General features: G+C 36.9%; 5 protein-coding genes across 7 annotated transcripts in view; 2 read left to right on the plus strand and 3 right to left on the minus strand.

Moving 5' to 3' along the window:
- The window catches only part of LOC106054839 (procathepsin L-like), an 8,025-nt gene extending 2,713 nt beyond the window's left edge, over window positions 1-5,312 (minus strand). Inside the window, exons 1-6 of the mRNA XM_013210901.2 lie at window positions 5,203-5,312; window positions 3,065-3,195; window positions 1,825-1,930; window positions 1,573-1,722; window positions 1,337-1,460; window positions 391-491 (exon numbers count right to left, since the gene is read on the minus strand). Of these exons, the coding sequence (XP_013066355.1) occupies window positions 391-491; window positions 1,337-1,460; window positions 1,573-1,722; window positions 1,825-1,930; window positions 3,065-3,195 (612 nt within the window). The 5' untranslated portion in view covers window positions 5,203-5,312. The remainder of the gene's footprint in view (window positions 1-390; window positions 492-1,336; window positions 1,461-1,572; window positions 1,723-1,824; window positions 1,931-3,064; window positions 3,196-5,202) is intronic.
- A 4,808-nt stretch (window positions 5,313-10,120) lies between these two features.
- LOC106054847 (uncharacterized) lies at window positions 10,121-24,026 on the plus strand. Its single transcript, XM_056004375.1, has 6 exons — window positions 10,121-10,555; window positions 14,210-14,370; window positions 16,933-17,021; window positions 18,416-19,550; window positions 20,456-20,567; window positions 23,399-24,026. Exons 1-6 carry the CDS (start codon window positions 10,374-10,376, stop codon window positions 23,475-23,477), a joined length of 1,758 nt encoding a protein of 585 aa, XP_055860350.1. The 5' UTR covers window positions 10,121-10,373; the 3' UTR covers window positions 23,478-24,026.
- Window positions 24,027-24,655: 629 nt separating this feature from the next.
- On the minus strand, window positions 24,656-25,891 carry LOC129921734 (uncharacterized). The gene has a single exon (XM_056004324.1). The coding sequence runs from the start codon at window positions 25,889-25,891 to the stop codon at window positions 24,656-24,658; it is 1,236 nt and encodes a 411-aa protein (XP_055860299.1).
- A 14,259-nt stretch (window positions 25,892-40,150) lies between these two features.
- Window positions 40,151-97,984, minus strand: LOC106054856 (abdominal ganglion neuropeptides L5-67-like). Its single transcript, XM_056004574.1, has 4 exons — window positions 97,678-97,984; window positions 45,610-45,816; window positions 43,398-43,536; window positions 40,151-40,596 (listed from the first exon to the last, which is right to left on the minus strand). The coding sequence occupies exons 2-4, from the start codon at window positions 45,797-45,799 to the stop codon at window positions 40,551-40,553; spliced, it is 375 nt and encodes a 124-aa protein (XP_055860549.1). The 5' UTR covers window positions 45,800-45,816; window positions 97,678-97,984; the 3' UTR covers window positions 40,151-40,550.
- Window positions 97,985-113,821: 15,837 nt separating this feature from the next.
- LOC106054846 (uridine phosphorylase 1-like) lies at window positions 113,822-137,823 on the plus strand. Of its 3 annotated transcripts, none has more exons than XM_056003709.1 (9): window positions 113,822-114,040; window positions 121,765-121,962; window positions 127,588-127,708; window positions 130,585-130,743; window positions 133,035-133,149; window positions 134,293-134,363; window positions 134,506-134,644; window positions 135,833-135,979; window positions 137,497-137,823. In XM_056003709.1, exons 2-9 carry the CDS (start codon window positions 121,958-121,960, stop codon window positions 137,628-137,630), a joined length of 891 nt encoding a protein of 296 aa, XP_055859684.1. In that variant the 5' UTR covers window positions 113,822-114,040; window positions 121,765-121,957; the 3' UTR covers window positions 137,631-137,823. The 3 variants fall into 3 exon arrangements, with proteins under 3 accessions (XP_055859684.1, XP_013066365.2, XP_055859685.1); XM_013210911.2 differs by having other exon boundaries at window positions 113,823-113,942; XM_056003710.1 differs by lacking the exon at window positions 127,588-127,708 and having other exon boundaries at window positions 113,823-114,040.
- The last annotated feature ends 6,356 nt before the right edge of the window (window positions 137,824-144,179 follow it).

Raw genomic sequence — 144,179 nt, forward strand, 5'->3', positions numbered from 1 at the left:
TCAAGTCCATGTGGCATTTACATCTCCAGTTGAAAGTTATTAATGTTTGAACATGTTTTTTTTCTCACATTTGCCATTTTGGGACTAAGTTAAAACTTTGCACAAATTATTCAATAAACCTGACGACATAATTCAATCTAAAAATTAACAAATTAGTTAATCATTTAGTACTAATTAATTAATTTTGTTTTAAATATCAGAAAGAGGGCTAAACCCTGTAATTTTCAGATAAATGATTCTTTCCATTAAATAAGCTTTGTTTTTAACAAAGTATTAATTTCTACTATTGCTTGTCTTTAACTTTCATGAAACAGTGAGGGGTAAATAAAAGAGACATCTTTGACCTCCCAGAAAACTACTAAATGATCATTGACATAGCTTAGCACTTACCACTCCAACGTAAGGGTAGGACTCTTCACTGTCGATTCCTTTGTTATCTTTAATGTATGTGAAGGCGTAGGTCATAAGTCCACCACCACATCCATGGTTACCTAATTGACAACAACACAATCAATTTATTTTTTATGTCATTCATCATCACTATCATCATCATCATTGTCCGCCTTCAGTGGTAAGACACAGGCTCATCTCGTTGAGAGAATCGGACGAGAGTCTGGGCACTGATTGGTCATGGTTGGAACGATGTCACCAACGCAGCAGTGCCCACCGACCCCCCCCCCCCACCACGCAGCTGGGTGGGTTGGAACTAGCGGCATATATCTGATGCAGTTTGTGATCAGAAGCATGGTGGGGGTCTACAGAGCGTCACCAGCATTTACCATCTTTGTGTTCACTTAGGAATCAGAAGTTGGGACTTGAGGGATATCTACACAGGTTAACTATTAAACTGTGAAATTATTTCAAAAGAATGATATTTATATCGTTGTTGTAACGAAATCGCTATGTCACTAAGTTTTTATTTTGCTTCTTTATGTTTAAAAACCAGTAAATAAGCTTGCCAATAACTGTTGGCAAGGGGAAAAAAATAGATAGGGTAGACCCACACAGAGTGAAAGTATAAAGGATGGGTACTGGATCTCAACACACCAGAAGTAGGAATAGGGTTGAAAATACAATGTATGGCAATTACAAATTACATCTGACTGTGGATGTGTATCTTGGAAGGGTGCCCTTGGTCAAATGAAAAATTGCAAAGAGAAAAGCTCATCTCCGGAGACGTCAATGGCCACAGAAATAAGCTCAAAGCAACCAAACAAAATAATTTCTTTTACAAACTAATTTAAAATAAATAATACACACATGTGGCAGCACATATTAACAAATAATAAGCTTATGTTCAGTGTATAAATTACTTCTATAGAAAATATCGGCGTACCCCAGGGTCCGGAACAGTCGACTAAATTTTGTTCAGAAAGGGAGACAAGTTTCTGTGTTTTCTTGAAAGTTTGACCTTCTAAGGCACCAGTAGCAGAGAAAGCCCAGCATGAACCGCAGTGACCCTGCAATAGAACGATCCATTTCACACATACATAACAAGACAAATATATTCCATACAAATCTAAATAAAGTTGTAATTTTGAAAATGCACTACAATTCACGTGTCCAACCAACCTGATCTTTGACCCCTGTGACGTAGCCTTCCTTTCTCCAGTCGACCTCAGCAGGAAGTGCAACATTTGGTTCGGACACATACAGGACATGATGAGATGTCTTGTTGGAGGCTCTGAATCCGTTTTTCATGGCTCTAAATTCAGCGTTGGTCTGAAATAATTAATAACATTCAAATTTGGTCTTAAAATTATTTTTTACTGACACCTGATGTTTTAAGAAAAAAAGCTAAAACATAATTTTAATTTAATTTACCAAATCTGCGAATTCATTTTCGCCCATCCAGTAGGTGTAGACGCCCCTGTCAGCCAGAATGTTGTGCTTTTCAATGCGTTGAATGTTGGACTCCCATATCTCTCTCCTGAAATTGACACATTTCATTACATATACTTTACAAACAATGATCAGGGAAACATAATTTGAGAAACTTTGCCAAAGAAATAAGTTTTTGTAGGAGTAATATTACATGAACTGATTCAGATTTTGAGATTTTAACATCACAAAAGAAATACAAGACACTGATAGCAAAGACAGACACAAAAACTCTTTGTCCCCCTAGCAATCAAATTATTAAATAAAAACTGATATAAACATTTCACGTGTAAATCATGAGTGAATCTGATGTAAATGTAGATTTTGGTTTTTATAGTTATAATGTTTTCTTTGGTGTAATACACAAATTGTAAGTCCAACTTTTTATATGGAGTACAGATCAATGTATTTACCTGCTGTGGTAATTTTATTGAGTTGCTCTCGTAGATTGTAATTACAAAAGTTTAAAAATGGGATAAAAACCTGTATTTCCGAAAGAGGTGCCTAATTTCTAATTGCTGATTTCAACTAAAGAAATAGAAATTTAAACTTGCTCTTGAAAAGCCCGATATAGCCTGGTTTATAAAGAACAAAACAGATCCCCTCCACCTATTATAATACCAAAACCTTTTATAATGTAATAGATTTAAAGATAATCCTACGAAGCGCCAGAACATATTACATAGGTAATAAGAGATTAACTATGATGAGACTATTAGGCTAGCGAGAGAGAGACAGCAACAAGCTATTGACAGAATAATCAGACGCTCCATTTTGAATATACGACTTCTGGTCACTTCATCCCCTGGTCCTTTAATCCCCAATTTCAATCAATTTGAAAAACTAACAAACTGTGAAATGGTATCTTATAAGGGTTTGGCTTTAAGCACCCACTTAATCCAAAAACCTAGATTATAAATATATACTAATTATTAGTCTTTTTTACCCTCTCTGATTACTTAAAGCACATAGAGGAGTCTAGACCAAAGACAACTATCATGTTTTGTGCCGAAACAATATATAATGAATGGGTTCAGGGGTTTGAAAAGTTTCTAACATGATGAGAGTGCCGGACGTATTTTTGCGGGGAAATTTAACAATATAGACAATAAAAAGTAACTATCGAAGTGTTTTGTGAAGCTGGGTGTGTTTTTAGTTACTATATAAATGTAGAAGTACAAACCTCATGACGTCGTGTTGGCGAGTGTAAGACTTGCCATGTCTCTCCTTGAAAGAGGCCCACAAGTCATTCAGTTCTGAACGCAATGCACAGGACAGTGTAATCAAAGCAGCAACAACTAGAAAGCGTAACATCTGTAGACATACAATAAAAGAAAACATCTGAATATAAGTTCAAAAAGTTGTTTCCTTACAGGAAGACATTCCATTGGAGGATAAAAATGTTAAGTGTTCTTTAAGCCGAGTGGGGGGGGGGGGGGGGGGGTTCGGAAGGGCAATTATATTTTGAAGGACTACAAATGATGGTCGAAGAAATGAGTGGACAGTGTCTTATCAGGTTGTAAGTTAGTCGATTGAAATAAGCGAGTGAAAGTGGAGAGGGACATTCTGGAACTTGTGGGTAAACTGTGTGGATGGAATGGGGATTCTACAACTACAAGGTCAGAAAGCTGTGTGGATGGAATGGGGATTCTATAACTACAAGGTCAGAAAGCTGTGTGGATGGAATGGGGATTCTAAAACTACAAGGTCAGAAAGCTGTGTGGATGGAATGGGGATTCTACAACCTAAAGGTCAGAAAGCTGTGTGGATGGAATGGGGATTCTACAACCTAAAGGTCAGAAAGCTGTGTGGATGGAATGGGGATTCTATAACTACAAGGTCAGAAAGCTGTGTGGATGGAATGGGGATTCTACAACTGAAAGGTCAGAAAGCTGTGTGGATGGAATGGGGATTCTATAACTACAAGGTCAGAAAGCTGTGTGGATGGAATGGGGATTCTACAACTGAAAGGTCAGAAAGCTGTGTGGATGGAATGGGGATTCTACAACTGAAAGGTCAGAAAGCTGTAGTCTGGCAGTTCCATCAGAGGATGAAAACAAATGTTCACAATGACTGCGTGCAAGTACTAGACCGATGTCAGGTCAAAGTCTGTGGTTTTATAAAAATAAACAAATTCGTTTGTTAGTGCTGTTGTAAAGGTGTTTTTTTCCCCATAAAAACTGAAGTTTGTGGCAGCTCAATGTCATTAGCGGTCTCTAGAAAGTGTTTGTATCTCCAAATATGAAATAGTGTCGGTGACAATCATTAAGTAACTAACTATAAATGTATTTCTTTGTGTAGAGATAATCTACAGACTACATATAAGCAATCAATGTATACTTCTATCATTATATGCCTAGTTTACATCTATTACAAAACAAAACTATTTATAAAGAGATGATTTAATAAATCTACATCCCATTACCAAAATATATTTCTTGTATTGTAAATTTCAGGCATTTTTAAAAAATAGACTTTAGCTTATTAATGTGTTAATCACATTTGTGTCATTATGAGAAGCAAACTCTTGTCTATTGGGACAGCTCACTTCATGATGATGCTTAAACTTTCCTTAAAGAGAAGAAAAATCCTACCTTAATCCTAAGATATGGGAAAAAAAGTGTATTTACTTTATCCTTGTTGGTTTTTTTTTTCTTCTGAGTAATTATAGATATATATTAATTACATTAAAAAAAATACTCAGAAAGATACAAAAGTGAAGGCACATATCTAATCTCATATGCTAGGACAAATTCATATAAATGCTTTTTCTTCCCTAGTGCCATTAAAGCATAGAACCGGTTAGCTGTCAGGAGGAACTAATGACTTCGCAGAGTTTGTCTCAACAAACAAAAACATGCACGCTTAGATCGATAGACAAAACAATGTCAAGGACGCTCCATTAAACTTCACTGTTACCAACTTTATGAACAAGAATTGAGTTATGACTTTAACACTATCTCAATGCCTGGCAGTTGATGTGAATAATATCATATCTCTTTTATTCCCACTAGTTAATTGCTCATTGGTTTTGAACTAAGTTTTAAGTTCACACAGTAAAAGTATAAATCATTCGAACTATTGACCTTGTTTTGTTGTCTAGACGGAAGACCTCATAAATTTTGATTTTACAGTACCAAAAAGTGCAGAAAAAAGATTTTTAAAAAAATCAAAACACTTTCTATATTTTGTATACCGGAGACACCGAAATGCTATTTTCATGTGTTGTTGTTTTTTTTCGCCAAGAATGAATATTTCCAGTAATGAATTCGAAACAAATGTCTAAACGTTAGAGTCAGTGGTGCTACACATTGTACATACCTTCAAGACGTCTTGTGTCCAGTAAACCAAAATGAATCAACAGAACCAGAGTGATCGAGTGTCCACTGTCTAGCTCTTATATAGGCCTTTGATACACTGGACACCGCGTGACGGTCACGAGTTTCAATTGGCCATTCATTAGTCACTAGGCCAAGTATCGATGCGGGTATTTAGGTCACGCCCTATCGAGCACCCCAGATTGGTAGTCTGCTCAAGGACACCCGGTACTCAAATTCCATATGGCTAGATACGCAAGGTGGTCAATGAATCTTGTCAACGCGATGTTTGTCTTCTGACCGAGTGTCCACGACGCGAATGTGTGATGTGTGGATTAGGAGTAGACTACTGACCAACGATAATTACATTTACTCCAGATACACCGTGTACACACTTGAATACGTTTTTTTTTTGTTCATTGAGACGTTTTTAATATTAAGATAAAAATAAATGTAAAAGTTCATGTCTTGTCAAATGTTGTTGATTAATGGACCTCAGTCACCAATCGTAAACAAATTTTAGCCACGTGGTTCTCTGTCTCTTCTATACAATTTACACAATCCAAAAGAAATGTGGTGGCGATACAATGTCACCTAAACTAAGAAGCAAGAAGATGAAATCAAGAAAAGATTGGGAGACATTTTGAAATAGACAAATACCAATGAAGCTCTAGCACTACATCACTGTTGCTAACTAAAATATTTTTTCTTTACTAAACAAAGGTTATAAAATGTGTAATTGAATCGATTACTTTGGATCAGTCATGTAGTTACATTTGTAATAGATCTAGACTAACTATAACAATTCTGTGTGATTACATTTTATTTTATGTTTTTGATTAACTCAACTTCATGCTATTAACTTTCTGAAGAAGTTAGGATCTTTTCACTTGTTAGGATCATTTCGGAAAGGGATGATGGAGAAAGACGGGGGTGGGGAGGTATCTGGGTTGAGGTTATCGCAGCTTTTTAAATGTATTTTATATGAAAATAAATTACTACTTAAAATCAAAGTCACGGCCTCAAGCCTGGTCAAGCCAGTAAACTAACTACTATGCCAACGAAGTGCTTATGAAAATACAATATTGTTAGCTTCAAAATTTTAAGCGACGACCCAATTCTCTGCATGAAGTATAAAGGGGACTAATGAAACCTATACACCTTTAGTTAAATCACTAAATTGAGTAACATTTCTTGGTAGAGAACTTAAAAGTAAAGTAGCAAGTATACATAAACATTGAACTAGAATCTTCAAGTACAAAAATAAAACCTAATTAAAGACGCAGAAGCACACAAAGAAGGACACAAAGATAAAGGCGCATTTGTTGTTCTAGGACAAATTTGTATAATGGCAATAGAGCATGGAATGGGTTACCTAAATCAGCCAGAAAAACCAATGGCTAGACAGAATCTAGGTTACTGAATCACATATTGACCTAGGAACACTTCTAGGACGTAATCATCGTTTTTTTTCAAGAAACGTCTGTTATTTATAAGAAAAGATACCGCCATATCTAACATGTAATTTGTTTCCCTTGTTCTATTGCAAACAAAATAATTATTTACCAATAATTAGTTACTTAATTTGGTGGGGGGTTTTTGTTATTATATATTGTTTTGTCCGGTACAAGATCCAATTATGCAAAATATCTGCTTGATCCGGAATTGAGTGTGGGAGAAATAACGTGTACAAAAATTGAACAGAACAGACAAACTGACAGTGAGTTATATTAGCTTTGTAAGTACTTTATGCAACAAATGAAAGAACTCAAGAGATTTCATTCAGAGCTGAAAAGTGCCAAAAAAATGATTCTATGTTTATTATATTGTTTATTATACTACTTCTCTTATCAATCATTGCGTACTTTATACACCGGATACACCAATAAGATTTGTTTTATTTGCCTCCATGTCTGAAGATCTCCTATATTTCTAAAACACTAAGTGTACGTTTATATTGTGTATATGTTAAGTGAGTGTTAGAGAGGAAGTTATATTTTAATTATTTTTGTTGGGCACTAAATGTAAGAGAGAGAAAAAAAAAGTGGAGAAGTGGCAGTCACTTAACTCAGTCAAAGACAGACACGCGAGGTGGTCAATTCATTTTATCAACGCGACGTTTGTCTTTTCACACAGAGTAGATGTCTAGAATGGCGTCATGTGGCCAGCACAACGACCGACCTTCGTTAATTTCTCAAACTAAAGTCAAAGTAGTGGAAATTGACGATCTCATGGCAACAAATACATAAATAAATAAGTGGAGGGGAGGAGCTATTGAACTTAGCAATGGTCATCCTGTCCATGTGCTGATCAGTCGAAACCAACTAGGTCAGTCTTTTGAAACACTTTCCAGGTCAAGGAGTTTCTGCACAGGCTTCCTTTATCTTCACCTTAACACACCGCCTGAGGATGTTGACGACACAGGGCCGGATCTAGGTGGAGGCGGGGTACGATTTTCTATACTCTTTAATTAAAAAAAAAACTTTTGCCACTTTAAATATAATCTACAACTGTAACAACAGCCAAGACCTTTATCACTTGAGGAAAAACTTGGGAAGGTTACCATACATACTTTGTTCCGCGGATAGAGTTATCTCAGTAGGCCTACAACGTCTTTACGATGTGGACTTCAATTACATTATCAATGTTTGTCTTTGACCTTTTCACGCACTGGAGATGGCTAGACAGTGTCGAAAAGTTGAAAACTCGATAGAGTTTACATTTTAGATCCACCTTTGTTCAGCAATACTTGAAGCCTCATTAAGCTGGTCGTAGCCAGCTGGTCGTAATCAGCTTCTCAATTTACTGACAAAACAATCGAATCTTTCCCTAGTCTATTTGTCTTCTTTTGTTATGGCTATGCCCGGCGGCGATACAGTAGATATAGGTTCTACTACCTTTTCAATGTCTAGAGTTCAACACCTTTCAATTACTTTTGTCCTTTTTTTGTTAAGTTTTTTCCTACTGTTAGGCTGGGTTTATGTATATGTGTATGTGTGTGTGTGTGAGTAGGTGTGTTATACATATATTCCATTGTATTGCCTCCACAAAAACATTCACCCGTAAAATGCTTATTCTTGTTATAGCACATTGACATAGGACGACCTTCGCCTTATTAAAATAACAATCAATCGTGTAATCTTAAAGTATGCAAGTGTTTCTATTGGTGAACACCTTCAGTTAACTTGGATTCAGACTCAAGCCGATGTAAATCGTGGATTCGAACCCGCGCCTGATGATCATTCCTTCTTTCTATTTCGTTTTAGTAACAATTAAGTCTCTTCTTCGAGTCCGAAAGATTAGGAAAAGAGTGTAGTGTTTCACATGGATACGTAGACCCATCTGTGACCTACATATGTGGCACTAGAAATAAAAGATATAATTAAAAATAAAAAGTAAAGGACAAAAAGAATGTTCTGTAGTCCAAGTGACGATTGGAAAAGAAGAACAAAATATTTCTTTATATTTTCCCTTTAAAGAAGCTCGACCCTGGCAATGCCAAAAAATTAAAATTAATAATAATAATAATAATAATAATAATAATAATAATGCAAGTTTTAAAAATACGATCAAAACTGCTCGCCTAAAGCAACCAATTAGTTTCCTTTCTACTCAAATATGACTCCGAAGCAATCCCTCTGAACCTACACAATACCGATGTCAATGTCGGTTTTGACGACGTAGGGCATGAGATTCGCCAATGGGAAGAAAAAACACTCCACGGAAAATTTCCGGCTTCATTACATGTGGACAACATGTACAAGGCTGCTTCCTTAACATGGCTCAAAGCAGGTCATCTCTACCCTGAAACAGAAGGCTTTGTTACAGCAATACAAGACAGAGTAATCAGGACAAAAAATTACGAGAAGCATATCCTGAAACTCAATGTTGTCAACAAATGCCGAAAATGTGGAAATGTGGGCGAGTCGATTGAACACATTATGGCAGGATGTCCAGCCCTATCAGAATCAGCCTACCTAGGTCGCCATAACCAAGTTGCAAAGTTAATACACCAACACCTGGCCTTGGCGTACAATTTGATCGGTAAGGACACTCCTCCTTATTATAAATACTCTCCACAAGAGGTTCTCGAGTCTACTGAACATCTGCTGTACTGGGATAGGCCTATTCTGACCTACAAAACTCTAGATTTCAATCGCCCGGATCTGCTGTTCATCGATAAAAAAGAAAAAACCGCTACCATTATCGATACCGCCGTACCCCTGTCTCATAATTTAAGAAAAACTGAGAAAAACAAAGAAAATAATGGAACCTAGGTTTGGAGATTAAGCGTCTATGGAAATTGTCCAAAATAACAATATACCCCATTGTTATATCAACCGAGGGGATAATAACAACTGACCTCACAGACACCTTCAAGGCCCTTAACATTCCTAGGAACATCCTCGTTGCCAGTCAGAGGGCGGTACTGCTGCAGACCTGCCACATCACCAGAAAATTCCTCGGTGGAAACTAACGATGAATTGTGTTTCTCTTTAGCGAAACTCGACCCTGGCAGCGCCAGAGAATGACTATTCGTTCATTTCTAACATAATAATAATAATAATAACAATAATTTGGCATTGTCTTCGATTCTGAAGATTAAAGATGAGTGCAGTATTTCATGTAACTACGCTAGCCTAGTTGCGACCTGAATATTTCGCAACACCTGATGCAGACAAAGCCACTGTCCACTGAGGGTCTATCTAGGTTTTCTTCTCGTTCTCTGCAACTTTTTTTTTTCCTTTCACAAACTTGGCTTACATTTAGCCCCAATGCAGCGCTGGCTGAAAAAAAAATATTCGAAACTAATTCCTTTTTGTATATTTAGTTTTAATGTTTGACCTATGCACGAAGATCCATTTTGACAATACTCTTCAAACCAACTTGAAATTCAAACAGAATCGTTCAGCGTTGTTTCTAAGTTTGATGACGTCTACACACCACTTTTTTTTCTCTATAGATCTAAGTAGGTGAAATTCACATTGGTATCGCTCAGACTCAGTTAAAAGTTTATTATTACAAACAAAAAAAACAACAGGAAAATACGATTTGATAAAATCAAAAACCTTAATTGAGTTGTTCGCCTATTTGTAGCCTAGTGTTTTAGGTCAGAGTATGTGTTAAACCAGGTGAGTTTAGCAAGGAAATAATCTAGACTAGATTAACTTCACCATGTTGCCCGAATGCTCAATAAGTCACAGACTGCCAACTCTCCGAGTAGTTCTGCTTGTAGCTGTGTTCCTTCCGCCTCATCTCTGCTCTGGGGATGAACCACGAACAGCCTGGACTGATGATCCTCCACAGATGAGTACAGAGAAAGTCTTAACAGCGGACGACACAACGAAAAACCAGGCGTGAGTATGGTCAAATAGTTCTAGACCTAGAATAATCTAGATCTATACTAGATCTAGATTCTAAAATCTATAATGTAGCTCTAGATCTAAACTCAAAGTTAGGCAAAGACTTAGAGATCAATATCAATACTCGAGACCTGGGACGTAGCTAGGGATTTGGGGGCCCGGGGGATAGACCTCTTTGGGGGCCCATTGCGTTTTGACATTCGACATCAAGACATGAGATAATGTACTTCATAAATATATAAGCCTACATTCTAATTGGTACAGTATATCAGTAAAATTAACAATAAAAAATCATTACTCTTTTAATGAATAATACCGTTGTTTATTGGTGAAACAATGCACAAGTGACAAATCTCAATTCATATCGCTTCACGTCGTGCTTTCTGTGCAGCAACTGTTTCCGTTTCTTGTCGTGCAAATTAAAACAAAATCAAATTAAAATTGAATGACAAAACCATGTAGCACATGGTTTTAGAATGCTATTCTCCCTATGTAAGCTAGATGTAGGCATTCTACAGCTATATGTCTGCCAAAATGTATTAGTTCACGACATATTTTGACATAGAGTTATTGGCCTAAGGCCCTAGTCTACCTTGTAGTAGCCATGTGAGATAATGAACGCTTTCTAATCTTCGGGCTTGAAAAAAAAAACTCATGTTTATATACTAGTAGTAGTAGAATTTATATAGATACAAGATGTTTTTTTAAAGGCCAGTTATTTTGCTGATAAAGCTAGTTAGATTATCTATAGACTCTAGATACGCTCCTATCACTCATCACCGCTGATTGAACCCTATGTGCACATCAAGGAGAATCACTCTATCAACTGTCTAGAGGGAAAGAAAAACACAATATACTGTTCACATCTTAACACTGGGTAGATTGTTAACTGGGACTGACTTGACATTAAGTGGTATTACTTATAAACAAGAATCTCAAAATGTGGCTATAAAGTTATGACATGAATCGGACACTTGTGTAGTCGGCAAAACTAAAAGAATGGGAGGGGCAGAAGGTGAGAGAGATAAATTGAGTGTAAAGGAAGAAAAAGGAAGAACGAGTAAAAAAGAGCGATAGTGAAAGTTAGGGATGAAATGTAAATCAAAGAGAAACAGAGAAACAATGTGAGTGAATCTGAAAGAGAAAGAAAGAAAGAGTAATAGGGTGTTAGTGAAACAATGTGGGAGAGATGGAAAGAGTAATAGGGTATTAGTGAAACAAGACGAGAGAGATAGAAAGAGTAATAGGGTATTAGTGAAACAAGGTGAGAGAGATAGAAAGAGAAATAGAGTGTTAGTGAAACAAGGTGAGAGAGATGGAAAGAGTAATAGGGTGTTAGTGAAACAAGGGGAGAGAGATGGAAAGAGTAATAGGGTGTTAGTGAAACAAGATGAGAGAGATGGAAAGAGAAATAGAGTGTTAGTGAAACAAGGTGAGAGAGATGGAAAGAGAAATAGAGTGTTAGTGAAACAAGGTGAGAGAGATAGAAAGAGAAATAGAGTGTTAGTGAAACAAGGTGAGAGAGATGGAAAGAGTAATAGGGTGTTAGTGAAACAAGGTGAGAGAGATGGAAAGAGTAATAGAGTGTTAGTGAAACAAGGTGAGAGAGATAGAAAGAGAAATAGGGTGTTAGTGAAATAAGGTGAGAGAGATAGAAAGAGTAATAGGGTGTTAGTGAAACAAGGTGAGAGAGATAGAAAGAGTAATAGAGTTTTAGTGAAACAAGGTGAAAGAGATGGAAAGAGTAATATGGTATTAGTGAAACAAGGTGAGAGAGGTGGAAAGAGTAATAGAGTGTTAGTGAAACAAGGTGAGAGAGATAGAAAGAAAATAGGGTATTAGTGAAACAAGGTGAGAGAGATAGAAAGAAAATAGGGTATTAGTGAAACAAGGTGAGAGAGATAGAAAGAGTAATAGAGTATTAGTGAAACAAGGTGAGAGAGATGGAAAGTAAATAGAGTGTTAGTGAAACAAGGTGAGAGAGATAGAAAGAGTAATAGGGTATTAGTGAAACAAGGTGAGAGAGATAGAAAGAGTAATAGAGTATTAGTGAAACAAGGTGAGAGAGATGGAAAGTAAATAGATTGTTAGTGAAACAAGGTGAGAGAGATAGAAAGAGTAATAGGGTATTAGTGAAACAAGGTGAGAGAGATAGAAAGAGTAATAGAGTATTAGTGAAACAAGGTGAGAGAGATAGAAAGAGTAATAGAGTGTTGGTGAAACAAGGTGAGAGAGATAGAAAGAGTAATAGTGTGTTAGTGAAACAAGGTCAGAGAGATAGAAAGAGAAATAGGGTGTTAGTGAAACAAGACGAGAGAGATAGAAAGAGTAATAGAGTGTTAGTGAAACAAGGTGAGAGAGAGAGAAAGAGAAATAGAGTGTTAGTGATACAAGGTGAGAGAGATATAGAGCGACATCTGCTACTTTTGTGGTTATTTTTATTATAGTATCACTTACTATTGCTTGCTTTTTTTTTTTCTACTGTAAAAGAATCTACCTTCGCTTTACTGTCGTGCTTTGTGGTCAATGGTACTGCGAATGCGGATTATTATTAAATTAACATACATAGTACAAATGTCCAATAAACAAGAACCTCTTTAATGGTGCTTTAAAAGATAACAGCAGATCAGTGTTTCAATGTTTCTCAACTCTTATGACGCCCTACCCCGAATGTCTCAAAAAAAAATTTATGTTAGCGATCCATTATCCAACAATGAGGTGGGGACTCCAACTCCGAAGCTAAGCTTTTTCCTGGATTCTGTGCTTTAGAAATGCATTCGCTTGGCGTCTGTAGCGCACTGTCGGTCTTTGTAAAACGCGCGATGTTAAATTACATTTAAAAAGGTGTTTGTAACGTGGTGATATTAAAGTGATAAAGACATTCGAGGCTCTTAGAACAGAAGTACGTAGCAAGAACAATTTCATCTAGACGTCTAGTAGCAAGCCGGTTTTACGCAAATGATTTAATAGATCAAGACGGAGAAACCTGACTATTCTGACGCGAGAAAGAGGATAGAATCAGGTTGGCGGAGACGTAGAGAGTCTTCTTTATAAGAACGTTTTGATTGATGTTTTTACAAACGCTTCTAGCGAGCACAATAGGGAAGGTCCTACTAATAAACGACGTCTAATTATTGAATTTTTGAAATTGGTTACAAAGCAATTTTTGCAAGATCGATATTCATTGATTTCTTACTACTAGGTAAATACTTTTCTGTCATTTTTTTTAAAAATAATGCCTTCAGTCGCCTTATCATCCTGAGAGGAGTGTTATGAGAGAGAGAGAGAGAGAGCGAGTGTGTGTGTGTGTGTGTTGCCAAGATGATGTGAAGAATGGGAGCATTCATTTCTGGTTTTGGAGAATAATTAATCCCAACATCAATCATTAGTTTATGTTAAGAACGGAAGAAGATCTAGAGACGTGAAAGAATAAAGACTTAAAGACTTTTATAAAGACGTGTTCATTCTGTTGTCAGTTTAACTATCAGTTTATTTCATTATTGCTATAGATCTATATCTCATTTCAAGTTAAATCTGTGAATATTGTATCAAATGGTATGAGTTTCTACTTTGCATGCTGTGAAGAACTGTTTGAAAGGTTGAACAGAAATTAACTTATTAACTCTCTCCCCTGTCTCTACCATTCAGGAGACTTCTGCTGCAGACACTACTCTCTAACAAATTCAAATATGGGCAAGCAGGCGCCACACTGAATGATGGACTACTTTCAGGAACTGGTCAACTTGAGTCAAAGGTCGCCAATAATGGTCATGGTATTCCGGCCAGTCAAAACGGACTAATGGAGCCTAGTAAGATGATATCTTTATACTAAAAATTTAGTTGCAGGATTCCAAGACAGAATTCAACAAACTCAATAACTGTAGGGCAAAATGTTCTTCTTAAATGCTTCTTTTATTAACATAAAATCTCTAGGCGCTGGCATCTGTAATCTTGTAATTGATTCCAATTTATCTACTTAGCCTGTTATTTCTAAATCTTGTAATTGATTCCAATTTATCTACTTAGCCTGTTATTTCTAAATCTTGTTATTGATTCCAATTTATCTACTTAGCCTGTTATTTCTAAATCTTGTAATTGATTCCAAGCTATCTACTTAGCCTGTTATTTCCCAATCTGTAATTGATTTCAAACTATATTCTTTGTCTTTCCCAATAAGCATACATTTGCAATTTATAGTTGCACATAAGATCAATCAATCTGTAGCAAACAATTTCAAATCACTGATACGTTAATGTTTCATTTATTTACTTTTATTATCATCAGTTAGAGTGGTGGCAGAGCATTAGAGCGGTTAGCTTCCCAGCCGAGGGTCTAGAGTTCGAATCTCCCAAAAAGTGCAGTTTCTAACATCGTTTTTTCTCTTAGGAAGCCCATGAGTATCTCGAATTCTTAAAAGAACTTGGCATCCGTTGGGGAGGTAAAGGCGGTTGGTCGTTGTGCTGGCCACATGACACCCTCGTTAACCGACGGCCAGAGAGACATTTAAGCTTCACATCATCGACCCTAATAGGTAGCCAGTTAAGAAAGGGTACCTTATTTATACTATCAATCATGATCTAAAAATCATTTTTGCTTGTATAGATATTTGTTATATTGAAAGACACTGGTTAGCAGTTTCCTTTTGCTGTGTCTGCTAAAACAGTGTCTTGAGATTTCAAAGACTTGCGAAGTATTATTACTGTAAATTTTGTGCTGTTAACTGTATAAATTTAGCTCTTGCGATACGAAGGGAGAATAACCCCTGAGAGATTACGAGCATGACATGGCCTAAATTGTGCCGATGTGCCAAAACCCTAAAAATACAGACTACAATACATTTCAAAGTATCCTCTAAATGAGGTAGTATCTAATTAAATGACAGGTCTACAGTAGTTCTGTCCTTTAACCGCGCTAGCAGGTATACACGACGACAAAATCGTCAAGCTGCATCAAAATCAGAACAACCTGCACGAATAGTTCAACGAAAAACAATACAAGATTCTGCCTGGGTTCGCTTGCGTACACTCCAATGTGAAAGCAAGACTCAACTACTAACTGGAAACCATAACATTTTTAGGCCTGTCTTTCTTTGGTCGATTATTTTATATTGACCAAATTCTAACAAAGCAAAAAGTTCTCATTTAGAAATAATGTGATCTTCTTTTAGAAAATAGAATTAGAATATCACTATAAATTTTTTAGTACCACGAGGACAATTTAAACCCACAGTCTGAGGTCTGAATTGGTTGTATGATCCTGCTTTTCTTACACAAGAGACAAAATTTGCATATTTTCCCACAAGGTAATCAATTCTCCCGCCATTGAACTCGTGGTGTGTATACATTGTCTCCTGTCACACTTTTATACGTTTCACTTCATGTGAATAAGTCTTGAAAACTTCAACAGTAGGGGCGGAAATTAGGGGAGGGGAAAGGTGACGATTCGCGAAAATGTCTTGTAATGCTCCTGGGAAAGCGGAAACCCGCCATAGAAACGTATCAATGAACTATTTAAAGTTTCCAAATCAGTTGTATTTTCTTTATCCCAAGTACTCATTCTGGGTTACTCTCAAATATAAACTTACCTTAGAGCAAATCAACACATCTATATATTATAGACATATCAATAGCTCAGATACAACTCACTTCTCTCTCTCTCTCTCTCTCTCTCCACTTCTCTCTTTCTCTCTTTCTTCCTCCCTACCTCCCTTCTGATTTAACTGTGTGGAATTTAGCTCTTGTAAAGGAGAGTAATCCATGAAATATTATGGGCACGACATGGCCTAAATTGTGCCGATGTGCCAAAAACTCAAAACTCAAAATCAAACTCTCTTTCTATCTTCCGCTTTCTCTTTCCCTCCTTCACCCTATCTCTCATTCTCTTTCTCTCTCTCTTTCTCTCGTTCTCTCTCTTTCTCTCTCTTTCTCTTTCACTTTTTTCCATCTCTCTTTCTCTTTCTCTCTCTCGAGTGCGCATGTTTTCTCTCTTTTCCCTCTTCGTTTTATCTATTTCCCTCTCTCTTTCTTTATCTCTCTCTCTCTCTCTCTCTCTATTAAAGTAAAAATTGAACTTATTTTTTTTTAAATCAGTGTGGTTTCAACATTCATGTGAACAAAACAAAGTTATAAGCATGTTCATTGAATCCTGGGGAAGACTGGTATTTTGAATTTTGCGATCTTTGGACTCTTTTGGGTACCTGACATTAGTTGGAGAAAAGTAAAGGCGGTTGGTCGTTGTGCTGACCACATGACACCCTCGTTAACTGTGAGTCACAGAAACAGATGACCTTTGCATAATCTCCCCATAAATCGCCACACTACACTGAGGCTCATTCCAACATTTCTAATTCATCTTTTGTTCTCTAATTGTAGGTGTCAATCTGAATGATTTGAAGGTTGAGAGTCAGGACCACATCAGTCATGATCTCAAGTTTGTTCCTTTAACTGAACTGCAGAAACAGGTTGGAACAATTATTGATTGACAATTTTAAAAGGTTTTTTTCCAAAAAAAAACAGTCTTTCTACAAATGGAGTATGATTTTACTTGTTGCTGTTTTGTATACTTTCTCAAGAGTTTGTCATCTTAAATAGTACAATTAGGCGCAAGGCACTTCTTTTAACGGCAGGATTGGCTTCTACTTCTAAATTGACTCAAATTCTTTCGCTATCATGAGGACATTCTGCCCTATTGTTTTCTAAAATGTTTGAGATGTTTCGGATGTTTCTTGTAGATAATCTTCCTCCTAGCCCAAACTTTCCGCAGGGCGGTGGGGAATGGCGGTTTGCAGTATTAGAACCTGGAACCATCGAAAAGACATTCCATATCTCATACCACACGACCAGGCAGTAATCTTGTCAACATAAACATCATTTTGTAAAAATTGTGTTTTCAGAAAAGTTTAGATAGAATTTGATTGATTAATAAAATTTTTAAAAAGTTGTTTACTTGGAAGATACAACCAAATGTCAGAGGAGTGAATGAATACAACCTCCCCCCTCCTCCGAGCTGTGTCACTTTCGATAACTGTTAGGTGTCAAATTCTCAAAAGTTTCTTTCTGAAGTATCACACAACGTTTTGTTCTTAGGGCTGAACTCTTGGCACCATCCCCCTTTTCTTTCTGCTGCTTCGGTAACCTTCTACTTGCTAGACAGGGGGATACACCATCCACCTTTTCTTTCTGCTGCTTCGATAACCTTCTACCAAACAAGCTGTTAAGAGAGTGGTAGGTCTACTGTTTGTTTTGGTTAATAAGTTTCTCATAGTGACCCCTTATCTCCCTAAAACCCGCTTTTGTCAATAAATTACACTAGACCAGTGATGCCCACATTAGGGCCCGCGGGCCAGAAAAAAAAAGCTTTAAATATCCCATTGATCAATGTAAGTACTAGATGTACAATTTTAAAATAAAATTGTTTCAGGTCAATTTCGTTTCGTTTTTTTTTTGCACCTTTTCAGCGATATGGCCCGCGACACGAATGCAGGAAATTAAAATGGCCCGCAGGTTGAATAAGGTGGGGCCTCACTGTACTAGGCTGTCTAAAACTGTTACGAAAATGAAATAGCCCTAGAATAACAATAGACTATAACCTGTGTAACCTAGGAACATATAAGCTGCTATTAGCAGAAGGACAAATTGCGAGTTGTGCATTTCACTGACCTCTGAGTCCAACTTAGAATTGTTTGTAAGACATGATACAATATTAGATACATAGTTGGAATCCAGTGTGACAAAATTGTAAGTGCTTAAGACTTGAACATCCTGAACGCACATGGGTGGATGCAATATTTGTAAATATTTGTTTGATTTAGTGTTCTTTTTATATCTAAAACAATGTTGAATGTGCCATTTTCAGGACAATCTTTTACTGGAAAACAAACAAAATGAAGTCGCTAGACCCAATCATTCTTCAGCTGATGCTTCCAAAATAGATCAAATAGAGGCAACAACAAGACGACCTAACTCTCCTGCTAACAAGAACATTGCCCTAAAAGAGAATATAGCTGCAGCGTCTGACTCTATTCGTAATGATATTCTGAGTGAAACGTTGCCCATTGAACGTCTGCTGGACACTATGAAAGACCTTTCCATAACGAGCATGGAGGACCCTGCGAAAATGAGCAACGCGGAGAACTTGCTACAAAGCGCCATGATGTTATTACGTCAGTCAAAGGCTAGGCTTCCATTTTTAGAAGAACTCTTTGTAAAAGAAAACATTAACTTCGATAATCGTCAAGTGAATGATGAAGACACTAGACGGGATATTGTCGCCAGCTTAAAACCTCAAGAACTGGACTCCAGATTGACACAAGACAATGGACTGGATACTGTCATAAGCTTAAAGGCCAAAGAAGCACCACTGTTTCATTCCAGGTTGACACCCGAGTCTACTGATCTTCAAAACTCGTTGATTCCAAAAACCGAAGAGAAAGTTGCGAATGCTGCTGCAGAGGCTGCACGGAGAAGCAGACGAGATTTACAGTCAATACTGCAGAATGCAACGAGTCTGAGAAGTAATGCTACTGGTATGAACAGCACGTCTGAGCAAGGGAAGCCCCTGGCCGCACAAGAGGAACTTAAAATATCACGCATAGGATACATCATTTTTGAGAAAGACGGGAAAATCAAAGAAGCAAAAGAAGCCAGCGTGTCAGAACTGAGGAAGCCTAACAACACGATGACGCCTCAGAGGCTTCATCGAAAGAAGTTGATTCAAGCATGCAGACATGAAAATTACAACCGCCCTATGGGGCAGCCTCACGGACCCCAGAAACTAGGCGGGAACAACCACCCTACGCAAGGGCAGTCGGATCAGCGTGGAGATCACATGAATCCCAACACCGACTTGGGAAAGAAATTTTCTGATGATCGCTATAATTACAACAAACTGTTCGGACCGAACTCCATTGAGATTCTAACCATCCGGGAAGATGTCAACAAAGGACTTGCCAAAAAAGAATTCTCCGATGTCTATGACGTGCAAGTCAATGGTAAGTTTATGAATATAGATCTAAGAATGTATATATATATATATATATAGGTGTGATCAAATTAAATGTTAAACTCGAGTATAGTTACAAAATACTTACAGGGTAAGATCGCCGTGTCAGTATAAGACGTCCGCGTAAAGTCGGTCCTCGTTTAGTATTTTAGTATAGTCTTGATAGCCCTTGCAATGCTTTTAAGCCTCAGGGTGTTATACGGGTGTATAGGCTAGTTCGTGGAGACAATTAGATAAACGTAGAGGCTAAACAACACCCCCCCCCCTGTTATGTGTCTAAAGACCAAGTCCATCACTCTGGCGGGTATGGAAGAAAGTCTCAGCAACCATGTCACTATGTTCCTTAAGGAGCCGTTTTTTTTGTAGACACTTCCATGATTAATGTGTTACAGTTAAGGAATTTAAAAGATTTTTCCTGGTGTGTTCGGCCTTAGGCATCGCATCTAACCAGACCATCTTGGGATACGAGCCGGAAATGGGGATGTAACATATTACATCTATTTGGACTCCTCCCAAATAGAGCATTATTTTAGACAGGCCGATGGAGCCGTGCTTCTATCGGCCTAGATTTCCAATTGTCTTAAAGTCATCTCTTAGGATAATTACAAAGAAGAAGTCTTGAGAGAACTAAAATGAATAGTGTAAGAATAGGCCTATCGGGCTTCTAGTCAAACTCTATTATGATAGTCACCCTGGCCCTCGCTTTTAATCTTTCATTTAAATTAAAATTAAAAACTTTTGTAATATTTGTATTTAAGTTTGGGAAATTTTGAATTTTTAAAAACATTTTGGCCACTTTTACGTTTTACGACATTAGTTAAAAAAAGGTGATTTTTTACGATTGAAATTAATTTTAAATGTATTTAATTCGTTTTACTATTGATGTCTGAACAGGTCCAGCTGGCAGAGAACATCATTCATTTCTGTCTGCATTCCACGTCTTGTTGATTACAGCAATCTGCATCTTTACCTTCGTCACCATCTTGTACCTTTCATCAAAGTTTAGGTCAGTGAGTTCTGTATCTATAAGCTGAGGAGTGAATGTTTTGCCTGGTATTAGATCCGTAGACTTTTACATAATAATTGACTTCATGAATTTTTTAATATAGTGTCCATCATTATTTTGGCATGTATATGTATATATTAGGGTTATGTTATTTCTATGCATTGTTAAACGTTAGGAGTTAAAGACAAACGTCCTATGTAGCCATCAAAGGTACTATGACATTGTTGTGTAAGTTAGAGGCCTGTACCTAGCTATGGAACAGTCATGTGGTCGCTCGTTTTCTTTTATATGAATCTCACGCTGGTACAACTTAATCGATGCAGGCCTAGGGGTCTATTATACTTTAAATTATGGAACATGAAAAAAATTGAATATAAACTTTTTTAAACAAAACTAATTATAGCTTTTAATACAATATACACAAAATCAACTTGATATGAAAGAAAATAAATGTAGTACATTGAAGTAATAAAAAAAAAACCTAACCCGAGTGCAACTCACTACAAAAACATGTAGATCAGGAATGTCTAAACCTCCAGACCAAATTGTATTCATTAGATTAGTATATTTTGAAAAATTATAACTCTTAAAATCGGAGTTTTCCACTTGAGGACAATTAGCTAGTAATTTTTTTTTTGGCCAAATATAAACATGAACCGTCCAATTTCTTGGAAAATCGTTATGCCCGTTTTCGAGATCCGTGTCCACCTACCCACGTTTTTTTTTCTTTTTGAACCGATGACAAATGTGTCAGCTGATAAGAGGAATTGTAAAAAATAAATCAATCTAGACCAAGTGAGAAACAAACGTTGCGGTAGCATAGCGGGGCAGACATTTTTATTGGCGTTTCAAGGGCTGAATAAAGCCCGCAGGTCGCTGTTTGGGCTCCACTGGAGGAAAGAAAGCTAATTGAAGCGCACGGATAAGATCCTTGAAAAGTACAAGAGAGAAGAATTTCATGTTCACAACAGAGTCATAGAGCAAGAGCGTGACATATAATGTCTGTGTCGGACCGACATCATCTGAAACATACGTTTAGAATTAGAAGGAAGACTAATATCCCTAGATCAATGGCGTAACTAGGGATTTGGGAGCCCGGTGGGCTTGATCTCTTTTGGGGCCCCTGCATTTGGACATTCGACAGTATGGCTGAGATAATGGCGTAATATTTAATGCAAAAAAATAAATTTCGAACCCTCAATTGGGATAATCTTCAAGTGGGGGCCTGGGGGGGGGGATTTTTAATTTTGGAGCCCCCCGCCCACCTTAGCTACGCCACTGCTCTAAATCCCAAGATTCCTTTTAAATAGTTACCCCAGAAAGGCAAAAGGAGACAGTGAGGACCCATGTATGTACAGCGACTTGCAAAAAAAAAAAAGGGACTTGTAGTTAATTGGCGTGGTCTGGGTCAGTTAATGACCTCTAAGAGCCACCGAGAACAATCTTGAAGAGAAATAAACCATCTTATTATTCAAAACAGCTCTCACTTTGTGACTAAGGTGAATCTGGTAACCCCGAATATGGTCACTTAATAATTTTACATCATACAAATTAGAAGATAAAGACATATATATATATGTATATATGTATTATATTTATTACTAAAATAGTGGCAGAAAACAAAGGAACCTACCATGACTACTTTTACTTTCTAATACGAGTATTCATTCAATATTTGTCCAATTTAGAAATGAAAACCATGGTCTCTCACTCAATGTGACTTTACCTATAAGGATATCCAAAACCTACTTTGCACCATACCTCATTACAAGACGTACAAAAGGGAGATAATGTAAAAAAAAAATCATTTAAAGAGTTTGGACACGAAGTAATGAAAAGATCACTCTTTTATTTCTGCAAGTCGGACGGACTAGAGTCATCCACGTAATTTAAGAGGCGAAAAAAAAAAGAATGGGGGAGGGGGGGAAACAAGCAGTATTCACCCGACAATAATTAACAGGGCCGGACTTAACCATTGTGACCAAGAAGTCATGGAAAGAGAACAAGTAATCCACTCTGTATTCACCATTCACTAAATAGCAGGACCGGACTTAACAATTGTGAGGCCCTATGAGAAAGGAATTTCTTGGGGCCAAGTTTGGGTAACGATACGGATATTAAGTGAAAATTAATAGTTTGTATTAGAAAATAAATTCGTCTTTGCATTTTATTCATTCTTTCTACGTACATAATTAGATTACAAGCCTTGCGTGTAGCGAAGTCATACAGTATATCATAAAAATTCTATTTCCTACATAGATCACGCTGAAAGCAAGAATTATCAAATGTTTCAAGCTATCTACGAGCATTGTTAACCTCAAGTAATTCTTCATTAGTTTGAAGCACGAGAATCTTTTTTCACTAGATTCCACTATTAAGGATATTGCATAATGCCGTTTTTTTTTCGCGCGTAGGATTGGCGTTTTCCATTTTAAATGACACCCCAAAATGACAATTTTTGTCTATATATTTCAGGATGAGTTTTCAAATGATTTTAATAATTTCCTGATATTTCCAGGACTTTTTCGTATATTTTGCAATTTCAGGAGATTTTCAAGAGCTCCTGGTAAATCGACAGGAGGCCGCGGGAAATCTGTTATTATAAGTTATAAAATTTAATACTTTATACACCTAGAATTAGCGCGGGTCCTATGAAAGTGCGGACGCTTAGGTTGCAGTACCCTAAGGCCGGCCCCGCAAAATAGCGGCGTATGCTACGCCGCCGGTCGACTAGTATATTTATATTCCCTTATGAAAATGTCACACATTCAAAGGGAGGTAAGACTGTAAAATATATTTTTGAAAGTATTTATTTCCCTTATGTCTTTCAGGTCTGACTCAGGAAATCCCAAAAGACTCAATTCCCACACTGCACTGTTTGAAGCCAATACAAAGTATGAAAGATATTAGTGACCCACCAAAGTACTTTTTTACACGTTTTAAATTAGATTTATGGTTTTCAATTCAAAAGAGTATTTTTTTAATTATCAACAATATTGATTGATTTAGTGAGTGATTCATTAAATTTGCTCAACGATTTCCAGAGAAATGTTTAACTGACAGATTCATTGGCTAACTCAATAAAATATTGATTGATAGTTTAAATCATCAATTCGGTCTAGCACAATGTCTATTTTCAGTACAGCTTTAGATCTTTTATATTGAATAAAACACATTATGTATGTATTGTAATGGTCTTTTTCAAATAGAAAAGTTTGGCATTTAAAAGTCTGTGGATAATTAACCATCGGAACACTGCTACAAGATGTAATAATTAGGCGATCAGATGTATTAAACTAAAAACTTCAGTCTTAATTCGAATAGTTCAAAGTAATGGTTAACTGACTGACATAAGACCATGAAGTCTATTGCTCTCATTATATCAATAAATTGTTCTTAATTTTTTTTTTATTTAATGATTTGTTACCTACTTTATACAAATAAAAAAATAATATATAATGTTTGTTTGTTTATTTTATAAAAGTGTGCAACATGATTAATTTTATGAATTATAAAACATAAACAAAAGTTGGACCAGTGCTCTGGGATCTCTCAATTCCAAGAAAACGATAAAACTGGAACAGATTCAAATGTTTTGTCACCACTGAATTCATGAAACAAGTGTGGCGTCATAGCTAGAATGACTAGAACTTGTAGAGACTACTGGACAGTAACATAAACCAAGTAAGAACCATACTAAATGATACAGGCCTACCTATGAATCTAAAGGTTATGGAAGTGAGCGGTATTTTAATGGCTTAGCAGACCCATGTGACATACCTATTTTGTCATTTTTCAACATACATTTCAGACTAATTGGTGATTTCTAGCATGCAGGAAAATCTATAAAGCAACACAATGACTGTCTTGAGTCTCAGGTTATAGAAGAGTGCTTACAAAGACCAAGCTCTAACCTACATATTTGGATTAAATTTAATTTTTGTTTACTCCGACGACTTTATTCTTCTTAGGCAGGTTTCATTTGGGTCTCAATTTTATGTACCTCAAACTTCTAAAAATGTCTCCTGCTGTTTTGTTGTCTGTTACTTCCAAGTCACTGATAAAACGTATTGTTATCACTCTGTTGGTCACGCGGATATGGGTAAGTGTGTGTGTGTGTAATCAGCTGACAAAACATTACCCAGGCCAGCTCGAGCATGCTCAGTTCGCTCGATTGCAATCTCTTTTTCCGAACATGTGGGCTTGGGGGTAAAAGTGTCTTCTTCTTTTCTGGACTTTTGGGCGGGGGTAAAAGTGTCTTCTGCTTTTCTGGACATGTGGGCTGGGGGTAAAAGTGTCTTCTTCTTTTCTGGACATGTGGGCTGGGGGGTAAAAGTGTCTTCTTCTTTTCTGGACATGTGGGCTAGAGGGTAAAAGTGTCTTCTTCTTTTCTGGACATGTGGGATGGGGGGTAAAAGTGTCTTCTTCTTTTCTGGACATGTGGCCTGGGGGGTAAAAGTGTCTTCTTCTTTTCTGGACATGTGGCCTGGGGGGTAAAAGTGTCTTCTTCTTTTCTGGACATGTGGGCTGGGGGTAAAAGTGTCTTCTTCTTTTCTGGACATGTGGGCTGGGGGTAAAAGTGTCTTCTTCTTTTCTGGACATGTGGGCTGGGGGGTAAAAGTGTCTTCTTCTTTTCTGGACATGTGGGCTGGGGGGTAAAAGTGTCTTCTTCTTTTCTGGACATGTGGGCTGGGGGTAAAAGTGTCTTCTTCTTTTCTGGACTTGTGGGCGGGGGTAAAAGTGTCTTCTTCTTTTCTGGACATGTGGGCTGGGGGGTAAAAGTGTCTTCTTCTTTTCTGGACATGTGGGCTGGGGGGTAAAAGTGTCTTCTTCTTTTCTGGACATGTGGGCTGGGGGTAAAAGTGTCTTCTGCTTTTCTGGACATGTGGGCTGGGGGGTAAAAGTGTCTTCTTCTTTTCTGGACATGAGGGCTGGGGGTAAAAGTGTCTTCTTTTCTGGACTTGTGGGCTGGGGGGTAAAAGTGTCTTCTTCTTTTCTGGACATGTGGGCTGGGAGGTAAAAGTGTCTTCTTCTTTTCTGGACATGTGGGCTGGGGGTAAAATGTCTTTCTTCTTTTCTGGACATGTGGGCTGGGGGGTAAAAGTGTCTTCTTCTTTTCTGGACATGTGGGCTGGGGGTAAAAGTGTCTTCTTCTTTTCTGGACATGTGGGCTGGGGGTAAAATGTCTTTCTTCTTTTCTGGACATGTGGGCTGGGGGTAAAATGTCTTCTTTTTTTCTGGACATGTGGGCTGGGGATAAATTGTCTTAATTTTTTCTGGACATGTGGGCTGGGGGTAAAATGTCTTTCTTCTTTTCTGGACATGTGCGCTGGGAGTAAAAGTATCTTCTTTTCTGGACATGTGCGCTGGGAGTAAAAGTATCTTCTTTTCTGGACATGTGGGCTGGGAGTAAAAGTATGGTTTTTTTCTGGACATGTGGGCTGGGGTAAAAGTATCTTCTTCTTCTTATAATTTACAGAGGTTCCTTGTATAGATATTGTGCTCAGAAAATCTTGGTCTACATTGGTATTCAATTGAAGAGTGTATCTTTTTGTTAGGTAAACCAAGAGGTTTACTCCACTCAGCCATCCCTCTAATACACTAGCGGATCTAGAACTTTGGAGTGGGGGGGGCGATTTTTTTCCAAACCCTAACCCTAACGCCCAGTAAACCCTAACCCTACGCATAAACGTGCATACAGCGCGCGCGCGCACACACGCACACACATATATATGTATATATATATATATGAGAATAAAAAAAGGAGCATTTCTCAACCTTCGGCGAAAAACAAAACAACTGGGGCAGCGCTATAAGGTTCTCTGGTGAAGTTCGGGGCGAAGCCCCGACGCCATAAGCGTTTTCTTGCTTTTTTCACTGCAGAAACGCATTCTCCTGACAAGTACAGCTCATTATTCATAAATGGAGTTCGGGGCGAAGCCCCGACGCCAAAAGCGTTTTCTTGCTTTTTTTCACTGCAGAAACCCATTCTCCTGACATCTACAACTCATTATTCATAAATGGAGTTCGGGGCGAAGCCCCGACGCCAAAAGCGTTTTCTTGCATTCTTCTCTGCAGAAACGCATTCTCCTGACATCTACAACTCATTACTCATAAATGGAGTTCGGGGCGAAGCCCCGACGCCAAAAGCGTTTTCTTGCATTCTTCTCTGCAGAAACGCATTCTCCTGACATCTACAACTCATTACTCATAAATGGAGTTCGGGGCGAAGCCCCGACGCCAAAAGCGTTTTCTTGCATTCTTCTCTGCAGAAACGCATTCTCCTGACATCTACAACTCATTACTCATAAATGGAGTTCGGGGCGAAGCCCCGACGCCAAAAGCGTTTTCTTGCATTTTTCAGTGCAGAAACGCATTCTCCTGACCTGAAGCTCATTATTCATACTATTAAAAAACGACCTTTCAAATAATGTTGTACTTGAAAAATATTCTAATTTGAATTTATAGACCCATAATACATTACAAATAAAACCGATTTGTTCCTTGAAAAGATAGGATACACCACGTATTTAGATTTTTGCTTTGAGGATCGCCGCTGAAAAAAAACTTATTCGATAAATAGTATTCAAGAAAACTCCAGTATAAATTGTGAGTTATAGTCCCAAATTTATTTAGCTAAAGAAATATCAGATTGAGTAAAGGTTGGGAAAAGGCGACTATGAAAATGTTATTTGAGTTTAGAACTCATCTCAATCATGACTCTTATACTGAAAAATTTCGTTTGAATTCCAACTTTTCCAATGCAAAGTCTTTCTTAAAATACTTATGATAACTTCATGTGAAATTACAAAAACTCTGTCTGGAAATGGGAATGGCGGTAGAGTGAAAACGATTAATCCTCGCTCCTTTACTAATTTCTGCTAAAGATTGCATTTGGCATTGAAGAATAGGTATGGGGCGACTCGATATAAGAATTTAATTTATAGTATATATAAATTATATTAGTGACAGATTTTTTTAATTTTGTAATTTCTTAACTATAATACAAAAAGAAAAAGTATAGATTTGTCCGATGGGGGAAATGCGATTGCATGTATCGCCCCTCCCACCTGGTACAACCCTTTTTCATTTAAATTTACTAATGATACAATTTGAGATTAGAGTGTGGTACGACATATTTACAATGGGTCACATATCAATACGTAGTTTATATTATATAGATATTCAACTAATTTTATTCACAAACTATGATTCTCCACAAAAAAATTACCGCCCCCCCCCAGCACTCAGAGGGCTAGAGCGGGGAGGGCAGTACATGCAATCGCCCCCCCCCTCACCCCACCGAATCGGCCAAAATACCAGAAAGGGAGCGACATAATATAAAATTTATATATTAATTCAACTAGTTTTGTTCACAAACTATGATTTCTCAATAAAAACGGACCGCCCCACCCCCACTCAAAGGGTTTAGGTGGGAAGGGCAGAAGAGGTATTCGTCCCCTCCCCCCACCAATCGGCAAACAGGGAATGACATAATATAAAGATCGGTTAAAATATCAATAACAAGTTACAAGGATATAGATATTTAATTGATTTTGTTAGCAGGCTGTGATTTCTACCAATAAATCGGACCGCCCCCCCCACTCGAAAGTTAAGGGGGGAGGGGGGCGGGATTGATACCATCGCCCCCTCCCGACCCCACCAAATCGGCCAACATACTAGAGGGGGGGGCGAAATAATCTAAAAATAGTTTGAAATATAAATAATTAGTATATATTTTTAACATAAGTAATAAATTCGTATACAAATTGTGTGAATCCTATACTAAAGTTCGTCCGTCCCCCCCCCCTCCGGGGGGGGGGGGTCGGCCGAGTGGGGGGGGCGATCGCCCCTACCGCCCCCCCCCTGGATCCGCCAGTGCTCTAATATATATCTTACAAGAATAATTTAGTAATAAAAGAAGGGACACAGTCGATGTTAAAGTATTTTGACAAGTCACCACAGAGTTATTATGCTTATATAAATATCTACTAGTTTCGGTGGCCGCACTACCAATTCGGCTTTGACCAAATATTAAAGACTGATTTTAAAAAGTTTGACTTGGCTTAATGGTACCACCGTACCACACTAGTAGACAGTAGCATTGGCGGCACAGTTTCTAATTTAGACTGAACTGTAAATAAATTGTCATGTGATTTCGTTGGACGTAATGTAAACAAAATTCAATTTATGTAATCCAGATCATCTTTAATTATCTTTTATGATCTCTGAAGATCTTTGACTATCTCTGAAGAACTCTAATGGTTTTTATTATTTTTGAAGATTTTTGGCTATGTATAAATATCTCTGATGGTCTATGATGATCAGTATTCACTAACGAACTATGATAATATCTGATTATCTGATGAACTATAAAGATTTTTGATGATATCTGTTTATCTTTGGTGATCTTTAAAGATATCTCAAATCTTTAAAAATCTTTGAATATCTTCCATGAACTCTGATAATCTCTGATGAGCTATAAAGATATTTACATCTAACCAAAATCGTAAGACACAGCATTAAACGTTCGACATGCTGGGCGACAGGGTAGTGATAGTGTGTCTTGTTGATTGGACACTGTGCCCCACGATTCGACTGTTACATCGGAATAAGTAGATATCCGCTTGTCTCAGTGGCCACACTTGAGACTTAACGGGTAACCCGGCTTACCGGGGGGGGGGTCTGTTGACAGAATCACAAAAACAGATAAAAAATGAAAACGTCACAACATAATCTAGCTCAACGGATCTCACACTAGAGCACGTGCGGCTTTATCTCAGAGGTACCTAACATTTTCTTATTAGTCCCACTTTGCTTAATTAAATGTGACTTAGACAAGTGGCGTAGCAAGGTACCCGTGGCCCCGAGTTCAAGAACATCTGTGTGGGCATGCCTCCAGCCAATAAGACAAATTTAGTGTGTGACAAAAATGAGTAAACTAAATGCAAAGACATTCCAATGTAAAGATCGTACTTTAAAAAAAAAAAGTTATTTAAATGGATGGTTTTAAGGTCATACGATGTGAATGTGTGGGCATTGCATAGTATTGGTTTCAAAATCAACCACCGCTAGAAAACAAAGAAACAAACTTCGAATGGATGGTTTTAAGGTCATACGATGTGAATGTGTGGGCATTGCATAGTATTGGTTTCAAAATCAACCACCGCTAGAAAACAAAGAAACAAACTTCGAATGGATGGTTTTGAGGTCATACGATGTGAATGAGTGGGCATTGCATAGTATTGGTTTCAAAATCAACCACCGCTAGAAAACAAAGAAACAAACTTCGAATGGATGGTTTTGAGGTCATACGATGTGAATGAGTGGGCATTGCATAGTATTGGTTTTAAAATCAACCACCGCTAGAAAACAAAGAAACAAACTTCGAATGGATGGTTTTGAGGTCATACCATGTGAATGAGTGGGCATTGCATAGTATTGGTTTCAAAATCAACCACCGCTAGAAAACAAAGAAAAAAACTTTGAATGAATGGTTTTAAGGTCATACGATGTGAATGAGTGGGCATTGCATAGTATTGGTTTCAAAATCAACCACCGCTAGAAAACAAAGAAAAAAACTTTGAATGAATGGTTTTGAGGTCATACGATGTGAATGAGTGGGCATTGCATCGTATTGGTTTCAAAATCAACCACTGCAAGAAAACAAAGAAAAAAACTTTGAATGGATGGTTTTAAGGTCATACGATGTGAATGAGTGGGCATTGCATCGTATTGGTTTCAAAATCAACCACTGCAAGAAAACAAAGAAAAAAACTTTGAATGAATGGTTTTGAGGTCATACGATGTGAATGAGTGGGCATTGCATCGTATTGGTTTCAAAATCAACCACCGCTAGAAAACAAAGAAAAAAACTTTGAATGGATGGTTTTGAGGTCATACGATGAGAATGTATGGGCATTGGCATCGTATTGGTTTCAAAATCAACCACCGCAAGAAAATAAAGAAAAAAACTTTGAATGGATGGTTTTGAGGTCATACGATGAGAATGTATGGGCATTGGCATCGTATTGGTTTCAAAATCAACCACCGCAAGAAAATAAAGAAAAAAACTTTGAATGGATGGTTTTGAGGTCATACGATGAGAATGTATGGGCATTGGCATCATATTGGTTTCAAAATCAACCACCGCTGGAATCCGCTATCGGAATTATTTAAATAGGCACTCGCTGAACCTCCAAGAAAGCATTTAACATCTATATTTCATTTAGTATGGGGATCCAACCCAGGACTTGTGTGACAGGCTCGAGCTAAATGGGAGATGGCATAAACACGGCTTGGTGTTGGACCGAATTGATGTTGGAAATCAAGTGCCAGTGCTTCTTGTGACTGAATTAGAGACAGTATTATAAGCGCACATTCTTAAAAGCACGGGATAAAACGATATTATTCATTAATATCTATTCGTTTTAAGACACATTAGGAAGTAATATGTAAGCATGTAGTTTAAATATTGGACTATTAGTGTTAAGTTACATTTTAATTTAGGTGATGGTCAGAGACTGTAGATATATACAACGTAACACCTTCCTTCTACACAAGTAAATATCACACCAGTACTGCGATGACTATAGTACGTAACCACTGCCTGTTGGACAAGTAAATATCACACCAGTACTGCGATGACTATAGGACGTAACCACTGCCTGTTACACAAGTAAATATCACACCAGTACTGAAATGACTATAGTACGTAACCACTGCCTGTTACACAAGTAAATATCACACCAGTACTGCGATGACTATAGTACGTAACCACTGCCTGTTACACAAGTAAATATCACACCAGTACTGCGATGACTATAGGACGTAACCACTGCCTGTTGGACAAGTAAATATCACACCAGTACTGCGATGACTATAGTACGTAACCACTGCCTGTTGGAAAAGTAAATATCACACCAGTACTGCGATGACTATAGGACGTAACCACTGCCTGTTGGACAAGTAAATATCACACCAGTACTGCGATGACTATAGACGTAACCACTGCCTGTTACACAAGTAAATATCACACCAGTACTGCGATGACTATAGGACGTAACCACTGCCTGTTACACAAGTAAATATCACACCAGTACTGCGATGACTATAGTACGTAACCACTGCCTGTTACACAAGTAAATATCACACCAGTACTGCGATGACTATAGGACGTAACCACTGCCTGTTGGACAAGTAAATATCACACCAGTACTGCGATGACTATAGGACGTAACCACTGCATGTTGGACAAGTAAATATAACACCAGTACTGCGATGACTATAGGACGTAACCACTGCCTGTTACACAAGTAAATATCACACCAGTACTGCGATGACTATAGGACGTAACCACTGCCTGTTGGACAAGTAAATATCACACCAGTACTGCGATGACTATAGGACGTAACCACTGCCTGTTGGACAAGTAAATATCACACCAGTGCTGCGATGACTATAGGACGTAACCACTGCCTGTTGGACAAGTAAATATCACACCAGTACTGCGATGACTATAGGACGTAACCACTGCCTGTTGGACAAGTAAATATCACACCAGTACTGCGATGACTATAGGACGTAACCACTGCCTGTTACACAAGTAAATATCACACCAGTACTGCGATGACTATAGGACGTAACCACTGCCTGTTACACAAGTAAATATCACACCAGTACTGCGATGACTATAGGACGTAACCACTGCCTGTTGGACAAGTATATATCACACCAGTACTGCGATGACTATAGGACGTAACCACTGCCTGTTACACAAGTAAATATCACACCAGTACTGCGATGACAATAGTACGTAACCACTGCCTGCTACACAAGTAAATATCACACCAGTACTGCGATGACTATAGGACGTAACCACTGCCTGCTACACAAGTAAATATCACACCAGTAGTGCGATGACTATAGGACGTAACCACTGCCTGTTACACAAGTAAATATCACACCAGTACTGCGATGACAATAGTACGTAACCACTGCCTGCTACACAAGTAAATATCACACCAGTACTGCGATGACTATAGGACGTAACCACTGCCTGCTACACAAGTAAATATCACACCAGTAGTGCGATGACTATAGGACGTAACCACTGCCTGTTGGACAAGTAAATATCACACCAGTGCTGCGATGACTATAGGACGTAACCACTGCCTGTTGGACAAGTAAATATCACACCAGTACTGCGATGACTATAGGACGTAACCACTGCCTGTTACACAAGTAAATATCACACCAGTACTGCGATGACTATAGGACGTAACCACTGCCTGTTACACAAGTAAATATCACACCAGTACTGCGATGACTATAGGACGTAACCACTGCCTGTTGGACAAGTAAATATCACACCAGTACTGCGATGACTATAGTACGTAACCACTGCCTGTTACACAAGTAAATATCACACCAGTACTGCGATGACTATAGGACGTAACCACTGCCTGTTGGACAAGTAAATATCACACCAGTACTGCGATGACTATAGGACGTAACCACTGCCTGTTACACAAGTAAATATCACACCAGTACTGCGATGACAATAGTACGTAACCACTGCCTGCTACACAAGTAAATATCACACCAGTACTGCGATGACTATAGGACGTAACCACTGCCTGCTACACAAGTAAATATCACACCAGTAGTGCGATGACTATAGGACGTAACCACTGCCTGTTGGACAAGTAAATATCACACCAGTACTGCGATGACTATAGGACGTAACCACTGCCTGTTACACAAGTAAATATCACACCAGTACTGCGATGACTATAGGACGTAACCACTGCCTGTTGGACAAGTAAATATCACACCAGTACTGCGATGACTATAGGACGTAACCACTGCCTGTTACACAAGTAAATATCACACCAGTACTGCGATGACTATAGGACGTAACCACTGCCTGTTGGACAAGTAAATATCACACCAGTACTGCGATGACTATAGGACGTAACCACTGCCTGTTGGACAAGTAAATATCACACCAGTACTGCGATGACTATAGGACGTAACCACTGCCTGTTGGACAAGTAAATATCACACCAGTACTGCGATGACTATAGGACGTAACCACTGCCTGTTGGACAAGTAAATATCACACCAGTACTGCGATGACTATAGGACATAACCACTGCCTGCTACACAAGTAAATATCACACCAGTACTGCGATGACTATAGGACGTAACCACTGCCTGTTACACAAGTAAATATCACACCAGTACTGCGATGACTATAGGACGTAACCACTGCTTTTAGACGTCACTAAACTAGGTGACTATAACTTACACTTCAATGTTAACCAGTTCAACACAAATAAAACTGAGTAACAAACTAAGGAGTTATTCTAAGCCGTTCTAAAAGTTGCACAAACATTATTCTATGACATTTCTATAGCATAGCATGTCAACACTGTATTCTGTACACAATAAACTCCCATAAAGCTAGGTATTTAATTTGTTCGCTATAGTTGAAAATGTCTTATTTTCGACTCTCACCCACATGTCCCCATATCGCTTTCTCTTAATCCCTTGTGTTACTGTATTGTACTGCTTAAAGAATGTAAGCATCATCTTAAAAGATAATTCCAAACAAAGAGGAGATAACTTGCAAATACAAACGTAGACAACATTTATATTGTCTCGTGACGAGTACATTTTGTTTTACAAAGCAATATCAACTCACTCTGTCTGGCTGTTTTGAACATGTTTTTTTCTCCCAGTTCCGATTCTCGGATCAAGTTGAACTTTTGCACAATATTCATTGAAGGCATAAATCGATAAAAAAAAACCAATTAGTAAAGTAATTGTTGGCGATTAATCATTTTGTTTAATATCGAATTAAGGGGAATAAATGCTACTTGATAAGAGATGTGGATGCATATATGGAATTAATCCACTTATTACGTTTTGAAACGCTCAAGAAGCATTACCCTTTTAGCATAATTATTCATAGTCGAGGACAAATCACGAATCAATCCGAAAATTAATTAGTTATCATTTAGATCTCTAGTACTAAATAATTTATTTTATTTTATGTCGCAGAAAGGGAGCTAAACCCTGTGTTTTTTTCAGAAAATTGCAGTAAGGTGTTCTTTCCCTTAGATAATTTTTTTTTTTTAAGTATTCTTATTTCTATTGTTTGTTACAAACTTAGATCATCTCGGTCTGTCTGCCTTTCCGATCACTTTATTTCCACTCTCGGATCAAGTTGGAACCTGGCACAGTTATTTGGTGTCGATGATAAAAGATGAATCAAGGGCATCAATCCGACAGTAGGCAGCCATGATGCCCCAAATTGAGGGGTCCCCCCAAATGAGTGTTTTTACATTAAATATTACGCAAAATGAAGGGGTTTCAAAAGGCCAAGCCCCCCCCCCCCAGTCCCCCAAATGATGGCTACGCCACTGTAAAAATAAAAGCTAAACCGTTATATACTTATAACGATGGTGAATATATTTCATTTTATCAATTGAATTTCCGCCAACATAAAATAGAATATCCAGTATTTATATGGTGAAAAAATTATAGATGTAAGTTTTAAAATGAGATTAAGTTTCTATTTCTTGTTTTGCGACTATATTACACTTCAGCTGCTGGCTAATAGCGCTCTGTATTTAAACTAATTTCTACGTGCCTGTTGAGAGAGCAGCCAGCAATCAGTGACGTTCGTTTTTCCATCTCATTAGCTCAAACAGCAGCTTCCCAATAGCCTGGAGTTTGTCTTGCCCTTCTCCTCTGTAGGGGTGTCCATACATTTCAAGAGGACGTGGAAGTTGATGAGCTTAATCACCAGGTGGACACACTGATTCTGTCTTTGAAGTGGACTCATTTCAATAACAACAAACAAACACATATAACCAAGAAGGCGTACTGATGTCATGAAACCAAGATCAAAATACATTACACTGTTATATTTATTATGGATATTATTGGAAGACAAGGTCGATAACTGGATCTCCTGTTTTCTATTATGAACTTATTTGGAGAAATTGGCTGATCCCTAAAAATACAAGCTTTGGGCAATGCCTAAAGTTCAGCGGCTACCCGAATATGCCCAATATTTATGAAATTGGCCCATAAATAGGATTATAATTTTCTCTATTTAAAACTAGCTGTGTTTGTATGTAGATGTGTATATGTGTAGCTGTGTACATGTATAGTTGTGTATATGTGTAGCTGTGTATATGTATAGATGTGCATATGTGTAGCTGTTTATATGTATAGATGTGTATATGTGTATATGTGTAGCTATGTATATGTATAGCTGTGTATATGTGTAGCTGAATACATGTATAGATGTGTATATGTGTAACTGTGTATATGTATAGAAATGTATATGTATAGCTGTGTACATGTGTAGCTGTGTATATGTGTAGTTGTGTATATGTATAGGCTATACATATACATATACATATGTATATGTGTAGCTGTTCACGTGTGTATATGTGTAGCTGTGTATATGTGTAGCTGTTCACATGTGTAGATGTGTATATGTGTAGCTGTCTATATGTGTAGCTGTGTATATGTATAGCTGTGTATATGTGTAGCTATATATATGTATAGATTTGTATATGTGTAGCTATATACATGTGTAGCTGTTTATATGTATGGATTTGTATATGTGTAGCTATGTACATGTGTAGCTGTGTATATGTTTAGCTGTGTATATATATAGCAGTGTATATGTGTAGCTGTCTATATGTGTAGCTGTGTACATTGTAGCTGTGTACATGTATAGCTGTGTACATGTGTAGCTGTGTATATGTGGCTTAACTTTTTGCATAGATGCCATTCTGACATTAACGTGCTGTGCAGATTTATATCAAGTGATGATTTGTGTTAACATTCACAAGCCACATAAGCCCTATAGGATAAAGCGCTTGCATTATTTTATAATAATATTCAACACAAATAACTAGGTAACTTCTTATGAACTTGTGAAAGGTTCAATCTGTTAATAAAAGCCTCAAGGAAAAAAGACAACATTTCCGTCAAAAAAAAATGTAAAAATTTATGTAGTTGGGAGTTCCTGCCTGGTTGCATGCTCCGCAGTTTACGCGATAATATGAAAAACTACTTATTAGTTGTTGTTTTACATTATGTTCCACTTATATGCATACTAAATTTTTTCTCCTTAAAAAAAGTAAACATTTTTTTTTTTGTAATTCTAGTAATTAGTATAAAGAACTTACTTAACTTTGTAATACAATTATAAAAAAAAATTGACAAAAATTCTAAAACCGTTTGCATAAATTTGTTTAAAATATAGTAAATTGTTACCTCCCTTACTAAATAGCCTCTAGGGTTTGTTGCCATTAATAGTGAATAGTTGTAAAAATGGTGTATTTTTATGAAAAAAAAAACTGCTTGCATTCTTGAATTTAAAAATGAGATTTTTCGCTTTTAGAAAAGAAAAAAGTAGCCGTTGCATCAGAACTTTGAATGGTTTAAAATATTATCTGTTGGATTTTCCCTATCTTTCTAGTTTACGAGATCTAAACGGGACGGACGGACAAACCATATAAAACTAATAGCGTCTTTTGCCCTTTCGAAGAAGAAGCAATTACAAATGTATGTTTACATTTTAGATATTTTGTTTCCTCTTTTCAAAAACAAAACATGGAATAATGAAATGTATTTCTATCATTAAACCATAAAAAAATAGACTTGATTAGTGTTAATGTTATCACTCCTAAAATGTGTTTATAAGCATTGACTACCTCCACAAGCACTCTAGTATGTCTAAAGAATCATTGCATGATATCTGGAAGAGAATAGTTTCCATTGTTTTTATCAAAATCTTTTTTTTTCAAATTGATTTCTTTTCTCCTGGACACATAGCCCCAACATAAGGCTCGAGAATTCAATTTCTAGCTGGAGAAATATTGAGACAATCGAAGCGTAGGCAAAGAATTTGACAAATAGGGGTTGAATAAATAGTTTCTGATCAAATACAATGGATATTAAGTTAGTCTTGCACATTCGTTTATACGGAAATTTAATTAAAGATTACGCTTATATTATATAAAAACAAACAAAGTTTATGTTAAGTGTAATTGTATCAATTAGTTTCCATCATTCATGTAATTGTATGTATAGCTCTAGACTTAATAAATCTGTGTGATTAGGAATATTTGTACTTATTGTTGTTTTTTTAGCTTTTAGCTTTCTCGATGCGCTCTGGATCAGCTGTGAAAAGGGAAGAGAGGAAAAGAATATCTTGGTGAATGCTTTCATGATCATTTTTTTAATGCATAAAAAAGAAGTTCACTCAGGGCTCAAGAGTCCTCAAGGGGTCTAATTCAACTTATACCACCACATCTGTACGATTTCTTTCCCTTGTCAACGGTACAAAACTAAATAATTAATTACCTATACTTAATTTACTAATTGGTTGATTTTTTGTATTGATTCATGTGTTTTCGGGTAAAGGAAATAATTGTGCGAAATTTCACCTTTATCAGAGAATGGATGTGGGACAAATTACGTGTATAAACGTTTACCGTACAGACTGACAGACAGAGTGAGTTGATATAAGCTTTGTAAACAAAAAATCGCTTTAAAGTAGACAGATAAGTAGATTTACCAAGTGAATACAGGCTACAGTAGAAATGGTTGCAGCTGCGGTAGTTGTACTAATGATCGTAACAGTAGAATTGGTGTCAGAAAATGTAACAGCATAGTAGTAGTATTGTAGAAACGTTTCTGAATAAATCTTACTCACTCGATTTTTATAGCATAAACCCTTTATATATTTAATATATTTGTTTGCTGATCTCCGATAATGATAACTGAAAAAGATCTTTGATGATTTCTAATGATACATATTGAAAATGATGAGCTCCAATAAAGATCTCTGATGTGATCCTAAATAAAGATATCTGATGTTGATCTCTGACAAAGATATCAGATGAAGATCTATTATAAATCTCTATGAGGATGATTTCTGAAGATGTGTGATGATTTATGACTATCTCTGTTGATTTCTGAAATTCTGATGATGGATTTCTTAAGATGATTATGAACTTTTATTAAAATCTCTCACGATTATCCCCGATAAGGATCTCTGATGATAATCTGCGATAATGATAAATAATCTCTGGCGTATTCTGATGATGTATGATGATTTCTTGCAATTTACGATGATTTCTGATTATTTCTAATGATCTCTAGATGCAAAATGAAAATCTTCGATAAAGATCTCTACTAAACAGATGTTATGATGATCTCTGTTAAAGCTATTAGATGATAATCTCCAATAAAGATCTCAGGATGAGTTTTTATTATCTGTTGATAGGCTCCTCCATGCAATATAAGTCCAAACTCAAATAACAAGATAACACCGGCGAAAGGACAATAATATAAAGATACTCAACGCTGCTGAACGATGTCGAATAATAGGTTTAATAGGTCATGAAGGGAACCATCAAATGTCGTTAAGCTAAATCTCTACGTCCATAAAACCTGCCTCTCTCTAAGGCCGCCAAAAGTAGTCTATGTTTATTTTCGTTACGCCTCAAATCCTAATCCTCTTTTTTAATTGTCACGTCTGCTAAGCCAAAACTTTATCCTTTGGAGGAAACAAACTTTTCGCGCCAAAATTCTTAATCGTGTCCAAACACTTTGATGATTTCTGATGATCTCTGATAATGATCTCGAATGATGCCCTCTGATTCTCTAAGCCTGCTCAATCCTTACAGATATCCAGCCACGTGTTCTCTTGTCTGCTTCACTTTATTTGATCTTGTACTTGGTAGATGTGTCACATACTTGGTAGATGTGTCTCATACTTGGTAGATGTGTCTCATACTTGGTAGATGTGTCTCATACTTGGTAGATGTGTCACATACTTGGTAGATGTGTCACATACTTGGTAGATGTGTCACATACTTGGTAGATGTGTCACATACTTGGTAGATGTGTCTCATACTTGGTAGATGTGTCTCATACTTGGTAGATGTGTCTCATACTTGGTAGATGTGTCTCATACTTGGTAGATGTGTCTCATACTTGGTAGATGTGTCTCATACTTGGTAGATGTGTCTCATACTTGGTAGATGTGTCTCATACTTGGTAGATGTGTCTCATACTTGGTAGATGTGTCTCATACTTGGTAGATGTGTCACATACTTGGTAGATGTGTCACATACTTGGTAGATGTGTCACATACTTGGTAGATGTGTCACATACTTGGTAGATGTGTCACATACTTGGTAGATGTGTCTCATACTTGGTAGATGTGTCTCATACTTGGTAGATGTGTCTCATACTTGGTAGATGTGTCACATACTTGGTAGATGTGTCACATACTTGGTAGATGTGTCACATACTTGGTAGATGTGTCACATACCTGGCAGATGTGTCTCATACTTGGTAGATGTGTCTCATACTTGGTAGATGAGTCTCATACTTGGTAGATGTGTCTCATACTTGGCAGATGTGTCTCATACTTATGTGTTTCATTCACTAGGATCTTAAGTTCATACCCTTGCTGCTATTAGTGTAGATATCATTGGACAAACACATGCAGACATAAATAAGACAACTTCAAGACTGTATAACTTCTATTGATTTTATTTCGTTTTTCATTTCAATTTGAAATACTAAATTTTAAACTTTCAATGACCAAGCCAAGGAAAAACTGTGATTTTGTTCTGTTATATTGAATTCCAATTTCCTATTCTTTTTTTTTTTGTCTGCTTAGTTAAGCTATTATACATTTTGTTGACCCCTTTTCTACAACAAGATACAATTCAAACCAATGAGTTACTAATGTCTCCAAATATTCTCAATTATAATTCCAATTTTAAAAATATTGAAACAAAAAATGGAATTCATTTAAAATCTCCCAGCAGCCAAACGACAGAGCAAGAAAACAACGATTGGCTAGCCCGAGGCTAGAAGGAACCAATTATATTGTTTGGCTCCAAACGTGAAAATTTCTCTGGCTGCTGTACCTTAAAAATCCAAGATGGCATCTGTGTCTCGAGTCTCTACTAATGCCCTGTGGACGAGAAAAACAGAAATTGAATTAAAACAAAAATGACTATTTTACACTCAAAGGCATTTGTTTCAATTATTGTTTAGTCAGCTGAAAACAATGAACCACATTCATTCTAGTTACACATCTCTCTGAATGTAATTTCTATTAGTAAAAGAGTTGCAAACAAATGAGTTTCACTCGCCGTGTCAATAGTAAAAAAAATTTCTGACTTTAAATATGTAGAGTCTTACAAAAGTTTGAAGAACTGATTTTGGAAAAGAAAATTTAAAACGCATAGCTACTGTAAGTGTGATTTTATGTGGAAATAGTGACGGTATTTCAAAATTAGAATATTATTTTTGAAGACTAATTTTGAGAGTTATTTTAGACTTATTTGTGTGTGTGTGTGTGTGTGAAGTAATCGCTTAGCTAATTGTTTCTAGCATAACGCTAAAGTAAATAGTTGGTTTCAACTTATGATAACAGAAGGGGAGAAAGTCTGGTTACCACATAAAAGCTGAAAGATAGACAGACAGACATACAGACATAAAGACATACATACATACAGTTAGACATAGATAGATAGATAGATAGATAGATAGATAGATAGATAGATAGATAGATAGATAGATAGATAGATAGATAGATAGATAAAGTAATACTATAAAAATAATTCTACAAAGAAAACATTACAAACTCAGGCTAGAGAGAGAGATGTATATTTCTAGCCCAATCAAACTACAATTTGCGAATAGCGTGCCACTCATAGTTGTCAGGTCCTGAGACTCGCCATGCTCCGATAAACATTCGCTCCGAGCCCTGGCAGCCCGCTATCGATAACTTGGAGTTATGACACTTGACACAGAGCAGCTCAGATAAATTTATTTAAGCCAAACCCGTCTGAATGTATTATTTGTCTGGTGGAAGTTTTGTTTGTATCTATATTTGCTCCTACCCTCTATATCACTGTCTATGCAGAGTTTCTTAAATGTCATGTAGAGTCTATGTCTTATGTCTTCATGTTCGTTACCCTAGCGTAGATTGCATTAATTCAGACTCTTAACTGGGTTTTTAATTAGGTTGTGCTGTCTCTATGACAGGCGGTTCACGAGAGTTTTATGAGGCCAGCACAACGACCGAACGCTAAGCTCCCATTAGGGTAAGGCTAGGGAAAAAAGTTTTAAATATGAGTATGTTACGTCTAAATATGCATTGAGACTATTTAGCAAGACACCAACACCAACACGGCAACATCATAGGTTAGAAATAATTTAATCTTCATTAACACTGTACACACTGTTTAGTTTCTATTCCTCCATTTTGGTTCTCCCTCTCCTTTCAACACGCATTCGCACCATTCCACATTTACTCTATGATGCGCACATAACACAGTATTAAAACTCGTGGATCCTTTGGTTAGAGAGCAAGCTCTTTACCACTCAGCGCCACCCCACCACAGACCCCATGGATCGCTGTCACACTTCTAGATTGTGATTCTTATAGAAACTTGACAAAACTTATACATTGATATGTCAGAGGCGCTGTGGCTGAATAGTAATCTGCATAACGCAACTAATCGAAAAGAAATCTTTTGCTATTAAACATCTAAATGTGAGCTTTATCAAAACATATTTGGACACAACTGAGATAACAGTCTCGTTTTCGGAAAATTAATTGCTGTAGTTTATTTCATGTACAGTTTTTATTTCATGCACAGTGTTTAATTCATGCACAGTGTTTAATTCATGTACAGCATTTAGTTCATGTACAGTGTTTATTTCATGTGCAGTTTTTATTTCGTGTACAGTGTTTATCTCATGTACAGTGTTTATCTCATGCACAGTGTTTATCTCATGTACAGTGTTTATCTCATGTACAGTGTTTATCTCATGTACAGCGTTTATCTCATGTACAGTGTTTAATTCATGTACAGTGTTTAATTCATGTACAGTGTTTATCTCATGTACAGTGTTTATCTCATGTACAGTGTTTATCTCATGTACAGTGTTTAATTCATGTACAGTGTTTAATTCATGTACAGTGTTTAATTCATGTACAGTGTTTATCTCATGTACAGTGTTTATCTCATTTACAGTGTTTATCTCATTTACAGTGTTTATCTCATGTACAGTGTTTATCTCATGTACAGTGTTTAATTCAAGTACAGTGTTTATCTCATGCACAGTGTTTATCTCATGTACAGTGTTTAATTCATGTACAGTGTTTAGTTCATGTACAGTGTTTATTTCATGTGCAGTTTTTATTTCGTGTACAGTGTTTAATTCATGTACATTGTTTATTTCATGCACAGTGTTTATCTCACAGGGTTTATTTCGTGTACAGTGTTTATTTCGTGTGCAGTGTTTATTTCGTGTACAGTGTTTATCTCATGTACAGTGTTTATCTAATGTACAGTGTTTATCTCATTTACAGTGTTTATCTCATGTACAGTGTTTATCTCATGCACAGTGTTTATCTCAAGTACAGTGTTTATTTCGTGTACAGTGTAAATGTAATTAGCTATGTTAAAATTTAGTCCTTTTTTTTTACTTCCACTTCATTAGGAAAATTAGTAATCAGTCAGAGAGAGAGAAAGTAATAGAGAGAGAGAGACAATGGGAGAAAGAAAATAAGAGAGAGAAATATTTTTACAGGGGGGTGGGAGGCATTCTTTTATACTTTTCAAAAACAATTATTTTATCCACTTATGCCATTCTGATTTTTTTCTGTTTAACAAAATTTTAAAAAACAACTTTAAGAATTGACTTTCATGAAAGCAAAATTTAAAAGTTTTGAAAATATTTTTTGAAATAAAGACTTACGTTTCACAAACAGGGTAACCACTGACGGCTGTGACTGTACACAATACTGGTCTGAATGCTGGGTTCTCCAAGTCTTTAGTTGTGAATAAGATTTCTACCGGGATTTCCCGGGTATGGAAGAAAGGCACGCTTAACTCATCTGTAGAGAGAAAGAAACATCAAGATCAATTTTTATTTGCTTGTTTGTTTGTTGTTGTTATTTGTTTTTTTGTTGTTGTTGTTTTTTTGTTTCTTTGTTTGTTTTTAGTTTGAAACCCAATACTATATTCTGTCATTCCTATTATCATTATGTGTCGACTATGTTTAATTCTAAGTCTGTATTGTATCCAGAAGGATACAACCATAGACATATATTATATCTAGACTGGAAACCGGAAATAAATTATTATCCGCGATTGATCGATTCACAGACCTATACATATATAGATCTATTTAGATTTTTATGTACGTAAACTCTTTTTTCTGACTGTAAGGGGAGTCGCCCCAATCAATCTTTTCTGTCTTAGAAAAGTAATGATCTTTAGTTTTCAAAGTTTAGAAATAATGCAAAATCATTTCTCGGATATTCAAACAAATATATTAAAGAAAGCCATTTCCTGTTTGTTTCCATTGAGATAATGTTTCAAAAATTTTAGATTAAAATAATTCATGTTTTTTTTTTAAATCATGTTATATACATTTAAATACACTGATTACCTAGATCTTTCTAGATAATGTATCTAAAAATTCCAAAATAATAACTATGAGACAAGAGTACTATTATTTTTTATGTTCAATTACTAGATCTTGATCTAAAAATTAAATTGTATGTTACATAGGTTAGGGTTGAAAAAAAACTTTTAACTACTTTACAAAACAACGCCTAGATACAACTTTCTAAAAAAATTTCACATTTTTTGTAGTGTTAAAAAGTCTCCACGTCCAGTCTAGATATAAGTAAAGTTCCCCTTTCAGACCTTTTTGTCTATAGGGCAGATGATGTAAAGGTGGCCTACGGTTAATGAGGGTGTCATCTGGCCAGCACAACGACCAACCGCCTTTACTTTTCCCTGACTTACGTCAGGTACCCATCAGAGCTGGGTGGACTCAGAGGCGCCCGAAGATCCTGAAATTAAAAATCCCAGGCTTCACCAGGATTCGAACCCCGAACTCCTAAACAACTAAATCAGAGATATTTCTGGACATCTCTCCAAGTTCAACAAGGTTAAGTTGTATCTCCTGTTGTTGTTTTTTCTCTCTATCATAATGAAAACTTTAATCAGGATTTGCTTCTAGCTTGACGGTGCTTGACCATAAATGGGATAGGGTTTTTTTAACTTCATGTTTTCAGATGAATAGACCTCATTACAAAACTAATATGAACTCTGTCTGTCTGGTAAAAAGTGTGTACACTTCATTTCTCTCACACCTATTTTTAAATCAATTAAAACTTTGCACAATTATTCATTGGCTTCGACAAGACATGAATCACTAAAACAAATATCTAATTAGCCAATAATTACTGGTAATTAATTATTTTGTTTGATGCCAGCAAGAGAAATTAATCCTTCAGTATTCACAAATATGGCTACATTTGTAAGGCTTGGTCTCCATAGATAACTGTTAACACTCTTTCTCCCAAACGCATTATCCGATCAAGTTGATACTTTAAAAAATTATTAATTGTAACTAACAAAACACGAATTAATAAATAAATAAAAAAAACAATTTATCAATTAATTATCGGTACTGAATTATTTTATCAGATATGGAATGAGGAAAATAACTTATAGATATATTCTTAAGTTCGGAGTTCTTCCCCTTAGTGAAGCTTTGTTCTTATAAAAGGATTTTTTTTATATTTTGCTTGTTTTCTGTTATAATTCTCTTTTAATTAAAGAAAATATCTGTAATTAATAAGATAAATGCAGACCAGGTACAAGAACTTCCCTTAGAAATTGATGCCAAAAACAATGAGCAGCCAAACTACAAAGTAAGAAAACAACCTTTGGCTAGCCAGGGAAGGAACCAATTATATCTTTGGTTCCAAACGTGAACATTTCTCTGGATGCATTAACACGCCTAATACATTTCTTTGCAGATTTGAAAAATGTTAGATTTGCACAAATGTTATGTTTCTAGATCTAGTAGAAATAAATTTGCCCTCTATCTCTAGCCAATGTTGTCGTGCTTGTTTTTTTTTTTGTAATAAAATATTGAATGCTATATTTACCTGCTAAAGTTCTTTTCCCAAATCTACCCTGTGGCCGCCATGGTGAACGCTTGTCTGTGTCTGTTGTGCTCGAGAGGTCAGTTCTTTTGCCAAATCTTCCTTGAGGTCGCCACTGGGGCTTTGAGTAACAGACGGTGAGAACTGCGGCCAAAACACAACAGCAGCTTAGGATAATTTGTGATGTCTTCATTGCGATTTTGTGTTAACCTGAATTTTAAAAAAAATATGTAAATTTACTAAATCATTTTAAAGACACACTAGTCTTAAATATTGTAATAATTTCATAATAATATGTTACTGCAATATTGCATAAACACTGAAACCAATTATACATTTAGTGTAGTTCATATCGATATAAGCCAGTGCTTCTCAAACCTTTACCAGCAAACCCCTTCTAAACCAAAGGATTTTTGGTTAGTACATCGTCCACCCAGACAGATAGGATGTCTGGGGAAACAATGATAGCTCCCTTCCCTACATCCACACACTGGGCTCAAGTTAAGCTTCAGAAATTCATTCTCTTGCCGTCAACAACGCCCTATTTCTTCCAATGTCAAGAGGAAAGTACACGTACAATAAAAAAAATTGAAACGGTGAATCGGGTCTATACAAAAGAATAAAAACCATTCAAGGCAATAGAGCCAGTGCTTTTGTTAATAGGTTCGATAGTCGTAAGATCATCCTTCTGTTCAACAAGAATTCTTCTATAGGGCCTGTTTTATTCACCCATAAGAAGTCTACAGAGCTACGGTTCGTTACTCGGGAGAAATTCGACTGTTGTTACGTAAAAAAAATGATACTAGAATCGCATTGGCGAAGACGTAGTTAAATGACTTCTTAAAAAGAACGTTTAAAATTGATATTGTTTGATGATGTCTCTCACGAAAACAGAATAAAAGTTCCCATTTAGAAGAATAAATGTCGTCACTTAATTTAATATTTTTGAATTTAAAACATCAGTGTTGTTACTTGACCAGTTTGAGAAATGATGATAAAAGTTAAAACCTAATTTCATTTTTTTTACAGTTATCACATTCTTGCAGTCCTTTTCTTTTTGTCTGGAGTCATTCTAAATGTACGTCATTAAGTTCATAAATGTACGTAATTATGTTGATAAATTACGTCATTAAGTTCATAAATGTACGTCATTAAGTTCATAAATGTACGTCATTATGTTGATAAATTACGTCATTAAGTTCATAAATGTACGTCATTATGTTGATAAATTACGTCATTAAGTTCATAAATGTACGTCATTATGTTGATAAATTACGTCATTAAGTTCATAAATGTACGTCATCATGTTTATAAACGTACGTCATCATGTTCATAAATGCATCGACACGAAACCTTCACCCTAGAACATTTCCATCAAGGGGTGCAACTTGAACCTGCTTTTCATGACACATTTAATTAGCTTGCACGACTAGATTGACGCACGGAAACGCGTGGGACATAATTATCTTCTTTTTTTTTTTTTTTTGAAGGAGTATCTATAATTTATAAGATAGGATACATTACGTCAGTAAAAAATATGGTCATGAACACAATATAAAACAAGCAAAAGATTAGAAATAAAAGCTTATATAAGGGAAACAACTGTACATTTATAGCCTATTTATAGTCTATTTATACAAAGAGGGTTTTTTCCTTAATTAATATCAAACTAAATTTATTAATTACCAATAATTATTTAACTTATTTATTGATTTTTTTTTTAGGTACAATAAATAATTATCTAAAGTTAAAGAAATAATGGGTAAAATTTCTAAAGGGACAAAACCCCAAATATTTTACCATATCTATTTATACCAAAAGGATTTATTTCCCTTGTTGGTATCAAACAAAATAATTACTTACCGGTAATTAATTGACTAATTGGTTAATTTTTTTAACTTGATTCGTGTTTTGTTAAGTACAATAAATATATGAGTAAAGCTTTAACATGATTCGAGAAAGAATTTGGGAGAAATAACGTGTTCGTGGCGCAGACCAGACACACAGAGGGAGTTGATAGAAGCTTCGGAAAGACATTGCAAGAAAAAATCGTCCGTTGTCGATTAAAATAACACAGGACTGTCACTTGACAACGTCTGCATTCTCGTCTTCCCCACGTGGGGACCTGGCTGTCATGCTGTGATACAGTCTGCCTAGTTCCAGGCAATGTGGGCGATCAACAGTCAACGGTGTGTGGTGTAAAGCTACACACCTAAATCAGCATTTTCTAACCTAAATTCTAGAGCAAATTTACCAAAAAAAAAATATATATATATATTTTTCTTAACACTTATTGTTTGGTAAAAATGTAAATTTGACCAATCATTTTTATGTAGTAAAAAAAATTGAAAAAATTTAAATAGATGATGTTCAATGGTAATAGACATAGTGAAATAAAACAAAATGTCTAGTGAGTGAGAGTTGCTAAAGCATACTAGAATGGATATCATTAAAAAAAATATACACGAAATTACTTACCAGATATAATAATGAAATATTGATGTTTACTATACTGCTTACCAGTGGCGTAGCTACTAAAGCTAGATTGGTGCGGGCCGCACAGGGCACCAGGTGGAGAGGGGCACCAAAATTCCCCTAGTGTGTATTAATTTCCTATTTCCATGAGCATTTCAGTAAAAACGACTAATTGTATGGACACGAACAAACATAGACTATTGTATTTTTAAACATGAACTAACGATTTATAAACTAGTCATGTCGCTATTTTGTTTCATCTCCTTGACAATTTCTTCCATACAATGTAAGCTATAGAACAATTTGAATCTAATTTACTAGATTTATTTCGGACACACGGTACATGTTGTTACTACACTGATCGATGCTCTGTAATATAAAGAAGAAGAAGATAGGCCAACCTTTTTTTACTTCATTGTTTAGTCCATTTGTTTAATCTAGATATTGAGTTTACAAATATATTTCTAAACTGTAGCTCTAAACAATTGTCTTAGTTTATTCATTTCTTTATGATTATTAATAGTTTAATTTTTGAAATAATTCTAATGTAATGTCAATTTTTTTAAATAATCTGACCTTTGTTTTCTACGAGTTTTTTTTTTTTAACTAACTAGTTAATTGTAATACTGTTACGTAAACAAAATGATGTACAGTGCTCAAGACTGACTAGTCTGGCTGGCGCCTCAAAACGTTTTGAAGCTCAGACAGAGAAATCGGCATCTCTGGTTCTGTCCAGTCTGTGTAGTCTATAAGGGCCCCATACCCAGATCTACCCACCTATCGGTGTAGCAGATAATGACATCTGATGGGTAGGACTTTAGTGTAGCTGATTCCAAGTTTTGGAGTATAGCAGGTGTTAATCGCTTCTTGGTGGCTCCCTCTTGCCCCATAAGGGACATGTTTATTTGTCGGGCCGGCAATCTCCTCCACGGAGGGCAAATATTAATTCTTCTAATAGGAATTCTATCAGTGGAGAGCCCAGCTGATTTAGACAAATTGGCCGCTATGTGGAGGAACGATCTCATTTTAATGCGGTTCGTCTCTCTCCACTGTTGCACTAAGATTGTGGTGGGTAGCCTAGAGTCGCCCCTTTTTTAGCGCTCGTAGGCCGTAAGTACCGCCCTCTCCCTTCTTAAATGTAAAGGGGCCACGTTTGTTAAGATTTCATCATCTTCATTTAAATCCAAAGATGGATTCAATGAGTGGTGGAGGTTATCCCCGAAAATAGAAAAACATGAGACCAGCAGAGCTCACATTCAGTCATCGCTTGCTTGGAGGGAACTTGAAGTTCGCCTGAGAGTAGGAAACAATATGGACAACAAGGCCCAAGATTTGATTATACAAGAGACGAAAACCTGGAGAGTTAGTAAATTTACTATCAAAGTACGATCCACTCTTGAGGGAGCATGTGCTTCGAAGTAAGCTTTGTTCCAGACCGAATACATACATGTCTCCACAAATACAAAATGAATTTATTACAAAATTGGGGGATCACGCTAAAAAACAAATCATACAGCAAGTAAAACAAGCCAAATATTTCTCTATTATTTTTGACAGTACACCTGACATCTTAAAGCTGGATCAAACTTCCCAAATTTTACGGTACGTTGTCATGGATAATGACGGGGTGCAGGTTCGTGAGTCTTTTGTTGACTTCATCGACACAAAAGACAAGCATGCTGCTGGAATCGCTGAGATGATTCTAGAGAAACTGCGTTCGGATGGCTTAGACATAATGGACTGCAGGGGTCAAGGCTATGATAATGCTGCGGTCATGAAAGGTCAAAACTACTGTGTCCAAAAACGTATTCTAGAAGTCACTATTCATTGCCTGCTCAAACTCTGGAGACATTAACTAGCAGAGATGAAAATTCATCGACTAGATCTGAAGCAGGTGGATTATTGGTTGCTGTTCAGTCTTTTAATTTTCTCACCTATCTTGGATTTTTGGGCTCCTGTATTAACTGAAATTAATGATGCGCAATTCTATCTTCAAAAACAAGGAATGTCTATTCGAGACTGCTCACTCAAACTAAAAACATTAGAGACATTTTAAAGTAGTAATCGAGAGGACATCGCTGAAGCCAGCATTACCTTTGCCGAAAGCGTGTGCTCAGATCTGAGAATCAGTACAGAACCTCAAAAACGTATTGAAAAAAGATGCCTGGTGAGAAAAGTGACTACTCTGTACTTACACACAAAGAAGAGCTACGAAGGGAAATTTATTCTACCTTGGACAGGATTGTTCAAGAAATAATCACCCGATTCTTGCAACTTCCTGATGTAGCAGATAGATATGAATTTTAGCCGCTTTTCCAGCTATTAAATCCTCAGGTCGAAATCAATCTCGATAGTACTCCTAGCGACATTGATAAAAACGAATTTTTGCTGGAGCGAAAGAGGCTTCAACGGTTTGTCACAGTTTCATCAGAAGCCTCCGAACTTCAAAAACAAGGACCTGTTGAGCTCTTGAATTTGATAAAAAAATATCAGCTATATAATTCAGTCACAAATATCGTCATCATGATACGCATATTTTTTACTATTGCGTTAAGCGTTGCTACATGCGAGAGAAGTTTTTTTCAAACTTAAACTGATCAAGAATTATTTGCGATCAACGATGACTCACTAATTTGGCCATTTTGTCCATTGAACAAGAGCTGGTGGAAAAAAATGGATTTCGTTAAAATTATTGATACTTTTGCCAGCAAGAAAGCGCGTAAAATTCATTTGTAGTATGTTTATGTAAAAGTGATTTTTTTTAATTAATAATATTTGATTTATGAATACATACTTTTTTGAACAGGTTTTGCAATGTTATTAATGAGTTAGTTTTTTTTTTTTTTGGGGGGGGGGCATCAAGATGAGGTACCGCACCAGGCATCATATACTCTAGCTACGCCACTGCTGCTTACTTACTAAGCTTCAGATTTGTCACGTGAACAATGGTAACGTAACTCGTGTATAAGTTTAACTACAAAGATTTAGAATTAAATAAAATACAATATAAAAAAAAGGCTACATATGATGCCTTCAGGATGCTATTTAGAAAAAGTCCAACTAGTTTTTAATCCAGATCAATGATTTTTTTTTTTTTATGTAATGTCTAAAAAGTGCAAAAAAAAAAATACATTAACATAGTTGATCCGCTGTTGTTGTTTTTATTATTATTATTATTATTGTATGTCACTTTGATTTTATTGTTTTGTACTTTATTTTCTTTTCATGGAGGGGAAATGAATAAAAAAAAAAAGGCAAATTAATCGCCATTTAAATGTCGATTAAAATTATCTCATTTTTTTTTCTAATCTTAAAACGTTGACCTCAAATTTAAATAGTGATATGATGCAATACAGAGACGATTCTTGCGACAGACGTTTTAGTTGCCAGAAAATAGAAATAGAACTTTGAATGTACTTCAAGGATATCATTTGAACTATGAAATAAGTCCGAGTTATTGTAACAGAATCAAAGTCAACTAAGACAGAGAATGACAAAGATTGCCAGAGAATGACAAAGATTATGACAAAGATTGACAGAGAATGACAAAGATTGACAGAGAATGACAAAGATTGACAAGGAATGACAAAGATTGACAGAGAATAACAAAGATTGGCAGAGAATGACAAAGATTGATAGAGAATGACAAAAGATTGCCAGAGAATGACAAAGATTAACCAAAAATTATAATGAATTACAAAGAATGACAAAGTTTACCAGAGAATGACAAAGACTGACAGAGAATGACAAAGACTGACAGAGAATGGCAAAGACTGACAAAGAATGACAAAGTTTGCCAGAGAATGACAAAGACTGACAGAGAATGACAAAGACTGACAGAGAATGACAAAGACTGACAAAGAATGACAAAGTTTGCCAGAGAATGACAAACACTGACAGAGAAAGACAAAGACTGACAAAGAATGACAAAGACTGACAGAGAATGACAAAGACTGACAGAGAATGACAAAGACTGACAGAGAATGACAAAGACTAACAGAGAATGACAAAGACTGACAAAGAATGACAAAGATTGACAAAGAATGACAAAGTTTGCCAGAGAATGACAAAGACTGACAGAGAATGACAAAGACTGACAGAGAATGACAAAGATTGACAAAGAATGACAAAGATTGACAAAGAATGACAAAGAATATTAGAAACACAGAGACTGGCAGAGACATAGATAATGACAAACTCTGACAGAAACGGACAGAGAGAAAACGAACCCTATAAACGTTTTCTGCTTCAATGTGTGGGTAAAGAGAGGGACTAGATAAGTCATGGTCCTAAATGTTACTCGAGAAGTGTCAACAGGAAATGTATTTATGGATTGGCTTCTCAAAGATTCAAATATTGACACCTAATGGGAGTTAGTAGGTAATGAAACAAGCAAAATATATTTCTAAGAAGTATTATTTTGAAAATACAGAGCTTGTCTAGTGGAAGAGCTCCATATTCACTCTAAAGGGAAGAACTCTACATGCACATATCTCTCAATAGTATACTTTTTTTTGTTTCCCTTTTTCGAAATAAACCAAAAAGAACTTATTGCCACAATTGAATAAACTTGATTGCTTAAATTTTTGGTTCCTGTTCTGTTTGGAACAATGAATAATTGTGGGATGGGAAATGGGCGATATGATATGTCTAGTAGCTGTACCAGACAGAGTGAGCTGATTAAAAGCTTTGTAAAAATGAAATGTTTTTGTAAGTTTTTTCCCGCTATGAAACATTTAGGTTTAAAATAATAGAAATGAGGGATGGGCAAGCTTATATTTGAGGGGGGGGGGCAAGCTTATATTTGAGGGGGGGGGGTGCAAGCCTATATTTGAAAAAAAAAAAAAAAGGGGGGGGGGAGTCAGCTGAAAAATTTGAAACTAAATGTTAACTCTAATTCTGTGAAGCTCTTTTTGAAATAAAGTTACATTTTGTGTTAATAGTGTGTGATCACGTAATCAATCTTTTTATGATCAGGTGCCTCAGCTAGGCCAGATTCAACCCAGAAAAGCGCTGCGCCAGTGTTGAAATGTACTTTTGTGTATAAATGTGTGTGTGTGTGTGTGTGTGAGAGAGAGAGAGAAAGAGAGAGAGAGTTAATCTGTGTGCATGCTTGCCTGCAGGTTTGTGTGATTTGGAAGTTAGACAATTTGGGTAAAAAGAACAAAAAAAAGTGTTACTTCATTTCACAGTGACTGCCCTTGGCCAAGCAGTCAAGTATTTTGCATATCGCAGGATTGTTGGGCGTGACGACCCGCTGCAGCCTGAACGTTCGAGCTCTCTCCCTTACCACCCTTCTCAACGACCCACGACCCACCTACCAGCAGTGGAGTAGCTACCATGGTACCAAGAGTTTAAATGAACCCGGGCCCATGAGTAATAGGAATTGGGGGCCCTCAAGGGCACTTAAAAAATCGATATATGTGATTTCTAAATAAGTGTATGAAGAGCTTACAAATAACTTGCATCGCCACAAAAACGATGTCATAGAGCTTTTAGCCAATGTAAGAGAAAAAGAAACTCAAACTAAACTTTTCTATGAAATAATTGTCATCACTCAAGGACAATTAAAAAAATGTCTCCATTCAAAGTAAACAGAACAGTAGCCATCGGGCATTGCCTTAACCGAGACGCGCCATATGTTTATTCTGCAAACCTCAATTTCAAAATGCCGTCAGCGGAGTTGAAGACGTTGTTTAATCATCTCTAAACTTTAATGAAGCATCAAAAACTGAACACGTGGAGGTATGGGTACACGTGACTTCTTCTAGTGCTACAGGTCACAAGGTCACAAGGTTACCAGTCGTCCTGCAAGAGGAGGATCGGTTCTCTTTTTTTTTTATAAACTCAGTCACACTACCATAGCTGCGGTGAGTGGTAACGCGCTTCAGAACCGGAGTGTCCCGGGTTTGAATCATGGTGAAGACTGGAATTTTATTTCGGGATCTTTATGACACCTCTGAGTCCACCCAGCTCTAATGGGTATCTAGCATTAGGTAAGGCGGTTGTGCTGGCCTTATGACACCCTCGTTAGCCGAGGACTACAGAAACAGCTCTGACCTATAGACCGCATAGTCTGAAAGGAGAATTTATATATATATATATAAAGTAAACCGAGGGCCAATCGCTGTCGTTCCAAACGGCCTATTAGGGTCTGTGCCTGATGTGAGCCCCGGACTTTAAAAAAAAGGCCGTCCACCACTGTATGCTGAAGATTCTAGACCTCAACAACAACAGCAACATCACTACCACATCTCTACCCACACACGACCTGTATGCTCTACATGTACAACTACATTCGATCACGAGCACATCTTTAACAGCTCTGTGATACATGGCACAGCACGGGTTAGTCAGTACGAGTTTAAAGAATGAAAAGGTGAAGGTCGGGTGATTTGCGAGAGGCTGAGACATGAAGAGAGGGTGTTGGGAGGTGGGGGGGGGAGGAGGTCGAGATGCTCACATCCTGCTGGTGTTCGTGTAGTCTCGAGTTGATGTCTGACCTGGTTAAGAGTACACTGCAAACAACCGGTTGACCCCAGATTGTCGACCAGAAGAGGAAATGTAAGTCCATACCGAAATATCCCAGCAAATATTGATCTTGATGATACATCAACAGATCTCTACCTGTGATTTCCATTGATGAGGAATATCAGCATGCGGCTATTGATCTGTAGTTTAAGTGTTGGGGGGGGGATGTATAGTTTGCTTCTTTTTTTAATTAATTTCTTATGTTAGAGACAATCATATTTAGCCGGAGCCATTATCATTCAATTTGAAAAGGAGTGTAGATATGTGTGTGTGTGTCCCGTATAGCAGCGAGTATAGATATGTGTGTGTCCCGTATAGCAATGTAAACAAAGTTACTAAAGATGATAAAACTTGGCATAAATGTTCCTTGAGTACTAACTGGAATAGTAACGTGTGTTAAGTAACCCTAAAACAAGCTCAACAAGAACTCAGTTATTGTTAAACTAGGACTGACACGCCATATTGTTTAATACTCAAAACTATAGCCAAATTTAAATTTAATTAATTTTACTTTTTAAAATGATAAAGGTCAAGCCTATAGTTTCCCCCCCCCCTTTCCTGTGGCCAACGAGCTTGGAATTCATTTCTCAGTGATACACTCCAACTGTTAAATGTCTAGGAAAATCGTTGCAGCAATTTTTGTGATCCGTGTCCAGGTTCCCCCCCCCCCCCCACTCCGTCCACCCTCCATGACGTTGTGACTTGAATAGAGGTATTGTAAATGGATATCATCCCACATATTCATACATCATTAATGCTCGGGCTACTGCTTTGCTATCAGGACCCTTCCAATTTCTGCACATAGTGAAACCTCAGAGACTCGGTTCCTTAGGGCGCGATAAATTTTCAATATTCAAATATCACAAGATCCACGTGTAGTCACTTATGGTAAATCTATTTGAACTTTTAATGGATTAAAGAAGTGTCACTTAGTATACTGCATACAAGAGGGAGTTCATTGTGTATGTAAGAAAGTAGTGGATGGAACAACTCAAAGAGGATTGCATTTTGTGAAGTCAATTAAGAGACATTGAGTGAATGAGAGGGAGTTTGGTTGGAAACGACGTCTGCAATTAGTTTCAGAAGTTTAGAAATGAAGAGTAACGTTTCAAGCCTACACTCCATCTGAGCGGCAATGGATTCTGAAACTCGTGGCCGTCATAGCGAAGGTCCAGGCAGTCATCTGAGTTATCCTAGAATAGGAATGAGGCATGAGCTTTTACTCATTGTTTGTGTGCGTGTGTGTTGGTTTGTGTGTTGTAGGGTTTGTGTATGTGTGTTTTTGTGTGTTGTAGATTTTGTGTTTGTGTGTTGTAGTGTGTATGTATGTGTGTTTGTGTGTGTTTATTGTAGGTTTTGTGTTTGTGTGTTAAAGGGTTTGTGTATGTGTGTTGTAGATTTTGTGTTTGTGTGTTGTAGGGTGTTTGTATGTGTGTTTGTGTATGTTTATTGTAGGTTTTGTGTTTGTGTGTTAAAGGGTTTGTGTATGAGTATGTGTGTGTGTGTGTTGTAGGTTTGTGTGTGTGTGTGTGTGTGTGCTTGTCGGAAAAAGAAAACTATTTTTGGAATTTTTTTTACCCTCTTTGATATAAATCACTTTTACTTTTTTGTTCCCACCAAATGTCCAACATTTAAAACTGATACAATTGAAGCAAAGTAACAAAAATTGTTATTTAAATATTTTATTTCATTTTGTTCGTTTACACTAATTAGCACAATTTAATAAAAAACAACACGAAAGTCAGTTTTTAATAGAGATTGTCTCAAATCATTTTTCTTTTCATTGAATTAGATTAATGAGGGGCGGCCTTTGTATTTCTTATTTCTTCTTGATCGACAGTCGTTAAGTAGTTCAGCAGTTGCCAGCCAGAAGTGAAAGAGGTCAAATGATCCACCCAGGTCCCACACCGCAACGAACTAAAAACCCACCAGCAAAACTTGAAAGAGCCAACACAAGAAATTATTAATCTTTTAACAATCCAACGTTTTAATTCAAACATATGATTGAAGGTGAAACCTGTTTTTCAACATGATTAATTTTATTTAGTGTTTTTATCACCAAGATTACGATTTTCCAAATTGTGCTAGAACAGATTCGCAATCAACTTATAAAAATGTTTATGAAAAAAAAAAAAAGCTATTCTTGACTTAATTAGGGCTTAGTTTGGAGCATTGTTACGAGACATAAACATTTTTAGAACACGCGCTGTTTAGACACAAATTATTGAGACACTGGTAGGAAACTTTTGCATTGTTGGGACACAACTGTTAGGACACATTTAGATTGTTAGGACACACTTAGGTTATTAAATTACATTGATGGAAAAAATCTGCATTTTCGAAGCACGGCTTATTGTAATAACACAATTAGATTGTAAGAACATACTTAGATCATTAAGACACACGAAAGTTTTTAGGACACACTTAACTTGATACTGAAAATATAGATTGTTTGGACGCAAGTTGTTAGAACATGCTAAGATTGTTAGAAGACATCTAGATTGTTATGAAACACTTAGAATGTTACAAGACACTTAAATTGTCAGGACACACTTAGTTTGTTATGACACACTTAATTTCTTAGGACACAATTAAACTGTTAGGACACACTTAATTTCTTAGGACATATGTTAGGACACACTTAATTTCTTAGGACTCACTTTAACTGTTAGGACACACTTGAAAGTTGGAACACACTTAGATCATTAGGGCAGACTTAGATTGTTAGGACACACTTATATAGTTAAGAATCACTTACATTGTTAGCAGACACCTCTATGTTTGCGACACGGTTATTGTCGTAATGTAAGTCCATTTTCACATGTCCCTACTCTCACAACCACCACTGATGTCCCTACTCTCACAACCACACCACTGATGGTGACTTTCCCTGGTGCATGCTACCCAACCAGACATGGTGGTCATGTAATCAGCATTGTGCTCAACAATAGTCTGTTAAGCGGTGCATCTCATTCTCATAAATACAATGTCAATGGGTTCGTACCCCCACCCCTCTGTACAAAACACTGATATAGTCCTCTGCTACCTTACACTGTCCATGACTAAAAAAAAACACATTGAATGACATTAGTGTTGACATTCACTAGGACAATGCAGAGAGAGACAGAGAGAGAAAAGGCAGTTGTGTTTTCAGAGGACATGGTCAGATGAAAATGGCATTGACGATTACATCACAACGGATGGACGGAAGGCTTCTCGTGTTGGAGGTGATGGAGACGACCAAACAAAAAAAAGGGAAAGTATTGTATCAAACATCGATTTGACAATAATTACACAATCATGCTGTTCCGATTGAGCATTGCTTGTGCTTGTAGGGAGACCATTCTGTCAGCTGTAGTTAGCGTTACTGGCACCGTTGTGTCTGTCATCGCTCAACACATTCATCTCATCGCTAGCCTCATTGGCTCGTGAATGTTTACAAACATATATCTGAACGGTTTAATTTAAACTGTTTAAGATCCAGCGCCCGTGGTATTCCCACAAAGTATCCAAAAGCTCGTTTTAATCGCCCATGTGATATTGGAAATAGTGTATTTTTCTCTGTCAACTTTTTAGACGTCACGTCTTGATAACAACTCAGACCTAGAGTTTTTAAAATGAAGTGTTTAAATAAAGCAACAGTTTGTATTCGATTCAAAGAAGAGAAATAAAAAAATGCGCTTCAAATATAAGACTAGTTCAAACTCTGCTTTAAAAATCCAAGTTCCTAACGTAAATTCTCTTCTTTTAAAAAAAAATGCAACTACAAATAAGCTACAATAACAGTATCTTCCAACCACACACACATGCATAATAGTTTAAGCTGAAGAATTTTATACACTGGCAAGTAACAAGGCTCTTGAATTATTTTCCAGGTTTAATAGAAAAAAAAACATCCATAAGAATAGGCATTGTTTAATCAGGCATACTACTATGTGAGAAATGTTACATGAAATCAATGAAACACATTTTTGACATCCTCCCACCAACTTTTGTGGTTGTTTTGTTGTTGTTGTTGTTTTTGTTGTTGTTTTGTTGTTGTTGTTTTAACATTTCCATCCATACAGAAAGTGTAAGCTAAAGGTAAATTGAAAAAAAAAAATTACTTTTGACTTTTGATTTTAAATTTAAATTAAGGATTGTTTAATATTCCTCTAGTACAGTTATACAGTTTCCTTTTCTAGAATATTCCCGGAATGTTCTATGAAACAGACAGTAACGTGCCTCTGGTATAATAGAATCTAATAATTTAATAACCATTCTTTCTTTTTTTTTTTTACTGTTAGGTAAAATTAGTTTTATGAAACTTTTTTTTATAGTCCGCTAGGGGCGAGGGGGTGCCCGAAGCACTGCAGCAATTAATAACTAGTTAATCAGCTCTTAGTCTTGTGTTTCAATAACTAGTTAATCAGCTCTTAGTCTTGTGTTTCAATAACTAGTTAATCAGCTCTTAGTCTTGTGTTTCAATAACTAGTTAATCAGCTCTTAGTCTTGTGTTTCAATAACTAGTTAATCAGCTCTTAGTCTTGTGTTTTAATAACTAGTTAATCAGCTCTTAGTCTTGTGTTTCAATAACTAGTTAATCAGCTCTTAGTCTTGTGTTTCAATAACTAGTTAATCAGCTCTTAGTCTTGTGTTTCAATAACTAGTTAATCAGCTCTTAGTCTTGTGTTTCAATAACTAGTTAATCAGCTCTTAGTCTTGTGTTTCAATAACTAGTTAATCAGCTCTTAGTCTTGTGTTTCAATAAGTAGTTAATCAGCTCTTAGTCTTGTGTTTCAATAACTAGTTAATCAGCTCTTAGTCTTGTGTTTCAATAAGTAGTTAATCAGCTCTTAGTCTTGTGTTTCAATAACTAGTTAATCAGCTCTTAGTCTTGTGTTTCAATAACTAGTTAATCAGCTCTTAGTCTTGTGTTTTAATAACTAGTTAATCAGCTCTTAGTCTTGTGTTTTAATAACTAGTTAATCAGCTCTTAGTCTTGTGTTTTAATAACTAGTTAATCAGCTCTTAGTCTTGTGTTTTAATAACTAGTTAATCAGCTCTTAGTCTTGTGTTTCAATAACTAGTTAATCAGCTCTTAGTCTTGTGTTTCAATAACTAGTTAATCAGCTCTTAGTCTTGTGTTTCAATAACTAGTTAATCAGCTCTTAGTCTTGTGTCTCAATAACTAGTTAATCAGCTCTTAGTCTTGTGTTTCAATAACTAGTTAATCAGCTCTTAGTCTTGTGTTTCAATAACTAGTTAATCAGCTCTTAGTCTTGTGTTTCAATAACTAGTTAATCAGCTCTTAGTCTTGTGTTTCAATAACTAGTTAATCAGCTCTTAGTCTTGTGTTTCAATAACTAGTTAATCAGCTCTTAGTCTTGTGTTTCAATAACTAGTTAATCAGCTCTTAGTCTTGTGTTTCAATAACTAGTTAATCAGCTCTTAGTCTTGTGTTTCAATAACTAGTTAATCAGCTCTTAGTCTTGTGTTTCAATAACTAGTTAATCAGCTCTTAGTCTTGTGTTTCAATAACTAGTTAATCAGCTCTTAGTCTTGTGTTTCAATAACTAGTTAATCAGCTCTTAGTCTTGTGCTTCAATAACTAGTTAATCAGCTCTTAGTCTTGTGTTTCAATAACTAGTTAATCAGCTCTTAGTCTTGTGTTTCAATAACTAGTTAATCAGCTCTTAGTCGTGTGTTTCAATAACTAGTTAATCAGCTCTTAGTCTTGTGTTTCAATAACTAGTTAATCAGCTCTTAGTCTTGTGTTTCAATAACTAGTTAATCAGCTCTTAGTCTTGTGTTTCAATAACTAGTTAATCAGCTCTTAGTCTTGTGTTTCAATAACTAGTTAATCAGCTCTTAGTCTTGTGTTTCAATAACTAGTTAATCAGCTCTTAGTCTTGTGTTTCAATAACTAGTTAATCAGCTCTTAGTCTTGTGTTTCAATAAAAAAAAGAATAAACGAACGATATATTTTAACGAAATTTTTTTCGAGAGAAATATTGTAAGAGGATTAGAAACCATAAGCTAATGGTACCGTGTGACACCAACACCGTGTGACGCCAACACTAACGACGCCACTAGATCGAGTTTCTGTTGTTTTACTCATAAAAGTCATGTTTCAGGTCAAGGGCTTTTTGATTGAGTTACCACGTGTGCGACTTATTAAAAAAAAACATGACCTACTATAGAAATCAATGTGGCTAAAAATAATTTGTTTGCGGACCTCTTGTTCTAATTATATACCGTACTAAATCAAACCTGTCCAAGAGCAATAACCCAAACAGCACATCAGAGCAGACTTCAGGTTCATTGTGTGAGTAAAGGCGGAAAGAAGATCTCACGATATTTCAGCCACGCAAAAAAATAATTTTTGTTTTTATTTTACAAAAGTCAGTTAATAGATTTGTCAACTATGAGAGGTCGCATTGAAATGATATGTCAGATTTGATTTCGCGGATAAAAACGGAAATTTCGCGTTGTCTGAATGAATGAGATTAAATACCCACTTAATAGAGAATCAAACAAGGTAGATAAACCTTTACACAGTAGACAGTTGTAAAGTAAAGTTACCCCTTTCAGACCTTGCGACCTAGAGGATCAGAGGAACGATCATCCGACTGCAAACGGCGGGAGTCACGTGGACAGCACAACGACCTTTACTTCCCCCCACGTATGTCAGGGGGCATCCAAAAACGCCGGATTTTCTAAAGACCTACCATCACCAGAATTCGAACTAGAGACCCTTCCGCTCAGAAACCAAGCGTTTTAATACTCGGCCACCACGCCTCACACAAAGGTCTATGGGTAGGATCAAATGAAACGATCAGTCGAGTTCATTAACAACACAAGGAAAAGATTTACTCAAGCTTTGAGCAAGTATGAGAAGTAAATAAGTTTTGACTAAAGATCAACTTATCTATATAGGTCCCAAATTAGTTTGTTTATTATGGCTTAAGTTGGGTTTGGGTGTTCTATAGTGTAATAAAGCCAATATTGTCTTACTAGTGTGTATGCAAGTGTATCGTGGTGAAGGAAAGGGTTTTAACGATGTATTCAGGTGTGTCATGGTGAAGGAAAGGGTTATAACGATGTATGCAAGTGTATCATGGTGAAGGAAAGGGTTATAACGATGTATTAAGATAAATAAATGTGCATGAAATGTTTTGAAAAGAAAATAATAAAGTAACCCCTTTCAGACATTGCGATCTATAGGGCAGATGACGTCATCTGTTTCTTTGGCTGACATTTAACGAGGGTGTCATGTTTACTGTCCCCAATGTCAGGTACCCATTAGAGTAGGACGGACTCAGGGGCGCCCTTAAATGAAATTAAAAAAGGGTAAGGTGTAGAAAGGTGAATAATGACATCTGTGTTGGTAAATTAAAAGATAAAATCTTTCAGACACATCCACTTTTGGAGGCAGATGTAAAGCTCATTTGTTTTATGGACGACGATTTACGAGGGTGTCGTATGGTCAGCACAACAACCAATCGCCTTTACTATCCTAGTGTAAATTCCCGAACTTTAAAATTCCAGTGTACATAAGGACCAAGACCACTTGGTTCGGAGCCTAGCGCTATATCACTCGGCCACCACGCCCCATGAGAAGGCGAAGGAGAAATATTTTTTAATATGTGTGTGTGTCTGTGTGTGTGTGTGTTTATCTTTGTGAAGGAATATGTGCGCGAAGTTTTAAAGTAATGATTGAGTTTAATATGCAAGCAAGTATTGAACAAATGTGTTCATCTTTGGGGAAATTAGCTGTCTAGTGTGTCAAAGAACAGATATATAGAATATACATTTAAAAAAAAAAACTCCAGCAGTCTGGGATCAGTTCCCGATTGAATTATCTGTGAGACTTGGTGGTAATAGTGTGTGCAAAAAATGATGTTGAGAAATAGATACTGAGAGAGAGAGAGAGAGAAGCAGAAAGAAAGAAGGAAAGATAAGGAGAACGGGAGAGAAGGAGAAAAGGGGGGGGGGAGTGAGAGAGAGTATGTTTAGGTTAAGACAAAAGAGTCCCCATGTTTGGTCTAACTCGATGCAGTCAACCCATAGTGTCACTCTTTCAATCCCTGATATCAAGTCCCAGACTAATTTATAATGCTGTACTTTTTACTCTTCCACACCAACAGCTTACGAAACGAACCAACTGTATTTCATGTCTTTGTGTGCAACTTTTAAGTTTCTTTTAAATAAGTAAACATTTCAGACCCACTGAAACAAAATTATGGTTAGAATAAAATTTCATTCGTTTGTATTTATATAATTAGGCTTGAAGGAACTCCTTACAGATTGTTTATAGTTGTCTAGAAAGAAGAATATTGACAAAACAAAGTGTGATATAAGCGGAATTTTATCTGTATCAATAAATATTTTATTAGATTTTATAGTGTAAATAACAATTGGAGTAGATAGATAGATAGATAGATAGATAGATAGATAGATAGATAGATAGATAGATAGATAGATAGATAGATAGATAGATAGATAGATAGATATAGATAGATAGATAGATAGATAGATAGATAGATAGATAGATAGATAGATAGATAGATAGATAGATAGATAGATAGATAGATAGACGAAAGGACGGAAGTACGGACAGACAAACAGACACACAGACATATACATACAAACATAATACATACATACAAACATTCATACAAACATTCATACAAACATTCATACAAAATTCAATCCCAAATCTGCAAACGCCCATTAGCAGAGGCACAGGCACACACACATGACAAACACACACATTCAGAAACTCATACAAGTGATAAACTTAGTTAAAAATAAACATAGCTTCCCTGTAGGAAAGGGCCTGGTTTCTAGAGTTGATTGGTACACTAAGCCTCTAGGTCCGTGGGGTCAGTCGAGATTACCTCCCTGTAGCCATTAGATGACCAGCGAGATGACCAGTAGTTAAATTTGTCATTTAGGGTGACCACCGACACATTTCTACTTGGCCTGTGACTTTCTAGATGTACTACTTTCTCTTCAGATTATCTCTACAGTTCAATCAAACATTGTGTATACTTATATAATGCTGCTAATTGTGGCATTGGCATTATTTATTTTTAAAAAAGCATCATAACATTGTGATAACATCTTGTATATGTAGTGTTATATAACTTCTTGTATATGTAGTGTCTCATATAACATCTTGTATATGTAGTTTCATATAACTTTTTGCATATGTAGTGTTATATAACTTCTTGTATATGTAGTGTCTCATATAACATCTTGTATATGTAGTTTCATATAACTTCTTGCATATGTAGTGTTATATAACTTCTTGTATATGTAGTGTCTCATATAACATCTTGTATATGTAGTTTCATATAACTTCTTGCATATGTAGTGTCATATAACTTCTTGTATATGTAGTGTCTCATATAATATCTTGTATATGTAGTTTCATATAACTTCTTGCATATGTAGTGTCATATAACTTCTTGTATATGTAGTGTCATATAACTTCTTGTATATGTAGTGTCATATAACTTCTTGTATATGTAGTGTCATATAACTTCTTGCATATGTAGTGTCATATAACTTCTTGTATATGTAGTGTCTCATATAATATCTTGTATATGTAGTTTCATATAACTTCTTGCATATGTAGTGTCATATAACTTCTTGTATATGTAGTGTCATATAACTTCTTGTATATGTAGTTTCATATAACTTCTTGCATATGTAGTGTTATATAACTTCTTGTATATGTAGTGTCACTTGTATTTGGAGTGTTACACCAATAATCCACCATTGTAAGCCCCATGTAACGTCTTTCTCTCTCGCTCTCTTTCTCTCTCTTTAAAAGACGGACACCGGTACATCATTATCAACATCATGGTCCCCTAACGAGTATGACGATCAAAGGTCAGCCTATGTATCTCTCTCTCACACACACACACAAAAACAAACAAAAAACAAAAATTTGTGCCTACAAAAAACTGTGAACAATTCTCTCCTCAAAGTATAAAGGTGACTAATTCACCTTGTACCACCACATTTGTTCGATACCAAACAAAATAATTATATACAAATAGTTAATTAACTAATTGGTTATTCTTTTTATTGACTTGTTTTGTCAGGTAAAAAAAAATAATAATTGTTTGAAATTTCAGCTTGATTCAAGATTGGGTTTAGAAGGAATAATGTGTACAAACGTTTTATCAGACAGACTGAGTGAGTCGATTTAACTTTTAAACTTTATTTTAAAAAATGCATGTCCCTAGATCCTTTATTAAAATAAAATAAACTCTGATAAACAATCTCTGTCCTTATCAAAGTTTGAAATAGAATAGAATAGAATATAGAATAGAATAGAATAGAATATAGAATAGAATAGAAAAGAATATAGAATAGAATATAGAATAGAATATAGAATAGAATATAGAATAGAATATAGAATAGAATATAGAATATAGAATAGAATAGAATGGCATAATGCTATAATTTATTTGTATTTTCGTTGTTAATAGATAGAATTAATATGATTCACAGTTTTAAACTACTCAGAACTAGGACTAAAAACCCAGCTCTGCACACGACTAGACAGACTCTTTATACAGTACGTGGTACCTAACATAGACGTTATTACAGTTATACATCACATCAGCTATTACCTATACACTGTTGAGCAGATCAATAACTATCGCTGATCATGGTTGGAGCCAGCAATGTAGGTATGAAACATTTCTGGGAAACTTTGAGTTAGATGTAAGTGTCCCATGCTGCCTTGACTGAGGCCCAAACTAATTATCTACAATATATTATCATCGCGTTAGGACATCTGATTCTCACGCAGAAATATATTCCAAAATTGAACATGGCATTTCCACTGGCGTGCAAGACAAATTAGTTAGGGTTTTTTTTTCTCAGGGGAACTGTGTTTATATCTTCGCCAAAATGTAACAGAATCAGTTAAAGTAAATTCAGTTAGCCAGAGGCGTAGCTAACAATTTTCGGGTATTGCGCGGCATCCAATGGTCAGGGGCGTCATACCAAGGACAAACATTCTCAGTAACAATCAAAATGCAAAAAAAAAAAAAAATTATAAAAAAAAATACAAACTTATATTACGTGTATCCTTTAGTTTGGATCAATCATGTCATTAAATAGGTAATAGATCTAGACTAACAATAATAAATCTGTGCGATTAGAAATAATTTTTTACCAATTGTTTTTTGTATAGCGCTATTTCATGTGTTTAGCGTTCTCAATACTCTATGATCCTATCACTCGCCTGGACCAGTTGGAAATAGGGAGAAAGAACGGGGTATCTGGGTGATCGCTTTTTAAATGCATTTTTTTAAAAAAGGGGAACTACCTGAATTCGAACTTGTGAGCTAAAGCCATATCAGGCTTCACAAGCCAACGCGGTCACCACTCTGCTAGCGAAGAGACTATGGCAGGGAAGATTGTAGAGTTATCTATTGTTTCTGTTTGTGTTTGTGTTTGTGTTCTCTAAGCCTGAGACGGCAGCATAATTTAAAGGGGACCTATTCAGCTTATACCATCACTTCAGTCAAGTGCTATTTCTTTCCATTGTTTGAGATACCAAACAAAGTAATTAATTACCAATAGTTAATTAACTAATTGTTTTTTTTTATTGACTCTTGTGTTGTCAGGTAAAAAAAAAATCAGCTTGATCTGAGATTGGGTGTTGGAGAAATAACGTGTACTAACTTTTGACCAGACAGACACACAGACAGGCAGAGTGAATTGGTATGAGCTTAGTAAAAACTATATATTTGAAATGTGATCAAAATAGCTATTTCGCTACTTTTTAGTCTTCTATCTCTGTCATAAATGAAATGTAAGCTGTAGACCAGATTAAATCAGATGGACTAGTTTTGTTTAAACAACGCACTTTTACATGTCTACTCTCTTCTGAGGCCCACGGTACATGTTGTCACTAGATTGTTCAATGCGCGGTTTTATATGAGGAACAAAGTTATAGTACATTTGTTACTTAAATAGGTTGTTTTCCTCTAGATCTAGAGTTTACTTATATATATATATATACCCTTAGACTTTAGAGCTACACTCCAGATGTTGTTTTAGTAACTTTCATTTCACTGATTCTTGTCACTGTCAGTCATTTGGGACAGAATTCACTGCTTCTTGTCAAGTATCAATATTTCTGCATTCAGACGACTTTTATTTTTGTAGGTGAAAAGTTTTGTATGTATTGATGTCTGGGATCTCTTTAAGTTTGCAGTTTTAAAACAGCAACTGTTGTAATGATTATTTGTTTCCTGTTGTTGTGGTGTAACATTTTACCCATTAAAAAAATAATCTTCCTATAAGTTGGTGGTAGCTAATTATCAAATGACTGAGCACTACGTATATATATTTACTAAAGAGTTATTAATAGGCTGAACACAAGAGATACTCTCAAGAGCTCCAGCAAAGAATCAACAATCATAAATAAGAACAAGAAACAAATTTTTTTTTTAAATACTTATTTTAAAAAATTCGAATCCTGGTGAAGACTGGGTACCTGACATTAGTTGGGGAAAAGTAAAGGCGGTTGGTGGTTATGCTGGCCACATGACACCCTCGTTAACCGTAAGCCAAACAACACTAGCTCCAGCTGGAATAACCTGCCCAGTGTGCGGCCGGACATTCCGGGCTCACATAGGTCTCACCAGCCACACGAGGAGGCATAAAACCCCAGTGCAAAGCCCTTAGCCCACTGAATGACAAAGTGGTCATCGAACCACGATGGACGAACTATATATATATATATACTTTAAGATTTATTTCCTTTTTCGATATCACAAAAAAAAAATGAATGACAAAATGGGAGAAATAACGTTCAAATTTAGTACCAGACAGACTGAGTTAATCTAAACTTTTGTAAAAAGTAACCCATTATCGCTCCAAGTGGTGTCAATGTTTCAGGCAAAGAGACAAAGTGATTAGCTGATCGAAAATAACCAAAAAAAAAAAGAGAAAAAGCTAGGCAATGCACACAAAACTGAAATAAACCCAACCAATAAAACCAACCAAATCGTGACTGGAGTAAATCCGATTTTCAAAGCGAAGATCGGACTCCACAACCACCATCGAGTTCATAGAAGATATTGAGCTCATCTTCGAGCATGAAGTTATAATTATTCATGAACTAGGGTGAAAGAAAGATCCAAATATGTTGAAAGAAACACTGCATGATAAAGGGAGTTAGCTCTGCAGGTAATGTTTACGATTCGATTCGTATCATTTCACTCTAACATGATAATGACCGTTTGTTCTTTTTTTTTTTACTTATTTCAGATAGGAGACCTAGATTAAAGTCATTGTTTGACCAGATTAATGGTCAGAAAATCAGATTAGGTCACATTAAGTACTCAAGGACATCAGTTCAGACCAGCGGGGCCATTTAAAATTTAACACGTCATCACTGTCAATATTTTGTTTCTAACCCCTGCTGTTTCGAGAGGGCCGAATAGCACAGCGACATGGGCCTGATATGGCGCCGATTCATTTCTGGCCTTGAATTTTTGCGGACTTTTAGTGATATTTGTTTCAAATCGAATAGCCCTCCCTGTAAGTGGATCTAGTATTAAAAAGTCAATTTTAAAAACATTTTCACTTTTATTTTAAATGGCTGTTAGTTAAGGCTTGAATATTTGGGGCCGATAATAAAGTCTAAATTCATTTGTGTTCTATTTTTAAAAAAAAACTACATTTTTAATTCTGTTATTTTCGTAGTAAAATCAGTTTAAAAATATACCTGTTTTATATTTAACATTAGATCTACTTAATATTGAATTAATTACTGTCTTCATCGTCATTTGCATAAAAAAAAAATGTAGAAGTATTCCGTATTGGATTATTAATACTATTATTCTGTCGTTCAAATAAGACCTTCTCAAATGTAGACCTTTTTTTTTTGCGAGTGGCGTTTGCAACAATTTGTGTCAAAACGTTTTGAAGAAAATATTTCAAAACATCTCCGCTAGTATGATTCTTCTGGGTTGTTGTTGTTTTTTGTCTCTGAAAGGTCGAATTTATTGCACTTACAGTGACGACTTTTGGTGAAAAAAAAAGGTCCGCGACAGAGACGTCTAACGTAACACGAAGAAAATTGTTTGAAAAGGTCACGCCCATTACAGACAAACGAGCGCAATCCGAAGGCCTAACTAGACAATAAATTTGACTGCAAATACTGATTATATCCGAAAAAAAGGGCAGCAAAGATTACGATTACTAAGAAAACTGTCCTCTTTAAATGTTTGCGAAAAGGCCTTGGTTATGTTTTATCACGCTCACATCTGTAATATTTTAAGTTTTAATATGACTGCCTGGTATGGTAATCTGAGCATTAAAAATAAGAATAAACTTCATAGAATCTTCTAAATGCTGCTGGTTAAGTCATTGGCAAAAAAACGAATCCCATTTGGGCATAAAAAAGCTAAAAAGATTCTAGAAATAAAAAATCACCCTTTGGGTCAGGATTTTGTGATTTTACCATCACAAAAGATATAAAAGACACCAATAGCAAAGACAGACACAAACACTCTTTTGTTACCCTGGCAATCAAATCATTAAATAGAAACGATTTGATATAAACTTTTCTCATGTAAATTATGGGTGAGTCTCGTGTGAATTTTTTCTAGTTACAATGTTTTGTTTGGTGTAATGCACGTCCGCTCTTAGAGGGCATGGAGATATGACAACGATGTGAATATGAAAGGGAAAAAGGAATGGTCTACAAAAATGGATTTAAATCAAAGGACGCTTTCGGTACAGTTACCAGCTCAGTCTTCATTTTTTTTCTAAAAAAAAAAAGGAAGAGGGGCGGCATTTTTTAATTCCACACGCAGGCGGCCACAACCCTCGCCCTGGCCACACCATACCTTAGTCACCAGGCCCTTGCGTTATCCCTGGCCACACCATACCCTAGTCACCAGGCCCTTGCGTTATCCCTGGCCACACCATACCTTAGTCACCAGGCCTTTGCGTTATCCCTGGCCACACCATACCCTAGTCACCAGGCCCTTGCGTTATCCCCGGCCAAACCATACCTTAGTCACCAGGCCCTTGCGTTATCTCCGGCCAAACCATACCTTAGTCACCAGGCCCTTGCGTTATCCCTGGCCACACCATACCTTAGTCACCATGCCCTTGCGTTATCCCTGGCCACACCATACCTTAGTCACCAGGCCCTTGCGTTATCCCTGGCCACACCATACCTTAGTCACCAGGCCCTTGCGTTATCCCTGGCCACACCATACCTTAGTCACCAGGCCCTTGCGTTATCCCTGTCCACACCATACCTTAGTCACCAGGCCCTTGCGTTATCCCTGTCCACACCATACCTTAGTCACCAGGCCCTTGCGTTATCCCTGGCCACACCATACCTTAGTCACCAGGCCCTAGCGTTATCCCTGTCCACACCATACCTTAGTCACCAGGCCCTTGCGTTATCCCTGTCCACACCATACCTTAGTCACCAGGCCCTTGCGTTATCCCTGGCCACACCATACCTTAGTCACCAGGCCCTTGCGTTATGTGTGTCAGTACTATTGCCACGTGCAGTGAGTGACTGAGTACACTATACACCGCTTGATTCAATTTTGTCACTGATCCAAGTTTCTTTTCTTTTTCTCCCGCTGTATTGAGAGTAGTCTTTCTTTTCTCAAGGTCCACATTTTGTGTCAACCTTTCAAGCAATTTTCGACTCAACACAAACTTAATAAACTTGGGATCAAAATTCCCACTGCACCGCCTGGATGCCCTCAGTGTCACAATCATTGGGCCCTGCGGCGGTGTAACGTCACTGGAGGAATGAAGGCAGAACGAATTTCTCGTGTGAAGGGACATGCCTTTATTTTAACAAGGCCCTCGGTTTTAATTATAAGTTTCTGTGTGCCTGTCTCTCTGGTATGTGTTTGTGTGTATATGTCTCGTTGATTCTAGAATACTGCATGAAAATTACGAATCAGTTTTCAGATCAAGATTCTCCAAGACGTCTTCTAGGACAGCTGTTTTGAGTCTCGAATGTATTAAAATGTGTATGTTATTGCAGAATACAAGTAAAAAAAAATTATTTCAAAGAGAGTGTGTGTGTGTTTTCACGTACACTAGATGATGATCATGTTCGGTAAGGTTTCAATGTTGTCATTACGAGTTATCAGAGGTCATGAAATATCAGCAATATAAACAGCTATAACCCTCGCCCTTCTCCCAGACGTTAGCATTGCAAAACTGTTGCCGACGTGATTGTATTGTATGTTCTGCTAACATTGTTATTTATATTATACTAGTCAACCGGCGGCGTAGCATACGCCGCTATTTTGCAGGGCCGGCCTTAAGCCACTGCAACCTATGCGACCGCTGTAGGTCCCGCACTTTCATAGCACCCGCGCTAATTCTAGGTGTATAAATTATTGTAACTTATTTATAACTTATTTCCCGAGGCCTTTTTATTTACCAGGAGCTCATGGAAATCTCCTGAAATTGCAAAATATACAAAAAAAAAGTCCTGGAAATATCCGGAAATTATTAAAATCTTTTGAAAACTCATAAAAATCTCCTGAAATATATAAACAAAAATTGTCCTTTTGGGGTGTCATTCAATATGGAAAATGCCAATCCTACGCGCCATAAAAAAAACGGCATTATGCAATACCCTTAATTATGGAATCTGGTGAAAGGAGCTTCTCGCGCCTCAAACTAATGAAGAATTACTTGAAGTCAACAATTCTCGTAGATAGATTGAAACATTTGGTAATTTCTTGCTATTGAGCGTGATCTATGTAGGAAACAGAATTCTTATGATGTACTGTATGACTTCGCTACACGCAAGTCTCGTGTAGTAATTGTGTGCGTAGTAAAGAATGAATAAAATGCAAAGACGAATATATGTCTCTCCCCACCCCTCTTTTTTTTTCGTGGGATAAATCTAGTCCGTCCAACTTGCAGAAATAAGAGAGTGATTTTTCCATTACTTGGTGTCCAAACTCTTGAGCCATGGAGAGAATTATATATATATATAATATATATAATTTATATATATATATAAATACGCTGCAGTGTTTTAACACTTAAAATCTCCTCCACTGTTCTTTTACTATAAACAGCAAATCGTTTTCGAAATGGTGTATTTCATGAAATCTAGACGTGCATATTTTAAAAACAAAACAAAAACGTTTCGTTTATAGAAGATAAAATGTAGCTGTTGCACCTAAACTTTGCAAGCACTAAAATAGACTGATATCTGATTTTCAAAATCTTTTCTAGTTTTTGAGATCTAAACATGACATACGGACGGACAGATGAACCGACAGACCGCACTAAACTAATATCGGCTTTTTCATTGTCTAAGTATCTTATTATATTGATTTTTCTGTATTTGTAAGTTATGTTTTCATGTTTTATGTATTTTTGTTTCTTTACTTTTAACAAATCTTATATCAACTCACTCTGTCTGCCTGGTAAAAATTTGTACACCTTTATTTCTCCCACACCCAATCTTGGATCAAGCTGAAATTTTGCACAATTATTTCTTTTACCTGACAACACAAGAATCAATTAAGAAAATAACCAATTAGTTAATTATTTATTGGTAATATATATTTTTGAATGGTATCTCAGACAAGGGAAAGAAATAGTACTTGCTTTAGCCCACAATTTCAAATTCAGTTCGTTCCCTTTTATTAAATACATTCAAAAAACGATCACCCAGATACCCTGTTCTTTTCCGCCTACGCCTTTCCAACTGGTCCAGACCAGTGATGGGATCAAAAGCGTATTGAGAACGCTAAAAGCATGAAATTGCGCTAAATAAAAAATATTGGTAATATTTCTAATCGCACAGATTTATTATTGTTTGTCTGTTACATATTTAATAACATGACTGAGCCAAAGTAATTGATACACTTAATATAACCTTTTATAGCTGCATACAAGATAAGGTGATGGATATTGACATATAGATTTAATCCCAGTCAGTACAAATTTTGTTTGTATAGATTGTATAATTGTATCCAAGTAAGTGTATACCTCGTCCTACTCAGAATAGAAAAAAGCTAAATATCTTCCACCTCCGATGCCTAATGCGGATCTTTTATATAATTTTGCAAGATAAAATAACATATGAGGAAGTGCAACGAAGAGCAGGGTGCTTAGACTTCCGCTCTGGATTGGCCACGTTCATAGAATACCACAAGGTCGACTTCAAAAAGACATTATGTATGGTGAAATTGGGGATCTAACAGAAGGCAGGAGAGCCGATGGTCGTCCACTTCTAAGGTATACAGATGTATGCCATATGAAGTTCTTCAAAATTGACACTAGCAGCTGGGAAAAGGTGGCACTGGATAAATTCACATGGAGAGCGAGCATATTGGAAGGGTCCCGAATAGCAGATGCCACACAAACAGTAGTAGAAAGAAGGTTGAAAGTAAAACGGCGCCTGGTGATTACAGATGCCCAACCTGTGACCGCAGCTGTGTATCAAGGATTGGCCTCTTTAGTCACACAAGACGTTGCAAAAGGAAGAGACTTGCACTCGAGACGTAAAATGCCACAGATCTTTGTGAATCATATAATGTACGTTTTATTTATTTTCCTTCAAAATCTAAAATTTTTTGAGCACCACTGAACATCACTTCATTTTAGTTCGCGTATGTTCTTCTAATTGAAAAAAACAAACAACAACAATAAAATGGATCGATCTACTTAGCATTCTTGCGCCAAAGATTGTATCTACTGTCACATCAGTATTTGATAGTTGGTGACATTTGTTGGTCGTGGACCATGAGATATGAGGGCTTATGGAGAATAAGATGTTTCACGTGGAAATCAAGGGACCACAGGGGCATCATGGGAAGAATAAAATTTCGTTAGCGAGATCTGTCCACATAGTCAAGTGGCAGTTGTAGACCTTTTTTGAGTTGGATGGACGTCTTGTGTAGTTGATTTATTAAGACAGCGGCGGTTGTGTACTTAGAATATTTCATTGGATTTATGTGACAAAATATGTATTTCTTTAAGGCGGAATTTGCCATCAATATATGTGTATCTTATTTTATATTCAATAAAGTAAATGTCTGCTATTAGAGGAGTTCATTGATTTTGAGCACCACTGTACATCACTTCATTTTATTTCGCCTATGTTTCTTCTAATTGAAAACAAACAAAAAAACAACAACAATAAAATGGATCGATCTACTTAGAATTCTTGGGCCAAAGATTGTATCTACTATGCATATTATTATATAGGCTGGGCCTGTCTGTCGTGCTGGAGGACGAAAGGGTTGGGCCCTACACCTACAGGAGACGCTCTAGACAAAGATAAATGACGTCTCGAGCAGCATACTAATGTAATAGTCTTACAAGACCTTAGGGCCGATGAGAATAAAACGATTTTAAATACAATAAAGTCTTGACATTTTACAAACATAATCAGCTTGTGATTTTGTTTACATCCTAATTTTATATTTTTGTTTTATAATCAAGGGGCATTCGTAGGGCATACTTAATATGGAGCATCCGATGCGCACTATTACATTAACTTGCACCAAGGTGCCTTGAAAGACACAATGTCAGCCGAAGAGAATATAAAGAGAGAATGCCACGCAATAAAAAGTTAAGCAAAGTTGCCCTTCACTAGAATTCTTACCCGAGACACTCCGATTCGGAAGCCAAGCGCTTTACCACTCGGCCACCGCGTCTCGTCATGTAATAAAAGAATATAAATACAAAATGTCAGCCAAAGAGAAAATAAAAACAGAATGCCATACAGCCAAAGAGAATATAACGAGAGAATGTCATTGAACTAAAAAAAATATAAAGAAATTATAATGTCTTTGAGTATTTGACATGGTAAATGAAATTAAATATAGTTCTAAAGTTAATTTATTTGTGAAGTTAATAAAGAAGAAAATGACAAAGGAATCTCAAACTATTAAAATAATGTAAGAAAACCAAGTCCTATTCGAAGTTCAGCAGTCCTTCAAAACGGCGCTAAATTCAAATCTCTCTACAGTTACCAGTATGGTGGTGTCATGTGACCAGCACATCAAATCACTGTATGTTTTCATGTAGGTGGAAAAAAAATCTCCCATCCTTTGATTTACATATCTCTAAGAATGGTTCCTTCTGGTGTCCACACATTTATTGGCTTGTTGACTTTCAAATTGAAATGGCGACTCAATAATTATGCAGTCAAATCCCTCGAACTAAAGAGATTGTTCTCTTGAATTAATGAAGGAAAGAAAACTGTAAATGTGCGGTTCTGTTTCATCTCTGATTATGAAACGATATACAGTTTCTTCGTCTTTTATTCAATTATGTTTCGTCTGACTGGAGTTTTAACCGGAATTACCACGTCCCTTTATGGACATATCGGCGTATTGTGTTTTCGTAGTTTTATGACATTATTTCGCCTTCTGCCTTTTTTTTCCTAAGAATAACTCTAAGACGTTGCTTTTTACCACTAAAGCATAGCATACATTTAGTAAATGTACGTATAAATCCTTTTGTTGTGACCTCTAAAATGCAAAGCTTTAAGATCACGGGGGGAGAACTGTTGTTTTTATAAACTCTATCCTGACTTTATTCATTGAGCTCATCTTCGTTGTAACCTTTCAATTTACTTTCAAACAAATATACATTCACATATGAATGACCTTACAAACAAGTATAACAAATAAAAGCAGCACTAAGGTACCAAGGTTATTGAGAGAAGACCAGTCCCATCGGCTACCAACATCCAGGTATCATTCCAAACATCAAACCTGACTATCCAGTCCCACCCCCCTCCAAAAAAAAAACAACCTTTCAAATCAGTAGTGTTATCTGAACCTGCATCATTCATTACCCAGGGTTACGTGATTATTATCATGAAGCATAAATTATCTCCGACTTTGGAAAAATCCAACCACGGACCTCTGAACCGGCCATATCAAAGAGCAGCGACCAACAAGTGACTTGACCATTTATATTCGCCTCCCCCTTCTTCTCTCAATTTGTATGTTACAAGTTTATCTATCATCTGTTTCAACGTCACAACTTCCAACTCAATTTGTATGTTACATGTTTATCTATCATCTGTTTCAACGTCACAACTTCCAACTCAATTTGTATGTTACATGTTTATCTATCATCTGTTTCAACGTCACAACTTCCAACTCAAGTTGTATGTTACATGTTTATCTATAATCTGTTTCAACGTCACAACTTCCAACTCAAGTTGTATGTTACATGTTTATCTATCATCTGTTTCAACGTCACAACTTCCAACTCAAGTTGTATGTTACATGTTTATCTATCATCTGTTTCAACGTCACAACTTCCAACTCAATTTGTATGTTACATGTTTATCTATCATCTGTTTCAACGTCACAACTTCCAACTCAATGTGTATGTTACATGTTTATCTATAATCTGTTTCAACGTCACAACTTCCAACTCAATTTGTATGTTACATGTTTATCTATAATCTGTTTCAACGTCACAACTTCCAACTCAATTTGTATGTTATATGTTTATCTATAATCTGTTTCAACGTCACAACTTCCAACTCAATTTATGCTTTCTTTCTTTTCTTTTCTACACTACAACGGAGGAAGATCTTTTTTTTCTTCCCACTTTTTATTTAGGTCCACTCACAGATTTCAAGAAAGTTATGTGAAAGTAACTAGAGGAGGGACACCAGACCTCATCCCTTCGCCTATCAGTCATGCTTGTGGTCAATGTTCCGCCAAGCGGTTAGTGAACGATGTCGTCTGCCTACTAGCACGCCCCGGAAGTTCACGTTGAGCAGTGCATTTCACGGAAGACTTGTTTCTTGTTTTTGCTTGTTTTCGACCTTTAACCAATGTCTTTTTTGTTTCAACACATTTAATCAACAGGATTCAAAGACTTAAAATAGATGTAGTCTAGGATGTTACAATTCGTTGATAACATATGGCTAAATGTGTATGCTCATCATGCATAAATACGATTTCAGAAGAAAAATATAGATAGATAGATAGATAGATAGATAGATAGATAGATAGATAGATAGATAGATAGATAGATAGATAGATAGATAGATAGATAGATAGATAGGTAGATAGATAGATAGATAGATAGATAGGTAGATAGATAGATAGATAGGTAGATAGATAGATAGATAGATAGATAGATAGATAGATAGATAGATAGATAGATAGATAGATAGATAGATAGATAGATAGATAGATAGATAGATAGATACACAAACATTTAAAGTCAAAGTAAAAAAATCATCTGTACAATTTAAGAAACGAATTGAGCTTCAAGTTTGTAGATATTACATGTGTGTTTTTTGTGTGTGTGTGTGTGTGGGGGGTTATGTGTGTTTGCAAACAACTTTCTTTTTTTTTCTGAACAAATTAATTTGAATTTCTTGAGAAAACAATCATAAAATTGAAAAACGCCCACTGAAAAGAACAGATCCTCCTTAATGGCATTATATACATCTTACAGATCATCCTTAATGACATTATATGCATCCTACAGATCATCCTTAATGGCATTATATGCATCTTACAGATCATCCTTAATGGTATTATATACATCTTACAGATCATCCTTAAAGGCATTATATACATCTTACAGATCATCCTTAATGGCATTATATACATCTTACAAATAATCCTTAATGGCATTATATGCATCTTACAGATCATCCTTAATTACATTATATACATCTTACAGATCATCCTTAATGGCATTATATCCATCTTACAGATCATCCTTAATGGCATTATATGCATCTTACAGATCATCCTTAATGACATTATATGCATCTTACAGATCATCCTTAATGATATTATATGCATCTTACAGATCATCCTTAATGATATTATATGCATCTTACAGATCATCCATAATGACATTATATACATCTTACAGATCATCCTTGATGACACTGTGACCATCATGTCCAAACAGTAGAGAAACATTTGCCTGGGACTGTGTTAAGTCTTGGACAATTCTGAAGAAAAAAAACCTCATCTCTGAACGATACCTCACGTGTAATGTCTTCTGAATGGCCGTAAGTCATAAACTAAATGTAGACACGAGGCTTGTAACATGTCATAGGGCAGTATCGATCTGACCGGATACAGTCTGTCCTTGTTGACTGGACAGTTACAGCCTATTAAATAAATCACAAACCGGTTCTATTTACCCCTGCATATTCTCTGCACTATCCCGGACTCTCTCAAACACACATCCACACGCACATGCTTACACACACACGCAGACACACACACACCAATACTTCTGATATTATGTCTTCTTGTCTCGCAACCTCGTTATCATGTTGAGGACAAGATAATCTGAGATCGGTTTCGAACCGAAGCCAAGATGTTTATTATTGTCATAAGCGAAGTACTGTTGACATACTGAATGAGGGGCAATGGTTTAGTTTGTAAAGAGAAAAATAAGACTCCTGATAGAGAGAATTAGAAAGAGAACATAAATTAAAGATTGACTTTTTATTTAGTTCATTTGTGTGTGAGTGTGTTTCACTTTCATTCAAAAAAAGGTTGAGAAGTCAAGCGTTTTGCTTCCGAAACGAGGGGTCACGTATTCAAATCTCAGTGAAGAATGGTATTTGGACCTTTAGGATTATTAGGACTCTCCTGCTTCCACGCTACTCAAATGGGTAGTGACATAAGTTGGCGATTGATCATTGTACATGACACCCTCGTTAACCGTCAGTCATAGAAACAGAAGATCTAGATCGTAAGGTCTGAAAGGGGTACTTTACTTTTAATTTTCATCCAAATATTTACGATGTAGTATTAATTTGTATTCTTTTTTTTATCAGCTGTAAATACAACTGCGATACATGATTTAGTCCCTAGTTCGTGTATAGATGTTTTTAGCTACACTCAAAGAGAAATGACCGATGAGTAACGCAGCCTGGTGACTAAACTTAGGTCAGGCAGTTTCAGTTCCTATAATGAGATAGTCTAGGTTCCTTGAGGAGGCGGAAGTAGGCGCAATTTCTCCAGATCTCGATTAGCTTTTAATAGTGCTTAGCCAGTTCTAGGGAAGACACACTTGCTTAAGGCAGATAGGATACCATAAGCGGTATAAACACTCCACGAGCAACTGCAAGGTTTTAATCCTGCTGACTAAAATGAGGGGATTTGAACCACGCAATCTTTCGCACAGACGGAATTCGATGATAATAAGGACTCTACACTTAGCGTTTGGTGGCTTAAGTGGAGACAGAGGCTCCAAGGGCAACATTCGCCAGAGAAATAATCACTAATGGTAATTACCAATTCACACAGAAACCATAAGTTGAGATAAACGTACTAATTAGTATAAACGCTATCCAAGTATCAAAAGAATAGATTTCATCCGCGCATTGAAATTTAAACAAAAAGCAGCAATCACGTCACCAGGGCCGAATTTAGACTTGAAAAGGCCCTAAGCTATTTGAGATAAGGGACCCTCTATAGGTTCATATATCCTGCTAATGTTAGAGTGTAACACACACGAGAGAAATGCATGGGGAATCTATAATAAAATAATAATAAAATATTTAAAACTACCGAAACTATTGTCATTTGATTAAAAAAATGACAGGTAATATATTTAAGACATTTTCTTGGTGGGCCCTAATCTGTCAGAGTTCCCAAGCTGCAGCTTAGTTTACCTATAGGTAAACCAATAAATGAAAGGTTTTTAGTAATGAAACACTTTATAAATAAACATGACATAATAAAAACAGCACTAAGGTAACCAGAGAGAAGAAGGTGAAGAAAATAGCGTGAAATATAGAGGAGGACTCGAACCCCTGACCCCGACGCGACACAATCCCCTAGCAGTGACCAGTTACCAGTCTAGCTAACACTAACGCTGTCCCGCTCTCAACCAAACAAAAAATTTCAACGACTATTGTAAAGCCAGCACAGAGTTCCACAGACAGATCATCAACAATAACGATGACAGGAATATGACAGACTAAATGACCATTTAATTTATCAATTTAAAAAAACAATACCGTTAGCTTTAATAAATACGGTAAAAGCATTTTTTTTTCAAAAAATCAAATAACTCGTTATTTGAAAAGATGTAACAATTTTATGAAATGATCAACACGCGGCTCGTTTAGAAGCAGTTATATCTAGAGCAGGGGTTCTCAACCTGTGGGTCGCGACCCCCTTGGGGGTCGATTGACCATTTTCCAGGGGTCGCCTAAGACCATCAAAAATATGGATCGGTATTGTCTATTCTTCTATTGCTGTGTGTGTGTGGGGGGGGGGGGGTCGCGGCAGAGTGGGGGGTTGTAAAAAGGGGTCGCCGAGCTTAAAAGGTTGAGAACCGCTGATCTAGAGGTTTAGGCAGATAATTAACGGGCAATTTCAATATATGTAAATATGTAAATATGTGAAAGTTGAATTGCTTCCAAATCTGATATAAACGAAATAAAGAAAATGCTAACATCGATTTTGGCAAAAGAAAGCAAATGCGTTTGGTCATTCTGCTGGCAACATGACACCCTCGTTAGCCATCCGTCATAGAAACTAAATCATCATCTGCCCTACAGATCGCATGGTCTGAAAGAGGTACTTAACTTTGTAATATAGATGCAATGGTAATTTTTGGCCTGCTGAAATGAAGTGGCATGATTTGAAATGTACCCTGTTTATTTTAGAACGCCATTATCTCAATTGCTTTTGTTGTTGTTAGTTTTCAATTATTTTTTTCAAAGCATTAATATAATTGGATTCATTAGTTCGTTGACTTTTTTACGATATGGAACTACTTTTGAAGCCGCTACATTCAGTGGTAAGTCTGGGTAAGAAGTATCAATAGCGTCAATAGAGTAGAGAAAGTAAACTGAATAAATTCAATGCTAGCTACAAAAATGTGTCCCTCTGAAAAAATTCCCCAGCAATAAAGCATCACGGAGCGTGGGGGTTGAATGGTAAAGGCATGGTTTTGGAACCGAGTGATCCTTGATTCGCATCTTAATGAAGACCTGGATTTGAATTTTGGGATTTTTAAGGTCTGAAAGTGGTACTTTATTTTGTGACTTAAATAAGGCATCTCTAGACTAAAACATTGAGATCCAGAACGAAATGAAATAATTCCCTACCAAAATACGCACTCCAGAACAGCACTTGTCTTCTGTCAGATTTAACGTTACAATTGCGTTCTGTTAAGTAAACGTACTGCCCAACACCAACACGCTAGAGAACGCAACCAGGTCTCTTTGTTTTCCGATAATGCGAAGGATGGAAGTTCACAGTTCAATGTGAACCAGTTCAGCCTATATGACCTATTGAGATCTAATTGTCTTCTAGACATACAGGAGTTGGTTGTTGGCTTATGATTAATAGCCACTGCCATTGCCCTACTGACTGCACGGAGAGCATCTGGCTAGAACTCTGTTTTGGGGGACATAATTCTGTTCTTTACCAGGCTTTGTTATTTTTTTAACTGTTAAATAACTGCAAAATTAGCTTAAATTTCAAGGTTTTTTAGCGGCCAGCGAAAGGGGAATAGCCGCTATTAGTTTTGTGTGGTCTGTCCGTCCGTCCGTCTCGTTTAGATCTCAGAAACTAAATAAGAAAATGAAAAACGGAAATCATGATATTTTAGATCATTCAAAGTTCTGATGCAACGGCTACTTTTTTTTTCGTAAATGTGCCATTCAATTTCTTAAGATTAACGATGTAAGCAGATTTTTCATAATAATACACCACTTTTAAATGAAAATAATTAATGACTCATACTTCATCCTTAGATCCGCGCATAAGATCACAATGGAAAATATATCAATGTCTCATTATAAAATAAATTTCCCGTTTATTAACTAACGCATTGATTGAAATACTGATTTCAATTCCGTTTTTAAAAAAGAACTTCACTTAAGTTGTAAGTAAAAAAAAAAACGGACAATTTTATAATAGTCTTGGCATATCCTCATTATACATTTACTGGCGATCTGGGAGACGGGGGCACATGACAGAGCATCATGGCGTCGCGCTGTGAAAACTGGCGCACGGGTTGCTGAGGAAAAGAGAACAACGCTGGCAGAAGAAAAACGCCAGAGAAGAAAAGCAAGGCCAATGACACAAGCTCCAGCTGGAATGACCTGCCCAGCATTCCGGGCTCAGATAGGTCTCACCAGCCACATGAGGAGGCATAAAACCCCAGTGCGGAGCCCTCAGCCCCCTGGATGGCAAAGTGGTCATCATCGAACCACGATGGACGAACTTAATAAATCAAACTAAATAGAGGCCAGATCTACATCTAAACCTAGATAATAAGTCTATTAATAATTTGAACAAAATGTACAGTTATAAATTTTTAAGGCAATAGTTAAACTTCTGGCCACTCAGCGGTGCAGATTCATTTATTAAGTATACTGTAGTATCACATTAAGAAAAGGATCGGACGTGAACAGCAAAATGTACACTATTACCTATACGTTTACTAATCCTGAACAGAATATTGGTCTAGAATCTAGATCTAGTCTAGCAATTTTAAACTTGTCAAGTAAGATATACTAATTCTAGATCTAGTCACAGGTCTAAACGAGCTATTAGTCTAAACTGCCCACAGGTTGTGACATTGAAGGTCAGTGTTGAGGCCAGGGGCGGACTGGGTATCGAAATCGGCTCGGGCATTACCAGAAAAACATGTTATGCATGTTGTTCTGTGACTCTGCTAAGTCGTTGGTTTTCCTGTCTGACTCAGGCAACCCATTCCATTAAAAGACTAGAAAACGCAGAACGGTTAGAGAAGCACTTACTTAATGTGAAAAGCTCTTGCTTCGTCCTAGTACATTCTTTAAAAAAAACGCGAATGTTTATGAATATACCATGACCAATTATTTAAAATATAAATACAAATTGTATTTCATTAAATATCGGATGTGACAGCGCTATTTAAACCAGATAATTATGATAAGAATTTCGTCTTTAAGGACTTCATACTAAGAAGAAGTTTGCCACTGAATATAATTGATTAAAAATTGAAGTCTAGATCTAGATTTGTTCTTGTTTTTTTAAATTACAATAATAATATTTGTGTGTGCGTATGTGTGAAAGATTAACTGTAGTTTTTTTAGATCTATGTTATTAAAAATAAAGACAAAGAAAGCTTACTTTTATTTACGAATCGCAGAAAGAAGAACTCTATATCCCTATTGAGCTGTGAATAGGTTGAATGATTGGCAATTTCGCGGCTGTGCGTGTTAAAGTTAATTTCTATTACGTATTGTTAAAGAGCTAATTGTCACCCCAATATTTTTTTTTGCTGCGTTACATCAATGTTTTCTAACTTAACCTCTCTCATCCCTAGTTTTCGTAACATTGTCAATGGAACCATCAAAGGACGGGAGAGAGAAGGAGCAAAAACAAACGTGAGTGTCATCAAATGTACACGCCGACCAGTAAAATGATCCGGCCAAACACAACTTCGAAGAAATCAAAGCAGTGTTGATTAATTGTAAAAATAAATAAATAAACAAATAAATAAATAAAATCGTGTTCGGGCATCTTTGTCTTGCTGCTGTCACTTTTTTTTTAAGTTGTTTGCATTGAAAAAAAAATTTCTTTGGTCGCGACCAGACCGCCCATTTGATGCCACCCACCGGGCATTGACCCGTTTGCCCATATAGCCAGTCCGATCCTGGTTGAGGTCTTCTATAACGGATGGTCTCGATCAAACGCTTCGCATGTCTCTAATTTTTGTTTTTTGTCATAGGGGGCGTTTTAGATACAGTGGTGTGCTTCTTGATGGTCGTAATAAGACATTTTGAACCTTTTTCAGGGAGCTTAAAGCAGCTTCCAAGTGGCTATTTTACTTTTTTTAAGCTGTTCAATCTTTCTTGGTGCCCCAACGGTCCAACAGACTAAGGGATAGGTAAAGGTAAGCTGTTAAATTACTTTTTTTTAAGCTGTCAATTAACCCTTTTTACTTAATTAACCCTATTTAAGCCGCTAATTTATTTTTTTTTAAACCCGTTAATTAACTCCAGCATGATTGGTGTATAAGACCAGAGGGAAAAAAATTCATTTCACTGTACCAATTTCTCGCCAATTAAAAATGTATCTTAAAGTTCGTAACGCAATAAGCCTAATGGTTCATAATGTTGAGGCTTCAATAATATATTTGACCTCTGTATGACCTCTTTTAATATTGAGTTTTAACAAAAAATATTGTGTGTGGAAGACTTGTTAAATATTTTTTTATCTCATTCCTTTACGCCGAGATCTGTAATAAAATCAAGTGCCATATAGGATTCATTTGATTTTCTGCAAAATCAATTCAGCGTGCAATCTGAATAACGCTATATGGGTCACATGATTAGAGCAATACTTCCGTTTCCGTATGTCAGAAGAGCTGGGAAATGTCTTTGTCTTGTTTTGTTTGTTTGATGTTTTATGGTTGTGTTTTGTTCTAATAAATAATATTGTCGAAGGAAACGGGAGACATCCATTATATTCACATTAGATTATTGATTGCGATTGTGTGGTAATTATATAATTATATACTTGTTCTCTTGTGGTGTAAGCGATGTGTTTGCTTTCACTGGTCTGTGACCAAGATGCCAAGATTATGTTAAGTGTTCTTAAGAATGAAAAAAAAAATTGTAAAAAGAAATGACTGAACACACACAAAAAAACACTCTCTGGGGTTTCATAGATGTCTTTATGATTTTTATTTTATTTTTTTCTAGAGTCTAGACTCTTCTATTTAAAGAGAGAAAAAAGAAAGAATTTTAGTTATAGCGTAGGATTAGCGTATAATCGATATAACTTAAACAACTGTTGTTGTTTTTTTTGCATTCAGTTTTAAAAATGGTGGTAATAAATATGCATACAAAATGCATTTTTTTTTAAGGTACGTCTTTTTAAAACTACGATTAAGGCAAACCTGGCAATGGTGCATTAGTTTTGAGATATAAGCTTTATTGGCAACACTAATCAATAGCGGCTTGTATCATTAATATTTTAAAAATCACTGAAATAAATGTAAGCTATAATATAGCGATTATTTAGCATGTACTCAAAAAAACAAAGATTTACTGCTGCAGGGGTAAACGACTGTATAGAAAATACGAAAAACATGCATATATGTGACCCTGCCGGACCAAGTAAAACAAAGGACGTTTGGGCCACGAGGCCTTCATCAGCTACAAAACAAACAAAAAATAAAAAACAATTAACACAAAATAGTCTTAAGTTAACTTATCTGTCCGATGTTGTTCTCTATCGAGGCAGAAAAGAAATGAGCTACGCTGGTGTAAAAGCGCGGGAAAACGGAAGGGGGCGGAGATGTCAGGCAAAGATGAATGGGGAAAGGGGGTACCGTAGTGTTAGTGCCCATCGTGTATTAAATAAAAGTGTGCTGGTTGTTGATCCCGTTAGGTTGGAGGGTGCCTGACATGTAAATAAGTTTGTTTTCTATCTGCAGACGGGTGTTTTTGTCGTTGCATTGTTGTATGGCAGTGACGAGGAGGTCGGTGGTACCCCTATGATGTGTGCTATTAAAATGGATAGAGACGGGCTTAGTAGCAAAGTTACGGATGTCTCTAAGGTGTTCTTGGAGTCGTGTTTTTAAGGTCCTGCCTGTGTTTCCAATATAAACCATCTGACACCTTGAGCATATTATAGCATATATGACTCCTCTACTATTACAGTTAAATTTGCCACTGATCTTGATGGTCATTTTAGGACAGGTGACGGTGGGGGTGGCGAGTGTGTGTTTGCAGGTCTGACAATTCCGTCGCTTACATGGCCAAGTGCCAGGTTCACTTGAAATGTTGTGGAGTTTAGTGTGTACTAATATGTCTTGTAGGTTTTGGTCTCGCCTGAATACTACAAGAGGTAGGGATGAAAAGACGTCGCGAGTATGTTCATCGGCTTGGAGAATGTTCAGGTTTTTGAGAAAGATGTTTTTTGCTTTCACATTGTGAGGGTGGTAGGTTAATATCAATTTGGGCCTCTCATCATTGCTAGATATCGTTTTTTTCTTGAAAGCTTGTTCTCTTTTAAGATTCTCCACTCGCGATAAGGCTTTGTCTAAAATAGCTTGAGGGTAGCCACGACGCAAGAAAAACTCTATCATTTCAGTTGCTTTTTCCGTGAAGTCATTGTCATCTTGGCAAAGGCGGCGGATACGTAGAAGTTGGGAGTAGGGGATAGAATCTTTACAGGATGGTGGATGGGATGACGAGTATAGAAGATAGCTATGGCTGTCAGTGTCTTTGTAATGGCAGGATGTAAACAGAGAATTTTGGGTTACGTTTATTTCTATGTCTAAGAAGTTCACTCTAGTTCTGGAAATGGTGTAAGTGAAACGAATGGCGGGATTGAAGTTGTTAGTGAACTCAATAAATTTGATAAGTTCATTCTCTGTCAAGATCAGTGGCAAATTTAACTGTAATAGTAGAGGAGTCATATATGCTATAATATGCTCAAGGTGTCAGATGGTTTATATTGGAAACACAGGCAGGACCTTAAAAACACGACTCCAAGAACACCTTAGAGACATCCGTAACTTTGCTACTAAGCCCGTCTCTATCCATTTTAATAGCACACATCATAGGGGTACCACCGACCTCCTCGTCACTGCCATACAACAATGCAACGACAAAAACACCCGTCTGCAGATAGAAAACAAACTTATTTACATGTCAGGCACCCTCCAACCTAACGGGATCAACAACCAGCACACTTTTATTTAATACACGATGGGCACTAACACTACGGTACCCCCTTTCCCCATTCATCTTTGCCTGACATCTCCGCCCCCTTCCGTTTTCCCGCGCTTTTACACCAGCGTAGCTCATTTCTTTTCTGCCTCGATAGAGAACAACATCGGACAGATAAGTTAACTTAAGACTATTTTGTGTTAATTGTTTTTTATTTTTTGTTTGTTTTGTAGCTGATGAAGGCCTCGTGGCCCAAACGTCCTTTGTTTTACTTGGTCCGGCAGGGTCACATATATGCATGTTTTTCGTATTTAGCATGTAGTGTGTATTTCTATACACTTCCTCCCTTAAATTGTGTTCACTTTCAACTTCTTCTAAATGTGAAGATTTTTGTTTCTCAGACCTTTCCACCTGAATGTATTTCCCATTTCTCTTTTCAAAACGTTTTATGTAATTTTAAAAGATGAAGTCAGTTTCACTGTGTTGCTGGGTCGCCCATTTGTCGTAGTGCACTGCTAGACTGTCAGTAACGTAGTTTGCGGCCCATCAAACTCCCCTCCACCCAGCTGTGCTTCTCGACTGATTTACGCTACAGGCTGAACTGTTCTCGAATAGAAAAGTGAAGTTTAATACTGTTTATGGCTTCAACTTTGGTTTGAGGGGAGGGGGGTGTGCCCAATAACAACGAGTTTTAAAAATATGTCTCTCCTGGAGTTTTTTTTTTCCTATTCCTTTTGTTAGCTCACGATTTCGTCACAGTCCTAGCTCTCATAACTATAAGTCAAAAACTCAAAACCACAAGTTAAAAAAATAATAATAATAAATTATTACTATCTTAAATTATTCAGATAGTAGTATAGCTGTTTATATACGCTATATAGGTACGTTCTGCCATTTCCTACTTTAAGAATGAGAGAGAGATAAATAGATGTGTAACATTTTTACAAGAGAGAGGGGGTCTGAAGATTTGTTACGTTGCAAAAAAAACTTATTCCAATGAAATAACAAAGATTATTTTAGATTATTTTGTCATTTTAACTATCAGGTTTATGCTTGTTATGTTATCACAGCGCCTTCAGCCTACATTATGTATATATATTTGTCAAAGATGAGCTAAAACTATATCTCTCGGTAATGTACAAATTACTTCCATTTTTCAATATGAAACAACCAGTGGAACCAGAAAATTTGCCAATGTGGAGTGTCACCAGAACCAGAGAATGTTGACCATGTCCTTCTCTTTACCATGAGGCCGTACAAGTCACTGGCCCAAAAACTTCCCAATAGAAAGAAAACTCTATGGAGAGCTCCCTAATTTGGAAAGTACTGCGCAGTTCATCCCATATATTGGTCTAGTCATCTGAACACTCCAACATAACAATGAGAATGAGGAAGAAGAAGAAAACAAAATAATTAATAGCCGATATTTAATTGACTAATTGACTGATTTTTTATAGATTATTTTTTTGTTAGGAACAATACATAATTGTTTAAAGTTCCAACTTGATCCGAGAACGAGTGTGTGAGAAATGACGTGTAAAAATATATAAGGGGACAAAACCCGACAGATTTAGCCATATCTGTTAATACTGAAGGATTAATTTCCCTTTTAGGTATCAAACAAAAAAAAAATCATTAATTGACGGATTCATTCATTTTTTTTATTGATTCATGTATTGTTTTCTCCAAGAAATAACTGTGCAAAATTTCAACAATTTGTGTGGAAGAAATAACGTCTTCAAACATTTTATCAGACAGGCAGCCAGACATCTTATCTTATCTTAAATAATACAGACGTTACTTCAAAAAGAAGATCATTACATCCTACGCGTCATGCATTTAGTCATGCATTATAATCAATGACCTAAATTCCGCTAAGTCATTGGTTTCCCGGCTGGCTCAGGCAACTCATTCCATACTCAAATAGCACTAGGGAAGAAGGAGCATTTATACAAATTTGTCCTAGCTTAAGCTTTGTAAATAAGGGCCTAATTACACACAGAATCAGATGACTTAGATATGACAAGGAATCTTACATTAATTTTTTTTTATTTTTTGTTGGCCAATTGGTAGTGAAGACAGAGAAAGAGAGAGATAGAGAAAAAAAAAGAGAGAGAGAGAGAGAGAGATTTAATTTTTCTTTTTTTTTTTTTTTTTTTTTTTTTTTTTTTTTTTTTTTTTTTTTTTGTTGTTGTGGAAAAATCTCGATTTTGAGGGAAAAAAATCTAGCCTATGTAGGATTGATGTGGAAATCACACACAATATAAATCTAGTTGTCTTATGTAGGATTGATGTGGAAATCACACACAATATAAATCTAGTTGTCTTATGTAGGATTGATGTGGAAATCACACACAATATAAATTCAATGAATTAATGCTACAAAGATTCAATGTATTGAAGAACTCTGAATACTTTGACGAGATGAGACCGGAAGAACGCGGGATGGACCGATCTTAGTTTTGAAAATTGTACAAATATGTTTTGCTTAATGTATTGTTTGTGTAACAGTGAATCCAAAAAAAAACAAATTTACTTATTCATGCAATGAAACGCCCCTTCCTCACCCACACTCGTTTTTCGCCCTTGTTCCAATGGAACGACACAGACCTTTTCCAACACTTACAAAACACGGATTTCTTATGCCATTGAATTCCAGAGGCTCAGAAAGATATCGCATTTCTGGTTAATTTGACTTAGACCATCGACTTAGACCATCGACTTAGACCATCGACTTAGACCATCGCTTTGTTGATGTTATTTGTATCAAACAGCCAACATTACAATCACATCTCAGCATATGTTTTAGCAACCTCCAATGTAAGCCCTCCTCCCCAGCAACGCACGTTTGAACTTGAGTTTTAATAAGAACGTCCCTTGAAGTAAGGCAGTTGGGACACTGCACCATAATAATTTTTTATTTTTTTTTTGGGGGGGGGGGAGGACAAAGATAGAGGGTGTGACAAGTCAAAAACTCGCTGTCAGAGTCACTCAAATTTATCACAGCATTAATTATTATTATTTATTATTTATTTATTTTATTTTGATTATTTGTCCATCCTACCCCTAAATCATTCACCCGCCACACCTTTTCCTCTCCAGGCTAGACTTAGTTGACCACCTTGGAGATAGCTAAGGCGCGTCCTTTCATTTATTTGCCCTTGACCGGGGCAAAGATAGACACGTTCTCTTTAGTCTTATCCGCGGATGTCCGCCGCGATTGACACCCCCCCCCCCCTTTGGGTGGAATGTAGGTCACTCTTCCCCCCACGTCTCTCTTTGATCTAAGAGATTACACGGGTCAATACACCGCGTGGTACTCCAAGGTGTGACTCTTGTCGGACTTCACCCACGTGTAAGCTAATTCTTAGCCTAGGACATTTCCTGTGTCCCACATTTCCCAGGCATATATAAAGTAAATTAAATCGGGCCAGACCCTCTTTCATTCTCATACGAGCTGAGCTATCGAGTCTGGACTATATCACTTATTCTCTCTCCTAGAGGAATACCTGGTGGTAAGCCGAACTTAATCACAAGTTCCATCTTAATTACTCTGTGTATATTTCAATTGGATTTTTATCATGTGTATTTTGCTTAGTTCATTTATATTTAATTAGTGCATTGTGTATTTCTCACTGGCCCTCCCTCAGGTGTCTGCCTATTTATCGGGTTACTTACCTGCCTATTGCCTATTTAGGTGCTTAGTGCTACTAAGCACTGTATTTGCTATCAAGAATCACCTATCGCCTATTTGCCTACTGGCCTATCTATGTGCTTAGTGCTAATCAGCGCTGCACTTGCCTATTTGTTCGATATCAAGAATCACCTACTATTTATGTGCTCAGTGCTATTCAGCACTGCACTAGCTCACTGACCTGCCCATTTGTTTGTGCTTAGTGCTATCCAGCACTGCACTTTCCTATTGAGTATCATCTACCGCCTGCGGAGATCTACTCAACTCTACCACTTGGCGCTATCGGCATTGCCCGCCTATTCGACGGCCCACCTGCCAAGCTATTAAGGCGACGTCCCTATAGACCAGATCTGTGTGAGACGTCATAGCTACGCCAACCCTCTGCAACTCACTGGACATATCCTGTCAACTACGCTGCCCACGGCAGATCAGCTCTGCCCGCAGTAACCTTGTGCCCACGGTATCCGGCCACCCGCCATACTGTGCCCACTACAGATACTAGAACTTGGGACTGAGACTCCACAAGAACTATATCGCCGGCGTCCCTCTATCCGCTAGAGCGCCACCTCCAGCTGCAGAACCTCAAGCCAGGACACAGCCAGCTGCGACATCAACAGGACAACCAGCTAAGTCAGAGGACAAAGTGACATACTCTCTTATTATGTGCAAGAGTGATGATTAAACATAGAATATACCAGAGATAGATGCAAACCCTCCCCCTTTTTATTATTATATGTATATTTATGTAAATAAATATCCTTTATTTTAACTTTTGTATCTATCTTTCATTGCTTTGTCTCGTTGCGTGTCTGCTCCCGATTCACATGCTGATAAGTGGGGGGTGTGATAGCATTAAAAATAATCATCCCCTAGACATAAAACGTGCCAAACACACGTCACATTTCCCCACCTGTCACATTTTGGGGGCTCGTCCGGGATTTTAACCCATCTTTACAGCAGGCACGAACAGGCAGCAATAACTAAATTCCATATCAATTTTTTTCTAAGAATATTTATAAGTATCATCACTTCGCATTTTCAAGAGTGTCACTTCTGTCATATTTTATATTTTATATTTATTGCATTTTATTTGTAATATTTCATTGCAGGAATTTGTGATTAACATAGGCAGACACCACATTCCTTTAGCACTCTTTCCTATAACCGGCGACTCACTTTCGCTAACCCACTTTCTTTAATTCTAGCTCGACCCTATTATCCATTCTATCTGCCCCTCCACCATCCTAGTACCTCTCATTACCCACCCCTCATCATTATGGCCAGCGGCACTCGCTCCAAGACTGAACCTGACCGCAAGCAGCGGATAGCAGATATCATGGATGAGGCTAAATTGTTTAGCGACGCAGAGCAGAATGAATACATTAAGGGACGACTTGCTGCTCTTGATAGAGAGGAACAGGAAAAACATGCAAGGGAGCATGAGCTAGCAATGAAGGAAAAGGATAATGAAATAGCTATTGCTAGAGAAAGAAAGGAAGCTGAAATAGCCATTGCTAAAGAAGTCACAGAGCGAGAAAGAGAAAAAGAGCAACAAATAACGGCGAGAGAAAAGATAGCCGCGGACAAAGAGAACGAGGCCGCCCGCCAGGCTTCTTCTGAGTCTCGCCCAGCTAGCCCAGCATCCCTTCAAAGTGCCTTGAACGGTCTACCCCACATGCCAATGGAGCACTTTGACGACAAGACAGAGAACATCGAAGTTTATCTTGTCCGTTTTGAGGAAGTAGCACGCTTTTACGGTCTGCCAGAGGAGAAATGGTGCTTCCGGTTATCCCAATGCCTCCGAGGCAAAGCCTACGAGGTTTACTCCAAACTTCCCTCCGGCCGGCGAGAGGACTACCCAGCCCTCAAGCAGGCGCTACTCGTCCAGTTCGAGTTGACCGCCGAGGCCTACCACAAAAAGTTCAGAAGTTCCCGCCTCGAACGCAGAGAGACCTACGGCAACCTCTGCGAAAGGCTGGACAAGTACCTTGTCAGGTGGCACGCCCTCAGCCAATTGCCAGAGACTTTTGATGGCCTAGCATGCCTCATCCTCTCTGAGCAACTGTTGGAATGCATGTCCCCAGAGGTCAGAGTTTATGTCAAGGAGCAACAAGCAACTGCACCCGCTGACATAGCTTCCGCCGCTGACCGGTACTTGAACGCCCGTAAGGACTTAAAAGGTAAAGCAACCGCGACAGACCAGCAAACAGACCAACCAACTTCCCCTGCTCAATCCAACCTTCCTCCTAAAACTCCCCAGCACAGCCAGGCACCAGGCCGGCAATCAGCCCCTAATAACCACAGTAACCGCCCCAACCACCTGTCTCGCTATAACCAGGCTAACTACTCTCAGCGTGACTTACGTCATAGCGCGCGTGACAGTAGACCCACTCCACAACGGCAGCAGCAGGCCCCACGGACCCTATCTACGGTGACGCCAGTCTCTCAACCCTCCGCGATCGATTCTTCTGACCAACCGGAGGAGGACACATACTTCGTCTCCACGATGGCCGTGGTTCCTCAACCCACTGCCATTGATCTCGGCCAACCAGAACTCCCACCAGTGCTACCTCACCCCATCTCATCTCCCCCGGGAGTAGAGAACATTCTGGCCAACGGTGTCGAAGTTTTGGGCCTATACGACTCAGGCTGTTCGTTCGGCGCGGTTATCAATAAGAAGCTGATTGACCCATCGGATCTCACTGGTGGAACAGTGATAATCCAGTCCATAGACCGTGGCACTCCTCCGCAGGTTCTACCTGTCGCGAGGGTACACGTGGAGTGCAGATACGTACATGGCACCATTGATGCCGCCGTCATGGACACGCCAGTGTATGATTTCATTCTAGGCTCCAAATATGTCCCTCTTGGAGTAGTCCATAAGCCATACTTCTCTCTGCCCGTCGGTAGATCGACGAAGCAGAAACGTGGCAGCAACCAGCAGGTTGGAAGCCCTGGTCGCCACACTAACACGCCTAGTCCCGACTCATCAGCGAATCTCAAACCACTCCACCCTGGCATTGACACTGCTAGGAAGTCACGAGTTAAAGTGTGCCCGCGCACTCGTGAGGATCTACTTGACCCAGGCTACTCCGCCAAAATTAAACGACATTCCTCTGACATTGACAGTGTCAGAATGCCCCGAGGTAAGATGAACCCTTGCTCTCGCGGACTCACTCCTCTTCATGGCTTTTCAGCCACCATTCCGAATCAACCTCCCCCTGGCATTGATAGTGTCAGGAAGTCACGAGGTAAGCCGAACCCTCGCGCTCGTGAAAACACTTTTAACCATGGCCCCTCGGCCACCAATCGTTATCAACCCCGCCCTGGCATTGACCATGTCAGGAAGCCACGACGTAAGCCAAATTATAGCACTCGTGGGGACGTTCTCGAGCAGAACTCCACATTCTTTATCAGGCCACTCTTCCCTGACATTGATCGTGTCAGACGATACCGAGGTAAGCTGACTACTTACTCTCGTAAAGAAGCGCCTCACAGCGGCTTCGGAGGTAAGCCCCAACGAGCACACGTGCCTTGGGCACCCCGCCTAAGCCCCAATCACCCTCCCCAATCCGCCCCAGGAAAGAATTATTACTCACCCAATCGCCCAATCTACTCTCCCGAGCAACCCCATATGTTTCACTCAGGTGACTACATACACAGGGACGGGAAGTAGACCACGGACAAACTTGGACAAACTCTCCTTCTGGCATGGCTATCCCTTTATTTCCAGATTTTTTTTCTAATGCTGTGATAACAACTGATCTTAAAGTTAGAGTGACATCAGTCTGCTCGCACTTTATGGATCTTTCTGCGATAGATCCATCTTGGCGGCGGCGTATGTGACAAGTCAAAAACTCGCTGTCAGAGTCACTCAAATTTATCACAGCATTAATTATTATTATTTATTATTTATTTATTTTATTTTGATTATTTGTCCATCCTACCCCTAAATCATTCACCCGCCACACCTTTTCCTCTCCAGGCTAGACTTAGTTGACCACCTTGGAGATAGCTAAGGCGCGTCCTTTCATTTATTTGCCCTTGACCGGGGCAAAGATAGACACGTTCTCTTTAGTCTTATCCGCGGATGTCCGCCGCGATTGACACCCCCCCCCCCTTTGGGTGGAATGTAGGTCACTCTTCCCCCCACGTCTCTCTTTGATCTAAGAGATTACACGGGTCAATACACCGCGTGGTACTCCAAGGTGTGACTCTTGTCGGACTTCACCCACGTGTAAGCTAATTCTTAGCCTAGGACATTTCCTGTGTCCCACATTTCCCAGGCATATATAAAGTAAATTAAATCGGGCCAGACCCTCTTTCATTCTCATACGAGCTGAGCTATCGAGTCTGGACTATATCACTTATTCTCTCTCCTAGAGGAATACCTGGTGGTAAGCCGAACTTAATCACAAGTTCCATCTTAATTACTCTGTGTATATTTCAATTGGATTTTTATCATGTGTATTTTGCTTAGTTCATTTATATTTAATTAGTGCATTGTGTATTTCTCACTGGCCCTCCCTCAGGTGTCTGCCTATTTATCGGGTTACTTACCTGCCTATTGCCTATTTAGGTGCTTAGTGCTACTAAGCACTGTATTTGCTATCAAGAATCACCTATCGCCTATTTGCCTACTGGCCTATCTATGTGCTTAGTGCTAATCAGCGCTGCACTTGCCTATTTGTTCGATATCAAGAATCACCTACTATTTATGTGCTCAGTGCTATTCAGCACTGCACTAGCTCACTGACCTGCCCATTTGTTTGTGCTTAGTGCTATCCAGCACTGCACTTTCCTATTGAGTATCATCTACCGCCTGCGGAGATCTACTCAACTCTACCACTTGGCGCTATCGGCATTGCCCGCCTATTCGACGGCCCACCTGCCAAGCTATTAAGGCGACGTCCCTATAGACCAGATCTGTGTGAGACGTCATAGCTACGCCAACCCTCTGCAACTCACTGGACATATCCTGTCAACTACGCTGCCCACGGCAGATCAGCTCTGCCCGCAGTAACCTTGTGCCCACGGTATCCGGCCACCCGCCATACTGTGCCCACTACAGATACTAGAACTTGGGACTGAGACTCCACAAGAACTATATCGCCGGCGTCCCTCTATCCGCTAGAGCGCCACCTCCAGCTGCAGAACCTCAAGCCAGGACACAGCCAGCTGCGACATCAACAGGACAACCAGCTAAGTCAGAGGACAAAGTGACATACTCTCTTATTATGTGCAAGAGTGATGATTAAACATAGAATATACCAGAGATAGATGCAAACCCTCCCCCTTTTTATTATTATATGTATATTTATGTAAATAAATATCCTTTATTTTAACTTTTGTATCTATCTTTCATTGCTTTGTCTCGTTGCGTGTCTGCTCCCGATTCACATGCTGATAAGTGGGGGGTGTGATAGCATTAAAAATAATCATCCCCTAGACATAAAACGTGCCAAACACACGTCACATTTCCCCACCTGTCACAGAGGGAGACAACTAAACAAGTGAGTGACAGGTCTCTCACTGACTACCCATGCAAACAGCGGCTCTCCTCTTTACATTGTGTATTAATCTCTCGTTTCACTTTTTTTAACATTAAAGGTACACAGTAGTACACACACATGAGCACATAACCCATTGTTTATGAAGGCACACACATACACACACACAGAGTATAGCAACTCAGATTGGGCATTTATCTATGATGTACATTGGATGGTTGCGTGATCACGCCGTGCACAAATCCGAACTGTCACTGGTTCGAACCCTTCCCGGTTTCATCTCTGGCCCTCCTACAGGAAGTCTGGGATAGGACGTAATGGTTGTCATTTCTATTTTATCAAAAAAATGTCTATGTCATAACTTCGCCGGGAAGAGATTGCTATATCTTAACAACTTAGTCATAATCGGATTTACTTTTAGAAGTCTAAATACGGCACTAGTTATAAACTTATAGTCAATTATAGATCCTATATTTTTTACGCCACTCTCCGGTCATTCAATGTTCAATGTACAATGAGATGGTATTAAAACTTAACCTTCATACATTTATTGTTTAAAAACCAGAGCGAGCATAAGAAACAAGTTAATCCTTTGCAGTGATTAGAAGTAGACATCATGAAGAGAAACCTTTGTGAACAATCTCATTTTTCTCTTTCTTTGCTTTAAAAAAATATTTTTTTTAGATACTGTAATTGCTCGGAACCAAAAAATGACATATTTTCGTATATAGCGGCTGCGACATTGATATTTATTATCAAGAGGTGTGAAGTTTATACATAAGTTTATACATAATCCAGTATCAAGGATGCTATATTGAACCCGACTGTTGCCAACAAAATCAAAACATACAATTCAGAATATGTCAATGCGTGCAGTTGATCTTCATATTAAAACAAGCTATTTGCCCAGAAGTTTTATAAGTTACAAGTGACAGAGGGAAAGTCTATTGCTCATATTGAAATCATTGAGTGCTGCAGGGCTAAAATGTGCAAGAGAATGATTATATACATTGAAGTAAAACCAGAGCCTATCAAAACTTCCTTTAGTTTGTACACCAGATACATTAAAAAGCGAGTATTTCTGACATAGGAACATCCCCAATAGCAACACTGGTATTCAGAAAGTTGTAAAGCTGTTTTAAATCATTAAGGAGTTTAGGTGTAAAGGATGTAATTTAAAATGCTTTGTTAAACTACCGTAAACAAATTAGCGGAAATAAAGAGTAAGTGTCTATTACTGTTATTATATTTTTAGGTTAATCACTTTTCAATTGTTTATGATTTAATACTTGTGAATTATGGTAACTTACAAATAAAAACATTTAAAAAAAAAAAAAAAAAAAAAAAAAAAAAAAAAAAAGCCCACAAAAGAGGCAAGATGGCCCATAAAAGAGGCATATAAAGCCCAAAAAAGAGGCAAAGAAAAGAGGCATAAAGCCCAAGGATTCCTATGATGATAAAGCTAAAACTGAATAGCGCAAATTCTGAGGTTTCCTTTAAAAAAAAAAAAAAAAAAAAAAAAAAAAAAAAAAAGTGTCCCCATTGACTGTGAGCTTGTTTCTCTTTGGTACATGTGTAATACCAAAAAAGAAGTTTTGATTTTATTTCTTGATGCAACCTCCAAACGTGATTGTAATCTAGCGAATATGAACATTTAAAGAATATTTCATCTGGACTGCTAAAAAACGAGTTATAGCAATTAACAATTGTGTCGAAATGAAATGCAATCTTCATTTCATATTAACAAATATGGAGAATTAATTGACTATTTTTTAGTTTATAAAACTCAAGATAAGTAAGCCTTTTTGCTTTTAGAGTGTATCCGCGTATGTCAAAATGAGAACTCTAAAAAAAATACCTTACTTTAAAACATAAAAACGCTAAAATTATTTTTTTAAAGCCAAAGAAAAAAATCAAAGTACTCCGTTATCATATAAGATTGTAAATCTTCAAAATGAATTGATAATATTAAATCTGTCATTATTAACTTCAAAATAGGGACATTATAGGATACATTCTTAACTTCAAATCAAAACTCATCTATGTGTTGCTCTTCATATCAATGAGCCGAATGCAAAGTATATGTAATAAATCAATTATCAACATTTAAGTAGATAATAAAAAAAATGTTTTAATGTTTTTTTAGATTTTGGAAAACTAGATGAAATACTAAATCTCACCTTGGATTCCGACGCAAGAATATCTAAGGGGACCGAACTGCTCTTATACAAGTCCACAAAGTCCAAGTGTAGTGTTAAACGGGAATCAAGGGAAGTGTTGGCGCGAAAATCTTGATGAAATTACTTCCCGAAAATTGCTTGAGTTGGTTCCCCTTCTTTGGTATTGAATAAAAACACACGACTCGCTAATTGTATTTGCTTTTGGCCAAAAGTTCGATCTGACACCAGTTCTTCGTTGTTGTTGTCGTTTCTTTTTACTTTACTCTTGAGAGATTTTCTTCCAACTTTTATTTTTCAATGGCCCCGACTCACGTCTGCGACAGAATTTATACCGCCAGGAAGCGTAGGAACGCATCATCCGACAGTAGGCGGGGAGAGAGATGAAATTAATGATTGGACACACATGTTACTCCCGCGTCTTCCTCCTCTCAAATTTGACTAATTTATTCATACCAATCGTCTCACAGTCTTGTAATTTGCTAGTTATCTAGAGTCTAATTTTTTTTTTAATAAACGGTTATCATTGTATAGGAACTAGAGATATCTAGGTTCAGATATAGGCATGCTTATAAATAATTAATAAAAGAGTAGCGAACGTAGTATGATCGCTGGATATTTCAATTACAAATACTCGTTGGGGCACAGCTACACATTTTTCGATGGTTTATTTGCATTGACTGGACTATTTGAAGATCTCCAGATTACTCTGAGCGTCGGGAATTCTTCTATGCGGTCATCAATTTGCTTAATTCAATTCTTTTTGTGTGGGTTGATGGGCGTCGAAGCCAACGAAAGGGCACCAAACCAAGAATGGGTGATGGTTTTAGGGTCTGTTCGTTAAGGGGAGGCCATGTTGCTGTTGTAGATCGTGACTCTCTGGAGACGCCATCGTCAGTGATGTGAAACTCCTCTGCGGCAGTTTGGGCTTGTTAACTTAACATTGAGAACCTGAACTCGAGATCTCTGAGAGTAGATCTGGCGTTTCTTGAATAATAATTAATTGGCACCACGTGATCGAGAAAATTTCAATAATTACTTTCGTCTAGATATAATATAAACTAATTGTTTTGTATGTTACGTCAAGCAATGTTTGTTAGAGCTTCTTAGTAGCGGTTATTAAGTGCAATGTGTGTAAAAACTTAGCTGTCTGGGGATAAAAGTCTGAACTATTTATTATAATCTTCCAGCATAGCATTGTGAATACATGTTGAATGGACCTGATCAGACAATGAATGAGACACACCATTGGCCTCCATCAGTCGTAGAACGACTATGGTTCATCTCGAACACTTCATGTAGCTGTGGAGCCTTATTTTGGAGAGACACTACCGTCCACATATATTGCAGGTCAAGGTAGCTTTTGCTTTGGTGATAGAGGAGTATAGTAAGACAGAAAATTGAAGTAGATCAGCGGTTCTCAACCTTTTAAGCTCGGCGACCCCTTTTTACAATCCCTCATTCTGCCGCGACCACCCCCCACCCCCTTACACACACATACAGCAATAGAAGAATAGACAAAAACAATTCATTTTTTCGATGGTCTTAGGCGACCCCTGGCAATTCTCAATCGACCCCCAAGGGGGTAGCGACCCACAGGTTGAGAACCCCTGAAGTAGATGGTAGGTAGATCAAATGTAGCATCTCAAATGTCTAGTAGTTTTCAGATCAGACAAACGTAAAAGTGAAATGTAAATTATTTTTTTTTAAAGTTGAGAGTTAGGTCCCCCCCCTCCCTTTTTTTTCATTCTTTAATGTATCTTTGACGTGGCACCAACTCCATACAAAGAACCACTAGGAAGCAGTAGGGAAAAGCCTGTCATTGATAGACGTTCTACCCTGGCAAAAGACAAAGAGGGGTGGAAAAAGACGGTCAATAGATCTTGTGTGGTGCCCCAACGGTTCAACAGATAGGTGAAGGTAAGGTGAAGAATAGTTTTTGAGGTATCAACAGGTTTATTGGCGTTCTTAAGAGGTGCGGGGGATGCTGACCTCACCGGGTGACACCCATCAGTGTGAATCATTTAATCTAGATACTCTTATCTCCTACTTATCTCCTATGAACATAACATAATACATAATGATAATGAAACTAAAGCAAACATTCTAAACAAATACTTTGCATCAGCATTTTCAGCCCCAGGAGACAAAGACATATTACTGAATTTGAACCAAGTAGACAACATAGAAGATATAGTAGTACAAGAAAATGGAATTCAAAAACTATTAGCCAACACCAAACCAAATAAAGCTTCTGGACCTGATGGTATTCCAGCTAGATTACTCAAAGAACTAAGTAATGAGCTAGCCCCAGTGTTCAAAATACTCTTTCAGGCTTCACTTAACCAGGGCAGAGTACCAAAGGACTGGAAAGAAGCTAATGTCACCCCCCTATTTAAAAAAGGAGAAAAATCTGACCCAGGGAACTACAGACCAGTATCACTTACCAGCATCACATGTAAAATCCTAGAACACATAATATGTAGCAACATCATAAACCACTTAGACAAACATAATGTCCTCACACCATACCAACATGGCTTTAGGAAATATAGATCATGTGAAACACAACTAATAGGACTAATTGATGATTTTTCAAAAGGTTTAGATAATAGTGAACAAATAGATGCTATCTTACTAGATTTTTCTAAGGCTTTTGACAAAGTTAACCACCATAGTTTGCTTAAAAAATTAAAATATTTCGGCATTAATGGTCCACTGCATCAGTGGATTAAAGACTTTCTGATAGGGAGAGAACAAACTGTAATAATAAATGGCTCTAAATCAACACCGATAACAGTAAACTCAGGTGTACCTCAAGGTACAGTCTTGGGTCCACTACTATTTTTAATTTACATAAATGATTTACCAAATTGCATTAGTTCAGGAACAAAAGTCAGATTATTTGCAGACGATTGCATAATATATAGAACAATAAAAACAACACAAGACACAGATATTTTACAAAGAGAATTAGATGAATTACAGAAATGGGAATCAAATTGGAGCATGTCTTTCCACCCAGAAAAATGTCAGTTGTTAAGAGTAACAAAAAAACTAAAACAAATTAATTCCACTTATCTTATTCATGGCAAACCAGTATCACAGACTAAAAACGCAAAATACCTAGGTGTTATAATAAATGAAAAACTATCATGGAATCCACATATTGATGAAACTACAAAAAAATCAAACAAAGCATTAGGATTTATTAAAAGAAATTTCTATAAATCAAATAAGAACATAAAACTAAAATGTTACTTAACCTTGGTTAGGCCAATAATAGAATATGCATCCTCCGTTTGGGACCCCTCAACTCAAGAAAACATTAAGAAACTGGAACAGACACAAAATAGAGCAGTGCGATTCATAACAAACGAATATTCACATTTGACTAGAGTAACACCTTTAGTAAAATCACTAAATTTAGAAAGCCTTCAGGACAGAAGGCTCAAAAGTAAAGTAGCAATCATACATAAAACACTGAACCATAATCTTCAAATACAAAAACAAAATTTAATAAAATACTCTGAAAGACACAAAGATAAAGGCACATTCCTCGTCCCATATGCTAGGACAAATTTGTACAAATACTCCTTCTTCCCTAGTGCTATTAGAGCATGGAATGGGTTGCCTGAGCTAGCCAGGAAAACCAGTGACTTGGCAGAATTTAAGTCATTGGTTAATATGCATGACTAAATGCATGACGCGTAGGACGTAATCATCTTCTTTTTTGAAGTAACGTCTGTATTATATAAGATAAGATAAGACTTGTATTATCTTTCAACGAAAAAAAAAAAGAATAACAAACAAACGAGATATGTTTGTATAGAAACTAGAGATATGTTGGGGGCGGGGTGTACTGCCCGGGGTGTTATATGAGCTAACTGCACTGGTTGACACTGACCCTAGTGACGTCACTGCTATGAAGGTTAACTCAATGTAAACTGTGAATACTTTGTACCTTCGCCGAGAAGATGAAGAAGATCAAACTTAGGAATATGATCTCTACATTTTAACGAGATATTGGAAACAACTTGCTATAGAGAACATATATCGGAATTTGTATTTCGATAGCCGAGAGCTTTACCACTCAGCCACCTAATCAGACTGTCCAATATAGTGGACTTCACAGTTGGTTAGTTTCATCATTTTATACTAACAGTGTGATTAGGAAAATTTTTTTTTTAATTAAATGTGTTCTGTTAATGTCTTAATGATGACTGAAGTATTGATCTACACCTTATTGTGTTAAACATGTAATGAACATATTAAGTTCTTCATTGTCGTAGACATGCGTTGGTATTGTTTTATTTGCGAAGTAAGAAAACTGGAACATTTTCAATAACAAAAAGTACCGGTACTTTTAACTGATCTCTTTCTACATCTCCATGTATGTAAGTACAAGATTCTATGAAAATAAAAACCTACTGAATGGAATGGGGAGTTTAGCTCTGTACTAGAACAGAAGAAGAGAAGAAAGAAAAAGTTGGAGAAAATAGAATGTAGAACGTACAAGAAAAGATGAAGAAAAAGAGGAATGTCACAAAACAACGTCTGCTCAAGCAGACGACCATATACAACTTGACTAATAGTACAAAATCAATGTTACTTGACCTTTTAAACCTTTCTGTCATTTACTCAACTTCTACGTCCGGAATTTTGATCTCATTTGGACATTAGACTTTTGTTCACTATTTCTACATAGTCTCATAAACACAAATTTTATAATTTGGCCCCTAGCTACCTCTAGCTGCCTCTTCCCCTTATAGCTACCTCTTTCCCTAATAGCTACCTCTATCGGTCTTAGATTCACTTACGGTAACGCAAGGGGGTTGGCAGAGGGGTGGGCTCAAACATTTCATCTCATAGTTCCTTTATAAACATTGTAGTTTCTGTATGAACCTCCTAGTTTCTGTATGAACCTCCTAGTTTCTGTATGAACCTCGTAGTTTCTGTATGAACCTCGTAGTTTCTGTATGAACCTCGTAGTTTCTGTATGAACCTCGTAGTTTCTGTATGAACCTCGTAGTTTCTGTATGAACCTCGTAGTTTCTGTATGAACCTCGTAGTTTCTGTATGAACCTCGTAGTTTCTGTATGAACCTCGTAGTTTCTGTATGAACCTTGTAGTTTCTGTATGAACCTCGTATTTTCTGTATGAACCTCGTATTTTATGTATGAACCTCGTATTTTCTGTATGAACCTCGTATTTTCTGTATGAGCCTCGTAGTTTCTGTATGAACCTAGTAGTTTCTGTATGAACCTAGTAGTTTCTGTATGAGCCTCGTAGTTTCTGTATGAACCTTGTAGTTTCTTAATGAACCTAGTAGTTTCTTAATGAACCTAGTAGTTTCTGTATGAACCTCGTAGTTTCTGTATGAACCTCGTAGTTTCTGTATGAACCTCGTAGTTTCTGTATGAACCTCGTAGTTTCTGTATGAACCTCGTAGTTTCTGTATGAACCTCGTAGTTTCTGTATGAACCTCGTATTTTTCTGTATGAACCTCGTAGTTTCTGTATGAACCTTGTAGTTTCTTAATGAACCTAGTAGTTTCTTAATGAACCTAGTAGTTTCTGTATGAACCTCGTAGTTTCTGTATGAACCTCGTAGTTTATTAATGAACCTTGTAATTTCTTAATGAACCTAGTAGTTTCTTAATAAACCTAGTAGTTTCTGTATGAACCTCGAAGTTTATTAATGAACCTTCAAGATTATGTATGAACCTCGTAGTTTCTTAATGAACCTCGTATTTTCTGTATGAACCTCGTATTTTCTGTATGAACCTCGTAGTTTCTGTATAAACCTCGTAGTTTCTGTATGAAACTCGTAGTTTCTGTATGAACCTCGTAGTTTCTGTATAAACCTCGTAGTTTCTGTATGAACATCGTAGTTTCTGTATGAACCTCGTAGTTTCTGTATGAACCTCGTAGTTTCTTGTATAAACCTCGTAGTTTCTGTATGAACATCGTAGTTTCTGTATGAACCTCGTAGTTTCTGTATGAACCTCGTAGTTTCTGTATGAACCTCGTAGTTTCTGTATGAACCTCGCTGGTATTGTAGAAAGTAAGGTACTCTATTAGACCCTGCTTATGACGTAAAGCATATAGGAAATGTGTTTCTATAGCTGACGGTTAACGAAGGTGTCATGTGACTAGAACAACGACCAACCGCCTTTACTTTCCCCAACAAGGTACCTGTTTTTCCTTTTTTAAAAATAAAAAATATTTTTAAAAATATAAGCTGTTATCTGTGTGTTATAAAGGGTAGACATTATCACATTATTAATTTACTATACACTCGTTTCATTTAACAAGAAAATTACGTCAGGCAAAATGTTTTCTTGGAATAACAAGTAACGAGGTATGAACCACGTACCTATTATCTTTAATTGACTTTAATCAATGGCGCTTATTACAAGACCAGCCAGCTAGATTACTAAACAATTGTTTTCTCACAATTTTATTGATGTTAATAAAAGCTTTTCGTCAAGATTAATAAATCTTTTTAATGTCACATTTATGAATGCTTCCCCACACCACAAATACACTTTATTGTGTTTATATGAAGCCAGCATGTAAAACTGCGGCCTGGAATAGTGGCCAGAATAAAAGAAATAGCTAATGCATGCCAACCTTGTCAGCAAAGTAAACCTGCAAACCAGAAAGAAAGCTTAATACAGCATAATGAGGGTTCAAATCCCTCCGACAAAGTTGGAATAGAATGGTTTTAAATATTTGACCAATAATACCTTGCCATAGTTGACCACTATTCAAATTTTATTGAAGTAGAACATTTGCACACGACAACAAGTCAAGTTGTTATAAGAAAACTAAAAAAATTGTTTGCCAGATATGGGGTCCCCAAAGTGTGCATCAGTGATTTTGGACCTCAGTTTTCATCTGCTGAATTCACCGCATTTATGAAAGCATGAGGTGTCCACCATTTAAAATCCTCACCAGGACATCATCAGTCAAGGCAGAGGCAGCAGTGAAAATATTAAAGAATCTGATGAAAAAATCCAAAGAAAGTAAATCAGATGCCTATGAAGCCCTATTAGAGTTTAGAAATACACCCAGGCAAGATACCAACTTAAGTCCGGCTCAGATGCTCTTTGGAAGGGCAACAAGAACGCTATTGCCAAGAAGAGAGCATCCTGCAAGAATGTCACAACAAGAAGCCACGGCCAAACGGGAGAAGCGACAGCAAAGTGTCAGAAAACACTACAACCAAATAGCTCGTGATATGAAGCTTATAAACGTCGGACAGAAAGTCTTCTACCAATCGCCAAACGAAACTACCTGGAGACAAGGCAGAGTATGTCGGAAAGTGAACGAACGTGCCTACATTATAGAAGGTGAAAATGGTTTCAAGTACCAAAGAAACAGAAGACACCTACGACCTGACACCACTAACAACATAGACGTTTCTCCAGATAGAGAAAGTAATTGTACTGACATTTTCCCAGACGCAGAGAATGAGTGTATTAACAACGCCGAAAACATTCACCAGTACTCTCTGCGACCTAGGGCCACTGTCCAGAAACCGTCAAGATATGGAGACTATGTTTAAGAATTATAGATATTAACTGTTGGAAAGAGTATTGTTGATCTGATTGTAGTTATTTAATTTGAAATATATTTACGGTTGTAAATAGCTTTGTCAATTTGATTGTATAATTTTTTTTTCGTTATATTTTTTTCAACTTTCCTTTTTTTAATTATTTTTTTTTTGGGAGGAGTGGGTATGTTGATGGAATGTTATATTCATAGACATAAATAAATATAGACTGGCCGATTAAAGAGTTTTATGAAACGAAAATTTGTGAATTGCAATTTTGTGTACTTTATTATACAGTATTTATGTGCAGTGTAAAAGTTAAGTGCTTTTTTAACTTTGTTTTTAATATACACAATGATACACACCTATATATATTGTAAATAAGGAGGCGGTGTAGTTTTGTTTAATCTCTAAGAATGAAGATCATGCAACTTTTCACAATTCAGAAATTCGAATACAATAGATGTACATGTTTTCAAGTTACATGAGTTTACTTCCTTCGGCCAGTCTATATTTATTTATGTCTATGGTTATATTGTATGAAGAGTTGTGCCCATGAACAGGGGAAACTACTCTAGTAATCAAGATGGCTGATTAAACTTGTTTGTGTTTACCTGAGACTGTTCTTATTCCAAATGTATTTATAATATCAGGTGAACGAGCCTCGCTCGGATGAATAATATTCAATGAAGGATGTATACCCGATGTCATTTTGGGAATATTTTTGTAATTCCGAAAATGAACGATCGGGTAAAGACTATCAATCGTTCTGTCAGTTCTCAATGTAATCGTACATGGCGATTAGAATAGAAAGTCCCCCCAACAGTAGGCCTATAGAAAACCACAGCTCACGTCTTAACGTTTTACACTGCTTCTTTCGCGTAAAACTATTGGGCTATTATAGGCTTGGAAGAAAGTCTTTGCAGTGTAACTTCTAAAATGGTTACTTTCTGACATTTAATATTGCAATTAATATATCCATTATGGCTCTGAGACATGAACACTATACAGAAAACAACTAAGACTTCTTGAGTGCTTTCACCAAAGATGCTTGCGCTCCATCATGGACATACGGTGGCAGGACCGCACTACAAACAGCGATGTCGTTGCCAACGCCGGTATGGATAGTATTGAGGGACTTCTTATGGTCCGACAGTTGCACTGGGTAGGGCACGTATCCCGTATGGGAGACGAACGTATGTAAATGGCATTCTTTTTTTGATGAGCTAAAAGGTGGTCGACGTAACAGAGGCGCCCCACGGAAACGCTTCAAAGACCAGCTTAGGAGTCAACTTTCATTGGCTGACAAAGTAGAGAGCACCTGGTCCTATGCGACCTCCGCACGAGACAGCTGGAGGTCACTCACGAAGGCCGCGGTATACACATTTGAGACCAAAAGAAAATCTGCGGCCGAGGACAAACGCAGACAGCGAAAAGAGAATCTAAATTGACCACCTGCGAACAATGGTTATGCTTGCCCTGGATGTGGCAAAATATGTAGGTCACAGCTAGGGCTGCGCAGCCACGGGAAATACTGCATTCCTCACTAATCTTCTTATTCCTCACTAATCTTCGGACTCGAAGACAAGCCTTATTATTATGGCTTTAGTAAGAATCATCAAGTGATGCAAAATCTCTACGTTATAGTGTAAAACGTGCACCTAGTAACAAAGTAAAATCGCGCATTTTTTTCTAAGAGACTTAAAAACATCGCGTTAGTATTCTAAAGAAGCGTTATTGTGAGGCATCTCTGTTACTCAGACAACCTTTCAGCTTACTAAAAAAAAAAATTGCCAAAAATATGTTCGTCCCCCATACGGAATAAGTGCCCTGCAAAGCGTGGCTGTCGGATTATAAAAAGTTCATACCATTTTGCAAGAATATCGCTGTTTGTATTGCTGTCTTTGGTGAAGTCGTTCAAGAAGTCTTAGTTGCTTTCTATAAAGTATTCATGTCTCAGATCCACATAGAGGGGTTGAGAGAATCACTGGTTGACACTGATTTTTGTAGACAGGCGGAGCTATTTATTTCTCCACACTCTCGCTTGGAGGCGTCCAAAAGCACGACTATTCCTGACCACATATCAACTTCTCTTTAAAGCAATGTGTCATTTGATACTATGCTTCCCAGATAATGTGAAGTTATCTACCACTTTAAAGGGTGATCTTTGGGCTGAGTAGGTTTTAATGGATGACTTCTGGAACATGACTTCTGTTTTACCGAGGTTTATAGGTTAACCAAAAAAAGCAGCAGCGTGATGAAAATTCGTTGACCGCGAGTTGGATATCACCAGGGCCAGCCTGACGCCTATGCTGCCGCAGTGGACCCCGAAGGTTCAAAAGCCCCGCGCTAATTCTAGGTGTAAATTATTAAATTAAACTATTATAATTTATAATAGGGTTCCCGTGGTCTCCTTGTTTTCAAGGAGCTCCTGGAAATCTGAAACTCAATAAAATGTCTTTAAAAAGACAAAATTGTTATTTTGGGGTGTCAATCAATATGTTAAACGCCAGTCCTACGCGTAATATAAAAAAAAAACGGCATCGTCAGCTTTCATTTAATAAAAATGTAATGCAAATACGAATTTATTCACTAATACAAAATCTTTATTTTCACTTACTATCCTTATCCCAACCCTTACTGGTCCGCGCGCAACTATTTGACATAAGGCCCCGCAAATGTTTGGGCCGGCCCTGGTTGTGCAAGTAAGGCATAGATAAGCTGTGTTATGACCATTTCCTATGTTTTGGTGTGGGACAGTAGACTTCGAAGCTTAAACACATTGCAGTAATTCACCAGCCAAATACTAACAAAGTAAAAGCTACCTACAGGTGTACTCAATGTAAGTGTAAACAATTTATAAAGCCTTTAAAACACAATAACTAATCTTACATTAAGATATTTAATTTCATTATTTTTCTTCCAAGCTTCATAATGGATCAATGTACAATACGATGGTGCGCAAATGTTTAATTACGCCAATTAAATCATTAAAACTTTTTCTTGTTTGCGAAGAAATGTCTTAGTGTACTGCTGTGAGCCTAGTGACGTAAGCGGTGTCAAGTTTTTTCCCATTGACGTCATATAGAAAATTTCATTCATAAAACATTCTAGCCAAAATTAATTTTTCGATAATGAGCCATTTTCAAACCAATATAACGGTCGACTTCGAGTTTTCCCGATGTGGCCAATGAGGTGAGAATTTTTTTCTCACTATTATGCACATACCTTGAAATTTTAAAGAAAATCGGTATAGCTGTTTTCGAAATAAAATTTATATATATATATATATAAATATATACATACATACATACATACATACATACATACAAGAATTGCTCGCTTAAGAGTATAGGATTTAAGGGTCCATCGTAACAATTATAGAAGGTTATAGTGACATGTCACAAAGTTGACATTGCATATGACTTATTAATAGCACACATATATGGTAGTTTAAGTACAATAGCATTTAATAAAAAATTGTCTTTTGTTTGTAAACATGATAGTATTCAAGTGTATACCATTTGGAAAAAATCAGCAATATTTACATTTGTGAGTTGTTTAGAAAACTTCAGGTCCACAGTTCAAGTAGTTCACTGTGGTTTACAATCTGCTTGTTTACATGACTGTGAATGTTTGCTAATCTTGTACACTATTAGCACATCTAGTCATTCTCATATTCTATATTATTGTCAAATTAGGATAAGTAAATATATAATGTACAATTAATCATGAAATGATAGTACAATAGCATTAAGAAAAAAATGTCATCATGACCCAATAAAATGGTACTAGCTAACGTAAGTGTAACAAAGGTGTCATGACCTAGTTACATGATAGCAAAAAAAAAATGTCAAGTCGACCACATTGAAAAAATGTCAAGTTGTTTCTAATTACATTGTGAAATCACTCAGTCAAAATACTTTGGCTTATATGCACATTGTCCTCAGTTGTGTCTGTTTCATGCTCTACATGCCTTGACCAAAAATCAGCTAATACGTTTTCATGACCAGGTATACATTGTAGGTAAACTTGTAATCAGATAAAATTAGTGACCATCTATTTTGTGTCAAGATTCAAGCATTAACAATAATAAAATAATTCTGCTAGTGGTACTGACTGATATGGTAATTCTCTTAATAATTCTTGATTAGTGACATGGTTTGTATTGGGAGCTATATCTTGTGGTACAAATAGTTTACAAATTTTACCCTTCTTTGCTGCCCATTCCATAATTTCTTCTTTATTTCTTTACACCATCAACACCTTACCATTATCAATTATTCACCCTTCTTTGCTGCCCATTCCATAATTTCTTCCTTACTTCTTTACACCATCAACACCTTACCATTATCAATTATTCACCCTTCTTTGCTGCCCATTCCATAATTTCTACTATACTTATATCCTTTACACCATCAACACCTTACCATTATCAATTATTCACCCTTCTTTGCTGCCCATGCCATAATTTCTACTTTACTTATATCCTTTACACCATCAACACCTTACCATTTATTAAATCTTTGGCTGGTGTAGCTAAAACAATAACACCTACTTCCTCAGTCATCCATGGAGTATCTAAGTGTACTCTGGCTGTAGCACAAATATCACATTTTTCTAGATTGGCATATACAAGTTTGACCTTTTCTGGCAGATTTTGATCTGGTTTTACTAGTTTTGAATGTATTAATATGGCACTGCTTCCTGTATCTCTGAGAGCTTCCACTTTAATTCCATTTGCATATGAGGGATACAGGTTCACTGGCGGATCCAGAACTTCGGAGGGGGGGGCGATTTTTTTCCAAACCCTAGCCCTAACCCCTAGTAAACCCTAACCCTAAGCATAAACGCGCTTACAGTATATATATAACTCTCAAAGTTATGCATATATTAGAATGTTTTTAAAAAGCAGTGTTTCTCAACCTTCGGCGAAAAAAGCAGACAAAAACAGCAACGTTAAGGCCTTTCTCTTGACATCTAGGGGGTCTGGGAGAGCGCTGTAAGCTCCCCCCATTGAGGATCGGGAGAAGCACCGACGCCAAAATCGTTTTCTTGCATTCTTCACTGCAGAAACGCATTTTCCTGACATCTACAGCTTATTATTCATCCTATTAAGATAGGACCTTTTGAATAATGTTTTACTTGTAAAATATTCTAATATGATTTTACATGCTCTTACTAAATCGCAAATACAACTGAATTGGAATAACTTTGAGGAACGCCGCCGAAAAAACATCTATTCGAAAAAAAAATATTTTTTTTAAAAAGCTCATTTGTAAGTGATACATTTTGTTCAATAGGCATGTTTGTAATTTGGTTTGTTACAGAACTATAATTCAAAGCTCTAAAAAAAACATTTTGGAAGTGGGAGGAGAAATTAAGTGAACCAATTAGATTTTACACTAATTTTTTTTCATTTTTAGTATTCAAGCATAAATTGTGAGTTATTGTCCCCAAATTTTTTTTACAACAGAAAAATATCAGTTTGAGTAAACGTTGAAAAGATGACTAGGAAAATAATATTTGGGTTCAGAGCTCATCTCTATTGTTACTCTTATAATGAGAAATTTCGTATGAATACTAAATGTTTCAAAACAAAGTCTTTCTTAAAATAACTAAGATTAATTCGTGTGCAATTACATAAACTCTGTCGCCACATTTGACTTTTCTGTTTTAAAACGTCATCTTTTCATCCGACATTATTTACAAATGGATTAAAACATCAATATATAGCTTATATTATATAGATATTCAACTAATTTTGTTCAAAAGCTATGATTTCTCCATAAAAATAGGACCGCCCCACCCCATTCAGAGGGCTAGAGTGGGGAGGGCAGCAGAAGCAATCGCACCACCCCTCCACCTCACCGAATCGGCTAAGATACCAGAAGTGTAGCAACATAATATAAAAATTATATTGTAATTCAACTAATTTTGTTCACAAACTATGATTTCCCCATAAAAGTAGGACCGCCCCCCCACACACTCAAAAGGTTTAGGTGGGAAAGGCAGTAGATGTATTTGCCCCCCAACCCAACCCAATCGAAATACAGGGCAACGACATAATATAAAGATCGGTTAAAACACCAATAGCACGTTTTAATCATATAGATATTTAATTGATTCTGTTAGCAAGCTGTGATTTCTACAAATTTATTGGACCGCCCCCCCCCGCTGGAAAGTTTATGGGGTGGGGGGGGCGGGATCGATGCCATCACCCCCTCCCGACCCCACCAAATCGGCCAACATACCTGAGGGGGGGGGGCGAAATAATCTAAAAATAGGTTGAAATATAAATAATTAGCACATATTATTAACATAAGTAATAAATTCGTATACAAATTGTGTGAATTCTATACTAAAATTCGTCCGCACCCCGCCCCCTTCGGGGGGGGGGGTCTGTCGAGTGGGGGGGGGGGGGGGCGATCGCCCCTACCGCCCCCCCCCCCCTGGATCAGCCAGTGTACAGGCTTAACTTTGACTTGTTGGGCTTTATGTAAGCTACTAATTCTTCTCTATTACCATGGGTGTTATTATAATTACTATAATTATTTGGACTGTGGCTACCTCTATCATTTCTATTTCTGTTTTGATAGTTGTTAGAATTGTAGTTAGACTGATGGTTATATGTATCTCTCCTCGACTGTCTATTGGTACTATAGTTATTGTATTGGAAGTTATTATTTCTAAGGCTTCTTCTTTCTCTGGGGCTTGCACTCTGGTTTGATCTGTAATTTCTATAGTGATTGTTATTTTGGTTATAGTTGCTAGGATTGTGATAGTTATTTTGGTTGTAGTTGCTAGGGTTGTGGTAGTTAGTATAGCTTCTATATCTAAAGTTGTTGCTAGTATTAGTTTGTCTGCATTGGCTTTTGACATGGCCCTTCTTACCACAATTAAAACAAGTTTTTGAGTTAGAGAATCTAAATTTGTCATTGTTATTATTGTTGTTAGATGTATTTACAGTTGCAGCTAATGGATGTATCTCTCTTGTCCATAGTATGACCAGGATGACTATCCTTAAAAAGATTTAGATTTGTAATAAGATCAGTTTCTGTTTTGACTTTCTTTTCTTTGAGGAAGGTAAATACTAAGTCTGTTACATTAGTCAGGACATTATCTATTAAAATCATGTCTAAAATTTGATTTGGATCCTTTATGTCACATTTTGTTAATTCCAGCCATTTAAACATGTTGGCCTTCATATCAAAGATAATCCTATTGAAATCTTCATCTTTATTTAGCTTAATTTTTTTTTTAAAGTTTCCGATAGAAATCTTCACTTTTTCCTAAGTGCTCTAAAAGTCTAGTTTTAACAGCTGTATAGTCCTTTTTCTGTTCAGCTGTGAGTGTACTTATTATATTTAAGGGCTCCCCTGATAGATTGGCTAGAAGATGTTTTGCCATATCCTCATTGTTTAAATTGTAAGTAGATGATATTTGTTCAAACTGAAGCTTATGTTCTGAATCTGGAGAGATTGATTTGGGACTCAAAAAGACGTGGTTTTTAGTTCAATTTTATAACATTTCACACGCAAGGCAATGAACAAATAAATAAGTCTGCGAAAATGACAAAAATATTATAGACCCTACAACAATTTGCTCAGGATTGTAAGAGTATAGTCAGTCTCCAACACTTAAAATTCCACGAATTTACTTGGATTTACATAAGTCGATATTGAAATCAGATTTTTGAAAAGCTCTTTTCGTTTTTCGAAATAGCAATTTGCAGTACAGACAACAGAAACACAACAGTGCCTTACAGTGGTTATCATTTTGTTTGTTACGTACGACAGTTCAATTGATCTCACTATCACAAACATGGCATCGCGATGGGAAGTAGATGCAGACGTTGGAACAGAGAGACTCGGCCAGAAGAAAGACGCCTGGAGGAAGCTGGTAGGTGTCCCATGTCCCGCAGGCAGAGAAGAGATGAGATGATCACATAACTTATGCGCGCAATCGTGACCTCCGTGATTCCATATCCATATCGAAGGTGCCGGGCAATGCGCGTTCTTTTGGTACCAGATGGAAACAGAATGTGTGGAGCTCAGAACGTACAAACGGAAGGGGCAGGTAACTCCTAATGCAGTGTTTCCCAAACTTGTTCCTTATCTGAGTAGTTCGTGGAACATAAAGGGAATTGAATTCACTTCGTGGCCTACTAATTAATTCTTCCAGTAGTTTGTGGAACACCGATTCAGGCATTTTAGAAACATGGTCCTAATGAATACAAACGTTAATATTCCCCTCTCCTTCCTTTATTATCACGTGACCCACTCACATCTTCCTCCCTAGTCCCTACCAACCCCGAAACATTTGTTCAGTGACATGTCAATAAATGAGTTGTTGTTTTTTATAAACTCCAATAAAAATATCCTAGTGACATTGTGTAATAACCTGCCCTGATTACCTGGATGACCTGCTTCATGGTACTTGTTTGTTTTTTTTTCTCCGAATTATTGGTTTCAGTTCTGCACTCTCTGCAGTCGCTGCTTTGTACGACGTTTTCCTTAGGAAAGCAAAACAAAACAACATTTTATGCGTCATTGCACTGGGTCACTTCGTGTCAATATTGCAGGTACATATTCCGGTCTGAGCTTGTTACCTGACAAACTGGTGGTCCATGGCTTACTATAATGTCGTTGAGGGTTTTTTTTTTAAGGCGGTACTCTATTATCGCTTTTTTAGGCTAAGATAAACAGGTAAAAAAATCTAGACTTTGACTTTTAGATTTAACGGAAGAAGGTTTGTTTCCTTGTGTTTTAAGGGATTTTATTTTGTTTTCAGGATAAATAAGCAGGTAAATATTCCATTCTTAGCCTTTTATATTTAACAAAGAAATGGTTCTTGGCTTACAGAATTCATTGAAAGTTTTTTTAAGGTGAAATGTTATTGTTACTTTAGGGATTTCCTTATTTGTTAAAAACAATGTATTTAGTGGTTTAATTAAGTTTTCTGAGATTATTTTTATAAGTTATGCATTATATACATATAATTGTACGACGTGCCTTGCCATTTACATGCCACTTAATATTAGTGCATTATGTTGCCCTGATTAAAGATGTATAAATGGTGTGAGGGAATTAACATATTTTCAGCAGATGATCACACTATGTGAGTGATAGTTTCAAATCTTTAAAATGTATTACGAACTTATCGAGCCCCAGAAGTCTTGTTTAAATTTTGGGTACCATAAACCTTCTGTGTAATTAATTTAAAATGTTCCATTGCTTTTTAAACTAAAATTCGTTATTTTTTAAGAAAAAAAAAAAACCAATAAGTTGCATAAAGGAGGTATTGTCTTTTTAAAAAAAAGTACTTTTAATTTTTGTTTTTGTTTTGTAATGAAAAATTCATGTACTGGTTAATATCGGCGAATTATTTTGATGAAGTACCTCTTTAAGTTGCATTATTATTTAATTGTATTATTATTAGAGATCTTTAATTATTCGACATTTTTACAAAACTTATATCAACTCACTATATCTGCCTATGTGTCTGTCTGCCCAAAAATTTGAACACGTTATTTCTCAGACACCCAATTTCGGATTAAGCTGAAATTTTTCACAATTATTTATTTTACCTGACAAAACAAGAATCAATTAAAAAATACAACAATTAGTTAATTAACTTTTTTTTGGGGTATTTCTAACAAGGGAAAGGAATAGTACTTGACTGAAGTGTTGTTATAAGCTGAATTAGTCCCCTTTATATTAGCTTGTCATCTTATGGAACACAAACATGAAATAGAAAAAAAAAGATAACTAACTATTTTTAATCTTCCCTATTCATAGACTCTTGGCTAGCGAAGTGGTTACCGCGTTGGCTTCAGAAGTCTGAGAAGGCTTTATCCCACAAGTTCGAATACAGGTCGTTCCTTTAAAAAAAAAAACAATTTAAGAAGCGATCATCCAGATACCCTGTTCTTTCTCCCAGACCAGTGATAGGATCATAGCGTATTGAGAAAGCCAAAAGCATAAAATTGTGCCAAATAAAAACAATTGGTAAAAAAAAAAAATAATCGCACAGATTTTTTTATTGTTAGTCTAGATCAGTGGTCTTCAATCTTTTTTGGCCTACAGCCCCCTTTTCGTATTTTTTCCTTAAAAAAATCCGCCAGCGTCCCCCCCCCCCCTGTAAGAAAAACACTTATAAAGAAGCGAGAGAAGGCAAATTTGAATAAAATGTCATTTATTTATTAATTTTTATGCTGCAAATAACATTTATTTCCTGCATGGAAGACGACCGCATGCCAAAGGCGATCTTCTTTGGCGAGCTTAGAGTAGGACGGAGTTACAGAGGTGCTCCCCAGTAAGCGCAATAATGATCCACTCAGGCGCAATTTCAATCTCACTGGCATAGAGAAAAGTACCTTGCAGCAGATGGCTTCTGAGAGACAGAGAACTCTCACAAAGGCTGCGGGACAATCACTTGAGACTCCAAGAAAAGCCATTTTTGAAGACAGGCGCAAAAGACGGAAAGAAAACTTAAATAGACTGCCAGCATACAACGGCTTTGTCTGCACGAAATTCGGGAAAATATGCACGTTGCAACTGTTGTTTTTTTTTTTTTTATAGTTATGTGAAATACTGCACTCAGACTTAACCTTAAGAATCGAAGACATTGCCATTATTATCATTATGCAAAAATTAATTCTAATAACTTGCAGTGAATACATACAAATTTATCTAATTGTCATTTTTTTTTTCAAATCCTAAGAATAGTTCCATTTTAAATTGCTGAATATATAAATGTAAATTTTAATATAAACATTATTATTGATGGATTCAGAACAAAATGAAATTAATGGGAACCTTGTACCTCCTGCAGTCTGACAATATTAGAAATTTCAAGCTTTAAATTAGCCATAGCAAGGCTAAATCTAGGTTAGCCACTTATGTTGATGGAAAAACTAACAAATAATTCCATTTTCGACCAGTTTTGAAATTTTACTGAAACATTTAAGTGCAGCCACATCTCTGTTGTGCCTCCTATGTTAACATTCTTTTTACTGAAGACATAATTTTGTAAATCTATTTTTTCCTGCATTTCAATTTGAACATCAGTAACAGATGTTTAGTAATTGTCATTTTTATATTTTTAGCGGCCCCCGTAAGGGGAAAAAGCCGCTATTAGGTTTGTGCAAAATATCCGTCTGTCCGTCTGTCCGTCTGTCCGTCTGTCCGTCTGTCACACTCAGATCTCGAAAACTAGAAGAGATATGAAAAATATTATTTCATCATTAAATCCGGCTTGAAAAGTTTAGGTGCAACGGCTACTTTTGGTTTTCTAAAAGCAAACCGTTTAATTTATAAAATTAATTATGCAAGCGATTTTTTCATAAAAATACACCAATTCTAAAACAATTACGTAAATGTAAGGGAGGCAATGTTACAATATGCTAACAAAGATGGACAATTTTTGTGTATTTTCAGTATCACTAAGTCAAATATATTTTTAAAATGTACAGGAAATGTTTACAACAAATACAAATAATAGTTAAAGACGTTTTTTCTGGTCAACTAGCTGCTAAAATTAAAAGAAAACATTTCTGTTTGTTTATAAAGGCTAATAATGCACTTTGTATGTAAATATCACGCACATTTTTTTAAATGGACTTTTTATGCAGCGATTTTCGTGCAGTAGCGTAACGTCGCAACATGATCAGGTGCTAAACCAATTCCTTAAACTTTTTTTAAAAATCAGATTTTATTTATTTTTTGTTTAGTGCCCCCATCCGAATAAAAGAAGCTTATTTTTGTGCGTTTTGTCTGTTGGTCGGTCTGTCCGTCACGATTAGATTTAAAAAACTAGAACTCTAAAAGCTATTGAAAATCTGATTTACCCTTTAATGTTCCTCCCATAACATCTCAATAGTTTTAAGTATCTAAAATTGATTGTTCCGGATTTTTTTGTGCAAAACTAATCAACGCCAACAAATGTTTGTTTGCTCTTCTAACTTATATTACATTCAAATTCCATGCTTAAATGTTGCAAAAACACATTATCAATAATATGTTGTTCCGTTTTTTATGTAAATAGCATATTAATGCTAAATCATAATCTCTATACTGATTTATATTTCATTAAGTGTAAAAATGTTCTGGATATTGTTTTATAAAACATGAATTATGCATAATGATTGTTTGAAATCGCATAAGGTTTTTAAAAAAAGTAATTTACTAGAATTGATTACTGAAAATTACTTTTTAGACATTTAATTTTCTTGTAAAACATAACATAGAAGTTTTGTAATCGATAAAGAAAGTTCCGGATTTTGTTTCTTACAAATCGTCGCCAGAAATTTCCGAATTTATTTAAAAATCTACTAACGCCAAATAATTGTTTGAACTCCCTCTTCTAATTAATAAACAAATAATCTTCTCAAATAATCTTCTCATTTACGAAATAATGTTTTTACGGATTTTTATGAAAAATATTTTAACTCACTACTCTCTTACAGTACATTTAACTTTCTACCTAAAACATTAAAAAATCTAATTATCGTTAATATTATGTTCCGATTTTTAAGGAAAACAGAATCCAAACACCAAAGTAAGGTATGAAAATCTCTCCACGTGGCTGTAGTACATCTAATTTTTATACGAGACCATCCAAAAAATTTAATTAACGGTATTACATTTATCTGAAATTCTCTTTTTCTTTTACTATTTATGCAAACATCCGGAACAATCTATTATATAAACTTTTCAATTGTGTTCATACCTAAAAATTATTGCGATGTTTTGAAACGTAAAATAAAGGTTAATCAATTTTTAATAACTTTTAGTTGTTTTTTTTTTATATCAAGATAACGGACAGACCGACTGACAGACAAAACGCAAAAACAATGCGGCTTTGATCCTTTTTAAATAATATCTATTAGAACTCAGTGCACCAATGTCTATGAACCCTCGTTAAATATCTTGTGTAAATAAAGATATTTTTTTTTATGGTACCGGTAGGCTACTAGCCTATTGTGAGGTAATGGAATTTTTTTTCTTTGACGTCATATGAATGGACTCTTTAAATGTAATGTTAAAAGAACGCACTCGGTGCACCAATGTCTATTAACCCTCGAAAAAATTGCTTGTATTAATGAAAACATATTTTAGTCTAACTAAGCCGTGTGACGTAGTGTTTTTTTTTTCCTTTGACGTCACATGGAATGAATTCTTTAAATGAAATGCTAAAAGAACGCACTCGGTGCACCAATGTCTATGAACACTCGAGAAATGGCTCGTGTTGATAAAGGTGATTTTTAGTCTAGCTAGGCCTTGTGACGTAGTGTTTTTTTTTCCTTTGACGTCATATGGAATGAATTCTTTAAATGAAATGCTTAAAGAACGCACTCGGTGCACCAAAGTCTATGAACACTCGATAAATGGCTCTTATAGATGAAGGCGATTTTTAGTCTAGCTAGGCCGTGTGACGTAGTGTTTTTTTTCCCTCTGACGTTATATGGAATTAATTCTTCAAATGAAATGAAAAAAGAACTCGGTATAGTAATGTTTATTAAGCCTCGTTATGTGACTCGCGTTTAAAAAAGGAATGATATCTTGATTTAGATCTAATCTAGATTTTTTAAACTAGATCTAGATTTTTATTACAGTATATCTAGATCTGGATTTATATTGTAATTAAAATTATTTTAGAGTCTAGATCTAGAATTTCTAGATCTAGTTTAGACTAAAATAGACTAGATTAAGATGTAGAATTTCAATTTCTAAACTTAAAGTGTAAAAAAAAAGTGTAGATTTTCATTTCCAAACGTTTTGATCAATATTGTAATGTTTTAATATACTAAAACTAATCTACTATTTTTTTATTAAATTTAAATTTAAATTTACGACAAATGAATCTTTGAAACATTATTACTTTTGACCATCGGATGGCTGCCTGGTCGTGCGGTTTGCGCGCTGGACTGTCGTTCAGATTTATGGATGGCCCAGGGTTCAAACCCTGCCCGCTCCCATCCCCCGTCGTCCTGCGGGAGGTTTGGACTAGGAAGTAATTATCTTCAACTCTGAAGGAACATCCGAAACGTGTAAAACATTTTACATCAAAATTAAATCACCTCTTGAATATTATTTGCGAATATGCAGATCCGACAGGGATCCGACTTCGACGGGGGCCGCCTCTGAGTTTGTGTAACACAAACTCTCTTTGTAATCTTGTTTTAAATTTATTTACTTCCTAGAAGCGAATCGTCATTTCTTCATAGAGCATTGATATGTGAATTACATAGATATCGATGTTCTTAGGCAGTAATTCATTTGTCAGCAAACAAGATATGTGAGATTGTAAAACCCTTTAAAATAGATGTAGTATATCGATAAAAGAGAAAATGATTTAATCAATGAAAGTGAATTTCTTTCCTTGCAGTCGGAGCTGGGTGTCATTCATTGGTGTTAGATACCTACCATGTAAAACAATTTTTTTAGCCTGCTTTAAGTCATCACCAACCGTTGTTTCTCAAAAAAAAAATAATTCAAAAATCGTATTTAAGAGCTTAACAAAACGAGCGAAAACAGCTCCCTTTTGAAATCCAGAGAAACTCAGTTTACAATAAGAGTTTAACATGTTGCTTATCATTTGTTTCACAAAACTGTTGAAAGTAGAGCTTATTTTTGGATGGGTTTGTATTTTATTTACAATTTTTATAATTAGATTCAAATAGAAATCGAATTGCGGGTTAAAATTTTAACAAGATGTTTCCTATGTATCATAACTGACAAGGTGAATATTGGATAGTTCTGTTCTTCATTTTATAGTACGTATGAAGCGTCCAGACACTGATGGTTCCCTATATGTCGTCATAAGCTACATAGCTAAGACAATTTTGAAATCATATTTCATAAGTAACCAAACAAAAAAAGTCTTTTGGTGCTACAGATAAGTTTTGAAAATTTTAATTTTAGTTTTAATCAATGTTCAAACAATATCAAAAGACTTTTTTTTAAAAGCTATGCATTTTTCTAAGAGGCCACTAAAACATATCCTGCTTTTTTGTTTTTGATATTGTTTGAATAGTAAACTAGATTTTATATTTGTTCAGGAATATTCTTAAAATATTTTTGAATATTGCTATAAGTTCATGAAGCCAACATGGTTTCTTTACCTGAAAATGCCCTCATTCAAAGTAGAAGATTGAAATACTTTCATCTAATGGCAATTTACTAAAACTTAAAATGTTCCCTTAAATACCAGCGAATTTAAAAAATGTTAAATTATTCTATTGAATGTTAGTTTTAACTTTTTTTTTTTTAACATTTACATATCTGTATTAACATATGTAGATAAAATAAACTATAATCTACTAGGCGTATGATCTAGTTTGTTTATCAAATCATAAACGTTTACGCGCGCATGACCTAACGACAATAGAGACCTTCCGATTACAGCAACGGAGTAAGAATTTAAAAATAGAAATTGGGATTCCTGAACTCAATTTCTAACGTTGTTTCTGTTCTTTAATTAGAAGCAAGCTATAATTAGTTTGCCAGTTTTTATTTTGAAGAATTTATTTATTTGTTTTGTTTCAGTGCACCTTTAATTTCTTCTTTCCCACTTTATGCCCAGCGCCCCCTTACCGCCCCCTTTTGTGCCCAGCGCCCCCGTACCACCCCTTTGGCTCCCAGCGCCCCCCCAAATCGTGAAAACGCCCCCCAGAGGGCGATATCGCCCCCGTTCTGGATCTATTACTTATTTAATCACATGACTGATCCAAACTAATTGATGCGCTAAATATAAGCTTTGTTTGGTTTTTTTTTTGTTGTTTTATTAAAGAATTTTTTGTTATTTGTTTGTTTTATTGGGAAATAAATTGTATAGTATAGATTTGTGTACGCCAACTGTGTTAGTCATGACCTACTTGTTCTGTATGTAATGACAGGATTGTAGAGACACTAGATATACACGACACATGCTCAAAGTTACTATAGAAACGTAGAAAAAAAAGACAAAAGTTATTTTTAACAAATTATAGTTCTTAATTTTTTGTCATATTATACATGTCGTTAGTCTAGTGAAGAGTGAGTTCCAAGCATAAGATCCTTAAATTGAACAGGCTCTCAAGACTAAATGTTTTAAGTAGAAAAATGCATCATAACTACTACTAGCTCTAGAATACATGGACCTATACACAGAGTGATCTATGGTACGATTCAATTATTTCAGTGTTAGAGATGTACTGACGGTAAAGTGAGGCCACCAGTAGCGGCCTTAGGGGGTGGCAAGTGGGGCAACCACCCCAGGCCCCGAGCCTGAGAGGGGGCCTCGCGAAAGGAAATTCCCTTTCACCTTCAGTTTTGAAAACCAGACCAGTTCTCAAAAACCTGTTATTCCATATTTTAGAAGCCTAGTCTATGGAAAATCTACAGATTTGACAATTTACTTCCCCTTTCTGTTTTATGTGCTTACGCCAAAAAAAAAAAAAAGTTTTTGCAAAAATCAAAAAAACAAATATTGCAGGTTTGGGAACATATGTTTTATATAAAGAAATTGTTTGTTTGTTTTCTAAAGCACAAGCTGTCACAAGCTGTCACAAGCTGTCACTCTAAGTTTGTTTTAGTTAACAAAAACCATAATAAGAGAATCGGCTGAAGCAAGAGAATAGTGTGGAGCAAGAGAATCCAGTGAAGCAATTAAGAGCACTAGATCGGCACATTGACTGCGTAGGAGTCACGGAGTTTTCTTTCTGGATAAAGACAGAATAATGGGGTAAGATAATGTCTTATTTCGACAATGGTCATAATGAGGTAAGAGTGTATCAGATTTAAAGTTTGGAACTCAGTCTTAAGAGGGCTCTATGCTATTACATGCACTCATCAGATCCGTGATGTATAAATTACTTTCTGCCCTTATCTTTTGTTTTCTCTTGTTTATAGTTTACTTTAAGAAGTAAATCAATCATTAATTAGTCTGTTATTAAGAGAAATAGAAACAATCATTTCAATATCACAAACAAATATTTTCTAGATCTAATCATGCATATTTCGTGAACCTCAAAATAGCTAAGCACTGAAGACTATACTTTGATGACAACCAATTACACTAGTGGGTACCGGAACGCGGCACGCGGGCCAGATCCGGCCCGCTGAAATGTCGGCACAAAGTGTAAACCCCTTCTCCAAAAAAAAAAAAGGTTGACTTTTTACATACATAATTTTTCTTAAATTGATTGGTCTCAAGACCTTTAACATTAGTGCTTTTATAAATGGGAATCTACCAGAACAAGTGAACGGATCTTTAACTTTTTTTGTGGAGCATGATAATAAACGAATATATTTAATTTGTAAATAAAGTGTAACTTCAAAAAAAAAAAAAAAAAAAACTAAAACATATAAACGTCATTATGAAACAAAAAAATGCCGGCATTTTTAGTTTGAGCCGCGAACAAAAAGAATGCTAAACTACGCCTAGAGATTAGAGGAAATATTTAGCAAATAGAAAAAGAGTCGTTGGTTAAGCCAGTTACAATGTTTCTCATATTTTAAGTAGAGAAATTAATCATTTTCTTAGGTGTGAAAGAAAACACTACATTATATCCAATTCCTTAATGTAAGTAGGCCTACTGGATAGATCCACGGGTTTCTAATCAAATAGTTTCAAATTAAGGTAAATTTCATTTTTTTTTTTGTTTTGTTTTGTACCTTTTCGTTCATGTGGCCCGCAAAACAAGTGTCAGTAATTAAAATGGCCGGCAGGTCGAATTAGGTTGAGCATCACTGGGTTACACTATAAGCCCCTATCTATTAGTAGGCCTATTTACCCATAAGTCGTGTACAACAAAGATCAATACTGTCCTCTTTTGTAGACTCCGTTGTACGGTAGAAATAATCTTTTTGTATCTAAAAAAAAAAAAAAGTATACTTCGATCTGTATGAGTGGTCAAGTTTTTTATAACTTTAAGGCAAACAATAGTTTGAAGATTAGTTTCAAAATATTTTCATGTTCTTCACAATAAATAGAACTATATTTTAATACTCAATAGTACTAATAAGTAATTGTTTATGAAATATATAGAAGAAAGACATTTTCTTTTTCTTTGTAATTATCCTTAAAGCTGGTTCTTGGAACTGTAGACACATCAAACTTCCCTCCATTGGCCAGTCTGAACTACTGCTCTGTCTGTTAGGGATCCAAGTAGAAGTGAATGGACATCCCAAGACTAGGGGCTAGTATTTTCTAGTCCTCTAGCCAAATTTAAATTTATTTATTTATAGTAAATAATCGCTTAATAAGATGTATAACGGAGTTATTTTCTTTTATAGTTCCCTTTAAGTATTTTGTGTTTTTCTTGTTATTGTTGTTGTTTTGTTGTTGTTGTTGTTTTGCGACACCGTTCACCATATTCTGGGCCTGATTTAGGGGAGGGAAAGAGGAGCTAAAGCCCAGGGGTTTCCACAATAAAGGGGCCCTCACAATAGAAAAAAAAATCCATACTTCGACCAGTCAGCAACTTTTGTTTGTTTGTTTTATATGTACATTTTTTTTTCGCATTTTTACCAACATTACTTAAAATCTTACAGTTGGCAACATTGTCGTGGTTAGAAAGTGTCTTCTTATAGTGTGCTCATATTCTCGTGGTTAGAAAGTGTCTGCTTATAGTGTGCTCATATTCTCGTGGTTAGAAAGTGTCTGCTTATAGTGTGCTCATATTCTCGTGGTTAGAAAGTGTCTGCTTATAGTGTGCTCATATTCTTGTGGTTAGAAAGTGTCTGCTTATAGTGTGCTCATATTCTCGTGGTTAGAAAGTGTCTGCTTATAGTGTGCTCATATTCTCGTGGTTAGAAAGTGTCTGCTTATAGTGTGCTCATATTCTCGTGGTTAGAAAGTGTCTGCTTATAGTGTGCTCATATTCTCGTGGTTAGAAAGTGTCTGCTTATAGTGTGTTGGGGGGATTTTTTCTCCCCCCCCCCCCACGACCCCCCATCCCGCGAAAAAAAATATTTACATGTATTTATTTATGTGTGTGTGTGTACATAATCTTTATTACACTCTGACGCTTCATTCTTTCGAAAGTCGTTTATTGTGCCCTAGAATAGGTTCTTCCTGGAGTTAGTACAAACATTGTAGATTTTTTCTCCCCCCCCCCCCCCGACCCCCTCCGCGAAAAAAAATATTTAAATGTATTTATTTATGTGTGTGTGTGTGTGTGTGTACATAATCTTTATTACATTCTGACCCTTCATTCTTTCGACAGACGTTTATTGTGCCCTAGAATTGGTTCTTCCTGGAGTTAGTACTAACATTGTAGATTCCCCGCCATTGCTAGCAATGGGGTCTGGGGGAGCACTAGCAGCTCCCCCATCGCGGGGTGGAGCCCCGCCGCCAAGGACTATTTCGGGTATTGAAAGCCTACAAAATGCATATTCTGAGGTATCTACATTGCATTTTCCTGCTATTAAAAATTTTTACCTAATGTGCTATTCTAGTGACTTTGACTCTCCCGAGCCATTCGGCGCATTTTCATTCAAGCTGTTTCCACTAAAATCTGTCACTATTAATGTCTGAAGCCTCTTCCCACCTGCTCTGAGGACCCCCATGAATGTGTGGCTCCAAGTTGTACTTAAAAGGATTGTCATCGCAACTCTTATTATGTGTAATTCATTTTGTTGGAGAACATGTCCCACAAACCTTATGCGACGCTCTGTCACAATCTTACACTGGTAGATATGTGTAACCTCTCTTAAATACGATCTTGGAATTAAGTGACTGTAGTTTGCTTTAGATTTTATATCGAAAAGGGAAGTTTTATCGTCAAAATCATCTGTTGGGGGTTTTAAACTAAAAAAAAACCTCTGGAGTTATTGTGGGTTTTTTAAATTCAAAAGCCCATTTAGCTACGGTAATAGAATTTAGTAACTGTAGTTTGCTTTAGAATAATATTGAGATAGAGGTTTTCCACCTCAAAATGCTCTGTACGGGGATCTTAAACTCAAAACAATTGGATTGGCTACGCTCAAATAATTTTAGTGTGTAATTTGCTTTTTTTATATTGAAGAGGTATTTTTTTGGCATCAAACCCCTCTGAAGGAGGGTTTAAACTCAAAACTCCTTTTGGCAAAGCTCATAGCATTTTAAGTGCGTAATTTGCTTTTATTCTTACACTGAAGATGTATTTTTTAGCTTCAAACCCCGCTGGCTGGGGGTTTAAACTCAAAACCCCGTTGGCTACGCTCATAGATTTTAGAGTGAGTAATTTGCTTTTTTTTTATTTTGAAGAGGTAGTTTTTAGCTTCAAACTCCACTGGAGGTACATTTAAACTCAAAACCCCTTTGACTACACTCATAACATTTTGAGTGTATAATTTGCATTTTTTTTTCAAGAGGTAATTTTTTACCTTCAAACCCCGCTGAAGGGGGGTTTAAACTAAAAACCCATTTATTTACGCTCATAACATTTTGAGTGCGTAATTTGCTTTTTTTCTTTTATTGAAGAGGTATTTTTTAGCTTCAAACCCTACTGAAGAAAGGGGTGGGGGTGTAAACTCAAAACCCCTTTGGCTACGCTTATAGAATTTTGAGTGTGTAATTTGCTTTTTTTATTTTGAAGAGGGGGTTTATCGTAAATTTTGGAGGGGTTTTAAAATCAAAATCTTCCTTAGCTGTGCTCTTGGAATTTGGGGATTGTCGTTTGCATTTTTTTGTTTTGTTTTATAGAAGAGGGGGATTTAACTGCAAAACTCTTTTAAACTCAAACCCCCCTGGTAGAGGGTTTTAAACTCGAACCCCCCTGGTAGAGGGTTTTAAACTAGAACCCCCCTGGTAGGGGTTTTTTAACTAAAAAACTAAAAAAAACCTTGGTTGTGCTGGGGCAAGTGATGGTTTAGTATTAAAATCTCACCTAAATAAACAAAATCAAAGCAAAAAATCAGTCACTAAATTCCGATCGGGGGGGGGGGATTTCATTTGGGGGGGGGGGGTTCACTGCTACGCCCATGCATTGCATAAACCCTAAAAATGTAGCCTACATTTTTGGTACTATAATAATTTATTATTAATTTTATTTATTTTCTTTAACAAAATTAAGTTAAATTTTCTTTTATAATTTGGCATTCTTTTGAATATTAGTATCCTTATTAATAAGTGGATTTTTATTAAAACTTTCAAAGATGTCCAGGGCCTCCATATAGACCTAGATCCGGCCCTGACCAGATTTAATCTAACTTTGAATGGGCGTTATCAATATATATTGTTACGAATCTCACTATCCAGGCTCTCTGCAAACTGCACCTTACACCACCAACGTAAAGAACTTGACAACTCAGGGCTCCAGAGTAACGTAACACTTTAATAGTTGAATAAATAACAGCCAATACTGTACAATTGGCAACACGTACACTGTACAAATATCTCTTCGATAACACCGTACCGCCGTATCAACTCTTGCACTGGCTTCTCCGTCTCGTTCCGGGCTTGCACTGGGTTCAACAGTTCAGGACTGACTTCACACACTGAGTTCGTTGTGTCGGACTCGATCACAGACCAAGATCAAGACGCCAGACGTCTCAACTGTACTTGACAGTACTCCGCACTGAACCGTCGTAATGCTCCGTACAGAACCACTCCGTTGAACTGTGCTGTAGTCGACCGTGTTCTGAACCCCTGTCGTGCACCTTCTCTCGTGAACCCTCTCTCGTGAACCCGCTTTCTGAACCGTCTTGACTGCGACACCTCCGCTGTTTATATAGGCCTTCTAGAACCGGACAGAACGCCGCTCGACGTTTCTAGGTGGTCAGATGACTACAATTCTCGGGACGCTAATGAGCTCTGTTCACGACGGCGATTCTTCCCGAACCCTCTTGTTGACACTCGTCTCGGCCGATCGTCGTAACTCGTCACTGTTGACCGCTCGTCTAGCGCTGGCCTGGGGCGATTTGCGTCGGCTGACTACACTCACACCACTACCCCCATCTGTGCCACCACCAGGTTTATAACAATATGTTATTGCTCAGTTCGGCTCTTGTGTTTGTTAGCTTATTAATGTATTGTTGTGGGCTAAGCTAATCTGACTTCGACTATGTATCATTTATTACTTAACATTAGCCACAGAACATTTCAAGTTGAATATAATTGATAGCAACATTCAGTTCTATAAAATGAGACTTTATTAACCTAAAACGTCACTATATCTAATTACTATTCAACTACTATTCAAAACACAACCTACTTCTAACATAACGCCATGTTGGTCTCTTGTTGGCCTAAGTCTACTACGTCATTAGTCTGGCTTAATACGTCACTGCTTTTACCGTCGCTAAAACTATACACAATATATTTAACTAACAAAACTAACCTACTCTCTAAATTAGTACATTACAGTATTGTTATTTCCAACAGCACTATTAACTACATCAACTTGCCTAATAGGCATCTCAAAAATAAAATAGCGGACGAGCTGTTTCACCTTGGCATATCACTCAATGACCAGGTACTCGTTGAAAAGTTCGACAAAGTTAAGGTAAAACTTTAAAATAAATGTCCTCATTTAAATTAGCATGAATACTTTATAATTAAAAGGCATCCTAACATGGAAATGAAAGTTGTAGATAGTATTTCATTTCTTCATTAACATTTAACTGGAATATGAGAGTATTCAATTGTATGTTTTGAATGTCATATTATACTAGGGAAAAAATGTTACAATTATTTGATGATATTAAGGATTGACCACTTTAGTCACGTGACAAGTTGTATAAGGACAAGATTGTCTCTCGAGACATAAAATGCCACAGAATAATAACATGAATAAATCACCGTATCCTGCCTTATCCTGTCGTTAGTTGGCTTAACAATAAAATATTATCGGCAACACTGCCTTTTTACCTGCCTCAGTGGACCACTTTTGGGGCCTAGTTTGAGTTTGTGTTTCCACACAAACTATCTTTGTAACCAAAGTTGTTTTTTTTTTTTTTTTTTGTTTAATATGCGAGCTAAAAACTAATAAATATTTTTTTTAATGCACAAAATAAAAACAATTAGTGAGTGGGTGAGATTCTTTAGTTGGCAGGTTATAGTGGGAAGAGAAAAGTGGTCGGTAGATCATCTGTGGTGCACCACGGTCCTATAGATGCAATCATACATAAAACCCTAAACCGTAACTTACTTACAAATACTAAAGCCTAAGGTTATAAAATATTCAGAAAGCCACAACCATTTCGGCACAGTTCGGATTCATTGGAGAAGAAACAATGTCTCAATAGAGTTTTGAAGTCTCTAGTTAACACTGGCCGGCTGGACCACGTGAAAGAATGGACCGACCTCTCTTAGAAAGAGCTGATTTTTTTACGTGAACAGTCACAGCACTCTTGCAATGAAAGTGAAGGGACAGGTCACAGATGATTAGATTAGAATGAGTTATGTGAATCGTGTAGATAGGTGTAGGACAGGATATTTCTATTTAAAGTTCTGCAACTTAATTAACAGGGGAGTGAATGTGTAGACATATTATTCTGTAGCAATTTTTACAAAGCTTTTATCAACTCACTCTGTCTGTCTGTCTGTCTGTCTGTCTGATAAAAAGTTTGTACACATTATTTCTCCCACACGCACTCTCGAATCGTGTTGAAATTTTTGGCACAATTTTTTTTTAGTACCAGTCTAAATAAAAAACTATTTTTAAAAATTAACCATTTAGTTAATTAACTATTGGTAACTATTTTGTTGTTATCGTACTTGACAGATGTGGTGGTATCAGTTGAATGAGTCCCCTTGAGGAGGCTTGCACTTTGAGTTGGAATTGAAGTCGTACAACTTGTTTGTATCCATTTCCAAAGCGATCACGGTCACATTCACCCCCACACACACACACACCTTTAACTTTCCCCACTGGTCCAGACAGACAAGGGATTGGATCAGGCTGAAGTGAGAAAGCTAAAAGCATGAATTGCGCTAAACAAAAACCGTCGATAAAAAAAAAAAATTTCTAATCGCACAGATGTTTTATTGTTGGTCTAAATCTATTACAAATTTAATTACATGATGGGTCCAAACTAATTGATACAATTACACTTAATATAAACGTATTAATTTTTTAATTTTTTTTTTTGTCTATTACATTGACAAAATAAATTTCAATAAATGTTGTCAACGGTTCGAGTAATGAAATTGTAAATGAGTCCTCCACCCCTGACGTCCCTCAGTATTCACGTTCACAGCAAACAACGTGTTTCTATGTTACTCACTAACGACACTCTTATTCGTTTCGTTGTTTTTTTTTTTGTTGTTGTTGTTGTTTTTTTTTGCTTTGTTTGTCTTTTATTTGGTAGCTATTTTGTATCCTATCACTACCGCTTACAGCTTAACACCTGTGCTATACTAGACTGTCAAGCAAAGGCGCCACACGAAGCCTATATTTTTATGTGATGTTCATGGAAAATAGCGGGGGAGATGCGCCAATAAAGTACCTTGCCCTGGGCGCACGTTTTGCTCAGTACGCTTTTGCTGTAGAATATTACTATTTCTACTATTGTAAATGTATTCTAGCTACTATTTCTACTATTGTAAATGTATTCTAGCTACTATTTCTACTATTGTAAATGTATTCTAGCTACTATTTCTACTATTGTAGATGTATTCTAGCTACTATTTCTACTATTTTAGATGTATTCTAGCTACTATTTCTACTATTGTAAATGTTTTCTAGCTACTATTTCTACTATTTTAGATGGGTGTATTCGTGCTACTATTTCTACTATTTTAAATGAATTCGTGCTACTATTTCTACTATTGTAAATGTATTCTAGCTACTATTTCTACTATTTTAGATGTCTTCTAGCTACTATTGTAAATGTATTCTAGCTACTATTTCTACTATTTTAAATGTATTCTAGCTACTATTTCTAATATTTTAAATGTATTCTAGCTACTATTTCTACTATTTTAAATGTATTCTAGCTACTATTTCTACTATTTTAGATGTAGATATTCGTGCTACTATTTCTACTATTTTAAATGTATTCTAGCTACTATTTCTACTATTTTAGATGTATTCGTGCTACTATTTCTACTATTTTAGATGTATTTGTGCTACTATTTTAGGTGTATTCTAGCTACTATTTCTACTATTTTAGATGTATTCTAGCTACTATTTCTACTATTTTAGATGTATTCTAGCTACTATTTCTACTATTTTAGATGTATTCTAGCTACTATTTCTACTATTGTAAATGTATTCTAGCTACTATTTCTACTATTTTAGATGTATTCTAGCTACTATTTCTACTATTTTAGATGTATTCTAGCTACTATTTCTACTATTGTAAATGTATTCTAGCTTATCTGTTGGTTACTTGTTATCTTTAGGTACGTTTTTATTTATCTTTTCTTTTGGTCCAGTTTGTTTTGGTGGGTGGTACCAGAGAACGGATGGAGACCCTTGCCCGCCATCTTGCTACCAGTATTCTGGGACGAGCGGAGGATGACTTTAGTTTTGACCACTCTTTCCAGAACTCTCGCTACTCTGGTTACTTGGTTGGGCCCATATTCTGTGTCAATGTAAGTGTCTGTATATAACATATAAGCTTAGTTGAATACCTTACTGCTTGACTGGTCAATATAAAACACCTCAGGAAGTAGGTATAAGTTAGAAATCAATTTTATAGCAATATTCGTATCATAAGAATTGCATAATAATAAGAAGAAGAAAAAGAAGAAGAAATCTAATTAATTTTTTAAAATCTTTGTTATTCGTGAGTAAATTTGTGTTAAAATTGTGCACTGCACATAGCAATAGATTATAAGGGCAAACGAACTATACGTTGGCATACAAACATATAAGTTCATTTCTTTTTAAAATGTCATGTGAAACTTATCAGAATGGTAGAATACACACACCAAACTGTGCTTGCACATGTTGGAATGGTTTCTAGTATCTCCTTATCCCTCGCGAAACCAAAAGCACATCAGAAGCTTTGCTCTTCTATTGGTCGACATGTTGATGTAAAGACTCAAAGACTCAAGAGTATTTTCCCTTTATTCGTGTAGCTTTGAAACAAAAACAAAATATACTACTTGGGATTTTCATGAGCAACTTAATCACAGTTCTTCTTCTTCTTCGTTCTCATTTTACAAAGAAGAGGTTGCGTTTCAATGTGTTATGCGCCAGGAGGCCCATTGACTCCAACTTCAGACTGCTTCTCTCTCTGGGTGTGCTCCCATAGCCTTTGATCAGATCATCTGCAAGGCAGCAGGTGTTTATTTTCGGAGTTTTCTCTCCTAGATGAACTGCTATCCCTGGCTAACGAGCTTCATCTACCCGGGTTTTGAGTTAGAGCGCCCTATACTCGCTTTTTGCAGTCATTTCTCTGGATTTCTGAGATGTTTTTAGTAAATATTCTAACCACTGAAATACTCCACCTCATCCTCCATGACTGCAAACCAGTTGGTCCGCGGCTGTTTATTTAATATTTATATCTAAGGGTCCTTCCCCTATCCGCCACCTTGGGAGACGCTTGGCAGAAAATGGTAGCTCCTCCAAGTAAATCACAGTAATTTGCACTTTGTTAGCATTTCGATTTGTAAGATTTGGTAAAATAAAAGAGAGACGGTGATATGGAGATCAATTGAGGAGATATAATGTAGCCATAAAAAGAATATATAAAAAAAGGACAATTCTTAGAGATTTGAAAGAAATATATATACACACTAAACAATGTCAAAGATGCCATATTGAGAGAACTGTTCATGCTACAAGCTTAACAGCTTAGAAATGTGTTTTTTCAATGCTAATAAAATGCGAGCAAAAAATTAGTGTACACCTTTTAAAACATTGAGATAATCACGACTTCTCTAGTTTGTGTTCCAAAGAACTAGTTTCCTACCCCTTTGATACAAATCTCCAATAGTAAATGTTAAATTAAACATGATTTTTGCCAATGATTTGAGACTGAGACTTCTGTCTTTAAATGTTGCCGGTCACCTCCCCCACACAGACACGCTATGCCCGTCTTCAACTTAAAAGAGTTCCGCACAGGAAAATATATGACTGGAATGTAAGTCAACTGTTTAGACCGATTTAAGACAATGAATTCGCCGGTCAAGGTGACACCTGTGCAGTTGAAAGCTAGCAGTTTGATAACAGTGTTAATCTACAAGAGGTGAAGGTCGTTGGTCCTTACGCAATTGTTTACGTTTTGTCAACACACACACACGCACGCACAAGCCAAACATGAATGTACTTTAAGAAAGTCAAGTAACTGATGCAGATGTCGACAATAATATACGAATGATGTAACTTTAAGAGTAATATAGACGGATAAGAAAAGTCGGGAAATGAAAAAAAAAAGTTGAACTGAAATGGAATGACAGACAGAAACACAGACAGACTAAAAAGCGAAAGAGCAGGAACCCAGATAGGATCCTTGTACGTCTCACTAAATGACTATTTCTAATATATTCTCATCTGTCACCTCATAGAGTAATAGTGTCAAATAATATACTCCTTTCTCACAAATGTAGGACTGGGATTTTTAGGATTCCCCTAAGTCCATCCAACTCTAATAGGTACCTGAATACGTTAAGAGAGTAAAGGCGGTTGGTCGTTGTGCTAGCTACATTAAACCCTTGTCAAGAAGCAGTTGGCCTTTACATCATCTACCCCTATAGATTGCCAGGTCTGAATGGGGTACTTTTGATTTATTTACGATAGATGTATTTTCTTTTGCACCAAGATGAAGAATTGTGTACCAGTGTTACTTAACATGAATTCAGTGAATGTCTTTTTATTAATCCTTCAATGTCTATATTGTACCCACGTACATGCAGTCATTGGTTCATTCTTATTTTAGCACGGCATTGGCAATCCGTCTTTGTCGGTAGCGTTACATGAGATCTTTAAATTACTCTATCGAGCAAGATGTAGTGATGTCACACTGATAAGAATTGGAACTTGCGGCGGAATAGGTAAGGAAGAAGACATGACCAGTTTTTTTTCTGCATATATAATTTAAGTGATATCCAACACTGACGTCATTATTGTAACAGCATAATTTAGCTCACGTGAAACAAATCAGGTAAAAACCTTCGTATGGCTCTGCCACGGTCGCGTCAATAAATCTGAAACCCTTTTATGACGAGTACAGTGCTGAGACTTACACCCTTAGAGTAAATGAAATAAATTGGGCGTTATGTTTTAAGGCAGTGATGCCCAAAATACGGCCCGCGGGCCAGATTCGGCCCGTGACGTGGTTCCATCCGGCCCGCCGAAATGTCGGCACAAAGTGTAGACAACCCCATCGAAAAAAAAGTTGACTTATGTATCTTTACCTATGTTAGGGCCCTTAATTTTTCTTTAATTGATTGGTATAATGACCTTTAACATTAGTGTGTTAATGAAATGAGAATCTACCTGAAAAAGAGAACGGATCTTAACTTTTTTTTGTGGATCATATTTGATCTATAAAAAAAAAAGTGTGGCTGTTTCTAAAAAGAACAAATTATAAACGTCATTATGAAACAAATATTCTTGGTTTGAGCCGCGAATAAAAAGATTGTTAGACTACGCTTAGAAATGGGAGGATTGTTGGAAATATTTACCAAAAAGCGACAATAAAATGAGTTGACGTCAAAGGTAGCTACAATGTTGTTCTTTTTTTAAGTACAGAAATTAAGCCATTTTCTGATGCGTGAAAAACAAATCACTCCAGATATCCAATTCCTTAATGTAAGCACTAGCTCCACGTGTTTTTCTAATCTAATAGTTTCAAATTCAGGTCAATTTCATTTTTTTAATGTGTACATTTTCGTTCATGTGGCCCACGACACGAGTGTCAGAAATTAAAATGGCCCGCAGTTCGAATTAGGTTGGGCATCACTGTTTTAAGGTGTCTAAATCCTCGCACCCCTAGCCGAACATGGACCAGTCCTTTCTCTCTCAACGCAAGACGCGACTTTTTTTTAAATTAAACTTGGTGGATTGTTTCTGCAATGGTGGCATCAGGAGTTGTTGTTTTTCGATAATCGTCCAATGGACACGCCCATATAAGCTTTGGTTTTAAAAAGTATTCTTTCTTTCTATTGCTTGTTATTTTTTGTTTTTTAAAACAGGTGTTGATGTAGGTACTGTGGTGGTAACATCTGAAGCTCTGACTGTAGGTTTTGAGCCTTATTATAACACGGTAGGAATTTATAACATGGTACCTGTGGCTTAAACTTAAGCTAATCTTTTAATAATGAGTTGATGTTTCTAAATAACGTAAAGCCTAAACACAAATAGTATTTGTTTCTTTTGATCCAAGTTTGTGTTCCATCTTTTCACAGTCCTCATTGGGTCAGCCACTCAGGCTTCCAACATCGGCTCATGTCGACTTGGTAGAGGATCTACTTCAGTGCAGGGGAGACAACTCTACGTTCCAGGTGGTCAAAGGCAAAACGTATTGTGCCGATGACTTTTACCAAGGTACCAATATGCTTTGACCGACCTCCCCCCCCCCCCACATACACACACACACACACACACACACGAAAACTGCTATTCAGTTTTGCGTGGTTTGTCTGCTCGTCCGTATGTCCGTCTATTACGTTTAGGTCTAAAAAAGCTACTTAAAATCCATTGTTATAACATTATTTATCTTGCTTAATTAAAGTGTCACTGCACTATTTCAGATATAATACCCAAGGTATTTTATATTATGTACTAATAATAGTAATACTTACTTACTGATGTAAAGTTATATAAAAAAAGATATACTATTATATATAACGACTATATAGTATAATCCAAAATGTCAAACAAAAAATAAGTTATCCTTTGATCTTTGGATGTGTTTCATTCGCGCTACGTGTAAACTAGGGATAAAATATCCCGTGGTCATTTTCTTATATCATTTGGACTAAATTCTAGACTTAGCAAGTAGAAGCAATACTGAGAAGTCAGCCATAATATTAGTTCACAGAAACCATATAACAATATTAATTAATTAGCCTGTTGCAAGAAATGTATAGCTCTTTTTTTTCTGTGCGAACAAAAACTGTCCGGGAATTAGGAAATCGCGTTGTATTTAGATTCTTTTAAACTGAAGGGAACATTAAAAGGGGGAAAGTAGAAAAGGCAGACGGAGAAAGCGATGGGAAGACAACTCTAAAGAATTGACAGGCCTATCATTGAAAGAGATTCTATCCAAGGCCAAAGTCAGGGAGAAATGAAGACAGAAGGTCGACAGATCAAGCGTGGTGCCCCAACGGTTAATCAAACTATGCTCTACTCTATGGGATATGTGAAGGTATAAGTCACAAGTTTTCTTTTGACTATATGGTATTTTATTGAATGCTAATGTCTAAAATGATTATATATAGTTCGTCAATCGTGGTTCGATGATGACCATTTTGTCATCCATGGGGGCTGAGGGCTTTGCACTGGGGTGTGGCTGGTGAGACCTATGTGAGCCCGGAATGTTCGGCTGCACACTGGGCAGGTTATTCCAGCTGGAGCTAGTGTCGTGGGCGTTGATTAGGCTAACAATGTAGACGTTAGTTGAATGGAATAAGTGCGAAGTAACACAAATGTGGGCGTACAATAAAGCATCGCTTAAGTTTGATACATGTAGAATTCTGAGACAATAATACTTCTATCTTTATATACTATCAGCTCAAGGGAGACTAGACGGGTCATTCTGTGACTTCGACGAAAAGGGAAAAGAAGAGTTCATGAACAAATTACAGAAGCTTGGAGTTGTCAACATTGAGATGGAATCTGCAGGAGTTCTGGGGTTAGCCAACAGAGTTGGGGTCAAAGGTTTGTTTTAGTTAAACGTTGAGATGTAAAGGAAATACTTTTTTGATGAAATATATAAACATGATATTCTGTGACGTTTTGAGAACTCTCTCACTCTCTCAGATATGCAAGTAGAAGTAATTGAGCTTGTTGATACATGTTATACTCTAATCCTGCTTATAATTTGGCATCTTGAGGTGAAAACAGCTTTGTTGAAGTTGATGAATAGACTATATATACGATACCGTTACTCCGCTTCTAGTTCAGACGTTTCAATGAGTAATTCTAAATTATTGTACATTGCCTTGAAGCAGAAATGTTGACCACTTTGTAAATATATACATTGTATATATGTTGTAAATATATATTTATATTTATACACAATCCTTTATTTAAAGAAAAAAAACCGGTGCCGGTACTCAGTGATGGATTTCCTAACTTTCAACTGCCGTACTAATAAGTTAATAATGAACGTTTTAATACAAGAAAAGCAATATTTTCCCCACATTGAAAAAGGTGCCGGTGGGCCATACCGGTGCGTACCGTTGCAAAAAAGCTCTGTCTATTATAAGGCTGCTTCTGTCTCGGAAGGCAATGGATGCGTCCAGGTTTTGTTTTGGTCTTCAGACTGGGCAGAATCTGTAGTTTGTGACTAATCAAGCTAGTTTGACACAGTTTGTGACTAATCAAGCTAGTTTGACACAGTTTGTGACTAATCAAGCTAGTTTGACACAGTTTGTGACTAATTAAGCTAGTTTGACACAGTTTGTGACTAATCAAGCTAGTTTGACACAGTTTGTGACTAATCAAGCTAGTTTGACACAGTTTGTACATGTGTGCATCTATTTTAGGAAAGCTTTCATTTTCTTTCTCTTGACTAAGGCAGCTTCGTTTCTTTTGCTCTCGGCGAGGTTCGTACCAGCACGCACAGTCTGTCTCCATGCTATCCGATCTTGGGCTACTTCCTCGGCCCTTGGGTCTGACTCCCTTCGCAAGTTCAACATATAGGATGACTTTAGGGATTCTTCCATCTGGCAACGTAGTAATTTCTGTGTCAGAAGTGCATAGATACTGTGCTTATTAGCCAGTTTCAAAACTTCCTGATTGGAGCACAGTGTCATAGCAACGATGGTGCGTATGGGTTCACTGCGCCACGGGCCAAGACTTTTAACAGAAATTAAAAAGATAGTCATTTTTTACTTAATAGAGTAATTACAAGTCTGACACTATTATTTATAAGAAGTCGTAGGGCCTACTTAAAGTTATTGAAATGAGACTATTAACTATTAGTTACTACTTTGAATGGGTGATATAGAAATAAGGAGGTTCTTAAGGAAATACATTCAGGAAGTTTCTAGTTGTTTTCCCTCTTACTCATCCTTCGAGTTTCTTGATGTGAGGGCAAGGGGACACTATTACCATTGAACAGAAATACAAAACTATTCAAAGTGAAACGTTCCTGACATGTACATCTTCTAATGATTTGTTGTTGTTTTTCCTAGTCACTGTATTGAGTTTTAACTTGCTACTTTCAACAGCTGCCGTCGTGTGTGTTGTGATAGTGGACAGAATTACAACGGATCTTCCTCAACTCAACAAGCAGGAGTTTCAACAAATCGAGGACCATCCCATGCAGCTGATCACAGCCTATCTGCAACGACACATTCACTAGAAATGACAAATGTAGCTTATAGAAACACCTCCCTAGTTCTCCCTTGAAATAAATCAACAACTGAGCTCAGAAACAGAGAGATCTAGTTGCCTAAATTAGAAACTTTGTGTAGCCATTTCTTGCGCTGTGATCAGCTGGCTGTGATATAAAACTTGCTTGATTCTTTTCAAATAAAATGTAATTATTACTCTTCCTCGCCGGCTTTGAACCAGTTATGTCATTCAGTGACAAAAACATTTTTTTTAAATACTTTTTTAAAAAAAAGGTTATATTAAGCGCAATTTTATCAATTAGTTTGGATCAGTTTGGTAAATGTGTGTGATTGACATAGACATGACAAATCTGTGCGATTAAGAATTTTTTTTTACCAATAGTTTTTGTTTAGCTTTTAGCTTTCTCAATGCGCTATGATCATATCATACGTCTGGATCTGTTGTGAAAAAAAAAGGGGGGGGGGGGTGGGAAGAGGTTATCTTGGTGATTGTTTACATAATTATTTGTTAAATGCATACAAAAAATTCACTCCGGGCTCGAGTCCTCAAAGGGATTTATTCAACTTTTATTACTATGTTAAGTACAATTTCTTTCCCTTGTTCAAAGGTACCCCAAAAAATTATTTAATTACCAATAGTTAATTAAATAACTGTTGTTGTTTTTTATTGACTCTTGCGTTGTCGGGTAAAAGAAATAATTTAGCAAATTTACAGCTTAAGCCGAGATTGGGTGTGGGAGAAATAACGTGTACAAACTTTTTACCAGACAGACAGGCAGAGTGAATGTGAATTTGCTTTGTAAAAATCCCAGACATTCAAATATTAGGCTATGGGGCAGAGGTACAGAAAAGAGCCTATAAGAAAATGCATAAATTAAAGATGGAGATGTGGCGTGTTGGTATGGCGTTTGGCCTCCGACACGAGATTCTAAAGATTCTCGAATTTAAATCCTGGTGAAGAGTTTTGAAACGACCCAACTCTAATGAGTAAGGGACTTAAAGGGAGCTCATCACTCGGCCACATCTCCCCCTCGTTAACCATGAACACCTTTTTTTAACCTTTTTTGACCCCCCTTGTCACAAAATATCACAAATTCTTTGACCCCCCCCCCTCCCAACTCTGCGTCACGTCACAAAATAAAAAAAAATAATTATTACAAATTATTTTTTTCTCATCCATTTTTTTCCCAGAGGTTTCATGCGCTCATCGATAGTATACACGGGAAGATTTTCTTCTTATTTGAGGAGCTGACTCAAAAATTAAATTGTCTTCAATGAGATCTTCATCTCTCCATTCCAGACTCTCCTCACCTGCGTTTCCCAAAACTACAAAGACTTCGTTGTCTTTTTGTTTTTTGGAATAATTCGTTTGGCTTTCTGTGCTCATGTTTTGTTGAATGGTGGGATGTAAACTTTCTGTGCTCGTGTTTTGTTGAATGGTGGGATGTAAACTTTCTGTGCTCGTGTTTTGTTGGATGGTGGGATGTGAACTTTCTGTGCTCATGTTTTGTTGAATGGTGGGATGTAAACTTTCTGTGCTCGTGTTTTGTTGGATGGTGGGATGTAAACTTTCTGTGCTCGTGTTTTGTTGAATGGTGGGATGTAAACTTTCTGTGCTCGTGTTTTGTTGAATGGTGGGATGTAAACTTTCTGTGCTCGTGTTTTGTTGAATGGTGGGATGTAAACTTTCTGTGCTCGTGTTTTGTTGGATGGTGGGATGTAAACTTTCTGTGCTCGTGTTTTGTTGAATGGTGGGATGTAAACTTTCTGTGCTCATGTTTTGTTGAATGGTGGGATGTAAACTTTCTGTGCTCGTGTTTTGTTGGATGGTGGGATGTAAACTTTCTGTGCTCATGTTTTGTTGGATGGTGGGATGTAAACTTTTTGTGCTCGTGTTTTGTTGGATGGTGGGATGTGAACTTTCTGTGCTCATGTTTTGTTGAATGGTGGGATGTAAACTTTCTGTGCTCGTGTTTTGTTGAATGGTGGGATGTGAACTTTCTGTGCTCGTGTTTTGTTGAATGGTGGGATGTGAACTTTCTGTGCTCGTGTTTTGTTGAATGGTGGGATGTGAACTTTCTGTGCTCGTGTTTTGTTGAATGGTGGGATGTAAACTTTCTGTGCTCGTGTTTTGTTGAATGGTGGGATGTGAACTTTCTGTGCTCGTGTTTTGTTGAATGGTGGGATGTGAACTTTCTGTGCTCGTGTTTTGTTGAATGGTGGGATGTGAACTTTCTGTGCTCATGTTTTGTTGGAGGGTGGGATGTGAACTTTCTGTGCTCATGTTTTGTTGGATGGTGGGATGTGAACTTTCTGTGTTCATGTTTTGTTGGAGGGTGGGATGTGAACTTTCTGTGCTCATGTTTTGTTGGATGGTGGGATGTGAACTTTCTGTGCTCATGTTTTGTTGAATGGTGGGATGTGAACTTTCTGTGCTCATGTTTTGTTGGAGGGTGGGATGTAAACTTTCTGTGCTCATGTTTTGTTGGATGGTGGGATGTGAACTTTCTGTGCTCGTGTTTTGTTGAATGGTGGGATGTGAACTTTCTGTGCTCATGTTTTGTTGGAGGGTGGGATGTAAACTTTCTGTGCTCATGTTTTGTTGGATGGTGGGATGTGAACTTTCTGTGCTCGTGTTTTGTTGAATGGTGGGATGTGAACTTTCTGTGCTCGTGTTTTGTTGAATGGTGGGATGTGAACTTTCTGTGCTCATGTTTTGTTGGATGGTGGGATGTAAACTTTCTGTGCTCATGTTTTGTTGGATGGTGGGATGTAAACTTTCTGTGCTCATGTTTTGTTAAATGGTGGGATGTAAACTTTCTGTGCTCGTGTTTTGTTGGATGGTGGGATGTAAACTTTCTGTGCTCGTGTTTTGTTGGATGGTGGGATGTAAACTTTCTGTGCTCGTGTTTTGTTGGATGGTGGGATGTAAACTTTCTGTGCTCGTGTTTTGTTGGATGGTGGGATGTAAACTTTCTGTGCTCGTGTTTTGTTGGATGGTGGGATGTAAACTTTCTGTGTTCATGTTTTGTTGGATGGTGGGATGTGAACTTTCTGTGCTCATGTTTTGTTGGATGGTGGGCTGTAAACTTTTTGTGCTAATGTTTTGTTGGATGGTGGGATGTAAACTTTCTGTGCTCATGTTTTGTTAAATGGTGGGATGTAAACTTTCTGTGCTCATGTTTTGTTAAATGGTGGGATGTAAACTTTCTGTGCTCGTGTTTTGTTGGATGGTGGGATGTAAACTTTCTGTGCTCGTGTTTTGTTGGATGGTGGGATGTGAACTTTCTGTGCTCGTGTTTTGTTGAATGGTGGGATGTGAACTTTCTGTGCTCATGTTTTGTTGGAGGGTGGGATGTAAACTTTCTGTGCTCATGTTTTGTTGGATGGTGGGATGTGAACTTTCTGTGCTCGTGTTTTGTTGAATGGTGGGATGTGAACTTTCTGTGCTCGTGTTTTGTTGAATGGTGGGATGTGAACTTTCTGTGCTCATGTTTTGTTGGATGGTGGGATGTAAACTTTCTGTGCTCATGTTTTGTTGGATGGTGGGATGTAAACTTTCTGTGCTCATGTTTTGTTAAATGGTGGGATGTAAACTTTCTGTGCTCGTGTTTTGTTGGATGGTGGGATGTAAACTTTCTGTGCTCATGTTTTGTTGGATGGTGGGATGTAAACTTTCTGTGCTCGTGTTTTGTTGAATGGTGGGATGTGAACTTTCTGTGCTCGTGTTTTGTTGAATGGTGGGATGTGAACTTTCTGTGCTCATGTTTTGTTAAATGGTGGGATGTGAACTTTCTGTGCTCATGTTTTGTTGGATGGTGGGCTGTAAACTTTTTGTGCTAATGTTTTGTTGGATGGTGGGATGTAAACTTTCTGTGCTCATGTTTTGTTAAATGGTGGGATGTAAACTTTCTGTGCTCATGTTTTGTTAAATGGTGGGATGTAAACTTTCTGTGCTCGTGTTTTGTTGGATGGTGGGATGTGAACTTTCTGTGCTCGTGTCTTGTTGGATGCTGGGATGTAAACTTTTTGTGCTCGTGTTTTGTTGGATGGTGGGATGTAAACTTTCTGTGCTCGTGTTTTGTTGGATGGTGGGATGTAAATTTTCTGTGCTCGTGTTTTGTTGGATGGTGGGATGTAAACTTTCTGTGCTCGTGTTTTGTTGGATGGTGGGATGTAAACTTTCTGTGCTCGTGTTTTGTTGGATGGTGGGATGTAAACTTTCTGTGCTCGTGTTTTGTTGGATGGTGGGATGTAAACTTTCTGTGCTCGTGTTTTGTTGGATGGTGGGATGTAAACTTTCTGTGTTCATGTTTTGTTGGATGGTGGGATGTGAACTTTCTGTGCTCGTGTTTTGTTGGATGGTGGGATGTAAACTTTCTGTGCTCGTGTTTTGTTAAATGGTGGGATGTAAACTTTCTGTGCTCATGTTTTGTTAAATGGTGGGATGTAAACTTTCTGTGCTCATGTTTTGTTAAATGGTGGGATGTGAACTTTCTGTGCTCATGTTTTGTTGGATGGTGGGCTGTAAACTTTTTGTGCTAATGTTTTGTTGGATGGTGGGATGTAAACTTTCTGTGCTCATGTTTTGTTAAATGGTGGAATGTAAACTTTCTGTGCTCATGTTTTGTTAAATGGTGGGATGTAAACTTTCTGTGCTCGTGTTTTGTTGGATGGTGGGATGTAAACTTTCTGTGCTCGTGTTTTGTTGGATGGTGGGATGTAAACTTTCTGTGCTCGTGTTTTGTTGGATGGTGGGATGTAAACTTTCTGTGCTCGTGTTTTGTTGGAGGGTGGGATGTAAACTTTCTGTGCTCATGTTTTGTTGGATGGTGGGATGTAAACTTTCTGTGCTCATGTTTTGTTGGATGGTGGGATGTAAACTTTCTGTGTTCATGTTTTGTTGAATGGTGGGATGTAAACTTTCTGTGCTCGTGTTTTGTTGGATGGTGGGATGTGAACTTTCTGTGCTCGTGTTTTGTTGAATGGTGGGATGTGAACTTTCTGTGCTCATGTTTTGTTGAATGGTGGGATGTGAACTTTCTGTGCTCATGTTTTGTTGGAGGGTGGGATGTAAACTTTCTGTGCTCATGTTTTGTTGGATGGTGGGATGTGAACTTTCTGTGCTCGTGTTTTGTTGAATGGTGGGATGTGAACTTTCTGTGCTCATGTTTTGTTGGAGGGTGGGATGTAAACTTTCTGTGCTCATGTTTTGTTGGATGGTGGGATGTGAACTTTCTGTGCTCGTGTTTTGTTGAATGGTGGGATGTGAACTTTCTGTGCTCGTGTTTTGTTGAATGGTGGGATGTGAACTTTCTGTGCTCATGTTTTGTTGGATGGTGGGATGTAAACTTTCTGTGCTCATGTTTTGTTGGATGGTGGGATGTAAACTTTCTGTGCTCATGTTTTGTTAAATGGTGGGATGTAAACTTTCTGTGCTCGTGTTTTGTTGGATGGTGGGATGTAAACTTTCTGTGCTCGTGTTTTGTTGGATGGTGGGATGTAAACTTTCTGTGCTCGTGTTTTGTTGGATGGTGGGATGTAAACTTTCTGTGCTCGTGTTTTGTTGGATGGTGGGATGTAAACTTTCTGTGCTCGTGTTTTGTTGGATGGTGGGATGTAAACTTTCTGTGTTCATGTTTTGTTGGATGGTGGGATGTGAACTTTCTGTGCTCATGTTTTGTTGGATGGTGGGCTGTAAACTTTTTGTGCTAATGTTTTGTTGGATGGTGGGATGTAAACTTTCTGTGCTCATGTTTTGTTAAATGGTGGGATGTAAACTTTCTGTGCTCATGTTTTGTTAAATGGTGGGATGTAAACTTTCTGTGCTCGTGTTTTGTTGGATGGTGGGATGTAAACTTTCTGTGCTCGTGTTTTGTTGGATGGTGGGATGTGAACTTTCTGTGCTCGTGTTTTGTTGAATGGTGGGATGTGAACTTTCTGTGCTCATGTTTTGTTGGAGGGTGGGATGTAAACTTTCTGTGCTCATGTTTTGTTGGATGGTGGGATGTGAACTTTCTGTGCTCGTGTTTTGTTGAATGGTGGGATGTGAACTTTCTGTGCTCGTGTTTTGTTGAATGGTGGGATGTGAACTTTCTGTGCTCATGTTTTGTTGGATGGTGGGATGTAAACTTTCTGTGCTCATGTTTTGTTGGATGGTGGGATGTAAACTTTCTGTGCTCATGTTTTGTTAAATGGTGGGATGTAAACTTTCTGTGCTCGTGTTTTGTTGGATGGTGGGATGTAAACTTTCTGTGCTCATGTTTTGTTGGATGGTGGGATGTGAACTTTCTGTGCTCGTGTTTTGTTGAATGGTGGGATGTGAACTTTCTGTGCTCGTGTTTTGTTGAATGGTGGGATGTGAACTTTCTGTGCTCATGTTTTGTTAAATGGTGGGATGTGAACTTTCTGTGCTCATGTTTTGTTGGATGGTGGGCTGTAAACTTTTTGTGCTAATGTTTTGTTGGATGGTGGGATGTAAACTTTCTGTGCTCATGTTTTGTTAAATGGTGGGATGTAAACTTTCTGTGCTCATGTTTTGTTAAATGGTGGGATGT

This window comes from Biomphalaria glabrata, chromosome 11 (assembly GCF_947242115.1).
Source record: "Biomphalaria glabrata chromosome 11, xgBioGlab47.1, whole genome shotgun sequence".
Classification (NCBI taxonomy): Eukaryota; Metazoa; Mollusca; class Gastropoda; family Planorbidae; genus Biomphalaria; species Biomphalaria glabrata.

Bases quoted from the DNA above. Each gene is read 5' to 3' on its own strand.
- LOC106054856 (XM_056004574.1), bottom strand. From the start codon at position 45,799: ATGAAGACATCACAAATTATCCTAAGCTGCTGTTGTGTTTTGGCCGCA. The intron at 43,537-45,609 runs GTAAATATAGCA...TTCTCTCTACAG, and splicing joins TGGGAAAAGAACTTTAGCAG to ATGAGTTAAGCGTGCCTTTC. The intron at 40,597-43,397 runs GTAAGTCTTTAT...TCTCGTCCACAG, and splicing joins GGTTACCCTGTTTGTGAAAC to GGCATTAGTAGAGACTCGAG.
- LOC106054847 (XM_056004375.1), top strand. From the start codon at position 10,374: ATGTTGCCCGAATGCTCAATAAGTCACAGACTGCCAACTCTCCGAGTA. The intron at 10,556-14,209 runs GTGAGTATGGTC...TCTACCATTCAG, and splicing joins GACACAACGAAAAACCAGGC to GAGACTTCTGCTGCAGACAC. The intron at 17,022-18,415 runs GTTGGAACAATT...TGCCATTTTCAG, and splicing joins TAACTGAACTGCAGAAACAG to GACAATCTTTTACTGGAAAA.
- LOC106054846 (XM_056003709.1), top strand. The intron at 133,150-134,292 runs GTAAGGAAGAAG...TTTTTAAAACAG, and splicing joins TGGAACTTGCGGCGGAATAG to GTGTTGATGTAGGTACTGTG. The intron at 135,980-137,496 runs GTTTGTTTTAGT...TACTTTCAACAG, and splicing joins CAACAGAGTTGGGGTCAAAG to CTGCCGTCGTGTGTGTTGTG.
- LOC129921734 (XM_056004324.1), bottom strand. From the start codon at position 25,891: ATGTCCAGAAAAGAAGAAAGACATTTTACCCCCAGCCCACATGTCCAG.